Source organism: Zeugodacus cucurbitae, chromosome 3 (genome assembly GCF_028554725.1).
Source record: "Zeugodacus cucurbitae isolate PBARC_wt_2022May chromosome 3, idZeuCucr1.2, whole genome shotgun sequence".
NCBI classification, from domain to species: Eukaryota; Metazoa; Arthropoda; class Insecta; order Diptera; family Tephritidae; genus Zeugodacus; species Zeugodacus cucurbitae.
In genome coordinates, this window is record NC_071668.1 from 43,203,101 (window position 1) to 43,347,279 (window position 144,179).

A 144,179-nucleotide genomic window follows, 5' to 3' on the forward strand; every position below is an offset into this window, starting at 1 on the left:
GTCCATTTTACTCTGGATGAGTATATCATATTTAACTTTACTCAAATGGACCAATCGAAAAATATGTATATATGTAGACAAGAATAGTATGTTACAAGGCATTTAGATAGAGCTTGGTCCACACCGCATTCAATATTGCTGAAAGTTTGGAGTGGAAATTGTTCATACAAATCTCTCCGCCGAAGGGATTAAGCTTATCTTGTTTACATGCGATGCCTCTACAGTACTTCTAACCTCTTTTGGGGCACACACCATGAGCTCTCATTAGCGGCATACGTTTGTGGATAATACAAATACATATATGAAAATATTTTTTTATTTATATATATAAATACATGTGTTTATAGCTGCTTTGTAACAGTCTCTGTCATTATGTACGCACATTAATTTCTGCGCTATTTTATTTGCTATTTTCTCATAATACAGCATACATATACATACATATTCAAAATATATGTGCATACTCCAAGCAACAAAATGCTTCATATGTTCTATGTCTGTACGTGCGCCATTCGCAAATTCTTGTTTCTATGGTTGGTGTGTGACTAGCGCGACACAGAATGCACGATAGGGTTCACATTTGACAGGCTTACATTTGTAATGCCTTGTCAAAGGCTGTCACAAATGACTTGGAGTACATGCTATACAACAAGCGCGTATTTGTCAACACATCAGCTACTGTCGCATTGCAGTCAAGATGGCATTTTGAGGCCTTGCAAAAACTCATGTAAAGGTATCAAAATTAGAGAAGTGTAATCAATCTGAATTTTTAGACTTCAAAGACTAGTAGTGTCCCTCTGCGAGCATATGTACTATTTACTAGTATATTAAATGCTTGAATGTACTGATGGAGAATATGGTGAGGATGATTTGTCAATTTTGGAAACAGTTCATTTTAAGTGGTAAAGTACTAAAGTAATGATAGTACTTTGTGTGCCGGACTAAGGCTCAAGGCGTCATACATTTATATCTGAGTTGGGGAAACATATTAAATTCTATATTTTCAATTTTTTTTTTCGTATATTGGTCATGAGCTCGCAGTAAATCGTATTTCTCACCTAAAACGTAGTTGTATTCTATATCAGCCGACTTTAAAGTTTTATTTGACTTGTTTTTAAGTCTTTTCGTAATTAACCGTTACCTGTTTTTTTCTGTTGAAAAGAAAACGAACGAAGGTATTACTAAAAGTATCGAAATATTTGTAGACACATATGTATTTGATATCAAAAATATGCCTAAGAACTTTCTCCAATTCCAAATACAATCACATAGATAAGTCGGTGCTATACTATTGCAAACGCAATTTGAAAAAGGAAAATGTCAATTGTTTGCGTTAAAAAGTGTTGTGGCTATGAAAACAATTTAAAGAGAAACAACTTTCGGAACATTGTGGGAACTGGGAACTGGAAAAAAGGAAAATTAAATTCGACTGGAATAACAGAATGACGTAACGTTATCGTAAAATTAAGATCTTGCGCAAGTCGAAAAAAATTCACACTCATTCAAATACTGACAGAGAAGCAAAAAAAGAACCATATAAAAATAAAAGTTGAAAACGATGCAGAGCTCGGGAAATCGAAAATGCTAATGACCTTTGCAAAACCGTGAATTTATGTGCACAGAACGGACAACTAAAACCAAACAAAACAAAGACGAAGAAAGCCACAAAGAACAAATGCATATTGTATAGACACAATAACAAATAACAAAAAAGCAACAGCTGACGGAAACTCTAAGAATAAATTACATTTTCAACGCTTTGCAAAACAAATTTTCACCGTTTGTTTGTATGTGTTTCTAGCTGAGCAATATTATACTTACATTTAAACATCCATATGTATAAGTATATGTACATATGCACTTATTTATGAAGTTCAAACCTCTCGAAAGCCACAAGAAAGCTTTTGCATAACCATACAATGTTTAAACGTAACCAGTTGGAAAAAGTTAAACTGGATAATGCATAAAGTATCTTCAGATCTTCGGAAATTAATCATCGAGTTGCAAAAGACCGGATTATCCTAAACTGTTATTATAACATAATGTAACGTTTACTAAATAATGGTTTCTTTTCTTTTTAGAAAGGAAAATGCTCGAAAAGCTTTTAGTCAGGTTAATACGATGATCATTAGGTTGGCAAAACAGGACCTGAGGAGGAGTATCAAAGGCATTCACCGAGAAATTTCTGTTCAGAAAAGCTAATAACAAAAGAAACATATGCACTTCGATTAGAAGATGCAGACGGGTAGGGAAAAAATCATTAGCCGCGCTATCGGAACGAGAACGTCACATTACATTTGCTCAAGGACGCAAATCGTGGACTCAAAATTAGTGGCATTTCTAACATATGTTAGAAGGTATTTGCGGAGGTCAAAATGTGTAGCATTCAAATCCTCACCGACCAACCACCAATTGTAAAATTCGGTGGGAGGCTAAGTATGTAATTGTGTGGGGCTGCTTTTCCTGGTACGTTGTGGAACCAAATATGGATTCAATAAAGTACGTTTTGATAATCAAAAATGTAATGCTACCAAACGCGGAACAGAATTCCGGAGAACAGATTTCAACAAAACAAGTAAGGAAGGGCTAAGATCGGGTGTAACCGAACATTCTATACTCTCGCAATTTATTTATTTAACTTTATTAATATTATATAATACACAATTTGACCCACATATTCGTCATATATATTGTATAAAGCCCGTTGAAAGTTGGAAACCATAATATTAGGTTAGAAGCACCGAGGTCCTTGTGTTCGATATATGGGGCCTTAAAAACCTATGGTCCGATTTCGGCGATTTTTAGAATGGGGCTGCCACACTATAAACACAGTATTTGTGCAAAGTTCTGCACCGATATCTTCACTAGTGCTTACTTTATATATTGTAATGTAAACGATTCAGATCGTCTTTAAAGTTCTGGTATATAGGAAGTAGGCGTGGTTGTTAAGCGATTTGGCCTATTTTCACAACTTATCATTGGGATGTAAGGAAACTATTACAAACCAAGTTTCATTGAAATCGGTCGAGTAGTTCCTGAGATATGGTTTTTGACCCATAAGTGGGCGACGCCACTCCCATTTTCCATTTTGTAAAAAAATCTGTGTGCAGCTTCCATCTGCAATTTCTTATGTGAAATGTGAAAGTGTTTCTGCCGTTTTTCATTAGTGAGTTAACCCACTTTCAGTAATTTGCAACCTAATCTTTGTATGGGAGCTGGAACTGTATTAAGAAGTGGTTAGAAAAACGACTGCAGAAATTTTGGTTTATATAGCTCTATTGGTTTCCGAGATATGTACACAAAACTTATTTGGGGGCGTAGCCACGCCCACCTCCCCAAAAAAAAAGTACATCCAAATATACCCCTTTATAGTGCGATCCTTCATACCAAATTTTATTTCCATAGCTTTATTTATGGCTTAGTTATGGCACTTTATGTGTTTTCAGTTTTCGCCATTTTGTGGGCGTGGCAGTGGTCCGATTTTGCTCTTTTTCGAAAGCAACCTTCCTATGGTGCCAAGAAAGAAAGTGTGCCAAGTATCACCAAGATATCTTAATTTTTACTCAAGTTACAGCTTGCACAGACGGACGGACGGACAGACAGACATTCGGATTTGAACTCCACTCTTCACCCTGATCACTTTGGTATATATAACGCTATACCTAACTCGTTACTCGTTGGGTGTTACAAACAACCGTTATGTGATCAAAACTATAATACTCTCTAGCAACTTTGTTGCGAGAGTATAATAATTATCCGGACTGCAAACAAATTTTACGTTTTTCTAAGAAAAATTGAGTATAATATGCTGAATACATCTTAAGTTTATGAAATAAAGCTTTTAAATCTAGACATTTTTAATTTGAAATAGTCTCTAATACAAGAACTCAACATCGTTCTAAAGTATTTTTCGACAGCTGTACGAGTATGTGTGTACAATTGCTATCCAACTTCTGTTTTTCTATCATAAAAAGATACGATGCAGAAAATATTATTCACTCCAAGATCACTGCCACATTCCTATCTTAAAATTTGTAAGTAATATTGATTAAAAAATTCATTTATTTAATTAATACTTTTTCTGTATATTGCAATTACTTAATGTTCAAGTTATTTGTTTCAAGTTTCAAACGGCCAGACGAAAATAATTATCAATTTTTTAACAATTTCTAAGTGATAAGCTTGGTTGTTAGGAAATTAATGGTCCTGTATTTTTAAGGGAGCAGAACAACGATTAATTGACAAATAGCCATGTCTTTTACGCACCAGCCTTAGCATATCAATATAGTCATGTTTTAAAATAATATGACTGAAACAAGAATGACCCATCTTAGAAGCAGAGTTCCAAATTGCAAAGAAAAATTCCCATCAATTGTGTTAGGTGGGAGCAAACCTCTTGAAGAAAGCATGAGCAAATGGGCAAGTATAATTGACGCTTCATTACTTGCTGATGTTGCAACCAGCCTCCTGCTACCCAACCGATGTGCAATTTGATACATGTTGTGTGAAAATTGCAATCGTGAGATGGGAGCAGATATGAGTAGTAGCATTGGTCTATAGATGTTCACGTACGGAGTTCGTTGTAACTGTTGCATACACTTTTGCGTTGATGTACAGTGTCTATGTACGCTATTGGCGTAAGCATGTGTATATATGTATGTGTCAAATACTTAGCAGACTTCAGAAAAGTTTCCTTACATTCCTCTCAAGCATGACTTTCTATATAATAAATTTTATTTCTCTTGCTTTGCATTTCCGTTTCAAATTGCAGTTTCGGATTTCACATTTTCACCTACTTAACACATTTTTGTAGTTTGTCAACAATTCTAATGGTCGGGGAAGCGGCATCCAGACGGTTTCTGAAGTGAAAAACCATACATAGATACATTTATATGTACTTGTATTGAAGCATCAGTTATGGAATACACCAGTTTACACCTAGAAATCTTTTTTATGAAATTCAGCTAGCCTGAAAAAATATATAATTCCGAGTATAAGTATAGCAATTTTGTTCATTTTTGGTATCGAAGAGCAGTATACCAAACATGCTTCATCATCATCAATTTGGGACTACAGCAAGGTGTCGGTTTTGGCGGCGTCAATAAGCCCTGGCGCAGGCGCTGGGGAGGATTTCAAGATTCGCCAGCACATCCGCGTTTTTACACATCGCACTAGGTCCACATCGTCTAAGAGCTCATAAAACTCGCCATTCCATCGAATCCGGTACTCACCGACGCCCACAAACGTGCTTACCATATTAGAATGATACTAACCTTTCTTTAAGTAGAAGAGAAGCTAGACTAGCTAGTGCTAGTCCTTTTGCTTGACTCAATCGAGTTAAAACAAAATAGTAGTATGAAATAAAAAAACATATGCGCTTCTGTAGCAACAAATGCTATGTAAACAAAGAGAAAGGAACTACCATTCCTTATCAGCATCAACGGAAATGAAAGTAGAAACACACCGTAACGGAGGAAATGAAATGAACTATGTGGAAATTGATTGTTGCACTTCAGAGAATCTCATTTTTCCTTTTGGAAAACACTAAATATGTTTGTACAACTCTTTTCCATGTATTTGTTCAAGTTGAAGCCGTTATTATTATCACATAATTGAAACGAATTTAATCAGGCGTTATACTCTTTGAAATGTCCTTGTTATCACAGATAGCATAATAATATATTTATTGCATACTTTTAGGCTGTTTGTGACTGCTTCGAAAACCCAGCATCACTTTCGCATGATACTATGTCGTCGTGATACTATGCATCAATACATACATATATCATAAATTCAATCACTCACTTGCCTTGCTCTCGCTACCTAAGGAGCTTTAGCTGGTCGTGTATGTGATTCACGGTTGAAAAGAAATCGCTCTTGAAATTCCACTTCAACAAACACAACTAGGTAAACATGCCAACACCTGAATGTGTGAAATTTAACCCACAAAAATTCACAGGTTGTTCGTAATATATATATGTATATGTTGTAGTTATTATGCTGATATTTGTGAATTTTGTTAGAACGGTATAACCGCCAATGCGAAGCAGTGTAGAAAAAAATAACGATACCATAATATGTGCAGCCATATAAGCAATTGCCAAGCATACAGCAATAACAATAAAAATAACTTTGACATATAGACATACATAGCATGTACTTAGGGAGTGCCAGTCACCTCGGTTATTCAAGGAATCACGACCATAGGCGAGAACAATTTGTTGAATTTAAGTGGAACGGTTATGTCATAATAAATTTTTTATACGCCAGCAACGGTATTGTTAGTTAAACTTTGCGCAAGTGTGAATACTTTGATTTTATGGCGTACTTTGTGGTGCATTGTTAGAATAGTTTAAGTATGACATTGCAATGAAATTCGCAAACAATTTATTTAATATGTACTTGCGTTTTTGCACATACATAAGTACAAAAGTTCAAAGTTTCAACGAACATTGCATCCCATTTTTAAGCGACACATAAAAATATCTTCAAGTAAGGTATGAGTGGGCACATATGTACATACATATGTTTGGGTATTCATTTACACATATATATCTCTTAAATGTTTTATCTGCATAATAAAAAATTAATTTACCATATTAAAGTTAACATATATTGTACATGTATGTACAGTGGCTCAAACGTATAATTGGACACTAAGTATAAGATTATTCAAATGCCAATATTTACCTTCAATGTAAAAATTTCCAAAAAAGTTTTGATGCAGAATTGTAGATTATTAAAACAACTTATAATACTTATGATCTTTTATTAAAAAATATTTTTAAAATTAAACAAGTAAGGAAGAGCTAAGTTCGGGTGTCACCGAACATTTTATACTCTCGCAATTTATTTATTTAAATTTATTAATACAACAAACAATTTGACTCTATATACGGTAAAAAGTCCTTTGAAAGTTTGAAAACCCTAATATTAAGTATATGGGAGATAGATGAAGTTATGACCCGATTTCACTCATTGTTGGCACGGAGACATATTATTAAAAGAAACATATTCCCTCAAAATGTCTTCAAAATATCTGAAAGACTTAACTATAATTTCGGTAAAAAATATGTTAGACGTACTGAGGTCCTCATATTCTATATATAGTGTCTTGAAAACTTATGGACCGATTTTGACGATTTTTAGAAGAGCGATGCCACTCTCTAAATACAGTATTTTTGCAAAGTTCTATGCCGATATTTTCACTAGTACTAACTTTATATATTGTAAAGTAAACAATTCAGACCGACTTCAGAGTTCTGGTATGTGGTTGTGAACCGATTTGGACTATTTTCACAACATATCATTGGAAAGCTAGGAAAATATTATGAACCGAATTTCATTGAAATTGGTCGAGTAATTTCGGAGATATGGTTTTTGACCCATTTGTACCATCTTTGTAATGCAATTTAAGGCTTCTGGTGGTTTTCCTTACTGAATTAAAGAATTTTTAGTAGTTTTCAACATAACCTTTGTATGGGAGGTAGGCGTGGTTATAATCCAATTTCCTCCATTTTTGGACTGTATAAGGTAGTACCTAAAAGAAACTACTCTAGAAAGTTTCCTTGATATAGATTTAGTAGTTTGCGAGATATGTACAAAAAACTAAGTAGTGGGCGGGGCCACTTCCCCAAAAAAATCCTTCATACCAAATTTTACTTCAATAGCTTAATTTATGGCTGAGTTATAGCTTTTTATATGTTTTCGGTTATTGCCATTTTGTGGGCGTGGCAGTGGTCCGATTACGCCCATCTTCGAACTTAACCTTCTTCTGGTGCCAAGGGATACGTCTTCAAAGTTTCATCAAGATATCTCAATTTTTACTCAACTTACAGCTTGCACGGACGGACGGACAGACAGACATCCGGATTTGAACTTTATTCGTCACCCTGGCCATTTTGATATATATAACCCTATATCTAACTCATTTAGTTTTAGGACTTACAACCAACCGTTATGTGGACAAAACTATAATACTCTCGTATAGGGATGGCAACGATTAATCATTTGATTAAATTAATCGATTATTTTCATTCAATTTACGATTTAATTGCATCGAAACACCTTTTCTAATTACTCGACTATTACTCGAGTAATTGCAAAATAATCGCAAACAGCATTTTGAAATTTAATACATTTTATGTTCATCTAAGTTAGCTTGCAAGGGTCGAAATTGGTCACATCAGTCATTAATGACTGCAAACGTTGTAAACATAGTTAAATTCTAATATGTCATGGTAGTTTAATATCAACAAATGAATGTCTGGTAACACTGCATTTACAGTTAAGTCAAACGCATTTTACGTTCAGTTGTTTGAAGTGCAATGGCGCCAGTTAAAAGCGAAGTATGGACATTTTTTAATAAAATAAGCAATAACTACGTTAAATATCAACTCAAATATCAAAAGCGGGTGCAACTGCGACCGAAAAACGCAATCGTTTGACAACAAAACGTTTATCGAAATTGCTTTTTCTTCAAACTTGGTTGAACAGACTTCTAAATTTTCTTGACTTCAATAAATATATTTTCCTTTATGCTAAGACAAATGAATTTTTAATACGATATTTTAATTTTATTTCCGTTTTTGTTTTTGTGTATATACCAACACAATTTGAATGTCTGAAATAAGAATATAGTCTCCTATATTTTATTGGTTTTATTTTTACGCAAACTTGCAAAACATAGTATTTCAAGCAAGAGGCAATTATTTTACTTTAAGATTGCTGTGCATATTTTGAAAAATTTAATGTCATTGTGCTACTTAACTTCAAATGTTTTTGGATATGTCTGGGACTCTGTGATAGAGCATTATAATAGAAGATTCGGCGCTGAAACTGGTGGTGGTCTTTATGCAATTTAGTGTTATTTGAAAACATTGGAATTAATCGATTAATCGATTTTTTTACATTAATTGCAATTAATTGCAATTATTTTTTTATATCTTGCAATTAATCATTTGATTATTTAATCGATTAAAAAAAATTTTTTGCCATCCCTACTCTCGTAGCAACTTTGTTCCGAAGTTTTGTTTTTCCACTTCCTGCTTAAACTGCTCTACTGTGTTGAAAGTGGATTTATAGAGCTTACGAGCAAGTTCTACCCGAAAAGTCGTTGTAACCTCTATAAAATGAAATTTCTCTACTATTGTTCCAGAAGCCCATCCCCACACCATGAGTGGACCTCCCCCAAGCTTTACACTAGCCCGAGACAAAACACTATTAGACAAAAATTCAGTATTCTCTGGAATTTTTCGCCAATTATATTATTATATGAATTTTGTTGGTTTTGTTTTCTTTTTAATTTTAAAAATATTTTTCAATAAAATATCATAACTATTATAGATAGTCTTAAAGGTATTTAAATTATCTAAAATTCTGCATCAAAACTGTTTTTCAAAACAAAATTTTCACAATGAAGGGAAGAATCTTATACTCAATTATTCCAATTATACGTTTGAGCCACTGTACATTTAAAAGCACAAAATGTAATCATGCTATTTGCTTACATTCTATAACTTTAATGGAAAATATGTTTATATTTAGATTTGCTAACTGTAGTTCACTCTCCAATAGTAGGCACCTTGTCGTTGGTGCAGAGGCTTAACCCCACACATGCTCCACCAGGTGTTTGGGGGGTGTGTATTGTGACCAAAAGCTACCACATCATAATCCAGTATGTACCGTGCCATTTGGGAGGTTAATTCGGGTGTAGTATAACGGAGCTTTCCCAATACCGGATCGCCTTAGGAAGAACTGTGGCCTAATGGTTAGTTTGCTCAGAACGTTGTCTTTGCTTCAGTTTCTTACTATTACAAGATGTCACTTAATGTATAAGTATCAAAGGGTAAATTAAAATATTGACGAAACGTGAGGGAAAAAACATTAAAAAAAATTCATTAAATTTCAGTTTTTTCGACATATTGGCTATAAGGACACAAAAAACATTGATGTTGGGGTTTACAGTCATCTAATAACTTAAAGAAGGACTTATTCTGAGAAGCATTGCCAAAGAAAGTTTACCAAAAAAGACAACATTAAAAAAGTTAGAGACCGAAGAAAAATTTGCCTTTCTCTTACAATGGGCTACTTTGATGAAAAACTTCAACAAAAATTCTTGTATGAAACCATGATTGTAACTCAAAAAAGTAATGATGCAGTTCGATTCGTAGGACCCGAAATAGGGGGAAACCGTCGAATTGTCTTGTCTTTTTTTTTTGACTATCACAGTGTAATTATAATATAGAGTTTTCCATAGATTTCGAAAAGCAATCCACTAGTGGGAGAGTTAGGAGAACGAATCGCCCATTTACTTGAATAGTGTCACAACTCAAAAAAGTCGATTTTCAGGAGAGCGATTTAAAGTTTTCAATTGGCTCTTATTTAGCAAATATAGAAAAATGCCATAAGTTTATTGACGAATCTAGTGGCGTGTAATATATTAAATAAAATGCTGAGTATAAGTGGACTAAATAGAGTGTAGTAATGACTTGTCTTGAGCATAAACGTGACCCATTTTGAATTCTGTCGTTAGTTGTGAAAAATTGAAATCAATTTCGCCGTCATAAGTCAAACAATATTTCAACATTTCACTTTCAGAGAAAAATACAAATAGCTTTGAACCCAAAACAAATACTGGTGGATGAGAAATTTTACCACCTAGAAAAAAGTTGTATATTTATATTTGGCACATGAGTAGGGATGGCAAAAAAAATTTTTTAATCGATTAAATAATCAAATGATTAATTGAAAGATATAAAAAAATAATTGCAATTAATGTAAAAAAATCGGTTAATCGATTAATTCCAATGTTTTCAAATAATACTAAATTGCATAAAGACCACCACCAGTTTCAGCGCCGAATCTTGTATTATAATTCTCTATCACAGAGTCCCAGACATATCCAAAAAGAGAAAATGGCCTACATTTGAAGTTAAATAGCACAATGACATTAAATTTTTCAAAATATGCACAGCAATCTTAAAGTAAAAGAATTGCCTCTTGCTTGAAAGACTATGTTTTGCAACTTTGCGTAAAAATAAAACCCATAAAATATGTATGTATGTATGTGATTGGCGTTCGACCGTTTAGCCAGTTATAGCCGAATCGATGAGAGCGCGCCACTCCTCTCTTTCCTTCGCAGTTCGGCGCAAGTTGGAGATTCCAAGTGTAACCAGGTCGCTCTCCACCTGGTCCCTCCAACGGAGTGGAGGTCTTCCCCTTCCTCGACTTCCTCCGGCGGGTACTGCATCGAACACTTTCAGCGCTGGAGTGTTTTCGTCCATTCGGACAACATGACCTAGCCAGCGTTGCCGCTGTCTTTTTATTCGCTGAACTATGTCAATGTCGTCGTATAACTCGTATAGCTCATCGTTCCATCGTCTGCGGTATTCGCCGTTGCAAATGTTCTGAGGTCCGTAAATCTTGCGCAAAATTTTCCTCTCGAAAACTCCTAGTGTCGTCTCATCTGATGTTGACATCGTCCAAGCTTCTGCACCATAAAGCAGGACGGGAATGATAAGCGACTTGTAGAGTTTGATTTTGGTTCGTCGAGAGAGGACTCTACTGTTCAATTGCCTACTCAGTCCATATGCACAAAAACAAAAACGGAAATAAAATTAAAATATCGTATTAAAAATTCATTTGTCTTAGCATAAAGGAAAATATATTCATTAAAGTCAAGAAAATTTAGAAGTCTGTTCAACCAAGTTTGAAGAAAAAGCAATTTCGATAAACGTTTTGTTGTCAAACGATTGCGTTTTTCGGTCGCAGTTACACCCGCTTTTGATATTTGAGTTGATATTTAACGTAGTTATTGCTTATTTCAGACCGGAGCATTATCATGTAGGGACCGAGAAGGTAATCTGGTAACGGATGTCCAGAGCATACTGGGATTATGGAGGGAACACTTCTCCGACCTGCTCAATGGCAGTAAAAGTACAACACCAGGAGATGGCGAACCCGATTCCCCAATCGATGACGATGGAATAGATGTTCCATTACCCGACCATGAAGAAATTCGAATAGCAATTACCCGCTTGAAGAACAACAAAGCGGCGGGGGCCGATGGATTACCGGCCGAGCTATTCAAATACGGCGGCGAAGAACTGATAAGGTGCATGCATCAGCTTCTTTGTAGAATATGGTCGGAAGAAAGCATGCCTGACGATTGGAATCTTAGTGTGCTCTGCCCAATCCATAAGAAGGGAGACCCTACAATCTGCGCCAACTACCGTGGTATAAGTCTCCTCAATATCGCATATAAGGTTTTGTCGAGCGTATTGTGTGAAAGACTAAAGCCCACAGTCAACGAACTGATTGGACCTTATCAGTGTGGCTTTAGACCTGGAAAATCCACAATGGACCAGATATTCACCATGCGCCAAATCTTGGAAAAGACCCGAGAGAGAAGAATCGATACTCACCATCTTTTTATCGATTTTAAAGCTGCCTTCGATAGCACGAAAAGGAGCTGCCTTTATGCCGCGATGTCTGAATTTGGTATCCCTGCAAAACTAATACGGCTATGTAAGCTGACGTTGAGCAACACCAAAAGCTCCTTTAGGATCGGGAAGGACCTCTCCGAGCTGTTCGATACCAAACGAGGCTTCAGACAGGGTGACTCACTATCGTGCGACTTCTTCAATCTATTGCTGGAAAAAATAATACGAGCTGCAGAACTAAATAGAGAGGGTACAATCTTCTACAAGAGTGTACAGCTCCTGGCGTATGCCGATGATATTGATATCATCGGAAGCAACAACCGCGCCGTTTGTTCTGCGTTTTCCAGACTAGATAAAGAAGCGAAGCGTATGGGTCTGGTGGTGAATGAGAACAAGACGAAATATCTCCTGTCATCAAACAAACAGTCAGCGCACTCGCGTCTTGGCTCCCACGTCAACGTTGACAGTCATAACTTTGAAGTTGTAGATAATTTCGTTTATCTGGGAACCAGCATTAACAACACCAACAATGTCAGCCTTGAAATCCAACGCAGAATCACTCTTGCCAACAGGTGCTACTTTGGACTGAGTAGGCAATTGAAAAGTAAAGTCCTCTCTCGACGAACCAAAATCAAACTCTATAAGTCGCTCATTATTCCCGTCCTGATGTATGGCGCTGAAGCGTGGACGATGACAACATCCGATGAGACGACTCTTAGGGTTTTCGAGAGAAAGGTTTTGCGCAAGATTTATGGTCCTCTAAACATTGGCAACGGCGAATACCGCAGACGATGGAACGATGAGCTGTACGATTTATACGACGACATTGACATAGTTCAGCGAATAAAATGACAGCGGCTACGCTGGCTAGGTCATGTTGTACGGATGGAAGAAAACACTCCAGCTCTGAAAGTATTCGATGCAGTACCCGCTGGAGGAAGCCGCGGAAGAGGACGACCTCCACTCCGGTGGAAAGACCAAGTGCAAAGTGATCTGGCTTCACTTGGTGTTTCCAGTTGGCGCCAAAAAGCAAAAAGGAGGAATGAGTGGCGCGCTCTGGTGGATTCGGCTATAATCGCTTAAAGCGGTTCCTACGCCAAATATATATATATATATTGCTTATTTTATTAAAAAATTTTCATACTTCGCTTTTAACTGGCGCCATTGCACTTCAAACAACTAAACGAAAAATGCGTTTGGCTTAACTATAAATGCAGTGTTACCAGACATTCATTTTTTGATATTAAACTACGTTGACATATTAGAATTTAACTATGTTTACAACGTTTGCAGTCATTAATGACTGATGTGACCAATTTCGACCCTTGTAAGCTAACTTAGATGAACATAAAATGTATTAAATTTGAAAATGCTGTTTGCGATTATTTTGCAATTACTCGAGTAATAGTCGAGTAATTAGAAAAGGTGTTTCGATGCAATTAAATCGTAAATTAAATGAAAATAATCGATTAATTTAATCAAATGATTAATCGTTGCCATCCCTACACATGAGTAACACCGTCACTTTTCGGCTACTTTCTAATTTGTTTGGAGTGTCTTCTTCAACTGCTTGGACTATAGTAGCAGGTGTGACTAGTTGACTTATATCGATTTCTCACGACTACATACGATGACCAAACAGTACTGTCGCAGTTACAACAAAACGAAAGTTTGAGGCAAGATGTGGTTTACCAGATGTACTCGGTTGCATAGTTTGAACTAATATATACTATATATAAAAGCTCTTAGAGAAAATAAAGAAAATTATTACTCCTACTTAGCTGTAGAAAATGCTTTTGGTTTATCAAAAACAAGGTTTTGAAGAATATTACATTTCACCGAACAAACAAATATTTGTTTTGTGGTGATTATAATTATTACTACTTGTGTTCTCCATAATATATGTATGTAACACCATAAGTTAATATAAATAAAAACATGAAATTTAACTAAAACATAAATTCTTTTTATTCCAAGTTGCTTTATTAAGTTCAGTACATAAACTTCAGGAATTCATTATATTAAACCTATTAAAACGTATTACAAATCCTTTGAAACTGCTACATACACATAAAAAGTATCAAAAAATCATTTATATTATATATTCACAAAATTAAATGACAACAAGTAAGGAAGGGCTAAGTTCGGGTGTAACCGAACATTTTATACTCTCGCAATTTATTTATTTACCATTATTTATATTATATAATACACAATTTGACCCACATATTCGTCATATATATTGTATAAAGTCCTTTGAAAGTTGGAAACCATAATATTAGGTTAAAAGCACCGACGACCTCATGTTTGATATATGGGGCCTTGAAAACCTATGGTCCGATTTCGGTGATTTTTAGAATGGGGCTGCCACACTATAAACGTAGTATTTGTGCAAAGTTCTGCATCGATATCTTCACTAGTGCTTACTTCATATATTGTAAAGTAAACGATTCAGATCGTCTTCAAAGTTCTGGTATATAAGAAGTAGGCGTTGTTGTGAAGCGATTTGGCCTATTTTCACAACATATCTTTGGTTTGTAAGGAAACTATTACAAAACTATTACGACCATTTCATTGAAATTGGTCGAGTAGTTTCGGAGATATGGTTTTTGACCCATAAGTGGGCAATGTCACACCTATTTTCCATTTTGTAAAAATGAAATTTGGTGTTTCTGGCGTTTTTCGTTAGTGAGTTAACCCACTTTTAGTAATTTTCAACCTAACCTTTGTATGGGCGGCGAGCGTGGTTATTATCCGATTTCTTTCATTTTTGGACTGTATTAAGAAATGGCTAAAAGAAATAACTGCAGAAAGTTTGGTTTATATAGCTTTACGAGATATATACAAAAAACATATTTGATGGTGGGGCCACGCTCACTTCTCCAAAAAAAAATTACATCCTACTATGCCCCTTCATAGTGCGATCCTTCGAACCTAATTTTATTTCCATAGCTTTATTTATGGCTTAGTTATGGCACTTTATGTGTTTTCGGTTTTCGCCATCTTCGAAAGCAATCTTCCTATGGTGCCAAGAAATAAGTGTGCCAAGTTTCATCAAGATATCTTAATTTTTACTCAAGTTACAGCTTGCACAGACGGACGGACGGACGGACGGACAGACATTCGGATTTGAACTCCACTCTTCACCCTGATCACTTTGGTATATATAACCCTATATCTAACTCGTTACTCATTGGGTGTTACAAACAACCGTTATGTGAACAAAACTATAATACTCTCCAGCAACTTTGTTGCGAGAGTATAAAAACCTATTACCAATTTTACTTACAAGGATCTTTTCAAAATCTATAGTTTTGCACAGGCACGATTTACCGATGTGTGCGGGCCCACAATATCGTGCGTGAAATACAAAAAGCGTCCAATTACAACGCGCGTTATGCGTTGATGCGGGAGTCTACAATAAAATAATTACTCTGTGTGAAATGGTCTTGTTTTGACATTTTTAATGGCTTTTATTCCACAAAATGCTTCTGTTTTAAACTTTCAAAATTAAAATATCATTTTTCACTACAGAAATGTCATATTTTCTCGCACGATACTGCGGGCAAAATCAAACGAGTTTGATTATATTAATATATATAGCAGCCCTCGTACATATGCCTACATTATATTATATGTATGATGGAAAGACTGTGGTATCTAAAATTTTGATTAGGTTATTTATGTTCTGCGAACAATTAAATTAGCCACAATTGTTAAATGATAATTACCTCAAAATTATATCCACGATTTTTATTTCCACGCTTCTTCGTCGTTGGGTGAGTTATTAAGAGTAAGTTGTCAATTAGCGAAAAGGACCACTCACAGGAATGCGTCATTAAATGCTTTGTTGAGCTCATTTCCACCGGGAACAGTCACCATGGACAAATGAAGTAGCATTAAGTGAGAAGATGTAAACAAAAAGCTTAACGGCCTACCGCAACCAAACTGACGCTCGTAACTTGTCTCTACGCCGAGGTGCAAAGTCATTGTTGAACTGTGCCATAGAAATGCAGAGGGCGAAGCGCACGCAAGACACATTAGCAATTTACAAATTGAAATGACAAAAGTTTGACACAACAATAAAAATCATTATTATGTTAATTGGCCGCAAAAGCAAAATACTGAAGGAGACATAACACTCCCCATTATTATAATGCTACTATGAAAATATTTTCCTTTAAAAAAGACCACTTAGTGTGGAACAGGTAAGAGGACAAGTCAGCAAGCAAGTAAACGGTTTGAAGATATTTTCAAATGTGCTTTTGTTGTTCCCGAAAACAAATGCAAGTATTTTTCTTCAGAAATTTTATCATTTTATCACCTCAAGCCGGTTGTGAAGCAATAACAGAATGGAACAGTGGCAGATTTTAATCACTGCAGCTCGTTAACGTAAAAAGTGTGCGCGCAAAATAAAACAAAAATTCAAAGAGTTTTCATTTTGGTTATATCATGCTGCTGCACCCTTAGGTAGGCTATATTTTTCCCCTATTAAAGTTAACATGCTTGTGGGAGGCAGATGTTAGCGACTAAAGCAAAAGTTGACTCTCGCGGCATAACACCAAAAAGGTCAACTGCAAACCTTAAAAAAATATTCATACAAGACATTAGTTTATGTAAATTGATGGCAAATGAGCTGGAATGAAAAAATATGTAGATTATGTGCAAGAAGTTGTTACGATTGAGGCCTACGGCTGCAAATACTTTCTTGTATACCAACATCCAGCGCCGCAACATTAGCTGGTCCTCACACTCAGCCACAAAGCCAGCTATCGCCTCTAAAATACTGTGGTAACTTTTTACCTTTTTACCAAGACTAACGCAGTTTCTTCAGGCAAAAACGCGTCAAAGTAATTAAACAAAAGTAATTAAGATTAGTACCGCACAACCTTCAAGTCATCAGTGGCAGCAACAACAGTTGGAATATACTACTATCATCATCAACAGCCTTACATCCAACGTCACTAATGGTGGCTACGTTGGTGGTTGGTTGCGTGGATGCTCAACTCGTTAGTCTACATACAAGACATACTCTTGTGTTCATCATCATCACCATCACTCCCATATCATTCAGCTATGTTTTGAAATATTATTGGTATGCAAGAAGATTGAACTTTATTATTTTTTAAATATATTTACAATTCATGCACATTTTTTGCAAATGCGCAAATTTTGTTGGTACTAAAGAGAAAATAATATCCAGACCAAAGATACCAACTCGAGCAGTTTTCGACTGATCATTTCAATGGGCATTTCAATTAATAGCACTCTTCCACTAACCTAGTTTTCATAATGGCAAAAGTTTTCGCTTCATTGACATTTGTTACTCGTGCAGAATTTAGAGAAGAGTATAAATTAAACATGTATTTATTTCAACCTTGGTTCTGTTCCTTAAGTTGTTGTATTATTTCAAGGCAAGCTGAATTATAATTTTCAACTCAATAATTTTCCATAAATATTTACATAGTATGCATATATACACACTGCAAAATGGGTTAATTGAGATCTTTTTAGAATAGAATCTCCCATATCTATCAATTAACCATAAGACCAGTTAATAACACCTTCTATAGCCGCAGAAGTAATTATCGTTTTGTAAGCCATGATCATGTTAAACGTACATACTACCTTTGCATAGAAACAAGAAACAGTCTCGCCTCCGAATGAGATAGTTCTGCGCTAGTTTTAAACCAGCTGGATTTTGTGCACGTTACATGCGTGTAGGTATGGTGTGTGGCTTCATGCACACCCTTCGATTAGTCTCAACTTTTAGTTAATCGTACATGGACTTGTGAGAATAAACTTTTACGTTTACTTTTACTTTTACTTTACCACACTTATCTAGAGTCTCACGTTCGTCAATAAATCTCTTCACATTCATTATTTGCACATTTGTGTTACGTTCTGCGTACAAATGTATGCACTCATATGATTGTACGTACACTGACACAATCAAATCACTTTATTAACTAAGTCTTCTAATTTAACGCGTATGTATATTATTTAATAAAATAATATTTTTTAAGAAAATTGCAATAAGAATTTGTGGGAGTTTTTAACTTTAAATTAATATTGAACAAGACCAAATTCGTTTGGATAATTAAAATAATAATATTTAATCGAAGCGAAAAATTTACAAACAAATATTTTGTTATATATGTTTTATGTTAATTAGACATTTCCTTTCACTTATTTCGATTCAATTTCTTGTAAGAGAAATTTAAAGATTAAGACTCAGAGCAAATTATAGAAGCTTTCATTAATTATGACACTAATTCAAAATTAGTTCGAATAAAAGATCGGATACCATATTTGATAAACTTGTTGTTGCTTTTCTATGTCGTTTTATTTCTCAGAAATCTATAAACAAATAGGAATATGAATGACATTACATGAACATGAATCTTTATCTCCAAAGCGCACAGCTTCATTTGTACAAATATATGTTAATAAACAAGTAAGGAAGGGCTAAGTTCGGGTGTAACCGAACATTTTATACTCTCGCAATTTATTTATTTAATTATACGAGTATAACAGACAATTTGACCCACATATTCGTTATATATATTGTATAAAGTCCATTGAAAGTTGGAAACCATAATATTAGGTTAGAAGCACCGAGGTCCTCGTGTTCGATATTTATTGGGCCTTATTATTTTTATATTGGGCCTTAAAAACCTAAAATCCGATTTCGGCGATTTTTAGAATAGGGCTGCCACACTATTAACATAGTATTTTGCAAAGTTCTGCACCGATATCTTCACTAGTACTTACTTTATATATTGTAAAGTAAACGATTCAGATTGTCTTCAAAGTTCTGGTATATAGGAAGTAGGCGTGGTTGTGAAGCGATTTGGCCTATTTTCACAACATATCATTGGGAAGCAAGGAAACTATTACAAACCAAGTTTCATTGAAATCGGTCGAGTAGTTCCTGAGATATGGTTTGTAAAAAAATCTGAGTGCAGCTTTTATCTGCCATTTCTTATGTGAAATTTAGTGTTTCTGACATTTTTCGTTAGTGAGTTAACCCACTTTTAGTAATTTTCAACCTCACTTTTGTATGGGAGGTGGGCGTGGTTATGATCCGATTTCTTTCATTTTTGAACTGTATTAGGAAGTGGCTAAAAAAAACTACTGCAGAAAGTAGTGGTTTATATAGCTCTATTGGTTTGCGAGATATTTACAAAAAACTTAGTAGGGGGCGGTGCCACGCCCACTTCCCCAAAAAAAATTCATCCAAATATGCCCCTTCATAGTGCGATCCTTCACACCAAATTTTATTTCTATAGCTTTATTTATGGCTTAGTTATGGCACTTTATGTGTTTTCGGTTTTCACCATTTTGTGGGCGTGGCAGTGGTCCGATTTTGCTCATTTTCGAAAGCAACCTTCCTATGGTGCCAAGAAATAAGTGTGCCAAGTTTCATCAAGATATCTTAATTTTTACTCAAGTTACTGCTTGCACAGACGGACGGACGGACAGACAGACAGACATTCGGATTTGAACTCCACTCTTCACCCTGATCACTTTGGTATATATAACCCTATATCTAACTCGTTTAGTTTTGGGTGTTACAAACAACCGTTATGTGAACAAAACTATAATACTCTCTTTAGCAACATTTGTTGCGAGAGTATAATGATAATAATTTTAAATAATTATTTACTTACTGGACGTAGGAAAAATGTTATAAAAAACAAAACGTCAAAAGGCACTTAAATGAATCCCGCTTAAGGGGTAGTCAAAGACACGAAAAAATTAAAATTTTCAGTAATTTTTTTTGCTATCAAATCATGTTATTTTATAAAAGTAATAACATGACATTATTACACAGCAATTTGACATGAAGTTACGAAAATTTGAAAAAAAAAATTAATTTCCAAATTTATAGCTGTTTGTGTTGAGTTCCAGTTCCAAAAAAGGTCCTTGCGGTGAAAATCATAAGTCCTTGTAGATTCATCTAAACTCAATCGGATAAGAAACATTAATTTTATAAACAGATAATCCTGGGTCGGATCGAAGTTTTTTCTTTTTTTCAAAAATTAGCAAAATGCCGGCCTCAGGAAATTTTTTTCTAGATTTTCGGGAAAAATCAACACTTAATTGGTATTAAAAAATCGAAATTTTTGAAAAGCAAAAAAAGCTTCGATACGGCCCAGGATAATTACGTATTCTAAAAGCTATAGAAATTTCATTAAAATCTACTGAGCGGTTTTCGAGTTACAGTTGTTACCAGTTAAAAAAGAATACTTTTCGGCAGGAGTCTCATTTACTACTCCGTAGCAGCAAAATTTCTAGAATTATTGCTATGCTATCGCTACCGCTCTCACTTTCCCGGGAGCCACAGCATAGCCTTAGCACAACAATGTTAAAGTATGTGCTCTACTCTACTCCTTAACTTACTTAAATTCTGCGCTATGCTCTGGCGTAGCGGTAGTAAAAAATTGGGAGCGGTAGCACAGCAGAGCTAACGAAAATTTTCATGTGCTGTTTTCATTTTTGTTGTTTTTTTTTTTCTTTTTTGCTATTTTCATAATATTTGAATTAACTGAATAATTCAAACAAAAAAATGTTATGGCACTTGTTGCGTCAAGTGACTTTATAAATCTAAAATCAAATATTTTAAGAAATATTTTAATAAAGTGAATTAAAATTGAATAATTGAATATACATATTATAATTTTTTTTTATTATGTAAAATATTTATGCCCTGTTTCACAGTTCGTACTTAAGTTGTGCCCAAATAAAATTTTAGCTAAGCATTGTTGTTGACTGAGTAGTCATTTGTGTTTCACAGTCGATGCTTATTTTCTATAAAATTCTATTATGATATATGGCAGCACAATGAAAAACATTTGTTTACAAATACCATCTGACAAATTGAAATTTTTGTTGATGAAAAATAACTTTGGGACGAATAAATTTAGAATCTGGGATATGGATGGAAACAATAAAAGGACACCGAATTTCACCGTAACCAAATGATGAATATCCTTCGTAACGAAAATATAGAAATTACAGACCAGAGCTCGAAACCTGGTAATTCTAAGGATATCCTTGTCCAGGGAAGCTATGCAAATGTGGTAAAAGGCAACGCTGTGCTAATGCAACAACCGCAAAATCCACCAAGTGGAGGTATTGAAAATATGATCCTAAACTTTACTCAATGTATGACACAATTTATGTCTAGCATGCAAAACATGATCCAAGATTTAATCAAATCACAAAACCAGATGCTACAGACCTTATTATCTAAAAAATGAGTATACTAAACATTTGTATATGGAATGCCAATGGTATAAACCAACACAAACTGGAGGTAATACGATTTCTGACTGAAAAAGGCATAGATGTTATGCTACTGTCAGAAACTCATTTAACAAATAAGAACAATTTCTTTATACCGGGATATAGACTTCATGCTACAAATCATCCAGATGGAAAGGCGCACGGTGGAACAGCAGTATTGGTTAGAAATCGGTTAAGCCACCACGCTTTAGAACCGCATGCTACAGACCAGTTACAAGCTACAACAATATCTTTGAAAAATCGGGGTTCTGACCTCAATCTAACTGCTATATATTGTCCACCTCGCTTTAAAATTACAGATTGCGAATTTAAAGCCTTTCTTGGAACGCTAGGTCCAAGATTTCTAGCAGGTGGAGATTACAATGCAAAACACATGTACTGGGGCTCACGTCTTATTAATCCGAAAGGACGGCAGCTGTACTACACTATTATAAACAAGCACAATAACCTTGATATAATATCTCCTGGTAAGCCGACATTCTGGCCCAGTGATAGAAACAAAATACCAGACTTAATAGATTTTGCTGTAGTCAAAAATATAGATAGATCGCTAATAACAGCAGATACATGTACTGACTTATCTTCAGATCATTCTCCTGTACTAATAAAGTTATGCGAACAGCCCATGATAGTTGAGCCGAAAGTTTCTATAACAACTCATAAAACAAACTGGTTGAAATATAGAAAATATATCAGTAGCCACATTAACATAGATTTAAAAATAAATACAGGAAAAGATATTGATAACAGTATAGAAGAATTTAATGATGTAGTAACTAATGCAGCTGTCTTGGCAACACCAAAAAGAAACATTAAAGTTTTTAGAAACGTGTCTAATATTGAAATAGAAAAACTTGTGAACGAAAAAAGGCGAGCTAGACGCGAATGGCAGATACATCGCTCTCCTTCTACTCAGTTTCAACTAAAATCTGCTGTACGTAAATTAAAAAAAGCGCTTAAACGCGAGGAAGAATACAGCACTGAAAATTATATAAAGAAACTGTGTCCAAATTCAACCAAGCAAAACTCTCTTTGGAAAGCCCAAAAGTCTTTTAAGCCACCGGTAGATTCCAACATGCCTATAAGACAGTCAAATGGTAATTGGGCACGAAGTGACGAAGATAAGGCAAATTGTTTTGCAAATCACCTAGAAAAGGTATTTCAATCAAATTGCCCAAAGAACAATTTTAAGTTGCCAATCATCCACACAAACGAGTCGCTTGGGTCTATTAAGACTTCAACTACTGAAATTGTTAGTATCATAAAAGAGCTTAATCCAAAACAATCGTCAGGCCACGATAATATTACTCCAAAAATGCTAATTGAGTTACCAAATATTGCTTTAACGGTGCTCTCCTTGCTCTTTAATGCAATTTTTAGTTTCGGATACTATCCTATTTCATGGAAAAAGTCGCAGATAATCATGATAGATAAACCGGGGAAAGACCTGACACAGCCGTCTTCATACAGACCAATCAGTCTTCTACCCTGTCTTTCTAAAATATTTGAAAAAGTGTTACTATCAAAGATGTCTCCTTTCCTTCATGAAAATAATGTAATACCAACGCACCAATTCGGTTTTCGTGCAAAACATGGCACTGTAGAGCAAGTAAATAGAATAACTAACGAAATTAGGAAGGCATTCGAGCATAGAGAGTACTGTTCTGCTATATTTCTAGATGTGGCTCAGGCGTTTGATAAAGTGTCGCATGAAGGACTTTTGTATAAGATTAAAAAAGTTTACCTTTCCAATTGCTTAAAACCTTGGAGTCCTATTTAAAAAATAGAAAATTTGCTGTAAAAGTAGGTGATTTTATATCTGATGAACGTTCAATAAGGGCTGGAGTACCTCAGGGCAGTGTTTTAGGCCCAACTCTATACATCATATATACAGCTGATCTTCCAACTGCTAATAATGTTTTGACATCAACTTTTGCGGATGACACAGCTTTAGTGAGTCGTAACAAATGCCCCATTATAGCATCAAGAATATTAGCGAAGCACTTAAGTTCTGTCGAAGAATGGCTAGCAAACTGGCGTATAAATGTAAATGAACAAAAGTGCAAGCATGTTACATTTTCCCTAAGACCAAAAATGTGCCCGGCAGTTAAAATGAACAATATTATAGTGCCTCAAGCGAATGAAGTTACCTATCTTGGTATTCATCTAGATAGAAGGCTTACGTGGAGAAAACATATATCTAGTAAAATAACTAGCATGAAGATATGCAAATTTAAATTGGCTTTTAAATAAAAATTTTAAACTTAGCTTAGACAACAAAGTGCTTTTATACAATGCGGTCATAAAGCCGATTTGGATGTATGGCATTCAACTGTGGGATACGACCTGTGCAACTAATATTGATATAATACAAAGGTTCCAATCGAAAATGCTTAGATCAATCACGTGCTCACCATGGAACATGCGCAATGAAAATATCCATAAAGATCTTTGTATCCCTATGGTAAAGAAAGAAGTAGAGGACAGCAGATTGAAATATTTATCTAAACTCTGTGATCACCCAAACCCATTGGCTAATGCTTTAGTACATTCCTTTTACATCAGCTGATGGATGTAAACATTGTACTGTTACAGAAGAGCATAAAGCTTTCAGTGTGTTCAATGCAATCCATTGTAGTACATTTCACAACACCACAAAATTTCAATGGTTTCTAGAACTCTATTGTTGTACGGAACACCATTTGCTTTCAAACAAAATTCGGAAAACCGGTAATACACATATGGTTTCTGAAGCATACTACAATATATACTACATGTCTGTCTCAGGTATAAAATTTTATTTGGGCAGATCTTAAGCATGAACTGTGAAAGCGGGCATAAGCATGTTTGGATATGAAAATTTGTACTTCTTTCTATTTTTGAATTACTAAAATTTTCAAATGATTCTTACATAAATTTTGAACAAATGCTTATGATTTGAAATATAATTTTTGTATTTATGAGTTGTATTAACCCTTAGCCTAAAGAGATAAAATGTATCCTATGTCCTTACCCTGCTTCTAAGCTACCTCGCCACCAATTGCAAGCCAAATCGGTTCAGCCGTTCTTGAGTTATAAACGACTTTCTTTTATATACTATATTCATACTTGTAGATGACAGAAAACAGCAAAAAAGAAAAAAACCTAGTGGGGTTGCACTCCGGGAGTGCAGGCAGAAGTGAAAACTTGACTTTTGGCGCGTTGGGCACTTTTTTGGGTGAAAATTTTAGCATTTCTCGCGACATGAGGGATTGTACATAAAAAATCAAGTTTATCAAAGCGATGTGGGCACTTTTTGAATAGACATGAAGTATAATAATATAGAAACTTTATTCGAAGGAAGTGGTTTTATTTAAATGAGTAAATATTAGTAAATAGTAAATACAAAATTTATCAATTCTTTTCCATAATTTCAACAACTCTTACATCATCATTATCAGCTTTTTCATCATTATTATCAGGATTTTCATCAAATTCTAAAACTGAAACAATAGGTCAATGGTAACTAAAGTATGAAATGAACAATTTTGATTTAAATCTATTTATATATCTTGTGAATACTGCATCAATAGTAGTTTTGTATTTTGTTGTGCTAAGATTGCGATCATTGGACATCGTTAAATGAAATTCTTCATATAAAAATTCAATCAATCATTTTTGACATCTGCAAAGTTTATATTGAAATCTCCACTCATAATCATAGCATAATGATCAAAACTTCTATTAATTTACATCATAAATAGTGGGGAAGCAGCTTTAGAATAAATGAATAATTGATTCAATTTTAATAGAGTTAATTTTCCTAATTTCCCAAAATTTCGAGATTTTCTGTAATCTTGTAAAAATTTATCAACTTCAAACTTTAAATGCAGCGCCTTTTTAAACGCTAGCGCCAAACTTGTATTCTTGTAATGTAAGTTGGTAAAACAGAAAGTTGTCTCCCTAGCCGAAGAAAGAGGCAGCTGATATATATGTACCTATGCGTATACTAATAGTATTGTACACTATTGTAAACATATGTGTACCCCACGTGTTTCTCATTTTTTAGATAATTTTATTTAATAACGTGTTGCATTTGTTTATGTATGGAGGATGGGATCATGTGTAGAAGTTCACGCAAGTGAGGAAAGTTTTTGATTGTCACTCACTTGGGAGTGGCCAGAAACGATTCTTCTCCACATGGTTCAAGCAGCTCACGACTTCCGGTTTAGACCAAGTATCCTCTGGGTAGCCAACAGACATCCGTTTGAAGGCGAGCTAAAGTGAGAAGGCGAAGCCCGCTTATGCGGTTGTGCGTAGGGTTTGGGACCCACCACATAAAAACACCCCCCAATGAAAAATCTACGAAAGCCTCGGATGAGACACCCCCCTTTTGATGACGACCCCTGCAAACGTTTTAAGGATAATGATATAAGGGCATGCACCTGGAATGTCCGGACCCTTAATTGGGAAGGTGCCTCTGCCCAGCTGGTTGATGTCCTCATACGACTTAAGGCTGACATCACCGCCATCCAAGAAGTGCGATGGACGGGACAAGGACGGAAGAAGGTGGGTCCTTGTGACATCTACTACAGCGGCCATATAAAGGAGCGCAAATTTGGTGTTGGATTTGTGGTGGGAGAGAGACTCCGTCGCAGAGTCCTGGCATTCACCCCGGTGGATGAACGTCTAGCCACAATCCGCATCAAAGCGAGGTTCTTCAACATATCGCTGATTTGCGCCCACGCCCCAACGGAAGAGAAGGACGATGTGACCAAAGATGCTTTCTATGAGCGCCTAGAACGCACCTATGAGCGCTGCCCCCGCCACGATGTAAAAGTCGTGCTTGGTGATTTTAACGCCAGGGTGGGTAAAGAAGGTGTCTTTGGCACAACAGTCGGAAAATTCAGCCTCCATGACGAAACATCGCCAAACGGCCTGAGGCTGATCGACTTCGCTGGGGCCCGAAATATGGTCGTCTGTAGTACCAGATTCCAGCATAAGAAAATACATCAAGCTACTTGGCTGTCTCCTGATCGAAACACGCGGAACCAAATCGATCACGTTGTGATAGACGGAAGACATGTCTCCTGTGTTTTAGACGTGCGTACGCTCCGAGGACCAAATATAGACTCGGACCATTATCTGGTCGCAGCGAAGATACGCACCCGCCTCTGTGCAGCAAAGAATGCCCGTCAACAAACACAAGGAAGGTTCGACGTCGAAAAGCTGCAATCGCAACAGACAGCCACGAAATACTCTACTCGACTTGCACTCCTGCTCTCTGAAAGCACTCATCAGCATCTCGGTATAAGGGAACTGTGGAACGGCATCTCAAACTCACTGCGTACCGCTGCAGCCGAAACAATTGGTTTTCGGCAACGACAAAAAACAAGCTGGTACGATGAGGAGTGCCGTCTCGCAGCGGAGAGAAAACAGACTGCCTACCTCGCAACATTGCAAACGACCACAACACGTGCGGGATGGGATAGATACCGAGAGCTGAAGAGGGAAGCGAGACGCATTTGCAGACAAAAAAAGAAAGAGGCCGAAATGCGTGAGTACGAAGAGCTTGAGAAGCTGGCAGACAGAGGGAATGCTCGAAAATTTTATGAAAAAATGAAGCGACTTAACGAAGGTTTCAAGACCGGAGCATCCTCATGTAGAGACCAAGGTGGTAATCTGGTAACCGATGTCCAGGGCATACTGGGATTATGGAGGGAACACTTCTCCGACCTGCTGAATGGCAGTGAGAGTACAACACCAGGAGATGGCGAACCCGATCCCCCAATCGATGACGATGGAACAGATGTTCCATTACCCGACCATGAAGAAATTCGAATAGCAATTACCCGCTTGAAGAACAACAAAGCAGCGGGGGCCGATAGATTACCGGCAGAACTATTCAAATACGGCGGCGAAGAACTGATAAGGTGCATGCATCAGCTTCTTTGCAGAATATGGTCGGAAGAAAGCATGCCTGACGATTGGAATCTCAGTGTGCTCTGCCCAATCCATAAAAAGGGAGATCCCACAATCTGCGCCAATTACCGTGGGATCAGCCTCCTAAATATCGCATACAAGGTTCTATCGAGCGTATTGTGTGAAAGACTAAAGCCCACCGTCAACAAACTGATTGGACCTTATCAGTGTGGCTTTAGACCTGGAAAATCGACAACTGACCAGATATTCACCATGCGCCAAATCTTGGAAAAGACCCGAGAAAAGAGGATCGACACACACCACCTTTTTGTCGATTTTAAAGCTGCTTTCGACAGCACGAAAAGGAGTTGCCTTTACGCCGCGATGTCTGAATTTGGTGTCCCCGCAAAACTAATACGGCTGTGTAAATTGACGTTGAGCAACACCAAAAGCTCCGTCATGATTGGGAAGGACCTCTCCGAGCCGTTCGATACCAAACGAGGTTTCAGACAAGGTGACTCACTATCGTGCGACTTCTTTAACCTGATGCTGGAAAAAATTATAAGAGCTGCAGAGCTAAACCGAGAAGGTACAATCTTCTACAAGAGTGTACAGCTCCTGGCGTACGCCGATGATATTGATATCATCGGAAGCAACAACCGCGCCGTTTGTTCTGCTTTTTCCCGCATGGATAAGGAGGCGAAGCGAATGGGTCTAGAGGTGAATGAGGACAAGACGAAATATCTCCTGTCATCAAACAAACAGTCGGCGCATTCGCGTCTTGGCTGCCACGTCACTGTTGACAGTCATAACTTCGAGGTCGTAGATAATTTCGTATACCTGGGAACCAGCATCAACAACACGAACAATGTCAGCCTCGAAATCCAGCGCAGAATAACTCTTGCCAACAGGTGCTACTTTGGACTGAGTAGGCAATTGAACAGTAAAGTCCTCTCTCGACGAACCAAAATCAAGCTCTACAAGTCGCTTATCATTCCCGTCCTGCTTTACGGTGCAGAAGCTTGGACGATGTCAACATCAGATGAGACGACACTAGGAGTTTTCGAGAGGAAAATTTTGCGCAAGATTTATGGTCCTCAGAACATTGGCAACGGCGAATACCGCAGATGATGGAACGATGAGCTGTACGAGTTATACGACGACATTGACATAGTTCAGCGAATAAAAAGACAGCGGCTACGCTGGCTAGGTCATGTTGTCCGAATGGACGAAAACACTCCAGCCCTGAAAGTGTTCGATGCAGTACCCGCCGGAGGAAGCCGAGGAAGGGGAAGGCCTCCACTCCGTTGGAGGGACCAGGTGGAGAGCGACCTGGTTACACTTGGGATCTCCAACTGGCGCCGAACTGCGAAGGAGAGAGACAGGTGGCGCACTATCGTCGATTCGGCTATAACCGGCTAAACGGTTGCAACGCCAATCACATACATACATTTGTTTATGTACGTATCATGTACGTAACAAATTTTACCAAATAAAATAATAATTTACTTACGTGATGACGAGCAGCAGTTGTAATAATGTATACAAAATATAGTAACACTATAGTATACAAAAGCACTACAACAATGTTTTTATTAATTCTATTAACACTTTAGATTTGTTTTTTTTTTTTACACAATACCATAGCAACAACGCAAGTCAAATGAAATATTTAAATAAATAAATTTTCCGTTTAATATTCATTTATAAAATAAATATAAAAAACTCTCAATCTCGTCTATCGCGAGAGCACGAACGAATGCCCATGCAAAGAGCGCGTATAGTATACATATATTATAAGAATACACGCGGAGTATATCCATGTAAAATCTCATCTGTCGCGAGAACGGCTGAAAATACTCACCGACAAAAGTGCCCAACGCGCCATAAGAAGTTTTCACTTAAAAAAAAAACGAACACATGCGGGAGCTGTAGCACATGAAAATTTTCATTAGCTCTGCTGTGCTACCGCTCCCAATTTTTTGCTACCGCTACGCCAGAGCATAGCGCAGAATTTAATTTTTTGCTCCCGCTCCAGCTATAGTTTTTTACCTAGCAAAACTCGGAGCAGAGTAGAGCACATAATTTTTCATTGTTATGCTAAGGCTATGCTGTGGCTCTCGACAAAGTGAGAGCGGTAGCAAGAGTAAAATAAAATGCTACGAGAGTAGCATAGTATTTCTAACGCTGGTTTTGGGAAAAAACGTATTTAAAGTTTCACACTAGCGTGTTGGAGTACCCGAGCGTTCTGTGTTAGTTGTCGAATAACTCGAAAAGAATTATCGGATCAACTTCACATTTTCAGAGAATATTTTTAAGAAATTGCACTTAAAATATAAATTGATTTTTTGAAAATCCACACTATCTCTAACCTCTTAAGTAAGTAAGCTCGAGTATTTACTTCCCCGAGCAGTTATATACCTAAAAACATGGTAATATGTAGTTTGGTGGCGGAAATAACTGAAATCGGTGCAGGAACTACGGCTGGGTCTTAATCTATACATACATGTTGAATATATGGCTAGAATTGTATGTTATCTTAAGAACACTAAGTAAATAAATTGCGAGAGTGTAAAATGTTCGGTTACAACGAACTTATCCCTTCCTTATTTGTTTAATTTCAATTTTATTGTATAGTTTTACAAAAAATAGTCCACTAGTAGCTTGCATTAAAACCGATATTCACTTCAGCTTTAAATCGCCCTTGTCAAAAAGCGAAAGCAAAAATGATTAAGAGCAAGGCATTTAATTTTATTTTTATTATATCTATACTACTATTATAAAGAGGAAAGATTCGTATGTACATATGTTTGTCTATACTATTATCTATATCTATATCTACATATATTCTATATAATATTATAAAGAGGAAAGGTTTGTTTTTTGTTTGTTTGTCTCGAATAGGCTCCGAAACTACTGAACCGATTTGAAAAATTCTTTCACCGTTGGAAAGCTATACTATCCCTGAGTGACATAGGCTATATTTAGTTTAAACAAGTAAGGAAGGGCTAAGTTCGGGTGTAACCGAACATTTTATACTCTCGCAATTTATTTATTTAACTTTATTAATATTATATTATACACAATTTGACCCACATATTCGTCATATATATTGTATAAAGTCCATTGAAAGTTGGAAACCATAATATTAGGTTAGAAGCACCGAGGTCCTCGTGTTCGATATATAGGGCCTTAAAAACCTATGGTCCAATTTCGGCTATTTTTAGAATGGGGCTGCCACACTATAAACATAGTATTTGTGCAAAGTTCTGCACCGATATCTTCACTAGTGCTTATTTTATATATTATAAAGTAAACGATTCAGATCGTCTTCAAAATTCTGGTATATAGGAAGTAGGCGTGGTTGTCAAGCGATTTGGCTGATTTTCACAACATATCATTGGGATGTAAGGAAACTATTACAAACCACGTTTCATTGAAATCGGTCGAGTAGTTCCTGAGATATGGTTTTCGACCCATAAGTGGACGATGCCACGCCCATTTTCCATTTTGTAAAAAAATCTGCGTGCCGCTTCTATCTGCCATTTCTTATGTGAAATTTAGTGTTTCTGGCGTTTTTCGTTACTGAGTGAACTCACTTTTAGTAATTTTCAACCTAACCTTTGTATGGGAGGTGGGCGTGGTTATTATCCGATTTCAACTAATTTCATGGTGTGTGGTGGGGTACGTAAGAGAACTGACTGCAGAAAGTTTGGTTTATATGGCTTTATTGGTTTGCGAGATATATACAAATAACCGATTTGGGGGCGGGGCCACTTTCCCACTTTCCACTTTCCCAAAAAAATTACATCCAAATATGCCCCTTTCTAGTGCGATCCTCTGTTCCAAATTTTACTTTTATAACTATATTTATGGCTTAGTAATGACACTTTTCGCGTTTTCGGTTTTCGCCATTTTGTGGGCGTGGCAGTGGTCCGATTTTGCAGCAACCCTCTCACGGTCCCAAGGAACGAGTGTTCCAAGTTTCATTAAGATATCTCAATTTTTACTCAAGTTATTCGTTGCACGGACGGACGGACGAACGGACAGACAGACATTCGGATTTTGACTCGTCTCGTTACCCTGATCATTTTGATATACATAACCCTATATCTAACTCGTTTAGTTTTATGACTTACAAACAACCGTTATGTGAACAAAACTATAATACTCTCTTAGCAACTTTTGTTGCGAGAGTATAAAAAAAATAGGGTTCCTTACCAAAACTCCGATAATGTAAAAAAAATACCAAAAAACTTTCTTTAATCGCGAATGCAGCGAAAACGATTGAATATATAACAAAGTGATGTACTACAATTTTGTAGAACTTATCATTATCTACAAAAAACGTCCCGACATCATATCTCTAACTATTATAGTTTTGTCACAATAAACGATTTTATACAAAAAAATTAATTAAAATACCACTACTTGAAAAGGCTCTTTATTTGTACCTTAGTATTAACCCTTATCAAAATAAATGATTTATTATTTAAGCTTCAAAACCTTTATATAACTTTTTGAATTATTAGATTCTGACATTCCATTCAAAAGATATCACGAGTGAAAAATTTTGAAAAGCCGCTCGGCGGCTTACTATGCGTTGTAGAGTTGTAGGCGTCACTCGGGCGCGGGGGTACGGGAGGGGGGTTAAGATCACTCGCGCGGTCGTCTCCCTACTGAATGGTCGTGTGCGGAATTAAAAAAAATTGTCACTTGATAATAATATAATATAAAAATGAATTGCTGTTCGTTTGTGCCACAAAAAAACGAAAACGGCCAAACCGATCTGGTAATTTTAGTCTTGAAATATTCGTGGAAAGCCAGAAAAAGATTAGGAAGTGAGTATATAAAAAGAGAAAACAAATAAATAATATTTTGAAGGTTATCATTGTTGCTTTGTTAAAATATTTTTGTTATTGTTCAATTGTATAAGGTTGTGTCGATATAAGCCCAAAACAATTTGTAACAAATAAGGAAAGGCTAAGTTCGGGTCCAACCGAACATTTTATACTCTCGCAATTTATTGATGTAATTTTATTAAGATAACACACAATTTGGCCTTTATATTCGGCATAAAGTCAAATAGGAAATCATCATATATAGTATATGAGGGCTGATGTAATTCCAGAACCAATTTCACTCATTTTCACCACCAAGATTAACGGGAATAGGGGCAACTTGGCACCTGTTAGTAGGCAAACAAACGGCACATTCGGCCTTGAAATTACTCCTAAATTGCAAAAAAAAATAGCGCTATAACGAAGATTTTCCAAATATTCAAGAAGTCGCTGGAGGTACTGCCCAGGACTTTAAAAGATCTTGATTGTCGATGAACGTTTTTGGTCTGCTAGTATATAACATACATAAATATGTATATAAATTCATAAGGGTAAATAGATGAACACGCTACAATTAGAGATCTGAATCGACAAACTACCACCCGAACCAAGCGATGCCATTTTGATAAATATACAAAGATATTGTCAGATGTCAAAATGACAAATATTAACTAAAATTATAGAAACTAACAAGTAAGGAAGGGCTAAGTTCGAGTATAACCGAACATTTTATACTCTCGCAATTTATTTATTTAATTTCATTAATACAACACACAATTTGACCCACATATTCGTCATATATATGGTATAAATTCCATTGAAAGTTTGAAAATCCTAATATTAAGTATATGGGAGTTAGGTGAAGTTATGACCCGATTTCACGTATTTTAGGCACGGAGACATACATATTATTAAAAGAAAGATATTCCCTCCGAATTTCTTCAAAATATCTGAGGGACTTACCTATATTTTCGGTAAAAAAAAATTAGAAGCACTGACTGCTTTTGTTCGATATATGGGGCCTTGAATTTATGGTTTTTTTTAGAAAGGCGATGCCACATTATAGTGTGTATGTAGTATTTGTGCAAAGCTCTGTTCCGATATCTTCACTAGTGCTTACTTTATACATATATTGTAAAGTAAAAAATTTAGATCGTCTTCAAAGTTCTGGTATATAGACAGTAGGCGTGGTTGTGAACCGATTTGGCCTATTTTCACAACATATCATTGGGATGCAAGGAAAATATTACAAAACTAATTTCAAAATTGGTCGAGTAGTTTCGGAGATATGGTTTTTGATACCAATTTAAATGCAGCTCTTCTGTACCATCTTTATAATGAAATTTAAGGTTTCTGGCGGTTTTCCTTACTGAATTTAAGCAATTTAGTAGTTTTCAACGTAACCTTAGTATGGGAGGTGGGCATGGTTATAATCCGATTTCCTCCTTTTGGACTATATAAGGAAATGCCTGAAAAAACGACTCCTGAGAGTTTCGTTGATACAGCTTTAGTAGTTTACGAGATATATACAAAAAACTTAGCAGGGGCGGGACCACGCCCACTTTCCCCATAAAAATTGCATCCAAATATGTCCCTTCCTAGGACAATCCTTTGTACCAAATTTCACTTTCATAGCTTAATTTATGGCTTAGTTTTAGCTCTTTTTGTGTTTTCGGTTATCGCTATTTTTATACTCTCGCAACAAAAGTTGCTAAGAGAGTATTATAGTTTTGTTCACCTAACGGTTGTTTGTAAGTCATAAAACTAAACGAGTTAGATATAGTGTTATATATATCAAAATGATCAAGGTGACGAGACGAGTCAAAATCCGAATGTCTGTCTGTCCGTCCATCTGTCCGTCAACGGATAACTTGAGTAAAAATTGAGATATCTTAACGAAACTTGGAACACGTATTCCTTGGCACCATGAGGAGGTTGCTTTCGAAAATGGGCAAAATCGGACCATTGCCACGCCCACAAAATCGCGAAAACCAAAAACTTATAAAGTGTCATAACTAAGCCATAAATAAAGTTATGAAAATAAAATTTGGAACATAGGATCGTATTAGGGAGGTGCACATTTGGGTGTAATTTTTTTGGAAAAGTGGGCGTGACCCCGCCCACTAGGTATATAACTCACAAACCAATAAAGCTATATAAACCAAACTTTCTGCAGTCGTTTCTTTTAGCCGTTTCCTTATGTATGTATGTATGTGATTGGCGTTGCAACCGTTTAGCCGGTTATAGCCGAATTGACGATAGTGCGCCATCTCTCTCTCTCCTTCGCAGTTCGGCGCCAGTTGGAGATCCCAAGTGTAACCAGGTCGCTCTCCAACTGGTCCCTCCAACGGAGTGGAGGCCTTCCCCTTCCTCGGCTTCCTCCGGCGGGTACTGCATCGAACACTTTCAGGGCTGGAGTGTTTTCGTCCATTCGGACAACATGACCTAGCCAGCGTAGCCGCTGTCTTTTTATTCGCTGAACTATGTCAATGTCGTCGTATAACTCGTACAGCTCATCGTTCCATCGTCTGCGGTATTCGCCGTTGCCAATGTTCTTAGGACCATAAATCTTGCGCAAAATTTTCCTCTCGAAAACTCCTAGTGTCGTCTCATCTGATGTTGACATCGTCCAAGCTTCTGCACCGTAGAGCAGGACGGGAATGATAAGCGACTTGTAGAGCTTGATTTTGGTTCGTCGAGAGAGGACTTTACTGTTCAATTGCCTACTCAGGCCAAAGTAGCACCTGTTGGCAAGAGTTATTCTGCGCTGGATTTCGAGGCTGACATTGTTCGTATTGTTGATGCTGGTTCCCAGGTATACGAAATTATCTACGACCTCGAAGTTATGACTGTCAACAGTGACGTGGGAGCCAAAGCGCGAATGCGCCGACTGTTTGTTTGATGACAGGAGATATTTCGTCTTGTCCTCATTCACCTCCAGACCCATTCGCTTCGCCTCCTTATCCATGCGGGAAAAAGCAGAACAAACGGCGCGGTTGTTGCTTCCGATGATATCAATATCATCGGCGTACGCCAGGAGCTGTACACTCTTGTAGAAGATTGTACCTTCTCGGTTTAGCTCTGCAGCTCGTATTATTTTTTCCAGCAATAGATTGAAGAAGTCGCACGATAGTGAGTCACCCTGTCTGAAGCCTCGTTTGGTATCGAACAGCTCGGAGAGGTCCTTCCCGATCCTAAAGGAGCTTTTGGTGTTGCTCAACGTCAGCTTACATAGCCGTATTAGTTTTGCAGGGATACCAAATTCAGACATCGCGGCGTAAAGACAACTCCTTTTCGTGCTGTCGAAATCAGCTTTAAAATCGACAAAAAGGTGGTGTGTGTCGATCCTCTTTTCACGGGTCTTCTCCAAGATTTGGCGCATGGTGAATATCTGGTCAGTTGTCGATTTTCCAGGTCTAAAGCCACACTGATAAGGTCCAATCAGTTCGTTGACGGTGGGCTTTAGTCTTTCACACAGTACGCTCGATAGAACCTTGTATGCGATATTTAGGAGGCTGATCCCACGGTAATTGGCGCAGATTGTGGGATCTCCCTTTTTATGGATTGGGCAGAGCACACTGAGATTCCAATCGTCAGGCATGCTTTCTTCCGACCATATTCTGCAAAGAAGCTGATGCATGCACCTTATCAGTTCTTCGCCGCCGTATTTGAATAGTTCTGCCGGTAATCTATCGGCCCCCGCTGCTTTGTTGTTCTTCAAGCGGGTAATTGCTATTCGAATTTCTTCATGGTCGGGTAATGGAACATCTGTTCCATCATCATCGATTGGGGGATCGGGTTCGCCATCTCCTGGTGTTGTACTCTCACTGCCATTCAGCAGGTCGGAGAAGTGTCCCTCCATAATCCCAGTATGCCCTGGACATCGGTTACCAGATTACCACCTTGGTCTCTACATGAGGATGCTCCGGTCTTGAAACCTTCGTTAAGTCGCTTCATTTTTTCATAAAATTTTCGAGCATTCCCTCTGTCTGCCAGCTTCTCAAGCTCTTCGTACTCACGCATTTCGGCCTCTTTCTTTTTTTGTCTGCAGATGCGTCTCGCTTCCCTCTTCAGCTCTCGGTATCTATCCCATCCCGCACGTGTTGTGGTCGTTTGCAACGTTGCGAGGTAGGCAGTCTGTTTTCTCTCCGCTGCGAGACGGCACCCCTCTCGTACCAGCTTGTTTTTTGTCGTTGCCGAAAACCAATTGTTTCGGCTGCAGCGGTACGCAGTGAGTTTGAGATGCCGTTCCACAGTTCACTTATACCGAGATGCTGATGAGTGCTCTCAGAGAGCAGGAGTGCAAGTCGAGTAGAGTATTTCGTGGCTGTCTGTTGCGATTCCTTGTGTTTGTTGACGGGCATTATTTGCTGCACAGAGGCGGGTGCGTATCTTCGCTGCGACCAGATAATGGTCCGAGTCTATATTTGGTCCTCGGAGCGTACGCACGTCTAAAACACAGGAGACATGTCTTCCGTCTATCACAACGTGATCGATTTGGTTCCGCGTGTTTCGTTTGGCGATGTTTCGTCATGGAGGCTGAATTTTCCGACTGTTGTGCCAAAGACACCTTCTTTAACCACCCTGGCGTTAAAATCGCCAAGCACGATTTTGACATCGTGGCGGGGGCAGCGCTCATAGGTGCGTTCTAGGCGCTCATAGAAAGCATCTTTGGTCACATCGTCCTTCTCTTCCGTTGGGGCGTGGGCGCAAATCAGCGATATGTTGAAGAACCTCGCCTTGATGCGGATTGTGGCAAGACGTTCATCCACCGGGGTGAATGCCAGGACTCTGCGACGGAGTCTCTCTCCCACCACAAATCCAACACCAAATTTGCGCTCCTTTATATGGCCGCTGTAGTAGATGTCACAAGGACCCACCTTCTTCCGTCCTTGTCCCGTCCATCGCACTTCTTGGATGGCGGTGATGTCAGCCTTGAGTCGTATGAGGACATCAACCAGCTGGGCAGAAGCACCTTCCCAATTAAGGGTCCGGACATTCCAGGTGCATGCCCTTATACCATTATCCTTAAAACGTTTGCAGGGGTCGTCATCAAAAGGGGGGTGTCTCATCCGAGGCTTTCGTAGATTTTTCATTGGGGGGTGTTTTTATGTGGTGGGTCCCAAACCCTACGCACAACCGCATAAGCGGGCTTCGCCTTCTCACTTTAGCTCGCCTTCAAACGTATGTCTGTTGGCTACCCAGAGGATACTTGGTCTAAAACCGGAAGTCGTGAGCTGCTTGAACCATGTGGAGAAGAATCGTTTCTGGCCACTCCCAAGTGAATGACAATCAAAAACTTTCCTCACTTGCGTGAACTTCTACACATGGTCCTATCCAAAAATGAAAGAAATCGGATAATAACCACGCCCACCTCTCATACAAAGGTTATGTTGAAAATGACTAAAAGTGGGTTAACTCACTAACGAGAAACGTCAGAAATACTAAATTTTACAGAAGAAATAGCAGAAGGAAGCTGCACTCAGACTTTTTTACAAAATGAAAAATGGGCGTGGCATCACCCACTTATGGGTAAAAAACCATGTTTCAGGAACTACTCGACCGATTTCAATGAAATTCGGTATATAATACTTTCTTGACATCCTGATGACACATGTGAAAAATGGATGAAATCGGTTCATAACCACGACAACTTCCTATATAACTCAATTTTGAATTCCATCTGATTCCTTCACTTTACAATGTATACATAAGGAACCAAGATAGCGGAATAAAACTTTACACAAATAGTACATATCATCTCTGGCTTCACTTGAGAAAAAATTGTCGAAAACGGACTATAACTCTTCAAGGCCCCTGTTATCGAACATGTTGATCTCCGCGCCTAAGGGTAAATTTTAACCGAAAATATGGATAAATCTCTCTGATAATTTAATGTAATTCAGAGGAAATTGTTTATTCTAATAGTGTGTCTCGGTTCCAAAAATTATTAAAATCGGATAATAACATCTTCTAGCTCCCATATATCTAATTATAGGCTTTTCAAAAGTATGGTGGGCTTTAATCTTAATTTTATTGATTAATATGTGAGATATCTTAGCGAAATTAAGTAAGTGTATAATCTTGGATATAGTGTACCTTGCTGGTGAAAATGAATGAAATCGGTTCAGGAATTTCCTCAGCCCTCATACACTATATAGGACGATTTTCGTTATTCTATTAAACTTTGTGCCGAATTTATAGGTAAATTCGTGTGTTATCTTAATAAAATTTCTTCAATAAATTGCGAGAGTATAAAATGTTCGGTTGCACCCGAACTTAGCCATTCCTTACTTATTTTATTAAATTTAGTTAAGTTATATTAATCAACTACTATGTTATAATTTTTTATACTCTCGCAACAAAAGTTGCTAAAGAGAGTATTATAGTTTTGTTCACATAACGGTTGTTTGTAAGTCCCAGAACTAAACGAGTTAGATATAGGGTTATATATACCAAAGTGATCAGGGTGACGAGTAAAGTTCAAATCCGGATGTCTGTCTGTCCGTCCGTCCGTACAAGCAGTAACTTGAGTAAAAATTGAGATATCTTAATGAAACTTGGAACACGTGTTCCTTGGCACCATAGGAAGGTTAAGTTCGAAAAAGGGCAAAATCGGACCACTGCCACGCCCACAAAATGGCGATAACCAAAAACACATAAAGAGCTATAACTAAGCTATAAATAAAGTTATGAAAATAAAATTTGGAACATAGGATCGCATTAGGGAGGGGCACATTTGAATGTAATTTTTTTGGAAAAGTGGGCGTGACCCCGCCCCCAAATAGGTTTTTTATATATATCTTGCAAACCAATAAAGCTATATAAACCAAACTTTCTGCAGTCATTTCTTTTCGCCGTTTCCTTATACAGTCCAAAAATTAAAGAAATCGGATATTAACCACGCCCACCTCCCATACAAAGGTTAGGTTGAAAATGACTAAAAGTGCGTTAACTCACTAACGAGAAACGTCAGAAACACAAAATTTCACAGAAATGATAGCAGAAGGAAGCTGCACTCAGATCTTTTTACAAAATGGGAAATGGGCGTGGCATCGCCCACTTATGGGTCAAAAACCAGATCTCAGGAACTACTCGACAGATTTCAATGAAATTCGGTATATAATGTTTTATTGACACCCTGATGACATGTGTGGAAAGTGGATGAAATCGGTTCACAACCACGACTACTTTCTTTATAACTCAATTTTGAATACCATCTGAATTCTTCACTTTATAAGATATACATTAGGAACCAATGATGATAGCGAAATAAAACTTTACACAAATACAGTATATGATATGTGGCATCACTTGTGAAAAAATTGTCGAAAACGGTCTATAACTTTTCAAGGCCCCAGATATCGAACATGTTGAACTCAGCGCCTAAGGTTAAATTTTAACCGAAAATATGGGTTAATCTCTCAACTAATTTAATGTAATTCAGAGGAAATGGGTTTCTTCCAATAGTGTGTCTCTCTTCCAAAAATTATTAAAATCGGGTCACAACATCTCCTAGCTCCCATATACATAATTATAGGTTTTGCAAAAATATCATCCAATAGCTCCCATACACCTAATTAAAGGTTTTTCAAAAATTCGTTGGGCTTTATTACGCTTATATGTATTGGTTAATATGTGATATATCTTAGCAAAATTAAGTGAGCGTATAGTGTTGGATATAGTGTACCTTGCTGGTGAAATTGAATGAAATCGGTTCAGGAATTACCTCAGCCCTCATACACATATATAGGACGATTTTCGTTGTTCTATCAAACTTTATGCCGAATTTATGGGTAAATTTGTGCGTTATCTTAATAAAATTTCTTCAATAAATTGCGAGAGTATAAAATGTTCGGTTACACCCGAACTTAGCCTTTCCTTACTTGTTATTATTCAACTAATAATAATAAGCAAATAATGGATGTCGATCCGGCACAAAATGTTTACATCCTAATCAAATTTACTATATCGTGAAATAACCAAAAAAATCTTAAAGCAATTTTTTTGCAACAGCTTGTAAGCTGACTTGAAAAATTGGGTGTATTCCGCAAAACAAAAACCGACTCTCACATCTTTTCTCATTATTCTTAGCTCACCTGCATTGAACTTAGTTACAACAATGTTCAGTCAATCCAAAACATCAACAATGATTTATCCCTTTCATTTGGCAAGCGTTCAGCTTATTCGTTGTTTTATATACATAAATATATATATATATATATATATATTTCGCACCTAATTCAGCATAAGGAATATTGATTGCTAAACCATATATACATGCAGATAAGAACACAGAGACATACATACGTATGATTTTACCTGCATGAGCATATGTCGACAATAAGCTGACAACATCATTCACTGTTTTGTCTTGAATGCGATTATCCCTAATTAGATGGCTGATAAAGTTTGGAATTACCTGACTGAATAAGTCAAACGATTGCAATACCAAAATTTAAAAATCTCAGCACATCCACAGAATATACAGTAAAAATCAGAATTATTCAATTAAAGCAAATTAAATATTTGAACCGATAAAGCTTCTCACAACTGAAATATAAGGCTATTTAATGTGGAGAGATAAAAAAATGCCCCAAAATTTACATATATCCAAATACGAGAGTAGTCAAATTAGTAAAGGAAAGCTTAATCAATTCATATATTCACATTAGTAAGTTCGATAATCTAAAAAGAATTACGTATTTTAATGATGCTGTATTTTGGTGCATGAGTTGCACTCTTCTTTGATAGACGACATTTCTCATTGTATTATTATGCCGCCATGGGAAAACACGAATTTTCTAAATTCGGACCACAAACTTTTAAGGATTAGCCCTGTGATCTGTTAATGGACATAGCGAATGCAAGACGGATCGGAAATGGAAGTCGTTTAAACTTAATCTGCATATCAGTTTGGATCATCGGGATCCTCGGAACGAGACCTTCCTCACTTTCGAACTTACCTTTGAGTATCTGTTCCGTTGCAAAGTCTTGGTTTAAGTTTCGAGGCATGATTACTATGGAGCCAAACTTTTGTCGTAAATTGTGCGATGGTAAGTCATTAGATTGGAATGAAACAAATGTACCAATGATCTCTTTCTGAATTATGTGGTTTAGGTCATCTACATCTTTATTCTTATCCGCCAAAATAGCTTGATCACTCAACCATTCATTACACTGTACAACTCGACTAATTTTTTCCGGGAAATTGAGACATAAGTAAAAAAATGTTCTCCGATTTTCTAAGTTGGCGTCCAAATGATTTGGTATCACACCTCTATTGTTGGGAAATTATGTAATGAAAATACACTTAAGATCGCTCCAAAATTTGCAAATATTTATATATTTGTTAACAATACTGAGAAACAATTATTATACAAATACACTTCCATTCAAAAGAAAAAAGGTATACAAAGTTCCCACACTAATAAGGCATGAGGCCCCAAGGTCATTACCCTTGAATCTCCTGTGTGTATTCTGCCAAAATAAATCCGAACATACTATTATACATACAGGGACGTGTTCATTCCATCAGAACAGCTTTGACTATAAATGGTACAAGCCACATAACAAGTGGTAAAAGTATAATTTTCCACTTGCCTTAACATGAGAAATTTTTTGCTGCACGATTTCAGTTTTTTATTTCCACAGTTTTTATCCAGTCTCTTAATAATTATACTCTGTGTGTTGAACGACGCCAAGCAATGGAGGATGAATATGCAAATCGGTAGATGTTCGAAGACTAAATAAAACATACATATAATATATAAATCCTTATGAAATAAATATAAATTTCTCGTTGCACGCACATCTAAAAAACATGTTGCATTGTTTATTTCATTCAGTAAACGGTAAAGCCGAAATAGATATTGAGTTATGGTTATACATATGTATGTATGCATATATCGAAATGCTAAGAATGAAAGAATGACAACAGAATTGATTTGTTGATGTATGCCAACTTGGCTTTTGTCTATAAAAGTCACAACTTGCAGAAAAATTAAGTTAACTCCATAAAAGTAGTACTTGTCATTTGATGCTCCGTGAATGCTGGAACTAAATAATAGAAAAAACATACAGTGGTTTTGGATACAATTTTCAACTCTCTGAATGTCGAGAACATTAATTTTAACCTAAGGTGTGATACATAATCATCGCTTTTGACTGATTTTAACTGAAAAGTTCGATAAATTTATTAGAGATCTTTTTAGCAACGCCCCAAATCTTTGTCGAATTCCTGTGTCGGAAAAAAGTTACGTCGAGTAATAAAATTGGCTTTACTAATATTATTTTTCTAAGGTAGGTATAGTGAATCTCAGATTACGCATTAGGAGGCCCATTGTGAACCCTCCGTACTAGAATCTCCTTGCACTACAATGTCTTCTTTAAACCACTCTGTGGCCTTTGTAAAGTTGAATAACTCAAAAAGTTTAATGTCACCAATCTCCGAGATGTCGTCGAGATTGTTTTTTTCCTGTACAGAAGATGTACAACAGTCTCTGCTTCTTCTACTTCTTGTCAACTCCTACAGTAGTAAGTGTTTGGTATCTCCCAGTATCGACGCATCTTTCTATCAGTCAATGACCTGTTAACACTCCTACTAGAGTTCTTATGTCCTTACTTTGAAATTTCAAAAGACGGTACTTACGGCCTTTATTCCATACAGGCCACGTTTTCCTTCTTGTTGAGCAAGTTATAGATTCTTTCCAACGGGACTCAGCCCAATTGAAAGGTTGTACCTAATATGACTAGTGCATCTGCTTCGCAGTTACCTGGAATATCACTGTGTCCAGGATCCCATTGCAGGTTGGTCGTGTAGTAAGAAGTCAATTCCATTAATAACTCATGGCATTATTTTACTATCTTAGAGGAAATCCTTAGGGTCTTAAATGATTCCAAAGCCGCTAGTCAAGCGGACATACTGTCAGTATATAAAAAAAATATGTACATACTTGCTTATCGTGTCAGCATCCTCTTTGTCAACACGAGGAGACTTTCTTTTATTGCAATAATCTCTGCTTCAAAGACGCTGCAGTGATTTGATATTCGGAATGCGATTCCGACATCTCATTTTACTGCAAAACGCCACCTTGCACTCATTTATCTAATTTAGATCCGTCCGTATAGACTTTCGTTGACTACGTCGCTCTTGTACCACATCTGTCTAGCGGGGAAGGCAATATTGACAGATGCATTTAGGTTCAATTCTAATGGATTTGAGAAATCCGTGGTATTGGATAGAAATGCGAATTTACTAAGGATATTAGAGTGGCCCTGATTATAATGTGATTCCTTGTGAAAAACACTAGCTCCGTTTTGCTAGCGTTTAAGTTTAATCTTTATTTTTTTCAAAAAATCCATTTTGATTTGTGGTGATTTTATAATTTAAACTCTGCTGAAAAACAGTTTTCAATTCTAGATCGCCATAATAAATGCACTATAAAATGCTATATAGCTATAAAATGTCCGAAACGTTTGTCCAAAATCTATAAGTAAAAAATACTATTTCCTGAAGCAAAATTCAACTGCCATACTGCATTTTCAACCAAAAATTGCTATTTACATTCGAATATGCAGCTTGCCATATACATATATTGTATGTGCCTTTGCAGTGCCCGTTTTCAAGTTGTTGAAACTTCCAGTATGTTAAATTAAATTCACATAAGCGTTTCTGACCTCCGCCACTTTATGAACACTCAAAACGGTGTTTATCATATTTTCTCTGGATTATTCAGACCCATTGTCAAATTTATGGCGGCTTTGCAAAGTGTAATAAAATTTGTTTGTTTTCTTGCCTTTGTTCCTTTTCATTGACGACAACCGTTCGAACGCGAGCTCAATGGAGGTTTTGCTAATGCAAATACCCATGCGCACACATGTATGTTGGTATGTTTAGTACATTTGTACGTAGATGTATCAATGAGAGTGTACACTTCGTCGTCCTTGCGTTTCCGCTCGCCCTTTGTGAAACATATTCTAAATGAAATAGGTTGGGAGACGAAAAGTGGAGTGAAAGAAACATTTTTTCCGGACGACAAAAAGTTTCGAAAGTCAAAACTTCCAGCAATGTTCCCATGTATAATATAGCAGCGAGATAGCTGAATGAAAATTGAAAAGAAAACAAAATCACTTAACTGCAGTAATTTTAACATTTTTGTGGCTTTAATGAAGCCTACTGAAGTTGAATTTCTTAAACAATTGAATATCGAACAGTGAATATCGTAGGAAAGACACTGTAAATATATTTTTATACTCTCTCAACAAAGTTGCTACGAGAGTATTATATATTTGTTCACATAACGGTTGTTTGTATCACCCAGAAATAACAGAGTTAGACATGGGGTTATATATGGGCATTTCCGCCAGAAGGTCTACCACAGACAAAATATTAAACATTATTAGAATTACAAAGTTTTTGCATATTTTCATAGGAAAATATCTAAATTTACTGATATTAAATTAATTTTAAATTAATTCATAACCAATTACGACATATACCAAAGCCAAGTCAAATAGGAGCAACTTTTCTCATTTCGATTTTTCTACTGCATTTGTTTTTTCGTCGAAATTGTTAAAGAAACATATCATGTATAATTTTTTGATTTGTGTAAAACCTTTATAAGGGTACAAAGAGCAAAATAAAATGAAAGAAGAAAGCATGCGATTGCAAATAACTGTAAGTTTTTGCTCTCTTATTATCCTATATTTTAATGTCCCGTGCGACATCAAAAACAACACTTGTTCCCACTGCATCGCAAATAAAAGCAGCAAGCCCGCCAAATTTTGGGTATAAACAGTAAACTTGTATACAATTAAAATAAAAAAAACCTTGTTCAAAAATCAGAAGATTTGTGGTTTTGGTAACTACTTAAAATTGGTCCCGTGCGACATCGTAGGTGTGGAATTTGAAAATTGAAATTTATTTTTTGTCTTATAAAATTTACTTAAGTATGTAAATAGATACATTTACATTAATTATTTACATATGAGCAAAAACCTCACTTTAAATTCCACTGAAATAGCTATTCAAATAGATTTTGTCGAAAATTATAGGCTTCCAAATCAAAATAAGAGTGCTCATTTTAACAAGGTTGTAAGGGAAAATCGTTTGCTTTTAAAAGTGACAAGTTAACGCATCAACATATTATTTTCTTGATAAATCTCTTAACTAAAATTAAGAAATCCTTTAGTTGCTATTCTAAAATATTTATTTTTTTTTTAAGATAACTGCTCTCAGTTTAAAAACAAATTTATATTATCAAGCCTTGTTGATTTTATAAAATTATTAAAATACTATTCATTAGAATAGAATTTTTTTGCAAGGAGCCGTCGATGGAGTGGGAGCAGTTATCAAAAGGAAAGTCTGGCAGATAACGAAATCCAAAAAATTGTATACCCGACAACAGCATTTTCTGAAAAAAAAATGTATTTCACCATTTTCATTTCATACTATAGAATTTTTGTTGTGTTTCTCGTTGGATATTAGTTAAAATAAATAAATAAATACATTTACTACTTTTTTAAGCCATTCTTTTGGACTTGTTGTTAAATAATTCCGTATTATAAAACAAAATCAACATAAATATTATAATGGAAAAAAATGTACCGTGCGACATGTCCCGTGCGAATGTGGTTAATAATTAATTAAAAAAAAAACCATAAATTATTTTTGGATGAAATTCATATCATCTTTAAAGGCCATCAATGCGCAACATTTTACAATCAAAAACATTTGAATATTGCCTCACAATTCGCTGAAATCGCCGTTTAAATCGTTGTTCCTAAAAACGACTTCCATTTTTTGTCCCGTGCGAATGCCTTGGTTTTTTGCAATTATCTTGAAAATGAAAACCGTTCCAAAATCAACCTTAACACTAAATGTAGAGCTAATGAAGGGCTATTAAAAAATCCTACTGTCAAAATTAAAAAACATTTTTGTTCATACTTTTTTTTAGTTGAAAGGTGTACGATTGTCCCGTTCGACATGGCGGAAATGCCCATATGTATAAATAAATTTTACAGAAGAAATTGCAGAAGGAAGCTGCACGCAGATTTTTTTACAAAATGGAAAATGGGCGTGGCATTTCCACTTATGGGTCAAAAACCATATCTCAGGAACTACTCGACCGATTTTAATGAAATTCGGTATATAATATTTTCTTGACACCCTGACAACACGGGCGAATCGGTTCACAAGCACGCCTACTTCCCATATAACTCATTTTTTCCTTCTGATTCGTTCACTTTATATTATATACGTTAGGAACCCATGAAAATAGGGGAATAAAACTTTACACAAATACCGTATATCATTTGTGGCTTAACTTGTGGAAAAATTGTCGAAATCGGACTATAACTTTTCAAGGCCCCGGATATCGAACATGAAGAACTCAATGAATAAGGATATATTTTCACCGAAAAATAGGTAAATCTCTCAGATGTCTTAATTTAATTAAGTGAGAATATTTTTCTTATAATAGTTTGTCTCTGTACTAAAAATGGTTAAAATCGGGTCATAACTTGTCCTAGATCCCATATTCCTAATTATAGATTTTTCAAAAATACGATGGGCTTTATAAATCGTTTAATATGCGATCTGAGCAAAATTAAGTATATATTTTATCTTGTTGGCGAAAATTAGTAAAATCTGTTCAGGAATTTCCTCAGCCCTCATATACTATTTATGATGATTTTCGTTATTATATTGGACTGTAAGGAAAGGCTAAGTTAGGGTGCGACCGAACATTTTATACTCTCGCAATTAATTGATGTAATTTTATTAAGATAACACACAATTTGACCCATATATTCAGCATAAAGTCCAATAGAATAACGAAAATCATCATATATGGTATATGAGGTCTGATGTAATTCCTAAACCGATTTCACTAATTTTCCCACCAAGCTACACTATATACAAGACTATATGCTCACTTAATTTTGCTAAGATATCTCACATATTAACCGAGATATGCGGAATAAAGCCCGCACATACTTAGGTATATAGGAGCTAGGGGAAGTACTTTTTTATTTTTTTGAACAGAGACACACAATTAGGAGAAAAAAATTTCCTCTGAATTAAATTGAAATATCTGAAAGATTTGCCGATATTTTAGGTGAAAAATTACCCTTAGGCGCAGAGTTCTTCATGTTGATATCCGGGGCTTTGAAAAGTTATAGTCCGATTTTGCATAAGTGAAGCCACAGATGATATACAGTATTTGTGTAAAGTTTTATTTCGCTATCTTCATTGGTTCCTTATGTATATATTATAAAGTGAACGAATCAGATGAAATTCAAAATTGAGTTTATGGGAAGTTGCCGTGCTTGTGAACCGTTTCGCCCGTGTTGTCAGGGTGTCAAGAAAATATTATATACCGAATTTCATTGAAATCCTGAATTATGGTTTTCGACCCATAAGTGAGCAACGCCACGCCCATTTTCCATTTTGTAAAAAAATCAGAGTGCAGCTTCCATCTGCCATTTCTCATGTAAAATTTAGTGTTTTTGACGTTTTTCGTTAGTGAGTTAACTCACTTATAGTAATTTTCAAACTATCCTTTGTATGGGAGGTGGGCGTGGTTATTATCAAATTTCTTTCATTTTTGGACTATATAAGGAAATAGCTGAAAGAAACGACTGTGGAAAGTTTGGTTTATATAGCTTAATTGGTTTGCAAGATATATAGTATACAAAAAACCTTTTATAGGCTAAGGCGATCCTTTTTACCAAATTTTACTTTCATAACTTTATTTATGACTTAGTTATGACACTTTATGTTTTTTCGGTTTTCGCCATTTTGTGGACGTGGCAGTGGTCCAATTTTGCTCATTTAGGGCATACCCATTTTCGTCCAAATGGCCAATGCGATGTTATAGTAGCAGTTAGTCTGAAGAGACTGTTCCTTGACTTGTTTAATAAGTCGTTGGTTCTCTTCATTTCGTATTTTGGCCATATCTGTTTGGTTATTTTGCATTTAGTTGTATTTTTCCATCTGTTATTTGCTAATTGTTGAAATTGTATATTGAGCTTTCTTCTGATCGAGCCTAACGGGCCTGGTACTAATTCTGCCTCCAATTCGTTTAGACAGCTCCTGTCTTTGCCAGCTCGTCTGCTTTTTCGTTGCCTGTGGCCGGGAACCCAGATCAATTCTAGGAGGAGCTTGTCTACTAGCGACTTCAGTGCCTTCTTGCAATTTAGGGCAATGCTTGAATTAGTCATGGGCGACGACAATGTCAGGAGAGCCGCTTGGCTATCCGTGTATATTGTTGCTCTATGTATCCTCTCATAGTTTTCCAATAGAGCTTCGCAGGCCTTCTCTATGCCTAGTACTTCCGCTTGGAAGATGCTAGCCGAGTTTGGTAAACGGATAGAGAGAGAAATGTCCATATCATCGGAAAATACTCCCGTGCCTACTCCGCAGTTCTTTTTGAACCCGTCGGTATAGACTGAGATTCTTCCCCTTCTCCATTCTCGTCTAGAAGGTAAACTCACCTGGAAGTTACTATTGAAATCCAGCTTTGGAAGAATATAGTGTGATTTATTGACTTGTACTCTGAGACTTGACTTATAGTTCTTCTGATTCCAACCACCCAATTCCTTTATTCTTATTGCAGAGCATGCTGCTATTTTGTGAATATAGATGTATATGAGTAGGAGCAGGATCACATTAAGCGCATCAGTCGGACATGACTTGATTGCTCCAGTTACTCCTGCACATGTAGCCCTTTGTATTCCATTTAGTTTTCTGATGTATTGTTTCTTTAGTGCTGGCCACCATACCAGCGTTCCATATGTAAGTATTGGTCTAATACAGCCACAGACATCCACATGATTATACGATACTTAAGGCCCCAATTCCTGCTAACAAAGTGTCATAATTAAGCCATAAATTAAGCTATGAAAGAAATTTGGTACAAAGGATTGTTCTAGGAAGTGAAAGTGGATGTAAAATGTAATGTGGCGCGTGGCCCCACCCCCAAATAGGTTTTTTGTATATATCTCACAAACCAATAAAGCTATATAAGCGAAACTTTCTGCAAAAATCGGTTCACAACCACGACAACTTCCCATATAACTCAAATTTGAATTCCATCTTATTCATTCACTTTATAATGTATACATAAGGAACCAATGAAGATAGCAGAATAAAACTTTACACAAATACTGTATATGAACTGTGACATCACTTGTGAAAAATTGTCAAAATCGGACTATAACCTTTCAATGCCCCGGATATCGAATATGAAGCAGTACTTGCCTTATGGTAATTTTTCACCGAAAATATCGATAAATCTCTCAGATATCTTAATTTAATTCAAAGGAAATCTTTTTCTTCTAATAGTGTGTCTCTGAACCAGAAATGGTTAAAATCGGGTCATAACTTCCCCGAGCTCTCATATACCTAATTATAGGCTTTTGAAAAATACGATGGCTTAGTAGCTTATAAATCGGTAAATATGTTAAAATTTCTCAGCCAAATTAAATCTTAGATATAATGTATGTTGGTGATGAAAATGAGTGAAATCGGTTCAGGAATTAGCTCAGCCAATATACTGTATATTATGATGAATTTTCGTTTTCCTATTGGACTTTATGGCGAATATATAGAGCAAATTGTGTGTTATCTTAATAAAAATATAGCAATAAATTGCGAGAGTATAAAATATTCGGTTGCACCCGAACTTAGTCTTTCCTTACTTGTTAACTTTATTTTCATTCATATTCAGACTTCAACCGATTCCACATCGGGCTATGATTAGGATGGTCAAAACACAAATCATGACCTTGTAACAATCAACTGGTGTAGAAACATAGGACTACTCCTGCAAAACAGAGGTGTAATTTGTAGAGTATATACAGTATCGTACGAGTGACACCTAATCATTTGTGGTTGACGTGTGATACTTACATTCACAAACTGTTTTGAGAGTAGAGTTCTTTAAAAGTAGTCATATATGGAAATGTGATACCAATAAACAATACATGCGTATATTTTCAGTTGGTAAATGAGGAGATTGCGATACTCTTCGGGCACTGTTGACATTTTTATTTGAAAAATCGGAGGCGTGTGAAACTCCTTGTTAATCCCCGTACAATAAGATTTTGTAAAGTGCAATTTATTATATTATTATTGTGTTCAAATATTATAATAAGAAAATTTATAAATATACATATGTATATTGGTAATCACTGGCATTAGAATATGAATGCTTTGTAGAAGAAGTCATATTCCCATTAGAGTTGAAAAGGTTGCTGGCGGGAGATTTTTATTCGAAAATATACATATGTATAAATAACATTGCGATTATATCAATATCGGCTGTGCACAGTGGAAACTTAAAGCTATATCTATGTACATCAGTAATATACTTACATACCTACATATATCCAAATCTTAATATCGTGTATGTATGTATATAATTTATATTTCTGTTTTTATGTGAAGATGGCTTTTCGAGGCCAGATAGTAAGGAATGCTTTAGTATTTTTTTAATTTATTCCCTGATTTATTCTCTATTAGTCAGTGAAACAAAATTTTTTATAATAACAAAATGGGAGAACACTTTTTGCGTAATTATATAATAGTTAACATTCGAAAATATTAGGTTCTTAAAACATAGCCGACTTTGCAAAAAAATCGATAACATTATTCGTATCTAATGCATTAAAATCAATTAGAGAACTTGTTATTGAGCCATTCAATGCATTATAGTGTTTAAAATAGTCGTCAAAAAATGTATAATGTAATCATATGGCGTTTTATGAGAAATACTTTTTTTAACAAATATTATTGGCGGTTTTAATGTAATACTTTTAAGTTTATTATGTTTAAATTGCTACATATTGAAATACATATAAGGATAGTATTTGTTGGATAAAAGTTTTCTTATGGTAGTGTCCCTGAACTCAGAAGTATTTATTTTGATAAAAGCAAATCATAAAAAACTTTCGGAATGATGTCATTAATAAGTATGACAAATATAAATCCATTGAATATCCAAATGACTCAAGCAAGATTCGGAGTTAGACTTTTTTTTCTGAGAAAACTTTTTAATTTATTGATCCAAAAATTTATACACATATTATGGTATCTTTTAACTGTATTTTAAGACTTAGTACTAGTAAAAATATTTATTTGAAAAAGAGCTACAGCTGATCTCCAGGAGCTCCTCTCAAAAAAGACGTTTTGCGGTGACCACTATATCTCGGAACTGGATCATATGAAATTAAAAAACCAAACAGATTTCGTTAAAATAATGTTAAATCTAGTAATTAATCGAAGGAATAAGCAAAATAAAATTTGTTGACAAAATGGCGGTTTCTCAAAAAAAAAAAAAAAAATCGATTCTCCACCGAAATTTCGGCCTTAAATTGTTTATAAAAAAAATTTTTTTTGGAGAGAAAAAATCTTCGATAATTACTAAAAAATATATTTAAGATGGTCGTGTTAAAATTTGAGACTAATCGGTCAAGCCGTTTTCGAGTAATGTTGGTCACCGACTTTGAAAACACCATGTTGAGAAAAACGCGTTTAAAGTTTGGACCTTCTACTTCCAAACACTCTGAAACGCCTTTTCAAATTTGCTTGTAACTTTGAAAATATTCACCGGAACGATATGAAATTTTCTGTGTGTATTCTTAAATATATGTACATTAAGAAAATGAAATTAAAAAAAATCGATTTTTTGAAAATTCTAACTGTATATAACCCCTTAAAGTATCCGAAGAAAAACTCTCATTCCGGCCTCAATTAGTATATAATGTAATATTTATATTCATAACCAATTTTTTGTCGTTTTGGCCAAAGTTTGAAAAGAAAAAGTAGGGAATATAGACAGTTAATGGATACTTGCATAAAATATTTCGTAAGTAAGCAAGTAATTGTAGTCTGAATATTTTTTCTTCAATACTCTTATTTTGCCAACACATTTTAATTTATTTTTTTACATATTTGTTTTATTATATTGATAGTTATAGATATTGCCTGTGAATTTCCCAAAAAGTATCTACTTTTTGCAAAAATAAGAGCTGAAAACCTATACAGATTGGTTAAGTTTAGTCAATTGCTGAATTCCACATTCTGATCTCCATTCATTTCTAAAAATTCAATGTAATATGTTCAGTTTGCCCACAAGGAATTTCTGTTTGCATCACATGACCATTTCACTAATTACCCTCAATCACCCATGTCTAATTAGTTACTTTGTAGCGACATTCCGAATCGAACTCGGCTAAATTGGGTATTTCGTGCAGTCAATGATATTAACGTGAAGGCGAAGTGAGGTCAGCGAATGGCAAGAGGATTTTGAAGGCGCTTGTACACCTACATACATGTGTATGTGTATATGTAGTACATGAAGTGTACACCTAGCGCTTGATTTGTTGTCTGAGGGTCAGAATACGTATCATTTTCGCAATACATTTGGCAACTGACTGCAGCCAATAAAGCAGTTCGACTAAAGCGTTTCCACATTTAACACAAAACGGTTATAATTCAACGAAATATTAGGAAAGTTATATACAAACCATACAAATATTTAGTAAATTTCAAACTAACTAAAAGTTTTTATTATTATTATTTATTAATTCATCTCTTTATAACGAATTTTATTATATTATTTATAGTCGAGTATTATTTATTATACTCACACAGCGTTCACCACATAATAAATCTCACATCTGCTTTTAAATTTTGTCTACACCAGTGCATACATATGTTTATATATCATTTCAGGGTGCAAATGAAATTCTTAACATAATATAAAAAATAAGGAATGTTCACTCAAATAATATAAAAGCCTTTCTGGGGTTTTCCAGTCTAGTGTTACAAGAGTCTATGCTATTAAAAATTTTAAATGAATAAACTACAGAATAGTAAAGCCTACAAGCTGAACAGTTTGGAACCATAAAAATAAAAGTTCCAAGTTAACGCAAAAAAACCTCATGGAACGAATTTTCAACCAAATCGATTCAATTCTTAAGCGAATGATTACTGGCGATGAAAAGAGGGTTACTTATGATAACGTTGAGCGTTAACGGTCGTAGTCGAATCTCAATGAGCCAACGAAAACTGTGGCCAGGATTATTGGTCATTAATATACTGTTTACAGAGATAAAAAATTAAGAGGTAATGTAAATATAAGTATATAATTGTTAAATGTATATTCGAAAGTTAGAGATATTTTCTTTTTAACCAGTAAGGTTTAGCGATTTGTTTGGTGGAATTGGCATATAATCAACTTCTATGAGCTAATCCCCTACGGCCAAATTCTTCTTTCTGTCAATATGTATAAATATAATTCCATCCACCTAGTGCATCCGATCCGTCCACCAAATAGGAAGGAAGCAATCGCCCAGCTTGGTCCCCAAATTGTCCCTAAATTTCTATTTGTATTCTAAAAAAATACGAAAATCAATAGTCTGTTAGGTCAACAAAAATTCCTCTTGGCTATATCCTCCGTGCGGGTGTCGACTGGGCAATGGGTGGCCCTGCCTACACTGCTGGGGTCTCAAGCTGTCTATGACAAGCTAAGCCACGGCAGTACAGGCAGGCGCCACACATAGGTTTCTGCTAGTGCATACTGACGCTAAAAATATAAGGAGTTGTCGCAGGACAATGACATTTGGTACATCATTGTTTTGGATTCTAATCAAGAAAAAAATGAAAAAATCAAAATCACGCCCCCTATTTTACGCCCACCTCCCATATAAGGTGAAACTTAATTTTTGACCTACAGCACTGATTTTTGGTACATAGCATTTTTATGACATTATATATGTTGGTGTTAAATTTCAATAATATCCGCCCACCTCCCATATAAGGTGTAACTTAATTTTTGACCTACAGCACTGATTTTTGGAAAATATCACTACCAATTTCCTTAGCGGAGCTGCGCAAAACCTCATATTGGTGCTTAGATAATGAAGCATCGAGAATCAACGCCAGGGCCTTTTCTGGAGTGAAAGCCTTATTCATATCTGCGCTACCATGTTTTTTTGCGGCATACAAAACCATTTCTTCCGAGGTGTTTTCATAAAATTCATGCAGTTTTGTTCTCTTTTTTCGCGGCTTACTGGTTTCGAAGGCAATAGTTGGTCGACCGCGTTTAACCATGCTAGAACAGCTCGGTGCTTCTGTCTCGTTAGTAACTTCCACTACATAATCACTTGTAAGCCACTGTTCATTCATTTCAAGAAATCTTGTTCTCGTACGTCTTGCTCTTTGCCATCTCTCTTTAAATTTTGTCACAAAATATTTTTTTTTAATGTTTCAAATTTCGCAACATTTAATTGAGTCATGTTTCTATTATTAGTCGCAATAATTTCAACAACTATGTCAATATCACTATTGGTATCCATTAAAAGTTCACATATTCTTAAATAAGAAATTTTAAAACTTTCCATTGCAGCACTTGATATCACTTGACCTCTAATCACTTTCACACTTCGCAAATTAATGTAATTTGATCAATATTGTTGTTCAAAAATATTGAATATTACGGTAAAAATATCAACAAAATGTTAAGAAATCAGTGCCAAAATAATTGCATTCAAAGGCAAACGTTTATAAAGTACGCTATATATTGCATACTTTTAGGCGGTAACTTGCCATTTTAGAGTATCTCATTGTTTTGTTTCAAGCGGGGCTATTTGGGGCAGCTGAATTTTTTTTATCGTTTAGCTTAGACTTCAGGCTTTAATTCGGTATATCTACATATGTCGACAGCGGTAGACAGCGCTAAAAAGATGCACCACTTTGAATTTGAAGAACATTGAAATTTTAACGTCCAAATTATGTTGTTCCACAAAATTTTTTATGCATTATCTTTTTCAATGGATTTTGATGCAAATTTTTTCTTTGATACATATTATAAATGAAAGAAATAATAAAGTTGAATTTCAATAATTGTTTTATTGTATCAATGATTTGATCACCAACTTTGGGCAGTTCTGGACAAAAAAACTAATGCAGATAGAATCCTAATAATGAAAATAATGTATAGATAGGTGGTTACAAACTGTGAAATTTTCATTCACATCAGACAACATGCCATTTTTGAATTTCAGCCACGGAAATCCCTATGTGCGCCATCTCTAAGAGGTCAGAGAGGAGGTGAAAAGCGGCCGAGCGCACTTTGCCTCACGTAGTTGGTGTAGTGCCTCGAACTCAGCGTTTGCTAACCGTATCGAGGAGCATATAGCTGAGAAGAGGCAACGGTCGACAGAGAGCGAACCGAAAGCGCCAACAAAGAAAAGGAAAACGAAGGACGAGGCTGAGAAGCCAAAAGTCAAGCGAGCGGACGACAATGAAAACACACTGGAGAAGGGTGAAGTCGAAAAAGATAATGACGACTTCATTAGTCTTACAGGAGGTGGAGGGGTCACCTGATCAGCACTCTGAGGTTAATGAACCAGAAGTTGACGGTACTTCAGGTGAACCTCCACACAAGTAAGATCGCATCTGCCGGACTCTTTCTCAATCTAGAGAAGGGCGGCTACGACGTGGCTTTAGTCCAGGAACCATGGATAGCATCGGGTAACGTGGTCGGTGGACTAAAGTCACCAAACTACACAACTTATAAGCAAAAAGCTGTATTCCCATGTTAACTTAAATCTCTCCACAGATGACCTGACGGGGGTGGCGATAAAGGATTGCAGGGATGAGCTCATACTCCTTGCATCCTGTTACCTGCCACATGACGACGAGGCACCGACTGCAGGACTTCGGAGGCTGGCGGCTATATCCAGCAGAAGGAAACAGTCGCTGGTAGTTGGAGCTGACGCTAACGCGCACCACATGGTTTGGGGAAGCCGCGATATTAATGGAAGAGGTGAGTCCCTATTAAACTTTATATTAATAAGTAATCTAGTGATAGCAAACCGAGGGGAGGAACTTACGTATATAGGACCAACATCGAAAAACATCCTAGACATAAGACTTTACACCAGTAGAGGTACAACGGTAGAGTACTGGAGGGTGCTAAGTACACCGTCATTCTCTGAACACAGTTATATACGTTTCTCTATTAGAACGGGGCTTAAAGCTAGACTTGAGGCTAGAAGAAACTAAAGAATTACCAACTGGATACGATTATTTATGTAGCAGCTTTGAAAGAACAAATGAGGTGGCAAGACTTAGAAAACTGTTATCTAAAAGCCCCTATTCGCCAGGCCTGATTCGCAAAAACAACGGCGAGTGGACGGAGAATTGCAGGGACTCCTTAGAGGTTCTAGTTAGCGTACACTTTCCGGGATGCAAGAACACGCTACAGAACGCAATGCAGCTGGTCGTGCCGTGGTTGCGAGTGATATTCAGAGGATGTCTAAGGTTTGGTTATGTACCGCACTCATGGAGAGAGGCTAGGGTGTTTTTCATACCGAAGACAGGTAAAAACAATCCAACCTACTTGAAAGAGTTCAGGCCCATAAGTCTAACCTCTTTGCTTCTGAAGGCGTTGGAGAAAATACTAGATGCACATATAAGGGACACAGCGCCTCTTGGCAGCTTGTCCAAATCGCAACATGCGTACACAAAAGGCAGATCCTCTTGATTTCTAGAAAGATAAAAGCGGAATGGAATGATGCCAGTGTGACCAAGGAAGTCTGTAGAGGTACTCCACAAGGCGGAGTGCTATCTCCACTCTTATGGACATTAGTGGTAAACAACTTACTAAAACAGTTTGAAAACAAAGCTCCCAAGATAACAGCGTATGCGGATGACATCGCCATCTTAATAACGAGAAAGTGTCTGCACGTACCAAATACTTAGGGGTAGTTTTGGACACCAAACTTCTGCTCTGTATGCATGCAGGAAGATGCCTTGACCCTACCTGGGGGCTTTCTCCCACTCTCTGGTGCTACACAGCAATAGTGAGACCAATTCTGCTCTACGGTGTTCTGGTGTGGTGGACGGGTACTAGTAAATCTACGTATCGGAAGTTTAAGGGTAAGGTTCAGCGGCTTGCAGCGCCGAACCACTGCAGTATATTTCAAGCAGAGGTCTTTCCTATTGGGAAGGCAGCAGAGCTAGCCTCCACCGCACAAGGCCAATACTCTAAAATTAACATCTACGTAGACAGCCAAGCAGCAATCAAGGCAGTAACCTCATGTCGAATATCGGCCAAAAGTGTCCTGAGCAGCAGGGTAGCGGAGATGAGGGTCGCCAGAAATATGAGGCTACACTTCTACTGGGTGCCAGGCCATAAAGGCAATGGCAACGAAATCGTAGACGGGATTGCCAAGAGTGGTGTACAGCTATCACCCGGAAACATGATCAACATCGGTAAACCCATGCACATTCTGTACGACGACATAGACAGGAAAACTAGACATAGAAAACTCATATCACGCTGGAAGGATCTACCGGGGTGTAAAACTGCAAAGGTCATGTGCAAATCGGTAGATCAAAAATATACAAGGTTCCTACTGGAGCTCGATAGAAAGGGCTGTAGGACCATGGTTGGCATTCTTACCGGTCACAGCCTAGTAGCGGCACATGCCTATAAAATGCGGCTGTCAGATCGGGAGGAATCCAAAAAATGTCAAGAACGGGGCACCAAGGAAACAGTGGAGCATCTCTTGTGCGTTTATCCTGCGTTAGCGAGACAGCGTTTTAGGTACTTAGGGGCCCCACAGTACGATAAGTTAGAGGAGATATCGTTAGTGAAGCCTCGTAAACTAATAAAATTCACGTCAGGCGCAGGCATTCTGAACGATGACTACTACTCAGGGAACACGTGAAGGCACTCCATTCTGGTATCGCAAAGGATCATAACTGGTCTATGCGTGGCCTGCAGGCCTACCAGACCAACCTAACCTAACCTAATAGTCTGTTAGTCTACCTCCTGCTGGGATACGCAGATGATTTGAATATCATTGGAAGCAATAACCGCGCCGTTTGCTCTGCTTTTTCCAGACTGGATAAGGAAGCGAAGCGAATGGGTCTGGTGATTAATATTAGGACAAGACGAAATGTCTCCTCTCACTAACAAACAAACAGTCAGCGCATTCGCGTCTTGGATCCCACGTCACTGTTGACAATCATAATATTGAAGTCGTAGATAATTCTGTCTACCTTGGATCAACATCAAAAACACTAAAAATGTCGGCCTCAAAATCCAACGCAGGATTATTTTTGCCAACAGATGCTACTTTGGACTGAGTAGGCAATTGCAAAGTAAAATCATCTCTCTATGAACCATCCCGTCCTGATGTATGGTGCAGAAGCATGGACGATGTCGACATCCGATGAGACGACTCTAGGAGTTTTCGAGAGAAAGGTTTTGCAAAAGATGTTTTAAGTTAATTCGAATCATTAGCCTGTTGGAACCCATGTACTGGTGGACTATGTACGAGTATTCGGATGGTTTATCTTAAATTTTGCGCAGAGTGGTCTTCCTTATTCCTATTTCCTTCATGAAATTTTATAACTTCAGATCCACTTGAAGAATATAACACAACCACAACAAGTTGTTATTTCACAACACATGACAGAAGTTTCACAGAGAGAGGTTTTTTGATGGTGCCTAAATATCTGTTACGTTACGTTATTGTGTTAATCAACAGCCGTAAGTATTTGTTTCGAACTCTTCCCGATTTATTTTTGGATTTTCTGAACAACATAGTTTCATTACTAAATATCATTTTTCAGTAAATATTTTACTTGCCATCACTTTATAAAGGCAGAATTGTTACATTATCTGCAAAATCAAACAGATATACATACGACTGACAACTTTGTCAGAGTAACCTCGTTAAAAAGGGATGTTTTTTTTAAGTCTGAAATCTGAATTTAGTATGTGTACGCCCAATTTTGTGCGTTGAATATGTTCGACATGATTCTTTTAATTTTTTTAATATACAACGAAAATAACAATAAACATGAAATACCGTGAAATATTACACTACACTGCAATAATTTATTTAAAAAATATGTTACAATGCTAAATGGTTAAATATAATATATCCGTAGTTATCCGCTCAGTTTTGTGATCAACTGTACATATCAAAACATTAGATTAATCTTATATTTTTCACAAAACAAAAAAAAAATATTTTTTTTTTAAGTATTTCAACCTTGCCTAACTACGCGTGTAACCACTTTCGCAAGGCCATCATCCGTTTCATAGATATTAGATATTCATTTGGCATCGCAAATGTGCGATGAGTTTTTTGCCTCAACGATACGCTTTTGACATAACAAATCGAACTAAAAATTGTCTACGAAAACTTCTTTCAGTTGAGCTGAGTGAGTGGCTAACTGACATCAAACTAAAAATTCATGGCCGCAGTTTCTCACGTTCAAAGTATTTGCTGATTCTCCTACTTTCCCTTGCCTATATTATACTATCCTATATTCTACCATCTCCTGTCTATTTTCGATAGGTTTGACTCATTCGATGCTCATTTTAGATAACGTTGGATGTGCTTGGCAACCACACCATCATCAACCCACCATGTCCTGCGGCAATGCGTGGTCGCTGAATTTACGCGGCTATGCTCGTTAGTCTTGCGCTGGCCAAATTGCTTCATCCACAGCTTACTTTTACTGAGGCTATCTAGCTATCTCTCGCATGAAATACTACAATAAGTAACACCTGCAGCAATCTATAGATTTCATGCCGGGGTTAGAACAAATGCTACGGGTTATATTTTGAAAACAGAGTCATAAACACATTTTCTTGTATTATAAATTGTACACTGAAATCTATTGTATTTACAGAGATAAAAAATTAAGAGGTAATGTAAATATCCGTATATAATTGTTAAATTACCTATTAGTATATATTATATATTTTATTAATGTATTGTGCCTTACGCCTTTTGATAGCTGTTTCATTTACTAATATTTCCGCGTAATTGTCTCTTTGCAAGTATTTTCTACATGCCAATAAGATTTGCGAAAAAATTCATTTTTTTAGAAAATCGTTTATACAGTTAACAGAACCGCAAAGAACGTCATCAGGTTTGGTATTATTATAATGGCATATAATATTGCGTTCCACTGTTTCAATAGAATATAAGTAGCGCCACACAAAGAGTATAACATACTGCCATCAACCCTTGGATCTAGTATATAGCTAAATTAATTCAGTAAAGTAATCCCAAAATGTAGCAAAACGCCAACCAACCAGGAAAGAAAAATGATTTTGCCTCATAATTCTATTTTATTATTTAGCATTCTAGCATCTAATGAAATGTACAAATTTCGATATCAGTTTCATTATATTGTAGCACGGTGCATTGTCTTAGTGAAACACACTTCTCTCTTTTCTAAATGTGACTGTTTCTGTGGCTTGGTCCTTGAAAAGTTGAACGTAGTATATTCCTTAAATGGTTTAATAGGTGGAATCGACTAATCAAAAAAAGTGACAAAAATGTTATGTTAAGTGGTTATGTAGTTTTCAGAGATTAAAAACAATGGTATTTTTTAAATTATTTTTAATATATACAATCATATATTTCATTTAAGTCAGTTAGCATATCAAAGATACGTATTTAAATAGTATTTTGTGAAACCTAATGGAAAGGGTATATCTTTTAGATTTTTACTCAGATTGAGTTGAGTTTGGAGAATATTTTAAACATATTGTACCATTCAATAAGAGAAAAATGATTTCCAAATTTTAAATTTTAACCCGTTAATGGTAAAATTGTTTGAAAATTATCCAAGTTGGGTTAGAATTCCATATGTGAATTCCAATGAAATGAATGCCGAATAAATATATCAGTTAGTATATTATATTATATATTAGTTTACATACATATATATTATACTATATATTATAGGGAATGTACATATGTTATTTCAGATGAATTGGGGGTTGGTCTAAGCAATTCTAAATATTTTCCAGATACCGATTTTAGATATTTTAAATTGTTATTCAATTGTTATTTTTATTTATAATAGTTTAATTTTCCCTTATTTTCCATTTGTATAGATAGCAAAAGTTATTTATAAATCTATAAAATTATAATAAACAGTGTGGCTAGAACTGTATATACATACTCAGATTATATAAAATTATTGCATCTGAGAATACAAACAGAATACATAAATTATAAATATAATTAAAATAAAAATTAATAAAAGCGTGAAACTGATTATTGTAATTTTTCCCAAAACTTCAGTTTCCGTCAACCAAAATTTGAGCTACGCACAAGCTGAGTGTCGGGCGCCAACTAACATTTCATTGGCAAAGGGCGTTTCTTTTATAAATAAATCCAATAGCCAATGAGCAATGCCCCAAAACTTGTAACCGTTACTCAATTCTACGTATGAAAATATATAAATAGACAAAATTTGTATTAATATTTGAGTTAAATGAAATAAGTTCATAGTAAAATATAGAAAAAGCTTTTAGTGGGGAAATATGATATGCGATATTTCCCAAAGCAGTGTTTGTTTCTATTCAGATGAGGAAAAGGAGAATGTTCTAAATATGTACATATGTATGTATGTATGTTATGTATGCCGACCGAAGGATAAGATAATTAAGCAATGTGGGAAAAGCTCATTGTAAAGATAATCCAAAAAATACCCTAACATAATAGATGCATTTATGAATGTACATATGTAAATTCATATACTATTTTTGTATACGTATTAGCAATTGAAGTTGTATCAATTGTTCATACTTTATCATGTTCATACCAGTCTTCAAAAAATGCTGGTTTAAAAATAATTAATAAATATTTTACCAATAAATCAACCGATTTGAAAATACTTTTTAGTAATTGTTTGTTTCCAGAATTCTCTTTCATGGCTGCCTCATCAGAGAACGTATATATACGTGCTCTAGAGTGGCCTAGGATAAAAAATTTAGCATTTTCAATTCACTAAATACTGGCTAATAACCTGAATATTTTTGGTTTTATTCGTGGCACATATTATTTGATACTAAACTACTTTTTAATCGTATTTCTATTTGGTCCAGTTCTACTTCTCCTTTCCACCAGAATTGAGCAAAGTTTTAACTCCGGATATTTCGGAGTAACAAATTCTTGAGCTTACCAAAATAAATGTAACTATTTCTTTTATTATTTTTGAACAACATAAAGTGGCAACTAAAAACAGAATCATGGAAAAACACCCGCGCTAAGCTAAGGTTTGAAGACAAGCAGTATCCGCAACCGGTATATGTGCATGAGCATTAAAAATTTTCTTTAATATGACGTTCTAATCAGAATCTTGGGATTTTTTTGCCAAATTGGTTTTAACGTTTAATATAGTGAACGTATATTCCAACTAGACCGTTTTACGTTCTTCGTTAAGATGGCGGACGTATACGCTGTCAGACGGAATGCACGTAAACTTGTTCGAATTATTACAATTTATCGATTCACTAAAAACAGAGAATTTAGAAGTTCAAAGTTCGTTTCGAAATTCGTTAAGAATAATAGCAGATGTCAGAACCAACTTCTGCTTTTAGCTATCGAAGTTTTTACTATAGCGCGGTTTCACACCAAATTGAAAAACTTTTAGCAAAATATAATACTCGCTAGAGGTCACTAAAACCAGGTCAGAGAAAAACCAAAGCAGATAGAATTATAGAGCGTAGAATTATTTATTATACGGTCTCTGCTTCAGAGAACTGCAATTATTCACTTTTTTGAGTCATTGGTTGAGTAACACAAAAAATAGTATTAGTGCATATAAGTCAAAAATCATCAAACACGAAAGAAGATCCACTTAAACACATTTACGCACAGCACACAAAGCGAGAGCATGAAAAATGAATAAGTTTCTCTTCATACGTATCGTTGAAGTGCTCAATTGTCTCATGAGCCAATAATTCAGTCAAGTTAAACAAAAATGAGCCATACCACCAAAATAACACCAATAGTATAGCTAAATAAATAAAGTGATACGAAAAGGATCAAAGTAAAACTGACGAAGGCTGTGCCGCCGCTAGGCAAAAGTGCCCTGCGGGAAATGACTAACGATGTGTTTTGTTCTTTGATGTCGTGTATTATATTTAATGTTTGAAGTTAATTAATGAATTAATACTTTTAGGTTCTAATATATTTCTTTTAATAGTAATATATTGAAAATAAATAAAGACGCACGAAAATGCATGTTCAATGAAATAATGAAACATGTAATGTGACAAAGTTCTCACTGGGTATCTTTACTTTCGTGCTCAGCTACGCTGGTATTTGGAATTTGCTCAGCTGGTATTTGGAATTTGTATGAAATTTAGCTTCTAAACGCTATTGCAAATTCAGGAGTCTTCGAGTTCTACTCTATTTATATGTAGAACATGTAAATGTATGTACACGAAATTTATTTCCAAAAAATTATATTCAGTATATGGAGACTGGAGTAATTTGTGAACCGATTTCATCTACATTCGCCGCAATCCACGATATTTTCAAATTATACATTCACATAATATTGCTAAAATATCTTAAATATTGAACAATATATAAAACCTACCGGAAATTGAAAACCCTTATATGACGAATAGAGAAGTGTTGATACTGTTTTATTTTCAGCTTCAGAGCACATGATTATCAGAAAAAGATAACCTCTGAATTTCATTAAGATGATGGGATTTACCGATATGTTCTATAAAAAGTCAGTCATGTTCAGAATCTGTGGCCTTAAAAAGATATAGTCGATAATTTTTAGACGAGCGGAACTCCAATGGACTCTTTTCGTAAAGTTTTCTTTGTTTGTTCTTGATTTTTATATTGTGAAGCGAACGAATCAAAAAGAGTTTAAAATTGTGTTATATGGGAAGTAGGCGAGGTTGGGAACCGATTAAACTGTAATATCTGGATGACAAGGAAATATTATGCATCAAATTTCGTGTCAAATAGTTCCAGAGGTGAGGCTTTTGACAAAAACGTGTTCAGTGTCATGCCTGTTTTCCATTCTTATACCAACTCGATTGCATCTCTTTTGTACCATCTTTACTATGAAATGGAGTGCTTCTGAGCTTTTTCGTTAGCGAGTTAATACACTTTTAGTGGTTTTCAACAAAAGTTTTGTATTGGGATGGGCTATGCGATTTCGGCCATTCCGTACGATGAAGTTATAAATGTGAAATGAATGCAGTAAGTTTGTTTGATATACTTTAGTACTTTGCGATGTAAGTACAAAAAACCAAGTAGGGGGCGGCATCGGCCATATTTGGCCGATTCTTAGCGTTTCTTTCTACTTCTTTTGAATTAGACTAAAACCTTTTTTTTTTTACTTTACTTTTTGATTTCTTAAAAGCCTAAAATATAAATCCTTCTGTTCACCTTACAAAACGCAGTTTGATTCATATTTGCCTGAACCAAGCATTCCTCGCGATGATAATATTAATATTCCCAAAAAAACTTTATTTCTGTCTTTAAAGGAAAAAAGCTTTATTGCTGACGAAGGAGCTTGTTTTTAGAAAAGGTGAATAACCTATTTTTTCTATCTATGTATTATAAAAATAAATTATTTAGTGTCGAATATTAATTACATTAATAAAAACCTTCATATTTACATATGAACTGATTTTTTACTTATTTCGTGATGTTATTTATTTTTGTTTTTCTTTAGTTACTAGTATAGTACTATTATATAGTACTATTTACTAAATAAATTTGTCCATGAAAGAATGAAAATTAAAAAAAATTTATAATATTTAAAATTTTTATTGTTACCGAATTTAATTTATAAGCAGATTTCTTTTAATTAAGTAAAAAATAAATATATGTTCATAAATTGTAAACTAATAAATAAAGAGTGTTAGGATATAATTATACATATAAACATTATTTACACATCGGACGTTTTTCTACAAGTTTCACACAAAAAGCTTTCGCTTGTTGTTGTTATTGTCGCAGGGTAACAAAATGCTATGTTGTTGTAAGCCTTGATCTATTCCAGAGCGAATGAAGTCAGTTTGGCTAGAATAGCTAAAAATATGGCTAGGAAATACGCAAATGAACTGAAGACTCGCAGTAGTCAAAAGTATTTACACACATTTTTTTTGCGTCAAAAGTATTTACACACAACTTGAACTCTATTAACCTGTTCTTATTTAATGATAATTTTTTTAATTTTAATGTTTAGTCTAAGTTACTATTCTAAGGCGAAAAATTCATAATTAGTTACACCGCCTTTGGCATCAATAACAGCCTACTTTATGGTCCGAATTGATTCAACACAATTGTGCGTTAAGTTAACAGTTAATTTAGACCAAATGTCGGTAATTTCGGCCTTTTCGGTTATTATATCAATTGTCCTCTGATATTTAACGAAAGATCAAACATTTTGACCAAAGTTTTGGTCAGGGCTGTGCGGAGGTCAACTTGATTTGCTTCACTTAAAACTTTTGTAGGTAAAAATCCTTCATGAAATGGAGCATTTCCTGTTGTAAAATGTAGTCAATAGTTGGAAAAGGCCGACGGACCACTAGAATGGCATGGTCATGTGAATTCCGATATATCCGGATGATTTAGGGTCCCTAAATTAGTACCAAATCTTCAAAACAGAAGTAAGGAAAATTTCCAAAAAAATTTCAAAAAATCATAATGTCACTCCCGACTCTATTTAGCGTCTAAACTGCATTATTTTTCTTTTCACGTGGTAAATGCATAAAGCGTTTACTAAAGAAGCCCTGGAACTAAAATGACAGGCTTTAGGATGCAATCAATGGCAAATGAGAGGCATATCGATTTTTTGGTTTCGGAAATAAAACTTTCATGGTTTCGGAAGTGGTCAACTTTATGTACAACATAGGCATTTCTGTTAACTTTTTTTAAGGTCCTGAGCAGTGTAGCATCATTGACTGTTCATGCCATATGCTGATTCGATGCTGCTGCAATATTAACAGGACTAATTGTGGGATTTTGTATGACAGTTCCTACTAATCTTCTGTATTATCTTTGAGTTATCACAGGTTTCCTCCCTGTTATCTTTAAATTGCCCTTGTAATATTTTGTGTACTTCTTTTAAATAACATTATAAACAGTATTCCTTTAAATTCTATAAAGTTTTACTAACTCCGAAGCCGAAACTTAGCCGAAACTTAGTTACAGTCTCCAATCTAGTTATAATCGATAATTTTCGACATTTTATTTACCAATTTTTATATTTTAAGGCTGAGTTAGGTTGTTATGAATGCTATAGAATCCAATTACTACTATTGCTTAAACAAAATCCAAGGATAAAGCTAAATCGCCGTGTGTAAATACTTTTGACGCAAAAAAAATGTGTGTAAATACTTTTGATTACTGCGAGTCTTCAGTTCATTTGCGTATTTCTCAGCCATATTTCTAGCTATTCTAGCCAAACTGACTTCATTCGCTCGGGAATAGATCAAGGCTTACAACAATATAGCATTTTGTTACCCTGCGACAATAACAACAACAAGCGAAAGCTTTTTGTGTGAAACTTGTAGAAAAACGTCCGATGTGTACATAATTTTGACTACCTCTGTACATACATACAATGTGTACGTGTGTATGTCAGCTGGCCCGATTTGAATACAATTTTTTGTGTGTCTTCATGTAGATTCGATAATGGTTTGTAGTCGTCATTCGGTCTAATTTAAATAGTGCATTTAATCAATTTTAAATTTAAAAATTTTTTTGATGTTTTTATTTGCCAAAAATAAATTACGTAATTGGTACTGTATAGAAACAGCCTAAAGATGTATATCATTGTTTTTGATTGGGAAATGTTTTACAATTGGATGTCGCAACTGTCAGTGTAATTTTATTAATTAGTTAATTAATAATTTTTTTATGTGTCTTTCATTTGAATTTTGAATTTCAACTGTTTTATATGATTGTTTCCTGACGCGTTTCTGAATTGTTTTTCTGAGTAGTTGTAATCTATTCAATTAAACTTCCTTTTCTTGTTAAAATGTATCCTTCTCTATATCTCTGTGGCAACCCTCACAACGTATTATTTACGGTCGCTTCCAACTGGAAACGAACATACATACGGTTGGAATGTGCGTAACTCGAACAGCTGCTCGTAAATTGGCATACTATTCAGTAACACCGAGGCAGCTATCGCGCACTTTCAAAATATAAAGTTGACATACAGTAGTGAATTGTTTGTTACTTTGTTTTGATATTACTAGATTTTATTAATTCAACGACAAAAGTTTGTAGTAGTTAATAAAGTGTTATACTGCAGAAACGAGAAATTCCACCCTTATTTTTTCAATACTCGAATTTTTAATTAACAAGTCATTAAATACATATGTACATAGGTACATACAAACATTATATAAATATGTGTATATATGTGCATAAATATAAAGTAAAGAGCCATTGTTAAAGGGAGTAGTCGCCAACGCCACAACTACCCCCGCAATTATCAATGTTTCAGTTCTGTAAATAGTGTTTATTTTCCAGTTGTCTCGGCAAAGAACAAATGAGCTTAATATTCAATTATACCTACAAACAATAAATACATGCACTTAACAATTGAAAGAAAATAAACAGTGTGCCGTCTCGAATTAGTCGTTATTACTTATTATCACACCAACGCAGGAATTTATAACGAAGTTCTGCAAAGGCTACACGGGAAAGCTCGCAAAGCAGCAAACAGGTGAGCAAAAGCAAAAATGCTTTGCACAACAACATTGCATTTACGCAGAATCTAGGTCTGAATTGCGGCAAATACCAATATAAAATGACATAAACAAATGTACGTGCATACATATAAACAAATAGATGGTACTATGTGCATTAGGGGTAGTAAAAAAATAGGAATAGTAAAAAAAATGATAACTGCGTTTTTAGTTTTTCGATTTATTTCAAAAACTTCACGCAGAATTTAAATTGAAAAAATTCATATGTTATATGCGAAGAAGAAGAAGACAAATTTTGATTTAGAAGCAATAAGACTAATTTAAATACAAGACAAATACATTTTTATAGTAAATATACGTTTTAGTTCATTATTTAATTCATTTTGATATTATTTGAGATATACTTAAGATTTAAACTATATTCAGATTTACAAAAAAGGTAAATTTCCTGAATAACTTTGATGGCTCTTTCAGCTCAAATATTAGATCTTTTTAAATTCAGAATAGCAGAATCTTCTTTTACCCAGTGTTTAAGAAAACACTTATGCGCAGTTTCGAATTGCTCGACAGATTCAGCTGATGATGTTGAAGTGTTAAGCGCCACTTTATTTAGCTTTGGAGGGATGCACACAATCTGCTTTAGCTGTCGTGTACCCAACTTCTCCATTTGTAGTTGTTTGAAGTTCATACAACTTTTTGTCCTCAGTTCCTAGCCAGACACCTTTTAAATCAGTTATATCACATAACTTGTTGAACGTCATTGTAACATTTCTGCCATCCGGGAATTTTAAAAATGTTGAATAATAATTTAACACTTTTATTATCTTCCGTTGTGCAGCTATACGTGTTATGCTCGGAAAGTTTAGTTTCGACCACAAGGCAATCATTTCGTTTGAAATAATCTGGCATCTTTTCTTTTTCAATTTCTCCGTTTTTGCTAATTCATTATACCTTCCTATAATCACGGTCTGTTTTGGAATCTTACACAATTCACTCAAGGGATTTTCAATGTTATTGATTTCTCTTCTCTTATTCTTAGATTTTTCAAATGTTATTAAATTGTTCTCCCATTGTTTTGAATTTTTTAAAACTTCAGCACCACTTTTTTTAAAAGACATTGTAAATTAAAAAAGACACTTTCACTCCAGCCGCCACGCACTGAATAAGAGACCGACAGCTAAATAAAGGCAACTGGAGCGACGCTTATACGAAGTTTCAATCATTCATAAAGCATTTACTCAAATTTACCGTTATCTATTTTTGTCATATGCAAAAATACGACGAATAACGGAAGAAGAGCAAAACAAAACAGACACAAAGAAAATAACATAATCTCATATGGTGTTTTTTCTTGGCATATGTATGAAATTTTCATACGAATTTTAAATTTAAATTATGCGTGAAGTTTTTGAAATAAATCGAAAAACTAAAAACGCAGTTATCATTTTTTTACTATTCCTCATCGTGTTATGCCTTGAAATTTTTTTTTTTCAAAAAAATTCAAAAAGTTATACCCCTAATGTGCATATGCCCGTATTACGCCTAGCTATAACTTTGTATATTTGCATTTATATACTTTTATTGGTTCTTTGGGATTTTGGTATGCTCCTAAAAGGATTACCTTGTCACATCCCATATCATTTATGAAAAGTTAGAACTGGTTAAGTTTATCGCACTAAGAAATTTAATAAGAAGATTTGTTGACTATATGTTTAATTAAATTGAAGGCGCTCAAGAATTACTTAGTGTCATGTCTTTAAATTTGTACATTTTATGAACCATTATTTACATATTCGCTTACCCGTGTATTCGCTTTATGTACATACGTACATATATGCATTAAATTTAAATTGCATTAATGCTCTAATTAAATGTGCAAATACATAATATTGCTGTTATAGATTTCCTGTTTTCCAATATAAATTATTAATTAATTATAATAGTTTTATTTGCAATTACATTGATCTGTTTATATAATATTTATATAGAGAGGAGAAATAATAAAAAAAACTGTTCTAAGTGTATATTTTAATAAATATGTATATATATACATATAGTTGAACTTCCCTAACTCGAATCACCTAAGTCCACAAAAAAAAACGTCGAGTTAGAGAGACTTTCAATTACAGAAGTTTTTATAAAATATAAAATATTATTTATTGACTTCGCATAAACTTATATGTACAATAGAATATCGTTAAAATTAACTCTTCCTAAATCTTCAGTTGAACCGAACGACTATTTTAAAGAAATAACAGAAGCAATGAATATTATTTGCATTGGTGAAGGGTGCGGTGAAGAGATATTAAGTAGTGACTGAGCTTCCAAATATTACTGATGAAGGAATCATTGACGATTTAAAGGGAAAGAAGGTGGTGAAGAACTGGAACTGGGAATGTATGTCAAGTATCATCTCAAGCAAAAGCTTTTGAATCACTAGATGTTGCTTTTAAGTGGTTTGAAAGATCCCATACAATTGTTATGACACCACATTAGAGATTTGTCCACCATGAAAAGATATGATTCATTACGTCAAAGCTCGTGTTTTATATTTATATCACATAATCTAAACGGCGCATGTAAAACCTATTACATAATAAAAATTTATTAATATCAAATGTTGTTTGATTTGCTTTGAAATTGTTTACGTTTTTGAAATTTAAAATTTGCAAAATTAGCACATTTTTTATTAAAATCTGAATTTGTGCAGTTATATAGAAGATTTTCGTGAAACTTGGACAAATGATAATTTTGAAATACGAGTTAAATATCTTTTCAATTTACACAGAACAAAATGTAACTTTAAATAGTTGTCTTAATATATTACATACATTCATGTATTAAGAATATATCTGATAAATACTGCAGGAAATACAACATGATCTTTTTTAAAAATATATTAGTTCTTCTCCAAAACAGCATTTTTTCTTATCATTCTCCTACTAGACCTACGCCAACCCATCATACAAAGGTTATATTGATACTATTTAAAACGGGCGTTATGCCTAAGACAGACATATAGTGTCTGTACTACGATGTATACTACAATAAAAGCTCAAGAAACCATATACCAGTATTGTACTATGTTTACATCCATCAGCGGATGCAAATAATTGTGAATAACAGGCAGGAAAATTGATCCTGACTTAATTAAGCAATCTTAAAATATTATTGTCCAATATAATTATTACATATTACATATTTTTCACATCATTTTTTCAAATTTTGTTTTTTTATTTCAATTTATTTTTAATTTAATTTATTTTCTGTATGTCAAAATGTCAGAAAACATATGATTTTGGCAGAAGAGCTTAAAGCTTTCGGTGTGTTCAATGCAATCCATTGTAGTACATTTCACAACACCACAAAATTTCAATGGTTTCTAGAACTCTATTGTAGTACGGAACACCATTTGTTTTCAAACAAAATTCGGAAAACCGGTGATACACATATTGTTTCTGAAGCATACTACAATATATACTACATGTCTGTCTCAGGTATTACAGCTCCCACTTTTTCATCAAAACTAGTACGTCAGAAACTACACGCCGAATTTTAAAATTGGTATCGCCCTCTAAAAATGGTAGAAAACCGACTATAATGTTTCAAGGCCCCAGATACCGAACATGATGACTTTAGTAATTTTGGTTAATTTTTTGCCGAAATTATTGGTAATTCTCTCAGATAATTATAGAAATTCAAAGTGAATATTTTTCTTCCAATAATGTGTCCTTGTTTCAAAAATGGAGCTATCATATACCAAATATTACGATTTTCAAAATTTTAATGCAAAATACATTAGCAAAATTGCAAACCAAAAGTTGTTACATCCAGTAAAAGCAGAAAATATTAACTCAGTCTCAGTTCAGTTCTCAGGAGCTACGCAAGGCTCACCGTGCATTCTGTATAACTTCTATGTACAATGACTATTGAATTCGCCATATTTGGGTTGCAAAGGAGGTGGTGATAATAACCTCTCCAGAGTGACTTTATAAAATTCGAGTGAAAGAAGCCACACGGGAGAGCAGAAACGGTGGTCATCATCATTCTAGCAAAGCATGGCCTTCTTCGAAGCAAGTTAGCCCGTTGAAATCCATTTGTTGGAGTTTCCTTTGGTGTCCGGTATGTGCTATTGGAATGCTTCGCCGTCAGTTCCAAATGACACAGAAATTTCTTTTATTTGTTTAATCTTGTCACGCAATCGCCAAATTTTGACAGTAGCTATCGAAGGAGTTGAGTAACCATATACATACATATATGTAGCATCCAAACGTAAAACCAATTTCTCTTAACGATTTCCCTACTAAAAATCTGAATCGAATAACCCATAGACCCTAAGAGGTTCGTAGCTATGAACATACTTTTTTTCGTACCAACTTGAATTATAGTTTGGGAACACATTACATTCATTCGGAACGTCATGTATTATTACACAGAGCTTTAATTCAGACTCCCAGTGCAATATACAATTTGATCAATTTATCATAAAATTATAAAATATGTTAGCCGAAAAAAACACGACCATGAAAATGCCAATTACATGTTTTCTTAAAGCTAAATGGGAAACACAGCCCACTGAATTTTTCAGGACAATACGTTACAAAAACTTAAAATCATAATAATTGTATATAAACCAATTTTAATTTTGATGTCGATACACATGTACATACATACATGTTAAAGCTTAAGTAAACATCTTATGTATATGAATTCAACTAATCAAAAAATCTGACTACATATAAACCAGCTGTTATCAGTTAAACGAAGATCACTCTCAAAATCAGCTGTTTAATGTTAATTTCTATTCTAAGCTAGTTTTTTATTTTTAAATTGGCAATCTGTCATGTACACAAATACATATTTCCATATTAAAACAAGTAAGGAAAGGCTAAGTTCGGGTGTAACCGAACATTTTATACTCTCGCAATTTATTGAAGAAATTTTATTAAGATAACGCACAAATTTACCCATAAATTCGGCATAAAGTTTAATAGAATAACGAAAATCGTCATATATAGATATGAGGGCTGAGGTAATTCCTGAACCGATTCCATTCAATTTCACCAGCAAGGTACACTATATCCAATACTATACGCTCACTTAATTTTGCTAAGATATATCACATATTAACCAATACACATATGCGTAATAAAGCCCAACGCATTTTTGAAAAACCTATAATTATGTATATGGGAGCTAGGAGATGTTGTGACCCGATTTTAATAATTTTTGGAACAGAGACACACTATTGGAAGAAAACAATTTCCTCTGAATTACATTAAATTAGCTGAGAGATTTACCCATATTTTCGGTTAAAATTTAACCTTAGGCGCTGAGTTCAACATGTTCGATATCTGGGGCCTTGAAAAGTTATAGTCCGTTTTCGACAATTCTTTCACAAGTGATGCCATAGGTCATATACTGTATTTGTGTAAAGTTTTATTTCGCTATCATCATTGGTTCCTAATGTATATATTATAAAGTGAAGGATTCAGATGGAATTCAAAATTGAGTTATAAAGAAAGTAGTCGTGGTTGTGAACCGATTTCGGCCATTTTCCACACATGTCATCAGGGTGTCAATAAAATATTATATACCGAATTTCATTGAAATCTGTCGAGTAGTTCCTGAGATATGGTTTTTGACCCATAAGTGGGCGATGCCACGCCCATTTTCCATTTTGTAAAAAGATCTGAGTGCAGCTTCCATCTGCTATTTCTTATGTAAAATTTGGTGTTTCTGACGTTTTTCGTTAGTTAATTAACGCACTTTTAGTCATTTTCAACCTAATCTTTGTATGGGAGGTGCGCGTGGTTATTATCCGATTTCTTTCATTTTTGGAGTGTATAAGGAAACGGCTAAAAGAAACGACTGCAGAAAGTTTGGTTTATATACCTTTATTGGTTTGCAAGATATATACAAAAAACATATTTGTGGGCGGGGTCACGCCCACTTTTCCAAAAAAATTACATTCAAATGTGCCCCTCCCTAATGCGATCCTATGTTCCAAATTTTATTTTCATAACTTTATTTATGGCTTTGTTATAGCTCTTTATGTGTTTTTGGTTATCGCCATTTTGTGGGCGTGGCAGTGGTCCGATTCCGTCCATCTTCGAACTTAACCTTCTTATGGTGCCAAGGAACATGTGTTCCAAGTTTCATTAAGATATCTCAATTTTTACTCAAGTTACAGCTTGCACGGACGGACAGACGGACAGATGGACGGACGGACAGACAGATATTCGGATTTGAACTTTACTCGTCACCCTGATCACTTTGGTATATATAACCCTATATCTAACTCGTTTAGTTTTAGGACTTACAAACAACCGTTATGTGGACAAAACTATAATACTCTCTTTAGCAACTTTTGTTGCGAGAGTATAAATATACTCGAATAGTTTTCATCGCAAGCTCATGAATGACTCTCCTTAATATCAGTCAGAGAACGTGCTCCCTAGAACCAGGGATAATCTGCTAGAACATTGTCACTATCATAATCGATCGATTGACATATCGCTCATATACTTGAATAGTGTCATTGGTGAAAAATAAATTACATTTTTCATATTGTTTTTTTTCAGCAAAAACGGCACATTTGACCTATGATTGCAAAATTCAAAGTGGGTCATAATTCAAAGTAATTTATGCCCAAGAAAAAGCTTTAGTACACTCTATTTGGCCCATTTATGCTCAACATTGAATTTAATATATTACAGGCCACTAGATTTGTTAATAAACTGATGGCATTTTTCTATATTTGCTAAATAAGAGACCATTGAAAACTTTAAATCGCTCTCCACAAAAATCAACTTCTTTGAGTTGTGATACTATCCAAGTAAATGAGCGAAATGTATGTATAAAGCAGTAAAATCACTGGCTTTGTTACGAGTGAAACGAACGCATATCTATTAACATATGTATATACATTTATATACATATGAATATACATATATGTTTAGGATGGCACTGTAGGACTCTATTATTCCATAAATTTAGAGTGTGTGAAGTTTAATGAAAAATGTGTTTATAATCATGTTACAAGTTAACACCATTTAGAAAAATAGTTGTATTTATCTTAAATAATGAATAGTTCTTTAGTAATCTGAAAGTATCGTGAATTCAAACAACTCAAACAAAATTGAATTGTAATCGCTAATGTAAAAATCATTTTTAGTTTTTTAGTAGTGTTTTTCCAGTAGGGCTTTTATATGATAATGTTAGGCGTTTGAAATTAACACGTGAATCATGCCACTATCAGCGATTTACTGTGAATGATTGCGATGAAATGACTAAAATCATCAGTTTTTGATGACCTTCCAATGTACACATATACACTGCGCTTCATCGGGTTAACGCAGCTCTGGATCAAAAAGATTAAATTAATTTCTATCAAAACTAAAAAAGCTACAAGTCTGAAAATATTAGTGATTCTTAATGAATACATTTTCTACTAAATAAAAAAAATTTATTTCCTCTTTCTACAATATTTAAAAAACAATGCTTTGAATTTGTTTTTATTTAGTAGAATATTGTCTGCGAGACTTGTAAACTTTTTCAACCAACGATATCCACACATTTTCTATTATATTGATGTGCGGTGAGTAAGGCTGCCACTGCGTAAAACACCGTTTTGCCCCTCAATTCAAAACTCACTCGGTCACTTGTAATAGGTGCATTTTTATGATGGAGACTGGGAAATAGAAAATTTTCAAACTAATTTTTCAAATAGGGAAAATCGGACCTACGGGACCGCAAGTACCATAGTAGGAGATGGCTCCCCAACCCATCACACCTCCCCGATGACTATGTAGCTATTCCAGGTGATGTTCCTCCATCCGAAGGTCATGGAAATAATATTGTATAAATCGGGTTCTTCCAAATAAGATATGTATATTTTCATCCGAAAAAACAATATAGCACCAATGAGACTTACATCTAATGCACCTGGGCAAAATGTAACAGCAAACAAGTAAGGAAAGGCTAAGTTCGGGTGCAACCGAACATTTTATACTCTCGCAATTTATTGCTATATTTTTATTAACAAAACATACAATTTGATCCATATATTCGGCATAAACATATTTCACATATTAACCGATTTATAAGCTATGAAGCTCATGGTATTTTTGAAAATCCTATAATTAGGTATTCTCATATATTCATATATAAGTTATGAGCCGATTTTAACCTTTTCTGGTACAGAGACACACTATTAGAAGAAAAACGATTTCCTCTGATTTAAACTAAGATACCTGAGCGATTTACCGAAGTTTTCGGTGAAAAGTTACCATGGAGCACTGAGTTCTTCATATTCGATATCCGGTGCATTGAAAAGTTATAGTCCGATTTCGACAAATTTTTCACAAGTGATGCCAAAGATCATGTACAGTATTTGTGCAAAGTTTTATTTCGATATCTTCATTGGTTCCTTATGTACATATATAGTATAAAGTGAAGAAATAAGATGGAATTCAAAAATGAGTTATATGGGAAGTTGTGGTGGTTGTGAACCGATTTCGTCCATTTTCCACACGTGTCATCAGGGTGTCAAGAAAATATTATATACCGAATTTCATTGAAATCTGTTGAATACTTCCTTAGATATGGTTTTTGACGCGTAAGTGGGCGATGCCACGCCCATTTTCCATTTTGTAAAAAAATCTCAGTGTATCTTCCTTCTGCTATTATTTCTGTGAAATTTAGTGTTTCTGACTTTTTCGTTAGTGAGTTAACCCACTTTTAGTAATTTTCAACCTAACCTTTGTATGGGAGGTGGGCGTGCTTATTATCCGATTTCAACTATTTTCATGGTGTGTGTTGGGGTACGTAAGAGAACCGACTGCAGAAAGTTGGGTTTATATAGCTTTATTGGTTTGCGAGATATATACAAATAACCAATTTGGGGGCGGGGCCACGATCATTTCCCCAAAAACATTACATTCAAATATGCCCCTTCCTAGTGCGATCCTTTATTCTAAATTTTACTTTTATAACTTAATTTATTTATGGCTTAGTTGTGACACTTTATAGGTTTTTGGTTTTTGCCATTTTGTGGGCGTGGCAATGGTCCGATTTTGCCGTTATGTGAACAAAACTATAATACTCTCTTAGCAACTTTTGTTGCGAGAGTATAATAACCATAATGTTAAGATAGGTATATGAATTTGTAGGCATTATTGCATGTAGGAATAAGCACTGCAAAACGTGCATCTAATAAACATTGGTATAACTCTAATAGTGTGGAGAGTAAATTTGCAAATTTAAAAATATCGGTTCGGTCTCTCTAATTTGAGCTGAACTATGAGCCCTCCTAACGGTCGCCTCCCTTTATTACATTTTTATTTCATGCACTAAATTAGAAATTGTAGAACAAATGACCCTCTCTTAGACGAACACTTGGACGAACAAAAATCGCTTGACGGTGAGTGTCCGTCCAAGAGAGGTTTCACTGTAATACCAAAATTAAAGTTACATATTCTCCGAAAATGTCGAAAAGTATGTAATAATTTTAAAAATATACTCTAATGACTAATATATAATATTATCAAAAACTTTGGATTATATGCTCTATATATTAACACTTCTCAGGCTATGTTGAGAAGGTATTGAAAAATATCGTATGTTCAATAGAAATCCAAAGTTTTATACCAATTTACAATTGTATTACGAAAAGGCATAATTTTCGAAAATGCTAATTTTTCAAGTTAGCTACCGGGGTCAAAACGCATTATACGCCTTCGGGAATGCATATTTGATAATCGAGAATAATGCATATAGTTAACACTAAACATTCTGTTGGCATGTGAACTGTTTTATTGAAGTGAGTAACATTATCTTTAAATAGGTATATTTGTATGTATATGAAATCAATTTCTAAATGATTAGCTATTAATGACCGCGGTTGTTATTGTTCTAAACTTTGTAATCTAAGCGTATGTCCAACAATTCAAAGTACAATTCCCACATAATTAAGTAATTTTCTCCGATAAAAAAGTATATTATGGCTTGAATTTACGCATAATAAATCATAGCTATATATAAACGTATTGACACATGTACATACATATGTATTCATTTGCCCCTACATACATATGTGTATATTTATAGTGAGTGCATATAATTGACTCTTACACATTTACTTGAAGTTTGGCCGAGCTTCGCCTATTATTTGCAATGCGCGATTTTGTGTTATCTAACAAATGTAGATTACTACAAAGTTTAATCCGAATTTGAATGGTTTCGGATACTATGAAAGGGTTCCTAATAACAGAACTGCATATGGAGTATGGCATTACCTTCAAAGAGCTTTGAACCCACGATATACCGATATACGATTTTGAGCGAAGACTACCTACACTCTTTAATATGCACATATGTATGTTGTGTATGTAACTCTATTTGTAAAAATGGATATTCCTGAAATAGAGCAAAATCGTATGAGACATTGTGGCGGTGAGAAATTCTTAAAAACACTTTTTTTCTTCATTTCTTTAAAGTTTAAACCAAACAAACGGCTTCAGCGATAAGCGTTCTATGGTGTTGTAGGTGAGTCTCGCCGACGTAAACTGCTCAAGTACTAAAACAAAATGTTCAGTATTGTTTGAACATTCGATGGCTAATGGTGTTAGTCTAAGAGACTACCGTCGATACGAGTTGTTATTATCAAGTTTCCATTGGAACGCTTCGAGTTTGTGATACGGACTAGATCAACGGTAGTAAGTGAAAAAGTCGAGCGCCGAAACTATATATGAATCATTGTCTTTTATCATAAATATCGCAGTAAAATTTCGGTTAAAAACGAAGACGAACGACAAGTTTATATCTAATAATAAATCTAAATATATTGTGTATTTATTTTTGATAAAGAATCGATTGGATTTGTGCAAAAATAGTTCGTTCATTAAATGTTGTTTAATAGTATAATAAATGAGAAATCAAAAATATTGCATTTCATTTGGATTTCGGTTTTTTGATAAAATAATAATTTGTTAAAATTTATTTTCAAAGTTCTGAATCTGCTTAAAATTTCATAGAAATTGTAAGTGAATTTCAATGCCAAAAACTATAGTTGTTATGTGAACTTTATAGATGTAGTTGCAAAGAAAATCGTTATTAGCCGAAAAGGACCACCGAACGGGACCAATGTATGTCAAACAAATATATGTATTTATCTTCCTGACTTATGTGGGCATAGGAAAAAGTAAAAACCGATTTCACCAAATTTGACACCTCCCATATAACGCACAACCAATACATATAAATGCAATTTTAATTGGATTAAAGAGGACTGAGGGTGATATACATATACCAATGAGACAATCTAAAACTACGTACAGTCGTAAATGTGTATTTACTAAGTTTTGATACGATATCTTGTAATTTGTATTTTTGTTATCTAATGGTATAGTTGTTACGCACATACATACATACCTTTTTCGCTTAAACATTGTATAGTGTTCTATGTAAATTTTTTTTCGCTCAAATAATTAAATTGTTACAATTGGTTAGCAAAAGTTACACTGATAAAACGAATTATTTACTGCTATAAAGGTGATAAATATCTCACAACCGACTCAAAATCAAAACATACTTATTTGAAATTAAAAATGGAACAAGTAAAGAAGGGGTAATTTCGGTTGTAACCGAACATTTTATACTCTCGCAATTTATTTGTTATATTTTATTAACTACCACACATTTATCCCAAATACATATGTATTCGGCATGAAGTCCAATAAAATAACGAATATCAAAATATATAATATAAGAATAAGGGAGTAATTCCTCTGCATTTTACCAAGATAAGACATTCATTTAATTTTCCTAAAATACATATTAACCGATATACATACATATGTATAAGGATAAACTACACCTGAAGTTTGGAAATCCTAATATTAGGGAATTTCTAACTATTCTCCACATCTCAGGATAGAGATATTAAAAACAGAAACAAAAAAGGAACGAATATTATGTATTCAAAAAGAAAGACAAAATCAACAAAAAATATTGAAGAAAGTATGCCGGGATATAATGTCAGTGATGTACACATACATATATTTCTGTATATTTGTCAATCAGATTCACCATATGCAGCTGATAGACCGCTAAAACATTTACCCAGGAAGTAATATCTACTATTCACCAAATACTTCATTGTTGGTGACATTCAAACGTATGAGCCAACATTTACACACATACAAAAACCATGTTTGCATGTTTGCGGTTAATTTCAACTTTTTCGACTATAATGTACATATGTATGCATTGATGTACGTAACAGTTTTTCATGAAGTTAACATTTTGTAATTAATGAAATAAAACGAAAGCCGAAAGAATGTGATCTTTTTTAGTTGTAGCAAAAAAAGCAGATCTTAGCCGTTTTCAATAAATAATGAATCAATATATAACTGTTTGATTTCGATTTATGGGGGGGTATGGGATAAAATTTTTTAAAAAATCATTTTTTTTTTATTTGTTAAATCGAATATACAACTATTGAAGAATGTTGTCTCAAAATTTCAGCTCATTCGGAGAAAGATGGAAGTCACCACCGGCCGAAGTGCTCACGAATATGTGAAAAGATTTGACGAATCCCAAAACTTTGAACGCGTTTTTCTCGAAACGCCTTTTCTGAAGTCGGTGTCCACGATAACTCAAAAAGTTATGCACCGATCGTATTGAAATTTTGCACACTTGTGCAACATAGAATTGACTCCCATCCAACGGTCCCATTTTATTTATTTTTTGCTTCTATTCGATTTTACAGCCACAAAATGGCGCATTTTTAGGGCTAAAAACGTACTTTTTACCTTCACCGACCGTTGAAAAAATGAAAAAAAAAATTTTTCTTTTAAAAGGGCACCGTTGGCTGGGAGATATACTTCTAAAGAACTAATTTTTTTTATCCCATGTGTTTCAGATGATTCTACGATCTTATATCCGGGACACCGCAATGTGCGGAATACCATTGAGTGCCTACTTCAAGTGGCTGCAACTTCGTTGATTTTCGACATTTTGTAAAACTGATTTTTTGTAAAACATATTTGAAATGTCACTGAATAATATGATAATAAAACTATTCAAAAATATTCAGTAGTTTTCTCAAAAAAAAATCTTCAAAAACGCTTTTTTTTGGCCCGTTATCCTATATCCCCCCCTTAATATAGATTGTGGCTATATAGATGTTTCATTATAAGAATACCATCAGCCAATAATTATTGAAATTATTATTAAAATAGCACACAATTCGACCCATATATTCGACATAAAGTCCACTAGAATATCGAGAATCACTAAATATAATATATGGGGCTGAAATAATTCCCAAATTTTTACTCATTTTCACCAGCCACCTACATCACATCCAAGATTATATGTTCTATAAATTTTGCAAGGATATCTAACATATTAACCGATATATACGGTAGAAAGCTCAACACAAGTTTAAAAAGCCGCATATGAGATATATGCGGGCTAGAATAAATATTGTCCCTATATTACCCATTTTTGGCACAGTAGCACTCTATTGGAAGGGACACAACCCCTTTAATTTTCTCTTGGAGTATTATCCATAGGCACTGAAGGACTACTCAGCATTTTTACAAAACTTTACTCCGATATTTTTAATGGTCCTTTATTCATATATTGCCAAGGTCCTACTTTGCCCATTCTAACTGCAGCATTGAGATGCCAAGAAAATATTATAAAAAAAGTTCGTTGAAATTGGTCCAGTAGTTCGCGAGATATGGTTTGTAACCCATAAATGGGTAGCGCCAGCAGCTATTCTTTACAATAAAATTTAGGGTTTCTGGTGATTTTCTTGAATGAATTAACACACTTTTAGTAGTTTTCAACAGAACCTTTGTTTGGGGAGCGGGTGTAGTAATAACCGGATTTCATCAATTTTTATGCGTACTATAGAAAGGTTGACGTATTCATTATACTTATGCTTGATTATTTCTTTAATTTCAACTAAAGCTAGCAAAGGAACACCACACTTCACCACTAAGGAGCCAACTTATCGTGACTTTTAATTAGATAATTTACATCCAAAAAAGTTTTACCATTTATTATACTCTCGCAACAAAGTTGCTAAGAGATAGTTTTAGTTTTGTTCACATAACGGTTGTTTGTAACACCTAAAACTAAAAAAAAACTATAGTGTCATATATACCAAAGTGATCAAGGTGACGAGAAAATTTGAAATCTGGATGTCTGTCCGTCTGTGCAAGCTGTAACTTGAGTAAAAATTGAGATATCTTGATGTCACTTGGCACCATAAGAAGGTTGCTTTCGAAGATGGGCGAAATCGGACCATTGCCACGCCTACAAAATGGCGAAACCGAAAACATATAAAGAGTTATAACTAAGCCATAAATTAAGCTATTGAAGTAAAATTTGGTATGAAGGATCGCACTATGAAAGGGCATATGTGAATGTAATTTTTTTGGGGAATTGGCCGTGGTCCCGCCCCCTACTAAGTTTTTTGTACATATCTCGTAAACTACTAAAGCTATATCAAGGAAACTTTCTAGAGTCGTTTATTTTAGGTACTACCTTATACAATCCAAAAATGGAGGAAATCGGATTATAACCACGCCCACCTCCCATACAAAGGTTATGTTGAAAACTGCTAAAAATGTATTGATTCAGTAAGGAAAAACACCAGAAACCTTAAATTTCATTATAAAGATGGTACAGAAGTAAACAATTTTAAATGGGCGTGGTTCCTCCCACTTATGGGTCAAAAACCATATGCCAAACTTTCAATGGACTTTATATATATGCTGAATATGTGAGCCAAATTGTTTGTTATATTAATAAAATTAAATTGCGAGTGTATAAAATGTTCGGTGACACCCGAACTTAGCCCTTCCTTACTCATTCGGCATATATTGGTATAAAGTCCATTGGAAGTTTGAAAACCTTAATATGGTTTTACGTGTATGGGAGATAGATGAAGTTATGACCCGATTTCACTCATTGTTGGCACAGAGACATACTATTAGAAGAAAATATTTCCTCAAAATATCTGAGAGACTTAACTATAATTTCGGTAAAAAATTTGTTAGAAGTACTGAGGTCCTCATAATCGATATATAGGGTCTTTCGACGATTTTTAGAACGGCGATGCCACTCTTTAAATACAGTATTTTTACAAAGTTCTGTTCCGATATCTTCACTAGTACTAACTTTATATATTGTAAAGTAAACTATTCAGACCGACTTCAAAGATCCCTTCTTTCACCATACAAATCGACGATTATCAGATCAAATTAAATTAAATTTGTTCTCATCTGTAAAATTAACTGAATTCCAAAGTTTATAATCACGTTAGATATACTCTTTGATATAGTAAACGTTTCGCAATATCTCTCTTCGATAAGTGAGGCTTCTTCAGTGGTGTATACAGTCCAAAATCGAGTGAGTGCAAAAAGTTCCGAACAATTTCAAGACTGACTTATGTAAAGTCAGCATCCTCCAACTATTTCACCAATTTAGCGATAGCCACAGGAACTATTTCATCCTTTGTGCAATTTTCCCTTCAGCTTGGGATGTGAAAATTTGTTTGGGGTTTCCGCTAATCTTCCAACTAATCAGTTTTTTTTTTTTAATTTAGCAATAATGCACTGAGTAGTAAGTATTTTTTTACCATATTGGATATTTCGGGTGTATTTTTGCCATTTTGTCAAAATTTAACTATCTGTAATAGTAAACTTTGAGATGAATAAACTAACATCTCACATTCTCCGAAAACTAAAAACGTTCAAATGAAATTAGCATACCAAAACACCCAGTTTGACGATACACAATTGATATCAGACCAAAACAAGTAAGGAAGGGCTAAGTTCGGGTGTAACCGAACATTTTAATTGATTTGCGAGATAAATACAAAAAACCTATTTGAGGGCGGGGTCACGCCCACTTCTTCAAAAAGATCACATCCAAATGTGCCCCTCCCTAATGCGATCCTGTGTTCCAAATTTTATTTTAATAACTTTATTTATGGCTTAGTTATGACACTGTACAGGTTTTCAGTTTCCGCCATTTTGTGGGCGTAGCAGTGGACCGATTTTGCTCATTTTCGAAAGCAACCTCCTCAGGGTACCAAGGAATATGTGTTCCAAGTTTCATTAAGATATCTTAATTTTTACTCAAGTTATCGCTTGCATGGACAGACAGACTGACGGACGGACAGACATCCGGATTTCAAATCCACTCGTCATCCTGATCATTTATATATATATAACCCCATATCTAACACTTTTATTTCTTGGTGACACAAACAACCGTTATGTGAACAAAATTATGATACTCTGTGCAACATGTTGCGAGAGTATAAAAACGATATTTAGTAGATAACTGTATTTAAAGAGTTACCAACGTATGTAAGTGTACAAGTTTTTTTTTTTGGTTCCTATAATCGGAGTTATTTTAATTTTTTTAAATGTTCGGAGAGAATTTAGTTTTTTAAATAAAATAAATAATAAAACGCACTTTATCTCACTTTTGGATGCACGTCAATATCTTAATTAGTTTAAGAGATAAGTAACTTCAAAATAAAAACATTTCCCTGTACAATTATTACTTGGTTCACTGTATTTCTCAATAAATCTAACAGTCGTGATTTTTGTGTATTCATCATGTAAGTCTATAACACCAACATTATCAGAGTTAAAACCTATATGTACATGTGTATTTATAAATTGTAATTAAGTTATCCGAATTCAACATATCTCGCCCTCTTGGTCATTTTGATATACATAACATATTTGTTTTACCTAAATTTTTAGAAAACACAATGGGTTGTGTGTGCGAAATGATTGGCCTTGCCTGTATTTTGGCGCTCATCCTCAGTTTTTCCTCCAAAGCGCCGTACCAACTTAAAATGGCTACTTTCATGATTGGATCTGGTGCTATCGTACTTATTTGCATACCCCTTATGATATTTAGACCACGGGACTATCGAAATGCTTTGTAAGTGTAAACATGGTGTATTTTTATCTTAATCTTCCTATTTAAAAATGTGCCAATCCTATTGCTTACTTCTAATTGAAATTAATATATTTAACTGAACAGCATTCCTGCTTGGGGCTGTCGACAGCTTTGCAAAGCACTCGGCGTGACAATGGAGGTTCGAGGTCTGGAAAATATTCGGACGAAACATGGTGCGGTAGTGCTTATCAATCATCAAAGTTTTCTTGATTTGTGCGGTATGATGGGTCTTCTTTAATATGTATTACTTCTGATTTATGATATTTTGGTGATTATCACAGGCTTAGCATATTTATGGCCAGTCATTGGACGAGCAACGGTAGTGTCGAAAAAAGAAGTTCTGTTCTTTCCATTCTTTGGGTTCGGAGCTTGGCTTTGGGGCACGCTGTTCATAAATCGCTCCAGCAAGAAAGATTCCATCAATACATTACAGAAAGAGTCCAGGGCTATCCAAGAACGAAATTGTAAACTATTGTTTTTCCCGGAAGGCACACGCAATACTAAAGAAACATTGCTGCCATTCAAAAAAGGTCCCTTCCATATTGCTCTTCAAAGTCAGTGTCCTATCCAACCGGTTGTTATATCTAAATATTATTTTCTAAATGGTGAAAAGAAATCATTCCGTCCAGGACATGCCATCATTTACATCTTACCTGAAATTCACACCGCTGGATCCGGTGTGGAGGATATGGATAATATTATTCAAAACACTAGAAACACCATGGATATTGAGTATAAAAAATTAAGTCAGGAAATACGAAGGCGTGGCCATTAATTATCCTCCTAAGTACATACTATACGTACATGTATGTATCTACTTATATATAATGTACAACTTGATTTATATTACGTAGTTAAATATACTGGGAAGTGGAACCAAAGACAAGCATGCAATGACAAAGGGGTTTAAGGCTTCTAGTAAATGCAAGAAGAAAGACTTTTATACCTACATATTTTGCTACAATATTATTAAACAAATATACAGAACTGCTAAGTTAAATGCAAAAAAACTTTAGATAGTTTGTTATTAAAACAAAAAATAAATGGATTTGAAATTACATACATATGTACATAAATGTACAAAAATAAAAATAGAAAATTTTAGTAAGATAATGGATAAGTTGCCTTCTTATTTGTCTTTATTTGAAAATACTGCATTCATAGTTTTTATGTAGGGAAGTAGTCATGCAACTTGCTCCGTCATTTAGTTACTGGAAACTGACACTACAGAGATACATATTTCAAGTTCAAACGAAAGAATATGAAATTCTTAAAAACACAAGCCTTAGGGCTTGCATAAAAATAAACGAAGGATACTTCAAACGATAGTAAGTAGTAACCGTTGTACACTTTCTTTAATTCTTTGTTTCAGAGAGCACCAGTGACTAGAATCACCTTCGTCTAAACATGCGACCTTACTCGTATAATCGTACAAATGTATTTAGTTTAGATTTAGAAGACAGAAGATCTATTTAAAACACACTTATGCAAAACTTATTTGAAATTTTAAAATCAAATGTGTAGGAATAACGATATTGCAAATCTCCAAGTGCAGCCAGGTCACTTTCCACCTGGCCTTTCCAACAGTGTGGAGGCCTTCCACTTCCTCTGCTTCCACCAGCGGGTATTATATCGCACACTTTCAAAGCTGAAGTTTTTTCGTCCATTCGAGCAACATGACCTAGCCAGCGTAGCCGATGTCCTTTTATTCGCTGAACTATGTCAATGCCGTCGTGTAACTCGTACAATGCCAATTTTCAAAGAACTATAAACCTTCCGCCAAACCTTTATCTCGAAAACTCCTAGTGTCGTCTCATCGGATGTTGTCGTCGTACACGCTTCTGCACCATACATCAGGACTGGAATAATTAGCGACATGTATAGTTATTAGAACTGTGTCTTGCTGCCAGTCCGGCAGCCCTTATATAGTCGATTGTTGGCAATATATCGCCACTCGAACATTTTGGCAACTACGAATACCGATGCCTGGATAACTCTGGAAAGCTATCGATTTCGATTGTTAATTCTAGTTTGTTCTGGTAACATTTTCGTTACACTGCCCTCCACGTAAGTCTGATCGTCCCGATTAGACACACTTCCTGAACCAAACGCTTAGCATTTTTTCCCTTAATCTCGTCTTCTAGGACACTGTTTTATTCCTTAGCATTCCTTTCTCCATTGGCATTAATCCTAAACCTTAAATCATTCATCAGTAACCAAAAATTATATTCGCATTCGTCTACGCCGTTGATTCCTGGACAGAATGCCGATAAGCCAGGAACATGGGTATATGGACATCCTCTGTACCTGTGGTGATACCTGTCCACCAGATTTCTAAAATGCTTTTCCAGATTTCGGATGAATCGTTTCTCCATGATATCGGATCGTGGATGTGATGTAGCTTCAAATATTTTCCGGATACATAGCTTCTGGCACATCTCCCAACTTTTGATGTCCACGTCCACCATCTCGTCAGTATCTTGGCTTAGAATTGGGTATTTCTCCGTCCTAGCTATCAAACCACTCCTGTTTCTCGATTTGCTGGTAGGTAATCGACTAGCTACAACCATGGCAAATTGCTCAAATGGCGTTCCCGTACTGTACTGCTTCATCTGACCATATCTATTGGAACTCGACACCTCATTTGCAATGCAATCTCTCATTGATTGACGATAACCAACCCAACAAAACTGATTCCTCAACCTTCCCAAGGTTTCCGTGATTCTTATGTGCCCTTCACTTGGACCTTTGTGAATCTCGTAGCAAACTTTAGGTGATCTTTCGTTTCGAACAACCACGAGAGATCGGGAGCAGTATCCTCCTTTGCCCCTCCACACTCGATATAAGCAACCAGCCACCAACTCAAAACTGCTCCACTGCGCCCCTGCTACTAAAGGTTCTGCAGACACCTCTCCCATTCACTTTCAATTGTGTTAACAAAATCTCTCCATGCGCTACCAAAGGTCTTGACATACATGTCTCATTCGCTTCCAAATATGTGGACATATTCTGTGCAAATGTCCAGCTGTGCAAACATGTCTGCTTTATTCGAGGTCACATCCATTGACTCCTCCTCCTGATCTTCGAACTGTGAAGAAAAATTCTCGTCTTGCATTTTCAGCTGTGTTGGCACCTGAGCGATATATGAGGTCACCTTCTTCGACGGACTTTCCTTCTTCTATCTCAACTGTGCTGACACCTCACCTGATATCTGTATTGACAACTGCGAGTGCTGTGCTTTCATCTCCGACAACTGCGACGAAATCTGTGACAATGCAGACAAAACCATCTTCATGTCATGTGCCTTTGATGAACACGGATTATCTTCCTTTTCCTCTATTTTCGTTGACGATTCCTCTAACAGCGATTCGAAAACAAATTCGTCCACGTTGATGTGTTCTTCTTCCATGGCCTCTCGCAAACGGGCTTTTAACTCAGCTTTCAACCCATTCGTTGCTAAGCCTCGTTGTTCCAACTCCTTTTTGAGTTGTGGTATCTTTAAATCATTGAACTTAATCATTATCTCCTATGGAGTTTTATATGTCAATCCCACTATTGACACCAATTGTAACGGATTTCTAAAATCTGTTGTTAACGCTGAAATTCTACCCTGAGTTCGATCACTGGATTGTCAAATAAAAGTCGCACTTTAATGGCTATACACTAAACTTTATTTCTAATTCCTGGACTTAACATTTTAGTACTCAATACTCTACTTTACAACTCTAACTTATAACTTGTTTAAACTTTGTTCGACAACTCTTTTCTTTGAATTGTCCTCAGTTGACAACTCTCTTGTCAGAACTGTGTCTTGCTGCCAGTCCAGCAGCCCTTATATAGTCGATTGTAAGCTATACATCGCCACTCGAACATTCTGGCAACTACGAATATCGATGTCTAGATACATCTGGCAAGTTATCGATTTCGATTGTCAATTCTAGTTTGTTCTGATGTCATTTTCGTTACAATACCATCACTAGGCTAATAACTATCGATAAACTTGTCAACAAGAACGGAAATTTATTTAACCATTCTCAATAATATGTTTAGAATTTTGTCACCTTGATTTATTTAAAAATATAGATTTTACATTAATTAGATAGAATCAATCATACGCAATGGGAGTAACAGGTCTTTGGAAGTTAGTTGAACCATGTGGTAGTCCTGTCCCCGTAGAAACTCTGGAAGGCAAAATACTTGCTGTTGGTACGTACAATAATTTATCAACAGTTTGTTATATTAATTGTCTATTTGGTATTCTTATATCAGATATTTCCATTTGGCTTCATCAGGTTGTTAAAGGGTTTCAGGACAGTAAAGGTTCCCTGTTACCACATGCCCATTTGTTGGGTCTTTTTCACCGTCTCTGTAAACTGTTGTACTATCGCATACGTCCTGTATTTGTATTTGATGGATGTGTACCTCATTTGAAACGTGATACAATTGTAAGTATCTATACAAATACACAAAAAACACATAATAATATGTTGATTATAGTCTCGAAGACAACAGCAACGTAGTAAGCTAAACAATGAAGCGGATCGAATACAAGCCCTACTGCTTCAATCGCTTGCTAAGGAAAGAGTAGTGCAACAAGCATTGGGTGTTAATGCGGAATTATTGATGAAATCGCCTAGCAAAAGAAAAAATAAAAGCAATAAGAATGAAAATGAAAAGGATGATATTTTCAAATTACCGGATCTTCCTGCCGGCAGTGATACTAAGAAAGATCATTATTATAAGGATTCTAGCACAAGTTCTTTCTCAGAATTATCAGAAGAAGACTGTTCATTTAATGACTCCAATCCTTGGCGTGAATATAATGCAAATATTCAAGCAATAGATGTACGCAGTGAGCATTTCAAAAGCTTGCCACCTGAGGTTCGGCATGAAATATTGGTAGATATAAAAGACACACGAAAGCAATCTTCATGGGGTCGTTTACATGAACTACCTTCAAGCAGTAACGAATTCAGTACTTTTCAAATGAAAAGACTACTCAAGCGACGCGCAGTACAAGAAAGTATTGAAGAAACTGAGAAAGAAATGGGAGAGCAAGCTTTGACTTTTACGGATTTACAAAACTTTTTTACTGAAGAAGGAATTCTAGATCCCGAAAATATACCTCAAAGTATACATATATACATATTTGGAACGTGTTTTGAACAATTTTTAAAAATTTAATAATTTCAGATGCGAAACCTGTATGCTCCGATGAAGCCGTTCGCTTTATGCTAGTTCGTGATTTACGGAAAAATCTATTGAGAGAAGATAAAGATAAAAATAAAACAACATCTATTTCGGAAAAAAATGATGTCAATGCAGAACCAAGTGTCTCTGAGAAGAAAGATGCACCAAAATCAGAAGAACCTGCAGGGAGCAATAAAAGCTTAGGCAAAGAATACAATACTGATTTAGAATTGGCTATTGCTCTCTCCATGGAAGATGAAGCTGAACCAGTGTACAGTAAGGAAGACTATGAATACAACTCTAACGAAAACCTAAAACTAAACCGACAACAACGTAATCAATTGAGAAATGCCGCGATTGGGCCAGCTCGTACGTATATGATTGAATATGGCGGATTTAATGATGAAGAAGTTGGAGGAATAATGGAGAAGACACAAGTAGAATATGACGTTGAGAATGAAGAATGTGATATTGCCAAAGCAATCGTAGCCTCTTTAAATGATATGTAAGTAAAATTTCATAAAACTCAGCTTTTTTATAAACCCAAACGATTACCCTCCTCCCGCCCAACCGACGCGTGGGGCGAGGTCCGCATACGAGCTGAATTTGCGGAGTCTAGAAAGGCAAGAGATTTTTAGCGTCCAGTTCTCAAACTGCTCAGCTCATTTCAACAGCTGAAACTTAACAATTTATAAAAACAAAAAGTTAAAAATTTCTGAATATTACTTATTAAGAGAAGACAAAATTGTTTTTTTGATGCTAAATATTGGGTCAGATGGATTAAATGTGTTGGAATGAGAATTAAAATCCTGACATATTCGGCGGAATGGTTCGTTTAACTCAAAATTTGTTCTAAAAGATTTTAGAAGTAATGGTCTAAACTGCCTAGATGAACGCAAGGAATGAAAGAAATGAACTACAAACTAAACCATTCAGAAGTTTTACTAGGAATATTATACCTAGCATCTCTCTGCGACTAGTGAGTATAGGAAGATTTATAAGTTTTAAACGACTAGTATACGGTCCAAATGTAAGTGGCCTAAAGCAAAAAGTAAAAAATTTTTTTGAACGGACTCTAGCTTATCAGAATGGGATTGATAACTAGGATTCCATACCACAGAACCATACTCCAATTTAGACCTTACCAATGTTGTAAAAAGAATTTTAGTAATATACGGATCACTAAATTCTTTAGAAGCTTTTTAAGGAAACTTGAGGGAATCATATCAGGGCAATATTTAAACGAATTTTTTAACGTAACTAAATAATTTAAGACATCTGTTTCAGAAATAATTGGTGTATTAATTACAGTACTCGGACATAACACTGGATGATATGGCACATTCATAGGGGAGTTTGAACAATAATTAGATTTGAAGAATTCTGCAAACATATTAGATATAATATAATTGTCACATGACATTGTTGATTTATATTTCATCACGGACGGAAAATTATACGTTTGGAGTTAACGAAACCATAAAAAATTTCGGATTACGAATAACATTATTTTTTACTTTGATTATATAGTTTTTATAACATTTTAAGTTCCGCAAACTGTTGACGCAATTTAGAATATTTTAAATAGTCAACAAAAGCTCCAGTTTTTTTATAAAGTTTAAAAGCTCGAACTTTTTTATTTTTTAATTTACATAGCTCATTCGAATACCACAAATTTGATCTTTTTCTTTTGGTAATAAAACATTTCGGAGCAAATCTTACAAAAATATTGAAAATTGTTTCATTAAAATGTGATACATTTAATTCAATATTACCACTGTAATCAGGCCAAGTCAATTTAGAAAGTTCACAATTAATATTTTTGAAGTTAGCTTTCGCAAAGTTGAACCGAAAACAAAGGTCCTGTTTATTGTAAAAAAGTAATTCGTCTATGATTTCGATATTAATTTCCAAAGCAGGGTGATAAGATAAAATTCTGTAAAAATATGGATAGAAAATCGAATGTATAAAATTCTTCTTTTTTAAGTTCTACAGAATGTAAAGAAGAAAATACGAAGGATGAAAAACCTTGCAAAAGGGATGAATCTAAAAAACCGCTCGAAGAATGTAGCCAAGAGATATGTCTACGAGTAAGTGATGACTCAGAAACTGACTCGGATTTAGAAGAAGTTGTGGATAATTTTCCAGCAACTTGTAAAAACGTGCCCAAATTGGAAGTTATTATAAAAACTCAAGACACAATATTACCAGAAGATGATTTATTTTCAGATATTTTTGTACCAAAAACGGAAAATTCAACTGAAATTGATGCAGAAAATGTTGTCACTGAACGCACAAATTCTGATGAACATTATGAAACTATTGTATTGGACAATAGTCAAACGGAATCAATCGGTGGATATAACACAGAGAACCGAGACAAAAATTCCGAGAAATGCTTGCAAAAAACTGACCCAAAAACTACAATAACATTTGAAAATATACCAACAACAACTCAAATGTCTTCTATATTAGATGATCTTAAAAAGCAAGCAAATGACATCAAAAATATTCATTTAGCTGATGTTAACACTACTGAACCAAAAGGAGAGCTTATATCGAAAAATGAAATTATAGAAATATATGACAGTGATGATCAAAAGTCGAAACATAACTCTGAAAACAGAGAAATGGAATCAAGCGGTGGATATAGCACAGAGATCCAAGACGAAAATTTCGGGAAGATCTTGCAAAAAACTACAATAACATTGGAAAATATAGCTACAACAGCTCAAATGGCTTCTATATTAGATGATCTAAAACAGCAAGCAGATGACGTCAAAAATATTAATTTGGATGATGTTAACATCACTGAACCGAAAGAAAAGCTGAATGAAATCATAGAAATATATGACAGTGATGATCAAAAGCTGAAACATGAGATAACGCCGAGTAAATCACCGAAATTTAAGACCCCCACAAAAAACAAAAGCATTAGTGAGTATTTTGAGACAAAGTATGTAGTTAAACGAACGCCGGAAAGTAATCACAAAAGGAAAGAGGAGGAACAAACATCTGAAGTAAAATCCCCGTTTTTTGTGAAGAAGTCACCTTCATCCCACCGAAAAGGATCCGCAACAAAAATTAATGAAAATTCACTTCATGGACAAAAGCTTTCGAAAGCTTCCAAAACACTGTTTCGAAATAGCAGCAAATCACCTAAAAATGAAGGAGAGTTGGAGAAGAATGATGTCGTTTTAAGTGAAGAGGTATGTATGCCGGATAATATATTTAAGTGACACTCTTAAATGTGTAATAATTAGGACTTGCTAAAAAATGCAGCCAACGCTCTCAAAGAACAAAAATCCACCGAGCAACTAGAAGTAATGGCGTCAGAATTAGCCAAAGAACGAAGAGATTTAGAAAATGAACGCAACCGACAAGATCGCATGGGCACAGCAATTAATCAAAATATGCAAACTGAATGTCAGCAATTGCTGAGATTATTTGGCATTCCTTACATTATAGCACCAATGGAAGCTGAAGCACAATGTGCTTTTCTTGAATCTGTACGTTTAACTCATGGTACTATTACTGATGACAGCGATATTTGGTTATTTGGCGGCAGGACGGTATATAAAAATTTTTTTGAACAAAATAAGCATGTATTGAAATTTGAGGCAGATACAATTAGCCATGCTTTTAACTGTGATCGTGAGAAATTAATACAGTTAGCTTGCTTAGTAGGCAGTGATTACACAACAGGTAATAATTTACTCATTTGACTTATTTATGCATTCAAATATGTTTATATTCCAAAAGGTATACATGGTATTGGTACTGTTACAGCTTTGGAAATTTTGGCAGCGTTTTCGATGGCAACGAAGCAAACAAAAGAAGCGTGTGACGAACAAAGTATAACAACTGCCACCGTTTTGTCGGCGCTATACCGTTTTCGAGACTGGTTTAAAACGCACAAAGATTCGGCCCAAGGTAGCTCTATACGTCTAAACTTGCGAAAAAAGTTAAAGAACATTGAATTAAATGACGGTTTTCCCAATCCTGCTGTAAGAAAAATATTATTTTTGTAGCTATAACAAATTAAAATATTTTATAAATTATAGGTAATTGAAGCGTATTTGTCGCCAACAATTGATGATAGTAAGGCGTCATTTAACTGGGGGTATCCCGACATTGAATCTATACATGCTTTCACGAAAAAAGTATTCGGTTGGACAACAATAAAAACAGATGAAATGCTTAAGCCAGTGCTAAAGCGCATAAACGATAAGCAAACACAATCCAGTATACGCAATTATTTTACGATTAAAAGTGCTTTAAATACGCGCGGTTTAAAAGTAAGTAAGCGAGTACAGAAAGCGATCGAAACAATGGCTGGGAAATTGAATGAAAGTGAAACAGAAGAACTTGTTACCAAAAAAACAAAACCCAAATGTAGAAAGAAACAAACCGAAACTGCCAAAACCGATGAAAATTTGGCTAATTCTGTAGCTGATGTTCCAAGCACAAGTTCTGTGTTGACGAGAGCAACATGTGAACGTTCACCTAGAATACCTGAAAGCAATCCAGTTATCCCACAACGGGAAAAACAAAAGGATATAATGCGCAAAAATAAAGAAAAAGCTGCCGCTGTGTTGAAGAAGTCTAAATCTTCGATACCAACTAGAAAAGATAACAAAAAGAGGCGAACAGATTGAATAAAAAAAATTTACATAATTGGTGATGGCATGGAAATATACAGTCATTAATAAATATAATAAATAATTTTATTCATTTTGTCATCTTTAACTCATTTTTTATTTCGCATTTTTTTTAGTGTATGCTAAATGAATACAAAAAGTTATCCCTACAACCTATAAATATTTGATTGTTCAGATTGCAAGGAGTCGAAAAAATCTCTGCACTCAATTTATATTTTGCAATCATCTCACCAGTTTCAATGTGCAAAAGAGCTATTAATCCACTGGTGGAGCAACATAATACATATACAGCTTCTTGTAAAGAAATTACCAAAGGTGACGCAAAAATATTACTTTCAAGTTGTTTCTTCCATAATAAATCTAATTTACACGCCCTTTGTAGCGTCTTCTCAACTAAACTTTGATACCGTAAACAGTAAACATGTTTATCGTAGCAACCGAACAAGACATTTCTCTTACTACCAATATCCTCTAATATAGTCAAAGCAGAAAATATAGGATATCCAGCACAAAATGTCTTCATCTGAAATAATGTGTATTATGTCATTGAGTAGATAACGCTTAACAACAAAACAAACCAATTCACCGTTTTCCGCGTTGCAGATGTGTACCTTTCCAGCAACTTCGGCTACGAGAATTACGCTGTCTTCGCTAATTACAACAGGTGACGAAAATATCGGGGACTCACACTTTCTTAGCCACAATAAAATCCCAGAATTCGAAAGGATTCTGCAGTAACTGCCGTCAAGTGTACAAATAATCACCTCCCTTGAGTTCATAGCGACAGGGTTGGCAAAGATTCCTTTCGTTCCAATTTTTTTGCGCCAAATATAATTCTTTGTCTTTGAGAAAAACATTAAATGTAACAGTTACTTTAGTCTATAAATACTTTACCTTCAAAGAAATACACAGTTACTTTAGTCTATAAATGACTTACCTTCAAAGAAATACACACAGCATTGAACTGTTCGCCATATGTAGCTACAACCAGTCCAGTTGCACAACTTAGAGGCTTAGCTTTAATCAGTCCACCTAAATCTATCCTCCAGTAAATATGACCATTCGTAAAATTAAATGCGTATACATGTTGATCATAGCACCCAACTACTGCTATGTAGGAGGTATTCATATTTGACACTATTTCCACCTTGCACTCGATTCTGTCTGGCAATTCCAGAACCGCCATAGGTGCTCCTAGTTGCGTGTCAAGTGTTTTTAAAATGTGTGAGTGTGAACCAACACATACCCATTTATCACCGACAATGCAGGGTGCTGAATCAACACATTTATTTAGACTAGTGCTCCAAAGAAACTTAAACCGTTTTTTTACATAACTGCTGGAATTAACTGGCAATGTTTTAGATATCACTTGTAATTTTGATACCGAGCACGCTGCAAGAAAGTTCATGATAGTTTCTAAAGAGTGCTGGGAGCTTAGTAGCATTGCTAATAATTCATTTTGATCACATTGATGCTCCAATATCGCTCCAATTTGACTAACCAACGAAAGCGCCTGAAAAGATGTACCACCAGCAGCATTAAATGACATGTTTAGACCCGGCATATTTTCAATAGATGCTTCAGATGCATTTTTTCTCATTAAATCAACTCCCAAAGTTTCGGTGATAAATGTGTGAAAAATTCCCTTGGGATCTGCTGAACTCGTAAATGATTTGTTGGCTATTTTCTTCATGAGAGTTTGACTATCTATTTTTCCATGCGAGTTTAGTGGGAATGATGAAATAAATACTATATCGTCAGGTCGATCTATTTCCAACAAATTTTGTATCAAACGTCGTCGGATGTGCATCAATTCCTTTGTATCAGCATTAGAAATAGTTTGCACAAAGCAGACGAGTTTACGCGTTTCTTCATGCCAAATACATTTAATATTACTGGAAGTACTATTCAAAATCTTTTGAATCTTTTGTTGTAGGCTTTCTAAAATTAAAAATAAATGCTATATAAGTAATAAGCTGTGGAGTTAGATTTTAGTATATCCTATAAAAAAATGCAAATTTAATCACATTTCTTAATACTCGAAATCATTACTACTGAAAAGGCAGGAACCGATTGTCGTGGAATTGTTGGAATTTTTAACAGTTTTTTCAATTGAAACTTAAAATAATAATAGACGATCGAATGCTTGTAACTTCTAAATGTACTGTTTTATATTAGAAGTCACAAGATATAATAAATATTTTTATTTAAATTTAATATTTCGATAACTAGCATCATTCATCATTTCATCATTAACTAGCATTTTTCAAAATTTTGGTTACAAAAATATAAATTATGTTTAGGAAAGAATTCATTTTAACAAAATAAATAGAATCCAATAATATGTACAAAGTTTAAACATCAAACAAAATTCAACATTATATTTTTTTTTTTATTTTGTATTTTGTTTAAAAAAGTATATTCATGAATATTTTAAATCAAAATTAATCATATGTACACTATATAGACTGCTTACCAAGATTGAACCGAACTCCTAGTCGTTTAATAATGCTGTCTGTCCTACCTATATAAAATACTCTCCCAAATTCATCACGGAACACCAGATCTCCAGTGTTACGGAAACACATTTCATCATTTTTGTGTCGTAACAAACCATCTGTGGAAGGAATATAGCACTTTCGAGTTGCACTACCAATTTTTAACACTCCTTCGCATGTTCCCAATAGTTCCTTTCCATTCGAGTCAGTAATGTATAGAGTAGTATCGTCGTCTAGGGCAGTACCAATAGGAGCTCTTTCCCATTGGTCATTGAAATCGCACTCATGTATTGTGGACCAGCAAGACACTTCCGTTGTACCGTAAATGTTAAAAATACGCGTTTTTACAGGTACATTTGGCAACCAAGAATTCCATTCCTTTCTGCTGGGAAAATTTTCTCCACCTAAAATTAAACATCGCTATGAATTGTTTTCATGTAATATGACTTCTCTAATAAGAACTTCTCCGAATAGTCGGAAAAATGAAGGAGTTGCCTGCAAAATAGTTGTTCCTTTTAAACCCCGTTGGCCACGAGGCCAAAGAATACTAAGCATTTTTTTGGGATTCAATCTCAAGTTAGCAGGACAAATCAACAAAGTCGCTCCGGAATTTAGTGCCAAAAATAAATCTACTACAAAAGGATCAAAAGTGGATGGTGCACACAATTATATTACGTCCTTTTCCGATAATTTTAACAATGAACTAAACAATATTGGTATTAGTAAAGTTAAAACAGTATAATTTTAGACTTACCATAATACTAAAATATTTGGTTCCACACAAGAATAAGGTACTTGTACGATTTTCGGAAGACCTGTACTTCCTGATGTTGAAATACTATAGCAAAGATCATAACCCTCATTATATAATGTTCTATCCAAGCCTGTGTTTTCATGGAAGTACATTTTTTTTGTCCAGAACCTTCAAAAGGCCAATTTCTTTGCAATATCTATTTTCATCATATTTGAGGTCTGTTATTAGATATTTTGCACCATGTTCATTTAAAACACCTTCGAAATTTGGGTATGAATTTGTAGAATGCAGAGGAATGAAGTAACAATTATGGTTGAGAATGCTGCAGTAAATAATGTCAAAAATGTTGAACACAATTAATTTTTTTTTAATTTCCAAACAATATTTCACCTCAGGATAAGAATAATACTGTAAGGTGAATGTCCTTCTAATCGTAATGCAATGCCGGTATTAGGGGATATATTATAACGACTAAATTGGCGCAAAACAGCGGTTACTTGCTTTAATATTACGTTAAATGTGAATGATATTTCCTCATACTCCGTGCGATAAATAATAAACACTTTGCTATGAAATTTCTGAAATATTTTGTACTCATATACTTTGCCCATTGTGCTAAATACTCGTTTTAATCATTGTAAAGATATTTTTTTTGTGTTTTAAGTTAGTCTCGCACTCAGTCGGCATCTTTAACTAATTTTTTATTTCGCATTTTTTTAGTGTATGCTAAATGAATACAAAAAGTTATCCCTACAACCTATAAATATTTGATTGTTCAGATTGCAAGGAGTCGAAAAAATCTCTGCACTCAATTTATATTTTGCAATCATCTCACCAGTTTCAATGTGCAAAAGAGCTATTAATCCACTGGTGGAGCAACATAATACATATACAGCTTCTTGTAAAGAATTTACCAAAGGTGACGCAAAAATATTACTTTCAAGTTGTTTCTTCCATAATAAATCTAATTTACACGCCCTTTGTAGCGTCTTCTCAACTAAACTTTGATACCGTAAACAGTAAACATGTTTATCGTAGCAACCGAACAAGACATTTCTCTTACTACCAATATCCTCTAATATAGTCAAAGCAGAAAATATAGGATATCCAGCACAAAATGTCTTCATCTGAAATAATGTGTATTATGTCATTGAGTAGATAACGCTTAACAACAAAACAAACCAATTCACCGTTTTCCGCGTTGCAGATGTGTACCTTTCCAGCAACTTCGGCTACGAGAATTACGCTGTCTTCGCTAATTACAACAAGTGACGAAAATATCGGGGACTCACACTTTCTTAGCCACAATAAAATCCCAGAATTCGAAAGGATTCTGCAGTAACTGCCGTCAAGTGTACAAATAATCACCTCCCTTGAGTTCATAGCGACAGGGTTGGCAAAGATTCCTTTCGTTCCAATTTTTTTGCGCCAAATATAATTCTTTGTCTTTGAGAAAAACATTAAATGTAACAGTTACTTTAGTCTATAAATGACTTACCTTCAAAGAAATACACACAGCATTGAACTGTTCGCCATATGTAGCTACAACCAGTCCAGTTGCACAACTTAGAGGCTTAGCTTTAATCAGTCCACCTAAATCTATCCTCCAGTAAATATGACCATTCGTAAAATTAAATGCGTATACATGTTGATCATAGCACCCAACTACTGCTATGTAGGAGGTATTCATATTTGACACTATTTCCACCTTGCACTCGATTCTGTCTGGCAATTCCAGAACCGCCATAGGTGCTCCTAGTTGCGTGTCAAGTGTTTTTAAAATGTGTGAGTGTGAACCAACACATACCCATTTATCACCGACAATGCAGGGTGCTGAATCAACACATTTATTTAGACTAGTGCTCCAAAGAAACTTAAACCGTTTTTTTACATAACTGCTGGAATTAACTGGCAATGTTTTAGATATCACTTGTAATTTTGATACCGAGCACGCTGCAAGAAAGTTCATGATAGTTTCTAAAGAGTGCTGGGAGCTTAGTAGCATTGCTAATAATTCATTTTGATCACATTGATGCTCCAATATCGCTCCAATTTGACTAACCAACGAAAGCGCCTGAAAAGATGTACCACCAGCAGCATTAAATGACATGTTTAGACCCGGCATATTTTCAATAGATGCTTCAGATGCATTTTTTCTCATTAAATCAACTCCCAAAGTTTCGGTGATAAATGTGTGAAAAATTCCCTTGGGATCTGCTGAACTCGTAAATGATTTGTTGGCTATTTTCTTCATGAGAGTTTGACTATCTATTTTTCCATGCGAGTTTAGTGGGAATGATGAAATAAATACTATATCGTCAGGTCGATCTATTTCCAACAAATTTTGTATCAAACGTCGTCGGATGTGCATCAATTCCGTTGTATCAGCATTAGAAATAGTTTGCACAAAGCAGACGAGTTTACGCGTTTCTTCATGCCAAATACATTTAACATTACTGGAAGTACTATTCAAAATCTTTTGAATCTTTTGTTGTAGGCTTTCTAAAATTAAAAATAAATGCTATATAAGTAATAAGCTGTGGAGTTAGATTTTAGTATATCCTATAAAAAAAAATGCAAATTTAATCACATTTCTTAATACTCGAAATCATTACTACTGAAAAGGCAGGAACCGATTGTCGTGGAATTGTTGGAATTTTTAACAGTTTTTTCAATTGAAACTTAAAATAATAATAGACGATCGAATGCTTGTAACTTCTAAATGTACTGTTTTATATTAGAAGTCACAAGATATAATAAATATTTTTATTTAAATTTAATATTTCGATAACTAGCATCATTCATCATTTCATCATTAACTAGCATTTTTCAAAATTTTGGTTACAAAAATATAAATTATGTTTAGGAAAGAATTCATTTTAACAAAATAAATAGAATCCAATAATATGTACAAAGTTTAAACATCAAACAAAATTCAACATTATTTTTTTTTTTTTTATTTTGTATTTTGTTTAAAAAAGTATATTCATGAATATTTTAAATCAAAATTAATCATATGTACACTATATAGACTGCTTACCAAGATTGAACCGAACTCCTAGTCGTTTAATAATGCTGTCTGTCCTACCTATATAAAATACTCTCCCAAATTCATCACGGAACACCAGATCTCCAGTGTTACGGAAACACATTTCATCATTTTTGTGTCGTAACAAACCATCTGTGGAAGGAATATAGCACTTTCGAGTTGCACTACCAATTTTTAACACTCCTTCGCATGTTCCCAATAGTTCCTTTCCATTCGAGTCAGTAATGTATAGAGTAGTATCGTCGTCTAGGGCAGTACCAATAGGAGCTCTTTCCCATTGGTCATTGAAATCGCACTCATGTATTGTGGACCAGCAAGACACTTCCGTTGTACCGTAAATGTTAAAAATACGCGTTTTTACAGGTACATTTGGCAACCAAGAATTCCATTCCTTTCTGCTGGGAAAATTTTCTCCACCTAAAATTAAACATCGCAATGAATTGTTTTCATGTAATATGACTTCTCTAATAAGAACTTCTCCGAATAGTCGGAAAAATGAAGGAGTTGCCTGCAAAATAGTTGTTCCTTTTAAACCCCGTTGGCCACGAGGCCAAAGAATACTAAGCATTTTTTTGGGATTCAATCTCAAGTTAGCAGGACAAATCAACAAAGTCGCTCCGGAATTTAGTGCCAAAAATAAATCTACTACAAAAGGATCAAAAGTGGATGGTGCACACAATTATATTACGTCCTTTTCCGATAATTTTAACAATGAACTAAACAATATTGGTATTAGTAAAGTTAAAACAGTATAATTTTAGACTTACCATAATACTAAAATATTTGGTTCCACACGAGAATAAGGTACTTGTACGATTTTCGGAAGACCTGTACTTCCTGATGTTGAAATACTATAGCAAAGATCATAACCCTCATTATATAATTTTCTATCCAAGCCTGTGTTTTCATGGAAGTACATTTTTTTTGTCCAGAACCTTCAAAAGGCCAATTTCTTTGCAATATCTATTTTCATCATATTTGAGGTCTGTTATTAGATATTTTGCACCATGTTCATTTAAAACACCTTCGAAATTTGGGTATGAATTTGTAGAATGCAGAGGAATGAAGTAACAATTATGGTTGAGAATGCTGCAGTAAATAATGTCAAAAATGTTGAACACAATTAATTTTTTTTTAATTTCCAAACAATATTTCACCTCAGGATAAGAATAATACTGTAAGGTGAATGTCCTTCTAATCGTAATGCAATGCCGGTATTAGGGGATATATTATAACGACTAAATTGGCGCAAAACAGCGGTTACTTGCTTTAATATTACGTTAAATGTGAATGATATTTCCTCATACTCCGTGCGATAAATAATAAACACTTTGCTATGAAATTTCTGAAATATTTTGTACTCATATACTTTGCCCATTGTGCTAAATACTCGTTTTAATCATTGTAAAGATATTTTTTTTGTGTTTTAAGTTACTCTCGCACTCAGTCGGCATCTTTAACTCATTTTTTATTTCGCATTTTTTTAGTGTATGCTAAATGAATACAAAAAGTTATCCCTACAACCTATAAATATTTGATTGTTCAGATTGCAAGGAGTCGAAAAAATCTCTGCACTCAATTTATATTTTGCAATCATCTCACCAGTTTCAATGTGCAAAAGAGCTATTAATCCACTGGTGGAGCAACATAATACATATACAGCTTCTTGTAAAGAAATTACCAAAGGTGACGCAAAAATATTACTTTCAAGTTGTTTCTTCCATAATAAATCTAATTTACACGCCCTTTGTAGCGTCTTCTCAACTAAACTTTGATACCGTAAACAGTAAACATGTTTATCGTAGCAACCGAACAAGACATTTCTCTTACTACCAATATCCTCTAATATAGTCAAAGCAGAAAATATAGGATATCCAGCACAAAATGTCTTCATCTGAAATAATGTGTATTATGTCATTGAGTAGATAACGCTTAACAACAAAACAAACCAATTCACCGTTTTCCGCGTTGCAGATGTGTACCTTTCCAGCAACTTCGGCTACGAGAATTACGCTGTCTTCGCTAATTACAACAGGTGACGAAAATATCGGGGACTCACACTTTCTTAGCCACAATAAAATCCCAGAATTCGAAAGGATTCTGCAGTAACTGCCGTCAAGTGTACAAATAATCACCTCCCTTGAGTTCATAGCGACAGGGTTGGCAAAGATTCCTTTCGTTCCAATTTTTTTGCGCCAAATATAATTCTTTGTCTTTGAGAAAAACATTAAATGTAACAGTTACTTTAGTCTATAAATACTTTACCTTCAAAGAAATACACAGTTACTTTAGTCTATAAATGACTTACCTTCAAAGAAATACACACAACATTGAACTGTTCGCCATATGTAGCTACAACCAGTCCAGTTGCACAACTTAGAGGCTTAGCTTTAATCAGTCCACCTAAATCTATCCTCCAGTAAATATGACCATTCGTAAAATTAAACGCGTATACATGTTGATCATAGCACCCAACTACTGCTATGTAGGAGGTATTCATATTTGACACTATTTCCACCTTGCACTCGATTCTGTCTGGCAATTCCAGAACCGCCATAGGTGCTCCTAGTTGCGTGTCAAGTGTTTTTAAAATGTGTGAGTGTGAACCAACACATACCCATTTATCACCGACAATGCAGGGTGCTGAATCAACACATTTATTTAGACTAGTGCTCCAAAGAAACTTAAACCGTTTTTTTACATAACTGCTGGAATTAACTGGCAATGTTTTAGATATCACTTGTAATTTTGATACCGAGCACGCTGCAAGAAAGTTCATGATAGTTTCTAAAGAGTGCTGGGAGCTTAGTAGCATTGCTAATAATTCATTTTGATCACATTGATGCTCCAATATCGCTCCAATTTGACTAACCAACGAAAGCGCCTGAAAAGATGTACCACCAGCAGCATTAAATGACATGTTTAGACCCGGCATATTTTCAATAGATGCTTCAGATGCATTTTTTCTCATTAAATCAACTCCCAAAGTTTCGGTGATAAATGTGTGAAAAATTCCCTTGGGATCTGCTGAACTCGTAAATGATTTGTTGGCTATTTTCTTCATGAGAGTTTGACTATCTATTTTTCCATGCGAGTTTAGTGGGAATGATGAAATAAATACTATATCGTCAGGTCGATCTATTTCCAACAAATTTTGTATCAAACGTCGTCGGATGTGCATCAATTCCGTTGCATCAGCATTAGAAATAGTTTGCACAAAGCAGACGAGTTTACGCGTTTCTTCATGCCAAATACATTTAACATTACTGGAAGTACTATTCAAAATCTTTTGAATCTTTTGTTGTAGGCTTTCTAAAATTAAAAATAAATGCTATATAAGTAATAAGCTGTGGAGTTAGATTTTAGTATATCCTATAAAAAAAAAAAATGCAAATTTAATCACATTTCTTAATACTCGAAATCATTACTACTGGAAAGGCAGGAACCGATTGTCGTGGAATTGTTGGAATTTTTAACAGTTTTTTCAATTGAAACTTAAAATAATAATAGACGATCGAATGCTTGTAACTTCTAAATGTACTGTTTTATATTAGAAGTCACAAGATATAATAAATATTTTTATTTAAATTTAATATTTCGATAACTAGCATCATTCATCATTTCATCATTAACTAGCATTTTTCAAAATTTTGGTTACAAAAATATAAATTATGTTTAGGAAAGAATTCATTTTAACAAAATAAATAGAATCCAATAATATGTACAAAGTTTAAACATCAAACAAAATTCAACATTATATTTTTTTTTTTATTTTGTATTTTGTTTAAAAAAGTATATTCATGAATATTTTAAATCAAAATTAATCATATGTACACTATATAGACTGCTTACCAAGATTGAACCGAACTCCTAGTCGTTTAATAATGCTGTCTGTCCTACCTATATAAAATACTCTCCCAAATTCATCACGGAACACCAGATCTCCAGTGTTACGGAAACACATTTCATCATTTTTGTGTCGTAACAAACCATCTGTGGAAGGAATATAGCACTTTCGAGTTGCACTACCAATTTTTAACACTCCTTCGCATGTTCCCAATAGTTCCTTTCCATTCGAGTCAGTAATGTATAGAGTAGTATCGTCGTCTAGGGCAGTACCAATAGGAGCTCTTTCCCATTGGTCATTGAAATCGCACTCATGTATTGTGGACCAGCAAGACACTTCCGTTGTACCGTAAATGTTAAAAATACGCGTTTTTACAGGTACATTTGGCAACCAAGAATTCCATTCCTTTCTGCTGGGAAAATTTTCTCCACCTAAAATTAAACATCGCAATGAATTGTTTTCATGTAATATGACTTCTCTAATAAGAACTTCTCCGAATAGTCGGAAAAATGAAGGAGTTGCCTGCAAAATAGTTGTTCCTTTTAAACCCCGTTGGCCACGAGGCCAAAGAATACTAAGCATTTTTTTGGGATTCAATCTTAAGTTAGCAGGACAAATCAACAAAGTCGCTCCGGAATTTAGTGCCAAAAATAAATCTACTACAAAAGGATCAAAAGTGGATGGTGCACACAAGTATATTACGTCCTTTTCCGATAATTTTAACAATGAACTAAACAATATTGGTATTAGTAAAGTTAAAACAGTATAATTTTAGACTTACCATAATACTAAAATATTTGGTTCCACACAAGAATAAGGTACTTGTACGATTTTCGGAAGACCTGTACTTCCTGATGTTGAAATACTATAGCAAAGATCATAACCCTCATTATATAATTTTCTATCCAAGCCTGTGTTTTCATGGAAGTACATTTTTTTGTCCAGAACCTTCAAAAGGCCAATTTCTTTGCAATATCTATTTTCATCATATTTGAGGTCTGTTATTAGATATTTTGCACCATGTTCATTTAAAACACCTTCGAAATTTGGGTATGAATTTGTAGAATGCAGAGGAATGAAGTAACAATTATGGTTGAGAATGCTGCAGTAAATAATGTCAAAAATGTTGAACACAATTAATTTTTTTTTAATTTCCAAACAATATTTCACCTCAGGATAAGAATAATACTGTAAGGTGAATGTCCTTCTAATCGTAATGCAATGCCGGTATTAGGGGATATATTATAACGACTAAATTGGCGCAAAACAGCGGTTACTTGCTTTAATATTACGTTAAATGTGAATGATATTTCCTCATACTCCGTGCGATAAATAATAAACACTTTGCTATGAAATTTCTGAAATATTTTGTACTCATATACTTTGCCCATTGTGCTAAATACTCGTTTTAATCATTGTAAAGATATTTTTTTTGTGTTTTAAGTTACTCTCGCACTCAGTCGGCTGGAGAGGATTATTTGGCCCAATCAATTGATTATAGCGCCAGGACCGATTATGTGTAATTTTAACACTTTTATAAAATAATAATATTGATGAATTAATTGTAAATTATATGTTGTTTAATTCGATGAATAATCGTGCAATTGTCTTCTGGTCTGTGTTTGTTGCTTGATGTGAAATGTGTTTGTGGATGTTGATTGTGTATTTGACAGTTTGACCAGAGATAAAGAGATGTACAACTCTCATCTCACTGGAATTGAGAGCGCAATATCAAACGTCAAAACCACCTAAACTTTGACAGTTTGTCGAGATGAGCAGGTTTTGACGTTTCGCAATTGGAAAAGAGGGACGGCCATATTGAAATGTTGCCAAAAAATAATGCGACGGAGACATTTATAACCGCCGTGCAAGATCACATATTAGAACTTAAAACAATAAATATAAAAGGAATCGCGAAATTTTAAGGTATTTGAAAAAATGTTTTGTGATCTGCAGCAGCGAGATTTTAGTTTTCCATGGAAAAAAATATTATTTGCCAGTTGATACGTATTGATTTACTTTATTTACCACTGAAAGTTTGAAAACCGGTTGGTTTAATATACCATAATATCACTAACCGAGATTTAAATAGTTATTATTTAATTTCGTTAAGTGTAAAATAATTATTAGCCGTAATAAATGTTGGGTATTTTAATTTAAATGCCCAAAAATTTGTATTTTATCTGATCTGGTAATAATGCAAAATGTTATAAAAACGCAAATTTTGAGGCGCTCTCACACTGGAATAAGTTGGACATCCCTTTATCCCTGAATCCCTGGTTTGACTGTTGATTGTGGGTTTTATGGATGTTGTCTAAAATCTTACACTCACCTTTTTACAAATACCGAAGAAATAAAATAAGTGGTGTTGTCTTTTGCTTCTTTGCTTTTCGTTTATTTCAATTTACACTTTAACGCATTCCCTTCGAAAGGGTTTCACCAAAGGATATTTGGATTTAAAGGTATAACGTTTTGAATAGATAATTATTTTGAATTATAATTTATTAAATTTATGTATAAAAAATATAAAAAATATTGGGCCGCCGAGATGCTCGTTTATCGGAAATTACGAAAAAAAACGTGCGTGTTGATGATCGCTGATGATATCAAAAAAAAAGTGCCAGATGTCCGTCGGTCGATCCCTTTTGTATACTCGTAGATGTTGGCGCACACGAGAGTGCTGTTATCGGTTGAGCTTATGTGTGTGTGTCGGTGTGCAGTGTGTATGTGTAATTCTCTCGTGAGTGATGTATGGTGTGGATTGTAGGTGGTGGTGAGTGTGGTGAATGTAGCGTGTTAGTGATGCGTATGTTGAATGTGGGGAATGGTGTGTGTCCATGGTGTTTTTCGTTTTCCGGGATTGATGTTGGTGGAGCATCGGGGATTGAGGCTCATTTAGCCATCCCGGCCCCCCTAGGCAAATTTTTAGCCTAGTAAGCGCTGGAGTTGTTGTAGGGTGGCTACCACGTTGCTGAGGCCGGTTGGACGACGGGATTGTGGCCTAGTCCGATGCCGCCGTATGGCGTCGTAATGTTGCCACGAACGGGAGTCGTCCGGAGAAGTTGTCGGCCTTCGTTGTTGATGTCGTATGGGACGTCTTCTACCCCCGCGGTTGTGTGGAGCAGGGTGTCGCCCAGTTTCGGAGCTGATGTTGCGGTGCAGGAGTGAGTGGTGCGGAAGCATACATATCTGGTACAGATAGCTGGACGTGCACTCCTGTGTGTTATGGGTGGGCGCCAGGCAAATCAGGCAATGGTGATGGGCCTGGGCTATCTGCAGACGTTGTTGAGGTTGCATCCCTTTAAATATGCGGCAGTGTGGCAACCTGTGAGCGCGACAACAAAGTGGACATCGGAGACGGGGTGGCTCATTCGGTGGCGGCGTAGGAGTTGCTTGGGTTGCACTGCGTGCAGCGGTTGACGGCGTTGCTGCTGCGATTTTTCGGGGCGCTGCGGTTGGGACAGCCCCAGAGCGTGGCACATGGACAGCCGAACGCATGGTTGGTATTGGTGCTGTTGACCCATCAACATCCATCTTTTTCTATAGAAGAGGTTATGTTAATTATATATTTGTGGAATATATTGATATAAGCATTGTTGCCACTTGGTGTGGCATGTGCGAGTCGTCATGTGGATCGACCCTTTATGTTATTTGGTTGCTTGTGTTAATTTATTATTTGTGGTTTATTTTGCGGTTTTTTATCGGCTTATTATTTACGGTTTATGTCACGGTTTTATCGGCTGTTGGCAAAAGGCATAGTTTAACGAGCGGCCTGGCTAATGTTCCAGTTTGCGTGCGGAGATCGACTACGCGAATATGACCGTCGGAGCTGTAGTACAGCTTCTCTATGCGACCAAGCCGCCATTCTGTGGGGGGAAGACAATCATCATTGATCAAGACACAATCCCCAAGCTGAGGCGCCTTTTGTGGTGTTTTCCACCGGTACCTTCTGTGGAGGTCCTTTAAATAATCTTCTTTCCATCGGCGACTTAATTCATGATGGAGAATTTTGATTCTTTCCCATCTGTTTTGTAAGGAGAGCGTCTCCACGCCAGGATCAGGTATGGCCAGGATGGGCGCTCCTTTAAGAAAATGCCCAGGGGTGAGGGCAGTGAAGTCTGAGGGGTCTTGCGAGAGTGCAGCGAGAGGCCGTGAGTTGAGAACGGCTTCAATTCTGGTTAACAATGTTGAGAATTCTTCATAATTAAATTTGTAGTTGCCAGACAGCTTCTTAAAATGAGATTTGAAGCTTTTTACATCTGATTCCCATAGGCCACCCATAAGAGGAGCGCTTGGAGGAATAAACTGCCAATTGATACCTTGTGGAGCGTATTTTTGCACAATATCGGGTGATACTTGTTTCATGAAATCCACAAATTGTCTTTCTGTCGCTCTTTGAGCTACAATAAAAGTTTTGCCATTATCGCTCATGATTTTTGAGGGGAAGCCACGTCGTCCGACGAAGCGAGCAAATGCCGCGAGAAAGGCGTCCGTCGTCAGATTAGTACATAGCTCAAGGTGGACTGCTTTTGTCGTGAAACACACAAAGACAGCCACATAGCCTTTCATGAGCGTGGGTGATCTTAGCATGGACGCCTTTATCTGAAAAGGCCCAGCAAAATCCACACCGGTAGTAGTGAAAGGCAGAGCGAAATTGCAGCGTTCAGGTGGAAGTGCTGCCATAATCTGCGTTCGCATCTTCTGCTTATGCATAGTGCAGATCTTGCACATGAAAATGCACTTCTTTATTTGGGGCTTAAGTCGGGGTATGTAGAATTCTTGGCGAACCATATGTTGCATGAGGCGATGTTCAGCATGCAACATGAGTATATGAATATATGCGATGAATAGGGTGGCAAATGCAGACTTTTCTGGTATAATTATAGGATGGCGTTCATTATAAGTCAGACTTGAATTAGCAAGCCGACCATTCGCACGAAGCAAACCTTTCGTATCTAGAAAGGGGTTTAGGACTAAAAGTGAGCTCCTTTTATCAATCGGCTTCGATTCTCTTAGCTAGGATATGTCGCGGCTGAAGTAGCGCGTTTGTGTAGAGGTGATAAGAGCGACCTTTGCCTTTTGTAGGTCTTGGTGTGTCAATGTATCGCATAAGGGATAAGTTAATCCTTTGACTTTCAATTTGAGGCGCTCTATGAATTTGAGCATATAGGCGACTACTCTGAGTGCCCGGGGGAACGATGAAAATCGTTCAAGTATGTCAGTATCATCCAGTGTTGCAAGATAAGTGTCGATTTTTCGACTTTCTGGGGCTATTATGTTTCGCATGAGCGATTGTGGCCAAGAATCGGGAGATTCTGTTAACCATCTGGGGCCATTCCACCATAGGGTGGTGGTGGCGAGATGCAGAGGTTTGCATCCTCTTGTACCTAGATCAGCTGGATTGTCTGCACTGGCTACATGTCTCCAAGTGGCTGATCCCACTAGGTCAAGTATTTGAGACGTTCTGTTAGAAATATACGTTTTCCACGCATGTGGTGGCTTTTCCAACCATGCTAGAACTATTTCGGAATCGGACCAAAGATATAATTTGTATCTTGCCATGTTTAAGTGGGTCTGCACCGTGGATACTAGCTTGGCTAGTAGCAGCGCGCCGCAGAGCTCAAGTCGTGGTAGACTTAACGTCTTTAAAGGAGCCACCTTTGCTTTGGCTACTAGTAAGTGGCTTGTGGTTGCGGTAACGTTTTGTGTGCGCACATAGATGGTGGCCTTTTCAGAGGCGTCGCAGAAGCCGTGTAGTTCAACTTTATATTCGGGTGAGTAGTTTACCCACCGTGGAATTTGGATTTGCGAGATGTCATTGAGATTGTTAGCGAACTGGAACCATTTTTCTAAGCGAATAGGTTTCACTTGTTCGTCCCAGTCGGTTCCGTCTAGCCATAATTCTTGTATCAGGATTTTAGCTTGTATCATAATTGGCGAAAGCCATCCTGCGGGGTCAAACAGTTTTGCCACAGAGGATAAAATGTTTCTCTTTGTTTTGGCGGATAATGCAGATATTGAATCTCTAGTGTATGAAAACTGATCAGATATCGCATTCCATTGTATGCCTAGAGTTTTTGTTGTACTTTCCTTTTCGAATATAAAGAAATTGGTATCCAACAAATTATCTATTGGTATATTTTTTATGATATTTGGGTGATTTGCCGCGATTTTCCTTAAGGGGAACCCTGCAGTTTTGAGAGCTTTTATGACCTGTGATAGTGATTCGTATGCTTGTGGAAGGCTGTGGCTTCCAGACAGAATATCGTCAACATACGTATGATTTTTTAATACATCGGTTGCCAGAGGAAATTCTGACTTTGAGTCTTCTGCCAATTCGTGGAGGGTACGAATGGCCAGATATGGAGCACAGTTGACGCCGAAGGTAACTGTTTTTAGTTTAAAGTCGCGTAGTGGACTATTGGGAGATTTTCGGAAAATAATTCGTTGAAAATATTGATCTTTTTCATGTACGACTATTTGTCGATACATTTTTTCAACGCCCCCGTTAAATACGTATCTGAATAAACGCCAATTTAGAACGAGGAGTATTAGGTCCGGCTGCAGTGTCGGTCCCGTAAATAAAATGTCATTTAGGGAATTCCCCGAACTAGTGGATCTCGATGCATTGAAGACAACTCTTACTATTTCGGAATCGGACCAAAGATATAATTTGTATCTTGCCATGTTTAAGTGGGTCTGCACCGTGGATACTAGCTTGGCTAGTAGCAGCGCGCCGCAGAGCTCAAGTCGTGGTAGACTTAACGTCTTTAAAGGAGCCACCTTTGCTTTGGCTACTAGTAAGTGGCTTGTGGTTGCGGTAACGTTTTGTGTGCGCACATAGATGGTGGCCTTTTCAGAGGCGTCGCAGAAGCCGTGTAGTTCAACTTTATATTCGGGTGAGTAGTTTACCCACCGTGGAATTTGGATTTGCGAGATGTCATTGAGATTGTTAGCGAACTGGAACCATTTTTCTAAGCGAATAGGTTTCACTTGTTCGTCCCAGTCGGTTCCGTCTAGCCATAATTCTTGTATCAGGATTTTAGCTTGTATCATAATTGGCGAAAGCCATCCTGCGGGGTCAAACAGTTTTGCCACAGAGGATAAAATGTTTCTCTTTGTTTTGGCGGATAATGCAGATATTGAATCTCTAGTGTATGAAAACTGATCAGATATCGCATTCCATTGTATGCCTAGAGTTTTTGTTGTACTTTCCTTTTCGAATATAAAGAAATTGGTATCCAACAAATTATCTATTGGTATATTTTTTATGATATTTGGGTGATTTGCCGCGATTTTCCTTAAGGGGAACCCTGCAGTTTTGAGAGCTTTTATGACCTGTGATAGTGATTCGTATGCTTGTGGAAGGCTGTGGCTTCCAGACAGAATATCGTCAACATACGTATGATTTTTTAATACATCGGTTGCCAGAGGAAATTCTGACTTTGAGTCTTCTGCCAATTCGTGGAGGGTACGAATGGCCAGATATGGAGCACAGTTGACGCCGAAGGTAACTGTTTTTAGTTTAAAGTCGCGTAGTGGACTATTGGGAGATTTTCGGAAAATAATTCGTTGAAAATCTTGATCTTTTTCATGTACGACTATTTGTCGATACATTTTTTCAACGTCCCCGTTAAATACGTATCTGAATAAACGCCAATTTAGAACGAGGAGTATTAGGTCCGGCTGCAGTGTCGGTCCCGTAAATAAAATGTCATTTAGGGAATTCCCCGAACTAGTGGATCTCGATGCATTGAAGACAACTCTTACTTTTGTTGTTTTTTTGTCCGGCTTTACTACCGCATGATGTGGCAAGTAAAATGAATAGTATTTGCCGTTAATTATTTTTTCACATGGGCTTACTTCCTCCATATGATCTAAATGAAGGTATTCTTCTAAGACCTCATCATATTCTGGTTTGATTTCGCCCTTTTTAAGTAGGTTATTTTCCATACTTAGAAACTGCTGTATTGCAGAGGTGCGAGAGTGACCTAAGGCGAGTGTGTTGGGGAATTGTTGTTTGAATGGTAGTCGTACGACGTACCGACCATTTCTTGATCTAGTAGTTGTGGCTTTGTAAAAGTCTTCACAATACTGATCTTCTGGGGTTTTAAGTGGTATAGGGGGGAGTTCTTCTAACTCCCAAAATTTTCTTAATTGTGAATTAAGGCATTCATTTGAAATTTCTTCAACTTGAGTTGTCATGGTGGAAACTGTTTCCGTAATTAGCCCACTCAGTATCCAACCGAATATTGTGTTTTGAGCTAGAAGGGTGTTTGAAATTTTTTCAACACCTTCTAGTATGATTTGCGGTATAAGGTCGCTGCCTAATAGAATATCTATTTGTGATGGAGTATTGCAGTTGGGATCTGCTAGTTTTAGGTGTAAAACTTTATCCCAATGCTTGCTCTGTATTTTGTATCTAGGAAGCATGTTTGTAAGTTGCGGTAAGACTATAGCTTCAGCTTGAATGCGCTTATCCGCTAGGGGTGAAATTAGGGTAATGGGGCAGATTTTATTAGAGCTTTGGACTACTCTTCCGCCCATTCCTGAAATTTGGAAGTTGGAATGTTTGGTTGGCAATTTTATCCGATTTTGAGCTTTTGCTGATATGAAAGATCTTTGATAGCCTTGGTCTATTAGTGCTCTTAGTTTGAATATATCATCTTTATGTTCAATGGTGATGACCGCAGTGGGTAAAAGAGTTTTGCTTTCATTTTCCGAATGAAGCGCTTGAATTTTTGCTGCTTTAGAGCAACTTGGTTGTTCCTCCCTTATTTCGGGATTACCTGATGTGGTTGTAGCAACTAACCCCGTGGTTTTATGAAACTGATTTTGCTTCGTATTTTGATAATTGGTAATGTGAAGCAATGAGTGATGTCTTCGTTGACAATACACACAATTAAATTTGCTTTCACAGTCTTTAGTCGTATGAGCATTCGACAGACAATTAATACAAAGTTTATGTTGTCTGACGAGATTGTTCCTATCAGAGACGGATAGTTTTTTAAATCTCTCGGAAGATCTTATTTTATGACCCCCCTTACACATTTCACATACTGTTTGCCATTTGTTGGCTTGGTTTGACACAAAGGAGTGACTTTTATTCACGTGTGTATTGTATTGGATATGTTTGCTGGCTTGAAGTTTAAGCAAGTTTTTACTCGACTCCTTTTGAAGACTAGTTACATTCATATTTTGGCTGCCCATTCGCTCAGCTATCTCGTACTGAGCAGCGAGGAATTTTTTCATTTGCTCCCATGTGGGCATCACTCTTCTATCGTCTAGTGACTGTTCCCATCGTAGTAACGCAGCATCAGGGAGTTTTTCTGGGAGTAGGCGCGATTGACTTCAAAAGTTTTAATTGATCTGAGATCATAATTTTTGTGTCTACATACTAGTCTAAACAGTTTTCATATTTGGCGTAAGCCGAAGATTTAAAATTTTCTGGTAGATCTGAATCATCAGTTTCTACTATTAAGTCATACACCGCTTGGAGACGTGTCCAAAAATTTTCAATTGTTTGACCTTTTATTTCAAGTGCCGATTCAGAGTTGTTTTGCATCGGCGAAGATGTAAATCGAGTGCAGTATCTTATTAGACAGTCACTCTCAGAAATGAATTTAGAGTACAACATCTCTTTCCCCCTTTTCGGTTTTGTAGTACCTTGCTTTGAGCGTGTAGCTTCTGCCGGTGTACATGGACTCTTATCGTCTGTAATCATTTTAGGAATTTTTAAACTCTGAGTTGATTTAGAGTCTTTTGAATCTATGTTCATTTAGAAAATGTTATTTAATAATATATATATATTTTCTTTCAGTGTAAACTGAGATTTGTCGTGACCGAAAACTCTTTTAAATATAAATAAGAGTTATTTTTCCGTAAGTTATTAAATGCCGCGTTTATCGTATTTGTTTATCGCGTTTTTTTTTTTGTTACGGAATTATCCGTATGCCCTTGTATATGAGCGCGCTCGTGATTATAAGGGTCAATGCCCTTTGTACATATGTGTGCACGATATGTGCTTATGTATGTGCATATAATAATGCTCTTATATGTTCTTCGTTGTCCTGCTTGTTTTTGTTTGACAAAGAACAAGGGGAACTACGTGAAATTCGCCAATAAGGACTTTGAATTTTTATGTATATAAATGTGTACAAGTGCGCATATATATATATATATATATATTTATTTATTTATTTTATTTTATTTTTTTATTTTTTTCGAAGTACGTGTATATATTGTTTTTCTGTTGATTTAACCGACAGCTTTGTTTGTTATATGTTTGATATATTCGCTGTTTATTGAATTTTATAATTTGTTAGTAATAATTTCATAATAATAAATTTTTTTTCCAAATTAATATTTTCTTTAATAAATAATTCTTCCCAGTGTACGTGGGGTATAATAACACTGGTGGTTTTACGCCTTATGTATGTATAAATGATTGGTAAGAGAGAAATGATGAAATATGTAAAAATCTAATTCGTTATATGCAGGTAAATTTCGTCTGCAGTTATGTGCGAATATGTATGTATGTATAAGTGGTTGGTAAGAGAGAAATTAAGGTAAATTTCGTCTGCAGTTATGCGCGAATAAGTTGGTATATTAATCGACTTGTATATTATATCAAATATGTATGCATATATATGTGTATGTAGGAATGAAGTGAGTATGTATATATGTATGTTTTTACGCTTGTATGCTTCGATTTATTTTCCTTTTGTGTGAATTTTATTATTTGCCTTTGCTCACTTTTGGTGCAATCCTGCTTGTGTTTTAAGAAACAAAAGGGGTATTGCGTGAGAAATTTGCAAGTAAATACTTGAATTTTTTTTTTTGTGTGAGTGTGAGTGTTTTTACACGAAGTTGAGCATCTGTAGGCTATTAATACTTTGTCAATTTATGTATATGGAAATCTATATATTTAGAAATTGAGTGTAAAAAACTGCTTAATTTTGCTTAATATCGGTACTTGAATTTAACCGTATATTAAGCCTTGTTTTGGTACTGTTTAAACGGATTAAAATTACTGGTTTTATGTAATATAACCGTATAAGCATACATATATACATGAAAATTTTAGTCCCAAAAATGAAATGGATACACTCACTTTGAATTTCCTCAGGGGTATTGGGTATTGGCTAGATAGATGTGTAAGTCCGTGTGGGTGTTAATTTGGGATGTGGCGAAGTTGTTGCTAATTTCCTCTTTTCCTGATGCTCCAATTAGTTGAGTTGATTTTGCGTTTTTTGTGGTGATTATTCTGTTTGTATTAAATTTCGCGCCCGTTTTTGTTTTTTTCTTTTTTTTTTTTTGTTTGGGTATATGTATTTATATTATGTTTTGTAGTTTTTCCTTTTCGCACAGAACTTCACCTTACACTCTCTTCATATGTATGTATTTTATGGGTCACTGACCTTCTCTATTAATTTGCACTCCACTTTATTCTTCTCTTCTTGTACTTAACACTGTACTTATCAAGGTATATTTTGTAATATCACCACACTGTGTATATACGCACAAAAATTTTGTATTTGGCCTCTTTTTATGTTTCCTCAGAATATGCACATTTGTTTCACTGGAGCTTCACTAAACTTTTAGTTTTGTATTTTTTATATTGCACTTCACTTCATGTGTTGTTTTTATTTATTGGTCACTGAGTTAATGTTTTATTTTTAATTTTCATTGGTGCCTGTCTTTTAGGTTCGAAGGACCATGTCTAAAATCTTACACTCACCTTTTTACAAATACCGAAGAAATAAAATAAGTGGTGTTGTCTTTTGCTTCTTTGCTTTTCGTTTATTTCAATTTACACTTTAACGCATTCCCTTCGAAAGGGTTTCACCAAAGGATATTTGGATTTAAAGGTATAACGTTTTGAATAGATAATTATTTTGAATTATAATTTATTAAATTTATGTATAAAAAATATAAAAAATATTGGGCCGCCGAGATGCTCGTTTATCGGAAATTACGAAAAAAACGTGCGTGTTGATGATCGCTGATGATATCAAAAAAAAAGTGCCAGATGTCCGTCGGTCGATCCCTTTTGTATACTCGTAGATGTCTCGTGAGTGATGTATGGTGTGGATTGTAGGTGGTGGTGAGTGTGGTGAATGTAGCGTGTTAGTGATGCGTATGTTGAATGTGGGGAATGGTGTGTGCCCATGGTGTTTTTCGTTTTCCGGGATTGATGTTGGTGGAGCATCGGGGATTGAGGCTCATTTAGCCAGATGTTTTTACCAGAGAACGTATATATCACAGTACATACAGTAGAAAATCTTATTCGTGGGGAATTCTCGGTGGTAAGATAGCCGCCATCTTGGAAAAACGCAGTGCTGTATATATTGAGTACTTCATTTTAGTAAAACTTTAGTCATAAAATAGCAAATATTATGTATATAGCTCTCTTATATAAAGCGAAATTATTTATTTATACTATATTTCAATTATAGAAGATTTTAACATCAATGTGTGCCATATTATTGCCAAAAAATTATTAAATGTAGATGAGATATTTCATAAGTGGTGAAAATAAAATACAGCTCTCATACAAGTACTTCTCTGTGGTACGTTATTTTTGGCCACATTTATTTAAACTTAACTGGCACAAAATTAGCAAAAAATCCATTTTTGCTAGTTTTTACTTAAATTATTACAAACAATTTAATTTAAAATACTTTGAATTGCAAAGCTTGGAAGTACACAAAAGTTTTATAAGCTTGAAATGATACGTGGTTGCCTCCTTATTAAACATTTTTAAAACAAAATAAGTTATGATCCTATTGAATAGGCATTTCAAACCATCGGGTCCAAGGTAACAAGAATCAAAACCGTCATTTAATACTAATATAAGTTTTTTTATGAAATTTATAAAAAGCTCAAGAGCTTTTACTAAGTTTGACGAATCCTACACTTTTTATTTTGTAAAAGTATAGGTGTCTTCAGAGATCTACCCTTTCTCGAATAATGTTAAAGACAGCAAACAATTGTGCATTTTAAAATATTCATTATACATCTATAATATAAAAATGAATCGCAAAATGTGTTGCTAAGCGCATAACTCGAGAACCGCTTAACCGATTTCGCAAATTCTTTGTTTAGAATGTTTTTAGGGGTATCGGGATGGTTCTTACGGAGAGAAAATTTACAAAAATTGCCTGAAAAAGTCTTAAATCCACAATTTTCTAATCACCCATACAACCAATTTGTGTCGTTAGTCTCGAAAAGTCGAGAAGGGCCAAACCGATCTGGCTAATTTTAATTTTGAATTATTTATGGAAGGGTAGGGAAAGACAGCGGCTACGCTGGCTGGGTCATGTTGTTCGAATGGATGAAAGTGCCCCAGCTCTGAAAGTTTTCGATGCAGTACCCGCTGGTGGAAGCCGAGGAAGAGGGAGACCTCCACTCCGGTGGAAGGACAGAAGGACCTGTCTTCACTTGGCGCACTGTTGTGGACTCGGCTATAACCGCGTAAGCGTTTTCTACGCCAGTTAAGAAGAAGAAGAAGAAGAAGGGAAAGATTAGAAAATAAGTATATATCAAAAAATTGTGAGGAAGATAACAAGAAGATGATTTTATTTGAATTGACAACAAAATTATAAAAAAAAAAAAAAAACAAAACAAAAAATAATAATATTTTGACAGTATTCTTGCTTTGTTAAAATATTTTTATCATTGTTCAATTGTATAAGGCTGTGTCGATAGCCCAAAACAATTTGTAACAAGTAGGGAAAGGCAACCGAACATTTTATACTCTCGCAATTTATTGATGTAATTTTATTACACACAATTTGAAATAAAGTCCAATAGAATAACGAAAATCAGCATATATAGTACATGAGGGTTGAGGTAATTCCTGAACCGATTTTCATCATTTCATTCATTTTCAACGCCCAGTTATAATGGGAATAGGGGCGACTTGGCACCTGTTAGTAGGCAGACAAACGGCAATTCGGTCTAGAAATTACTCCTAAATTGCAAATCAACGAAACACCAGTCTGCAAAATCGCCAAAAAAAGAGCTATAAAGAAGATTTTCCAGATATTCATGTCGCTGGAGGTACTGCACAGGACTTTAAAAGATTTACGCGACAAGGAAAATATTTTTGGTGAAGCCATGGTTCTGTTGGCAGGTGATTTTCGCCAGACTATTCCTGGATCAACTGTTGCTGACGAACAAATCACATTCCTAAAATCATCTAATTTGTGGCGACACATAAAGAATCGCCAATTAACAAATAACATACGAGTGTTTTTCCAACAATATCATACTGCGATTGTAGAAATAGTTGAAAATGGTAGCGACGCAGTTGACATCTCGATGGATTCATAACATTCTTAACGGGTTTCTGACACTTCATGGCCTTGAAAGAGGAGCTTATTCACCGTGTTTTTCCCGACATGAAACCATAATATAATAAACATAAATGGCTGATTGAATGACCTATATTGGTGGTAAAAAAACAAGGATCTTTTGATCTTTGATCAATTAACCCACAGACTATTTTAAATTGCAGGACTATCCCCACTCACTCGCAATTAAAAGTAGTGTGAGTTGTCATCATGCTGCGTGACATAAATCAACATCAAACTTTGCAAAAGAAGAAGACCGGCTGTGAAGAAGGTAATCAAAATCGTCACCAAAGCCAAGATAAAGCCAACTATGAAATTTGGTCATTTGTTACTTTCTCCAATATACGATTAAAAAAATCAAAGTTATACAAATTATGATGACTTTCGCTTAACACAGATCCTCAATAATGTCTATCAATCATTTTAAAATTTATCGGCTATAACGTTTTCGTCTTTATGCGTAAGAATTTTTTCTCTGCGTTGAAAGATTTACTAATTTAATATATTCCTTAGCCACAAAACGTGTAGCCGGGTCCGCTAGTATAACCATATAAATATGAAAATGAATTTCTCTGAAGGAAATCGTTTTCAATTATATCAATTTCCATACAATGTCTAATAGATTGCTGACTATCTATGGAAGACATTGCCAATGCTTGAAAAGTTTGCCAAGAACTATCTTGAACCAGACAAACATATTCTTTCAAGGTTATTTAGTGAAAGTTATTCAAATTGTTTAATAGTAATATTAAATTTGTTAAAATTTGAAAGCGCCAAATACAGTGTCACCAACCCAGGGATGTATTTATTTTAACACAATTTTTAAAAATTAGTTCCCCGCAAGACAGGTACCGGCGAATTCTCCGGTGAAATGCCAGGGAGCGGTACCCGCAGTTTCAATGAAAGTTTCTATGCCATTCTTAAGGGCGAATTGACAAAAGTACCCAAAACTATTGTGTACGTGTGATCGTTCATCCCTTTCTTGCACATTACATTCATCATTTAGCAATGTATATATACCTCTTGCACAATTTGGGGAATGGTATTGGTACAATCACGGATGAAAGACCCAATACTGCGAACCAAAACTCCACGTGTACTTTCAGTACTGCGACCCACAAAAGCCCAGAAACTATACCCTCTGTTTTCGGTTAGTTCTACCAAAATCCCAAATGAGAATTTAATAACAAAATCATTAATTATATTACATATTTATTTAAAATATCATGCCATTTAGTTGTTTATTATTATATTTACTTTATAAATATATTATCGTACTACACTATATATATATATGTATAAAGTAGGTGAAAATGAATATTTGAACAATTTTTGCTATCGGACAAAGGCTGGAGGAAGAGTGGAAAATGTCAAATACCCCGTGCGGTCTGGAAGTGTAAGCTGCGCACATTATGTGAGGACTCTTTTGGTTTCTTTCGGAGTTTTTATAAGATCTGTTCTTTCATTAATTTCACTAGTACTAGATTCATCTGGGAGGAGGGTTTCTATAAAATATAAAGTAAAATTAGAATTTTTATAAAGTTTGTAATAAAAGTTGGTAATAATTACCTTATGTTTCAGGAATTCTAAATCTAACACGGCACCGTTCAAGTCTTAACATCCATGCTCTTGCTGTAGTATTTCCATTGAACTAATTTCGGTGAATTTATGTCCTTGTAAAGCGATACAACAACGTTATGGTTCCTCAATACAAGGTGAAAATGAATCAAAAAAGTCCTCCTAATTAAACATACAAAAAGTTTTTAAATTTTTATGAGCACAAACATTCACTTAAATTTACCCTTTAATTTCTGTGTTTTAGCTGCTAATGGCACGGCTTAGTGCCGGTAAGCTCAAAGATACTGAAACTGCTTTGCCCTCTAGCTCATTGGCAAAACCCAGTTGAAACACGCCATGTCGTTCCAATTCTCGTGCTTGTGTTGACCAAAAGGTTTAATTGCACGCAAAAAAGTGACATTAAACGTAATATCTGGTGTGTGAATGATTTGTGTTCCATGTAGCAGCGTTTGCGTCCATAGTTTTGGATTTGCTTGCAGCACATATTCCATCGCTTCGAAAGTTCTACGCTGCTACAATAAGTGACACCAATAAGTTTGCGTACCTTTAACGCGCCATATGAGGTTTGAAATATCTGTGTGGAAAATTAATTAGAATTTAACCCTTTCGGGACTACTGGGATAATACATCCCACCAAATTTCTAATTTTCGTATTTTCTTTACTGTGCATGCGATTGCCTATATAATTAGTCCCACAAACAGATTTAAGTGTATATTTTTAATTGTAAACAAAAAGATAGCGGTAAATTTCAGCGCATAGACGCCACATGACAAAGTATTTCGCAATATACGTGAAATTTGATCAGTTGTCTTCACTAATTTGCTGAAATCGGTCGAAATAAAAGCGTGATCAACAAAATTTGCATTTGTTTGCATAAAAAAGTGTTCGGTTTGTTACATTTAATTGTTTAGTGGTGTTTTTTGCTATTATAGGGTAAGTTAGAGTTCATTTTATAAAATTGGGACATATAATCCCAATAAGTTTTTTACGTGGGATAACTTGTCCCAATATGTTTTTTAGATGACGAAAAGGTATCTAACTCAGGAGGATATTGAGCGTAGTATGTCTGAAGAGTCAGACTCGGACGTTGATTTTGAGGACTCTGGGAGTGAATATTTGCTTGAGAGTTCCAAAAGCACTGAATCTGCATCAGAAACTGACGATAACATCAATGGGGCGGATAAGCCCACAAAAATAAACGGCGATATACTGCCAGTTGCCCAGTGGGTAAATGTTGCTACGGACGATTCTCAGAACTTTAATCCAAAGTATGAAATCCCAACGGAGAGAGACTGCAAAATCCTTTTTGATTTTGCTCACGATTGCACCGAGTTCAAAGTGTTTTCCACGATATTTCCTTACAGTTTGTGCATTCGAATTGCTGAATGTACTAATCAGCGTCTGACAGCTATGAATCGTCGGGCTCAGTCAAAGCGAAATTTAACCGATGCTAATGAAATTTTGGTATTTCTGGGCGTTTCATTGATTATGCATTATAATAAGTTGCCATCTCTGAAGGACTATTGGAGCAAAAATCCATCGATGGGAAATTCAGTTATAAAAAGGTGTTTATCGCGAGATCGCTATTTATTATTGTCATCGTAGTTAAATTTCAATGACTGCAGTAAGCCCGCCGACAGTTGCAGAGATTATTATATCTCCGATGTTGTGCAATGTCTGAAACAAACATTTGCAGCTGCTCGAAGTGAAAGTTCATTTCAGTCTATTGACGAGTGCATGGTAAAATTCAAAGGTAGATCAACTATGAAGCAATATATGCCAATGAAACCAATAAAGCGCGGAATCAAAATTTAGATGCGATGTGACTCAAAGACAGGATGCGCTTACGATTTTAATCTTTATACTGGTAAGGAAGCAAACGCTGTACAGTCTGTACCTACCACTCTTGGAGAAAAAGTCGTTTTGAAATTGGTTTCTTCAATTCGTGAGAAGGAAGTTTGTTTAGCCTTTGACCGCTTTTTTACCTCAATTAAACTATTAGAAACTATCCCATATCCCACACTTGGAACATACATGCAAAACAGAAAGAATATACCTAAATTTGTTGGAAAGTTGGCAAGAGGAGAAAGTCAGCTTCAAATCAGCTCTGGTGGCATTTTGGCTGCCCGATGGATGGATTCAAAAGAAGTCCTCTTAGCTTCGAATTGTCATAAGCCATCGCTTGTAGACGTTGAGAGGAAGCAAAAAAACGGATCGAAGAAGAAAATTAAATGCCCTAAATGTATCAGTGACTATAACAAAATTATGGGTGGGGTCGACTTGGCCGACCAAAAGACAACCATTTATGATTTCAATCGCAAATCTCAAAAGTGGTGGAAAAAGGTGTTTTTCAAGCTACTAATGGTTAGCGTCACAAATTCATGGATTGTTTATACTGAACATAAGAAGCAAAAGTTATCACTAAAAGACTTTCTTGTGCCCCTTGCTGAAGCAATGATTTTCGAAGGAAATAAAAGGCGTGAGACGATGCCTCGTCGACAGGGAGGAAGAACTCCTAAACGCTCAAAAACTGATAGCCTTAACGTTGGAGATCACTTGCCAGTGGAGCAATAGAAGCGTTGCCGCTGCGTCCGCTGCACTTCACTTGGAATCGAAAAGCGAACTAAAATGATCTGCTCTGGCTGTAACAACGCGTTGTGCTACAAATGTTTTGGACCCTTCCACAAATTAAATTAATAGTTATATCACATTACATTAAAATTATCTTAATAACAACTCAAATAAATATGAAATTTCATTACAATATAGCTATTTTTCTAAGATTTTATTTATTTCTCAAATTTACAATAGTCGTCAAAAACTCTTATTGGGATTTTATATCCCACAGTAAATGTTTATTGGGATTATATGCCCCAGGATAAAAGGACGATTTTAGGATTTCTGAGTATGCAGGACATAATTTTTTAGCCCAATCTTTCAGTATGAGCAGAAATTTTTGTTGAGACTATTTCCGGTTTTCAAATAAAACTCCGTCCCGAAAGGGTTAAGGCAAGATAATATTATTATACTAGCAGACCCGACCACATGTTTTTGTGGCTAAGGTATACATTAAATTAGTAAATCTTTCAATGCAGAGAAAAAATTCTTACGCATAAATACGAAAACGTTATAGTTAAATTTTAAAATGATTGATAGACATTATTGTAGATCTGTGTTAAGCGTAAATCATCATAATTTGTAAAACATTGATTTTTTGTATCGTATATTGGAGAAAGTAACAAATGACCAAATTTCATAGTTGGCTTTATCTTGGCTTTGGTGACGATATTGATTACCTTCTTCACAGCCAGTCTTGTTCTTTTGCAAAGTTTGATGCTGATTTATGTTACGCAGTATGATAACAACTCACACTACTTTTAATTGCAAGTGAGTGGGGATAGTCCAGCAATTTAAAATAGTCTGTGGGATAATTGAATACGTCATCCTGGTTTGTAGCTGTGTCAACTCTCCTTAAACGAAATTCTAAATTGTCGCATTAAAGAGATCCTTGTTTTTTTACCACCAATATAGGTCATTCAATCCATTTATGTTTATTATATTATGGTTTCACGCCAGGAAAAACACGATGAATAAGCTCCTCTTTTGAAGCCATGAAATGACAGAAACCCGTTAACTATTTCTACAATCGCAGTATGATATTGTTGGGAAAACACTCGTATGTTATTTGTTAATTGGCGATTCTTTATGTGTCGCCACAAATGAGATGATTTTAGGAATGTGATTAGTTCGTCAGCAACAGTTGATCCAGGAATAGTCTGGCGAAAATCACCTGCTTCACCAAAGATATTTTCGTAGTCGCGTAAATCTTTTAAAGTCCTGTGCAGTACCTCCAGCGACTTGAATATCTGGAAAGTCTTCTTTATAGCTCTTTTTTTGGCGATTTTGCAGACTGGTATTTCGTTGATTTGCAATTTAGGAGTATTTTCAAGGAATTGCGGTTTGATAAAAGGACGATTTTAGGATTTCTGAGTATGCAGGACATAATTTTTTAGCCCAATCTTTCAGTATGAGCAGAAATTTTTGTTGAGACTATTTCCGGTTTTCAAATAAAACTCCGTCCCGAAAGGGTTAAGGCAAGATAATATTATTATATTCAACAATTATTTACGTATTCAATGGTTTCGCCATTGATGTTGACCATTGTTGGCGTAGCTTCTATTGCGTGCTTCGAATTGACAGTGCAATGAACTATTTCTGTATCACCCTCTTCAATTCCATATTTTGGCTTTAGAAAACCTTTATTTTACGTTTTACTTATTTAAATATGCGCGCTTCAAAAATTTAAACTTTAATTAGGCTGCAGATCACTGAATTAAATAAAACACGCAAAATAATACTTCACAAGCAGCCATGATATAGCTCAAAACAAAACTTGTTCAAACACGAGAACTTTGGTTGTTTCTTTCTATCATTCAGTGTGCTGTATGAGAGAAGAGTTGAGTTAAATGTTTATGCACATTTTACCCTTTGTTGTGTATGTGTGTATGTAGTGGTGTTATTAAAATTTCTTTGAATGTGTTGGAGTTTCAGTACCCATCAGAGAGCTGCAACGGATATATCATTTTCGTGCACACTCGAATGACCACTCTGATTTTGTTTGATCAAACTTTTCGGTATGAATACACGTATTGATCGCTTGGAGACATGTTCAAAACGAACGAGCCTTTCGCGACACTCGAAACACAGGCATATATGCTTGTTTTAACAGAGTGCCGAGTTGACACTCGTTTGTGAACGAGCTGGCACTCTAACCCGATCGTATTGAATGTGATCGAGTCACACACGAGTGTGCACAAAATTTCAGAATATGTATGTATGTAATTGGCAGTCATGCTATTATTGCGTAGTGATTGTCAACGATTATTGGTTTTGTTTGTTTTGTTTACTTTTTATAATTCATAATGACAACGATAGAAAATTCGGGTTGTGAGAACATTTCCAATGGCACAAACACCTTATCTGGTCTACACCTGAAATTTGTGATTTAAAAAAAATTAAAACATTTAAGTGCAATGAAATGTTTTTTATTTATCATTTATGAATTAATAAATAAAATAAGTTTTGAGTGAATTCTATTCTTAAATTGAATTATTCTTTTATAATATGTACTATGTACGTCTAATATTCAAATTATTCAACCAAAAAAGCTAAGACAGAACGCGTCATCCCGACGCCAACATACATACATATGTGTGTACGTATGTTTATCTATTATTTTTTGGTCTTCGAGTGCCACTCGAGTGTGTCGATCATAATCAACACGTACACGACACACCCGAAAATATAATATACATAAAATCCGAGTTTGCTGCTTGCACTCGAAGATAGGACCGTCTTGATTGTTCGTTTGCGTTATTTTCGCTTCGGGTTCTAAACTCGATCGAACACGTGTTTGAAGAGTGTTACGACACACTCGTACCGAATTTAAGCTAGTGTGATTGAACACACTCGAACATACCCGAAGCTGCTCTCTGGTACCCATGACTTGCTGGGTTGAATCGCGTTATACACTTGTACATAAAATGTAACTAACTTATCAGTAAATAACACTTAATACCACCATAAAATTTAATAAATATCCGAAATAATTCCAATAATAATGAAAAAATGTATTTTATTTAATAATTATTTAAGTACTGTTCATCGGGCTTTTAAAGTTTTGTGAAGATTAAACGCTAGCACAACACCCTAATTTCCACAATTGTAGCAAAAAAGCGTAGCACACAACCCAAGTACGCCTCGGTGGTGTGTTAAAAGATGAAAATTAATGTAAACAATAAAAGGTTTTTTACTGTATATACCATTGTATATGCCTATAAGTAGCAAAAGAATCAGCTGGATAACGGGAAATTTTTCACAGCTGAGATCACCTGTTCGATTTACTACGTATTTCGACACAGAGTTTTAAATAAACGTACTGAAAATCGAAATATTTTAATGAAAAATTTCATTCGTAACAATAATTAATTGCGTATGTATTACTCTTCCTCACCACCTCTGAGGTTGCAATATAGGCGCTTTACCAATTTTTTTTAGTATATATATAGTTCAAGAAATAACGATCTAAACAATCTACTGTGCAATAACAATACATATAAAAGTCACCCACAGCGAAATCTTAACTAAAAAACTCTATCAAAAGAATAGTGGTGGAGAAAAGTGTTCTAAACCTGATACACGAAACGGTTTAAAAGCACAAAAAAACAATAATAAGCGTACAAACTAATTCTAACAAAAAAAAGTCGTCCTTTCAAAATATCAAATCAAATGAAAATTACATTCAATTATGAACAATAATTAAAAAAAAAAAAGACAAAACCACAGACTCATATTATATTCCGACCTATATAAACAGTTAGTCAAACGGATTTAATTCCAACTAATATCGACAAACAAAAAAATTACTAATAATTTACTAAAAGTAATAAATATTGTAGTATAACACGGCAACTCGACATTGTAGATTTGGGTCTTTTTTAGTACCACGAAACCCGCGTCCATTGCCTTGAGTTGTTGTTGTTCATAGTACCAAAATCTGCACGACAACCCGCGCCAAGAGTCGATTTAGTAGTATTTATCGACGTAAGTCCTCGCGAAATGTCTTGCGTTTTCCTTCATTCTATTGCATTCGTATCGCAAATTCTTTATATATATTTTAGATCATCTACTTGTAGGTTTATACAATGGTATATACTGAGGTATATCAGAGAACGTTAAATATAGAGAAGGTTCATGGTGTGCCGATTGTCAAAGTGGTCCTCTTTTCGCAGGGGTACTTGCCGCTATAAGCCAGTCTCACCACAGAAATCTATAAGCCAGTTTCACCACAAATTTAACATCGGCGCGCTCGAAAATAGCAAAAATGAGCATTTTCTGTATTAAATGAGAAAAATTATGTTAATTTCAATGTTATGAACTGCACGCTTACAGTTTCACCTATGTACAATGCGCAAACGACTCTGTATATGATTTCGTTTATATTTTATATCAAAATATATACGTACATATGCAAAAATGCATTAATTATTCTATAAAATGCTTTGAAGTAAATTAATTATTTTATATAGATATGCTAAAATACAATATAATTATATACTATATATGTACATATGTATGTATATTTATTTTCTTTGGTTATTAAAATTTTCTATAATATACCAAAAGTATAAAGTTCGCGCATAATATGTAATTGTAAACAAAATCAAAAGAACCATACGCATAATGTTTGTAAATTTGTTTACATGCATATGTGCATAAATATGTACATATGTGCCTCATGGTTTGTTGTAAAATCTTCGTTGCCACGGACAACGAATGGCCGCAAATTGTGATTTTTTGTTCTCAAGTCAATACAGTGTCGCACGTTAGAAGGGAAGAGGTTCAGGTCCCTAAGTCATATTATTGTTTATATTTTTATGTCTTGATCCTTACAGAAATCAATCGTAGTACATTGAAATATGGCATAATACAATGGTAGAATATTTAAATACATAAATTTAATTATATGTATTTGCTAATTGTAGGTCAATACTATACAATACATAATTAACGCATTTATAATTAGGGAGGGATCACTTAAAACGCCTCTGTAAAGCTCGATGTGTCGAAAGATTGATGGCCGCCTGCGCGACACCAAAGCGACGCAACATTGCTTTGTTGGTAGAAAATCGGCTTGTCGTAAATATGTATGAATATGTATGAGCATGCAAACATATCTACATAATTTTTTGCGAGACTTTGATCAGAATTTGTGCTGAAAAATATTTACAATCGACTCAAGGGCTATGTTGCCATTTTTGTACCTAGGTTTTTGCGATGTTGCAAATTTTCCTTCTGGAGGGAACATTAGAAAAATCTTCAATTTATGATTTTTGTCATCGTCGCGAAAAGGCGTTTGTGGACATGGCATGCGCGGGGGATGTGTATGGTGTTGCTTTTATGAATGAAGCAACTTTGCCAATTGAATGTGCGCTTGCGTTCATGAATGAAAATGTTTTTGTTGTATTTACTACAACACTCGCTGCTTATGCGTTTGAGGCGGTTGTTGTTTTTGTAGAAAATGCTTTTGATTTTTTGTGATGGTTGACAATCTTACGCATATGCGAATGTAAGTTTGTGTATGCATTACTTGTTCGTCAATGACATTCAAACATATTTATGTACATATATGCATATGTAACAATGTGTGCATATGACCTTCACTGATAAGTGATAACGAGACAATTCGAATTTTGAAAGATGTACATACAATGTTTGGCAAAGTTGCTTCATTCATAAAAGCAACGCCATACACACCTCCCTGCGCATGCCATGTCTACAAACGGTGAATCAAGTGATCCCTCCGTAATTATAACTGCGTTAAATATGTATTGGATAGTATTGACCTACTTAGAAAATATAAATAATTAAATGTATTTAAATATTCTACTAATATATGATGTCAAATTTTAATGTACTATAAATGAATAATTGTAAGAATCAAGACATAAAACAATCAACAATAATATTAGTTGGGGATTTGGACCTCTGTGCCTGCGAACGCGTGCCACTGATTACAAGTCTTTGACTTGAGAACAAAAAATCACAATTTACGGCCATTCGTTGTCCGTGGCAACGAAGATTTTACAACAAAGGCACATATTTACGTACATATGCATGTAAACAAATTTACAAACATTATGCGTATGGTTCTTTCGATTTTGTTTACATGCACACATAATTACAAATTATGCGCCAACTTTTATTCTTTTGGTATATTATCGAAACTTTTAATAACCAAAGGAAATAAATATTCATATGTATTTTAACATATGTATATAAAATAATTATTTCATTATATACTTCAAAGCATTTTATAGAATAAATCATAAAGTTTTGCATATATGTATACGTATATATTTTGATTTTAAATGCAAATGAAATTATACACCGAGTCGTTTGCGCACTGTATATAAGCAAATCTGTAAGCGTACAGTTATTAACATTCAAATTAACACAATTTTTCTCATTTAACACTGAAACCGCTCAATTCTGCTATTTTCGAGTGCGCTGATGTTAAACCTGTGGTGAAACACGCTAATAATTTTCTGTGGTGAAACACGCTCATCTTGGCGAGTACCCCTGCGAAAAGAGGACCACTTTGACAATCGGCACACCATGAACCTTCTCTATATTACACGTTCTCTGCATATGTACACAATTAGAATTATTCTTTCATATTTGTTTACATGCACACATAATTACAAATGCGCGGACGCTTATGATTTTGAAATATTATAGAAAATATTATTGACCAAAGTAAATAAATATGTATATGTAAATATATTTTTATTACATTATTATTACATTTACGTATATAATATTTTTAGTTTATTATATATTTCAAAGGTTTTTATGGAATTAATAATTACATATGTGCGCATGTCCTTTAATATCAAATATAAACAAAATATCTACATATAGACATACATATATACAAGTCGATTGCGCATTGTATATAATCGAATATGTAAGCTTACATTTACTAACATTGAAATTAACACAATTTTTCTCATTTAAACATGAAAACGCTCAAATCTGTTATTTTCGAGCCCTATGATGTTAAGCTGTGGTGAAACACGCTTATAGCTACATGTGGTGAAACACGCTTATAGAAACGAGTACCCCTTCGAAAAGCGGACCAGTGTGACAATCGGCACACCATGAACCTTCTCTATATGTCCACTTTCACACAGGCAACTTCTGTTGCTAAGACCGTTTTCACACGGGCAATTTTTGTCGCGGCAATTCTTAGTTTTATAGGAGAGGGGGCGACCAAGGGAAAAGTCACACATTAATGGCTATACACTAATCTTTATTTCTAATTCCTTATAACTTAACTCTTTATTACTTCTTACTGTACTTAACAACTCTAACTTATAACTTGTTTACACTTTACTCGACAACTCTCTCTTTAGAATTGTCCGTACTCGACAACTCTCTTATCAGAACTGTGTCTTGCTGCCAGCCCGGCAGCCCTTATATAGTCGATTGTAAGCGATACATCGGCACTCGAACATTCGGGCAACTACGAATATAGATACATCTGGAAATTTATCGATTTCGATTGTCAATTCTGGTTTGTTCTAGTGCCATTTTCGTTACAATATTGTATCGGATTTCCAAAATCTGTCGTTTACTCTAAAACTCTACCCTGAGTTCGATCACTGGATTGTCAAATAAAAGTCACACTTTAATGGCTATACACTAATCTTTATTTCAAATTCCTTATAACTTAACACTTTAGTACTCAATACTCTACTTTACAACTCTAAGTTATAACTTGTTTACACTTTGCTCGACAACTCTCTCCTTAGAATTGTCCTCACTCGACAACTCTCTTATCAGAACTGTGTCTTGCTGCCAGCCCGGCAGGCCTTATATAGTCGATTGTAAGCATGTTATCGTCACTCGAACATTCTGGCAACTACGAATATCGATGTCTAGATACATCTGGCAAGTTATCGCTTTCGATTGTCTATTCTAGTTTGTTCTGGTGCCATTTTCGTTACACTGCCCTCCACTTAAGTCTGATAGTCCCGATTAGACATACTTCCAGAACCAAACCCTTAGCATTTCTTCTTTTCATCTCGTCTTCTAGGACACTGTTGTCTTCTTTAGCATTTCTTTCTCCATTAGCATTAATCCTAAACCTTAAATCAATCAGTAACCAAAAATTATCCTCGCAGTTGTCAACGCCGTTGATTCCAGGAACATGGATATGTGGACGTCCTCTGTATCTGTGACGATACCTGTCCACCAGCTTTCTAAAATGCTCTTCCAAATTTCGGATGAATCTTTCCACCATGATATCGGATCGTGGATGTGATGCAGCTTCACATAACGGGTGATTTTTTTGAGGTTAGGATTTTCATGCATTAGTATTTGACAGATCACGTGGGATTTCAGACATGGTGTCAAAGAGAAAGATGCTCAGTATGCTTTGACATTTCATCATGAATAGACTTACTAACGAGCAACGCTTGCAAATCATTGAATTTTATTACCAAAATCAGTGTTCGGTTCGAAATGTGAAAATCCGCTTTTTTATCGACAAATTTTGTTCAGCGATGAGGCTCATTTCTGGTTGAATGGCTACGTAAATAAGCAAAATTGCCGCATTTGGGGTGAAGAGCAACCAGAAGCCGTTCAAGAACTGCCCATGCATCCCGAAAAATGCACTGTTTGGTGTGGTTTGTACGCTGGTGGAATCAATGGACCGTATTTTTTCAAAGATGCTGTTGGACGCAACGTTACGGTGAATGGCGATCGCTATCGTTCGATGCTAACAAACTTTTTGTTGCCAAAAATGGAAGAACTGAACTTGGTTGACATGTGGTTTCAACAAGATGGCGCTACATGCCACACAGCTCGCGATTCTATGGCCATTTTGAGGGAAAACTTCGGAGAACAATTCATCTCAAGAAATGGACCCGTAAGTTGGCCACCAAGATCATGCGATTTAACGCCTTTAGACTATTTTTTGTGGGGCTACGTCAAGTCTAAAGTCTACAGAAATAAGCCAGCAACTATTCCAGCTTTGGAAGACAACATTTCCGAAGAAATTCGGGCTATTCCGGCCGAAATGCTCGAAAAAGTTGCCCAAAATTGGACTTTCCGAATGGACCACCTAAGACGCAGCCGCGGTCAACATTTAAATGAAATTATCTTCAAAAAGTAAATGTCATGAACCAATCTAACGCTTCAAATAAAGAACCGATGAGATTTTGCAAATTTTATGCGTTTTTTTTTAAAAAAAGTTATCAAGCTCTTAAAAAATCACCCTTTATTTTCCGGACACATAGCTTCTGGCACATCTCCAAACTTTTGATATCCACGTCCGTCATCTCGTCAGTCTCTTTACTACGAATTGGGGTTTTCTCCGTCCTAGCCATCAAACCACTCCTGTTTCCCGATGTGCTGGTAGGTAATGGACCAGCTACAACCATGGCAAATTGCTCAAATGGCGTTCCGAACTGTACTGCTTCATCTGACCATGACTCTTGGAACTCGTCACCTCATTTGCAATGCAATTTCCCATTAATTTACGACAACCAACCAAACAAAACTGATTCTTCAACCTTCCCAAGGTTTCCGTGATTCTTATGTCCACTTCACTTGGACCTTTGTGCATCTCGTAGTGAACTTTTGGTAATCTCTCATTCCGACCAACCATGAAAGATCGGGAGATTTGTCCTTCTTTACTTTTCCATACCCGATATAAGCAACCAGCCACTAACTTGAAGCTTTTGCACTGTGCCTTTGCGACTAGAGTTTCTGCAGCCTTTTCTTCTTTCTCTGGACTTTCTTTGGACGTTTGAGAGTCTTCCTCCTTCAGATCATAATCTTTTGTCCATGACACATCTGTCTTCTCTGGGATCACCTGCGTCGATATACATATGTACCTCCTGTTCCTTCAACTGTGTCGACACTTGTGCCGAAACCTGCGATGGTATACCCTCTCCATGCACTTCCAGCTGTGCTGACACCTCTTCTCTTTTTAAGGTCACCTCCATCGACTCCTCCTCTTTCAACTGTGAGGATATCCCATTCACTTCCAATTGTGTTAACAAAATCTCTCCATGCGATTCTAAAGGTCTTAACATACAGGTCTGATTCGCTTCCAACAGTGTGGACATATTCTTCCCATGCACTACGAGTTGTGTTGACACCTCTGCTCTATTTGAGGCCACATCCATTGAATCCTCCTCCTGCTCTTCCAGCTGTGAAGACACATCGGCTATATATGAGTTCATCTGACTGGACTGACTTTCCTTCTGCTTTTTTAACTGTGAAGAAAATTGAGCTGATATTTGCGTTGTTATTTGGGACAACTTTGTTGTTAATCGTGTGTCCTGCGCCTGGAGCTGTGACGATATGTGCGACAAGATCGTGTTCATGTCTTCTTCAGTTAACTGAGCCATTATCTATTCTGCAGTTTTATTTGGCAATCCCACTTCTGACACCAATTGTAACGGATTTCCAAAATCTGTCGTTTACTCTAAAACTCTACCCTGAGTTCGATCACTGGATTGTCAAATAAAAGTCACACTTTAATGGCTATACACTAATCTTTATTTCAAATTCCTTATAACTTAACACTTTAGTACTCAATACTCTACTTTACAACTCTAAGTTATAACTTGTTTACACTTTGCTCGACAACTCTCTCCTTAGAATTGTCCTCACTCGACAACTCTCTTATCAGAACTGTGTTTTGCTGCCAGCCCGGCAGGCCTTATATAGTCGATTGTAAGCATGTTATCGTCACTCGAACATTCTGGCAACTACGAATATCGATGTCTAGATACATCTAGCAAGTTATCGCTTTCGATTGTCTATTCTAGTTTGTTCTGGTGCCATTTTCGTTACAATATTGTAAACATTAATTTTAAAATGTGTGCAAATGCAACACTGTTACGTAGCAGCGAACTGTTACGAATTACGTCGGTGCGATTCTCCTCTCCTCGTCGCCCCCTCTCCTATAAAATTAAGAATTGCCGCGACAAAAATTGCCTGTGTGAAAGGGGTCTAATTGACATTCTCTGCCAAAGTCCGCTTTTCGAAGGGGTACTCGTTTCTATAAGCGTATTTCACCACATGTAGCTTAACATTAGAGGGCTCAAAAATAACAGATTTGAGCGTTTTCATGTTTAAATGAGAAAAATTGTGTTAATTTCAATGTTAATAAATGTACGTTTACAGATTCGGTTATATACAATGCGCAAACGACTTGTATACACGTATATATGTATGTAATTTATAGATATTTTGTTTATATTTGATATTAAAGGACATGCGCACATATGTAATAAATGTCTACCTCATTATTAATTCCATAAAAACCTTTGAAATATATAATAAACTAAAAATATTATATATGTATGTAAAATAATATATATATGATCTATGTATGTATGTATATATTTAATTACTTTGTTCATGAATAATTTCTATAATATCTCAAAATCATAAACGTTCGCGCATTTGTAATTATGTGTGCATGTGAACAAATATCAAAGAATCATTCTAATTGTGTACATATGTCAATTTGTCAACATTCAATATATGTATGAATGTAAAAATGTGCACTCATGGCTTCATGTGAAATCTTTGTTGCCACGGTCAACCAATAGCCGAAGCCTATGATTTTTTGTTTTCAATTCAAAACGTTGTAATGATTGTGGAGCGTACGCAGGCAAAAAGGCCCAGATGCCCAACATGTAATGTCTTTAAGTTTTATGCCTTGTTTCTTACAAAAATAAATAGTAATTATTTAAAATATGATTTAATATGTTGGTAGTATAGTAAAATGTAGTAGTAAAATGTATTTAATTGTGTAGGTACATCATTAATACTTCAATATTTGTCAACGCATATTAAGCGCAATTATTTTTACGGCGGGATCACTTGAAACGGCCCTGTAAAGCTCGATGTGTCGAAAAATTGATGGCCGCCTGCGCGACGCTACATTGCGTTGTTGGTAGAAAATCGGCTTGTCGTAAATATGTATGAGCATGCAAACATATCGACATAAATTTGTGCGAGCCACAGAATTTTTGCTGAAAAATATTTAAAATCGACTGAAGGGCTATGTTGCCACTTTTCTCCCTAGGTTTTTGCGGCGTTGCAACTTTTCCTTCTGAGGGAACATTAGAAAAATCTTCAATTTATGATTTTTGTCATCGTCGCGAAAAGGCGTTTGTTGGCGTGGCATGCGCGGGGAGATGTATATGGCTCTGCTTTTATGAATGAAGCAACTTTGCCAAGTGAATGTGCGCCTGCGTTCATGAATGAAAATGTTTTTGTTGTGTTTACTACAATATTTGGCTACGTCGATTGGATGCCAATCTTCAAAAGATACCGTTATATCGGAAACGGCATGCACGATTCATCCTATTCACTATGAAGCAGGACGCCTACGTACTAAACCCTAAACTCCGTCTCCTATCGCTTTCGTTTTTTCCCTTACGGTACCACCGCTAGGCATTTCATCGCAAGGGTAAGCTTTATCCAGTTGGCTCTACTATTCCTCGCTCTCCATCCGTCTCTCTCGATTACGTTGCCACTCATTCCTTCTTAACTCTATTACAGCTTTTGCTGTCCACTCGCTCACTCGGTTCCATACGAGTTGCGATTGTAGCATATGCGGTACGATATTTCCTGGAGTCAGGCACACTTTTAGGAGTTCCTCTAGTTGGGATCTCTCAATTTCATAACGCGGACATTCAAAAAATATGTGTAGTGCGTTTTCACATCCATTTCCAAAGTATGGACAGTCTGATCCATCGTCATGTCCATATTTTTGTAAATATTCCCTAAAACAGCCGTGTCCTGTTAGGAACTGAGTCAAATAAAAGTCCGTTTCACCATGCTTCCTCTCTATCCACTCCTTGACGTTTCTAATAAGCGTATGTGTCCACCTACCATTCGTTGTCTCATCCCAGCGTTTCTGCCACTCATGGAGGCTCTTTTCTCTTTCTGCCTTCCTCTCTTCGGTCGTCAGGCGTCTACCCATAGTTTTGGTTTTGTCATATATTCTCTTTAATTCCATTGCCAGAATGTCGGGAGGTATGAAGCCCGCTATAACCCCAACTGCCTCGTGTGAAACAGTCCTGTAGGCACAGGCAACTCTAATTGCACTTAACCGGACTATTACCCTCGTCTTTTCCAAATATGTCTTTCGCTGCAGAGCTGTTCCCCATATAGGCGCCGCGTACATTAGTACAGACTGACTCACTTTGGCCAAAAGTGATCGTCTGCTCTGGCTTGGACCACCAATGTTGGCCATTATCCTCGATAGGGCCGCTGTAACCCTTGCCGCTTTCTCACAGGCTTTGTCGATGTGGGTCTTGTAACTTAGCCTCACATCTATCATCATACCCAGATATTTTAGGGACTTCTGGGTGGATATGTTATATCCATCAATGTTTAGCGTGGCAGCTTCTAACTTTTTCCGACTTGTTATCAACACTGCTTCCGTTTTCTGGCCTGCTAGCTGGAGTTTAGTTGCAGTAAGCCATTACTTTATTTTAGTCGCGATCTGGTTGCACATACACTCTATTTGACTGATTTCTTTCGCCACGACCGTTACAGCAATGTCGTCAGCATACCCAATTATTTGAACGTCCTTTGGTAGTGGGAGGCGCAATATTCCGTCGTATAATACGTTCCACAGCAGCGGGCCTAGAACTGAGCCTTGGGGAACTCCACCTGTTATCGCATAGTTTTGTGGGCCTTCATCAGTATCGTATATTAACACCCTGTCGGACAGATAGCTTGAGATGATCTTCACCAGATAGGGCGGTGTATTTTTTATTTCCAGAGCTCGTATAATATGTGGCCAGTATGCCGAATTAAATGCATTTTTTACGTCGAACGTCACAACCGCACAATATTGTTTAGAACCGTACATCCATCTAGTACCTTCTATGGCTTTACTGGCAACATCTGTCAGCTTTTTAATTGCATCGATTGTGGATCTGTTTCTTCGGAAACCATATTGATTATCTGCCAGGCCCGGCGGCTCTTTTTCTAGATGCTGATCCAGTCGTACGCATATTATACGCTCTAGCATCTTCCCAATCGTGTCCAACATGCACAAAGACCGGTAGGAGTGTGGCTCTCCGGCTGGTTTGTTTGGTTTCTGGAGAAGGACCAAACGCTGCCTCTTCCAAATTTTTGGGAAAATACCCTCCCGCATGCACCTCGTAAACAGTTTCGTGAGCGGATCGGTGTTGTATTTAGTGGCAATCTTAAGAGCCTTATTCGGTATGCCATCCAAACCTGATGCTTTGTTGTTGGCGAATCTGTCTGCGGCTTCGATTACCTCTTTGTCGGTGACCATTGGTACTGCCGTCGCTACAATTTCTTTATTATACCGCATATGTACGCTTGGCGTGGGAAATAGTGTCTGTACTATGCTTTTTAATAGCGTTGGACAGGTTGGGGCTTGTCCTTTATTGCCTCTAACTTTTGTCATCACGATCTTGTAGGCATCTCCCCATGGATTATCTTCGACTTTATTGCAGAGCTCCTTAAAACATCTGGCCTTGCTCTTCTTTATTGCTTTCTTAAAATCCTTTCGCTTCTTCCTAAAAATCTCATGTAGACTTGGGTACTCCATCGATTGCCGTCTTCTTTGGCACATACGTCTTGCTTTATGGCAATCGGTTCTTAGAGCCTCAATCTCCACGTTCCACCAGTACGCGGGCTTTCTGCGTGTACCTTGCTTCTTTTTGGTCATTGCGGCATCGCATGCTTTGCTGATATATTTTACGATGTTCTCTGCCTGATGTTCAACATCTAACACGTTATTTGGTTTTCCGTCTAACATCAATTTGAATAACTCGTCGTCAAGGGTTTCAATTTTCCATGTTTTATTTTGCGCCTTCTTGACGATTTTGGGTATTTGATACTGCTCGCGGTTGCCTATTTCTAACATAATGGCCAGATGGTCGCTGTGCGTATATAAATCACTCACCTGCCAGGTAGTTGTTCGCACCAGAGAACTTCTAGCGAATGTGATGTCGATCACGGAGCCACGGCCATTCTTTTCAAATGTGTTCGTATTACCGGTATTCAGCAATACAGTATCCAGCAAGGAAAACGCTTTTAGGAGAGCATCTCCTCATCTGTTTGTGTATGTGCTGCCCCATTCAGTCGCCCATGCGTTAAAGTCACCAGCCACTATGTTTCTGGTTGTATTAGATACATCTTTTACCAGTCTGTCTAGGGTTTTCTCATATTCATCTTGCGGGACGCTCGGAGGGATGTAGCAACTATAAAACTATAAAACCATATTGACTTGTGATGCTGCTTATGAGTTTGAGGCGCTTGTTGTTTTTGTAGAACAATGCTTTTGATTTTTTGTGGTGGTTGACAAACTTACGTGCACGTATATGCAAATGTAAGTTTGTGTGTTTGTTCAGTGACATGCAAACATATGTACATATGTAGATATATGCATACAGAGCAATGCGTGCACATGAGACATGACCTTCACTGATAAGTGATAATGATACTATTCGAATTTTTGAAGACATATGTATCTACATATGTACACACGTAAGTGCTTATGTATAGAGATACACAAATGTATATGCAAATTTAATGTTATGAAATATGTAGTTAATTTAATATATTTAGTATAAAATTATAAACATATTTTTTATGAAAGTATGTACATTAGGGTGGCCCTTAGTTGTATTGAGGATAAAAAAAGTTTCTGGATTCTCGATCGCACCCCCTAGAAATATGCGAATAGCCAAAAAACTAGTATGTACAAAGTTTTGGGTCAATCAAAAAAGGTTTAGAGGTTGCGCAAGGAGCTTGAAATCCTGAAAAAAATAAGAATTTTTGCCATTTTTATGTCTCAGACTTCCATATTTCAAAGTCACACTATCCCTTACTGGTTTTCCATACCGTAATAAGATAATAAGAATAACATTAGAACCGTTATAACGGTATATCACGAGCATGCGACGCTTGAGAATGCACCACATTAAATTTACTTTCATATTTGTAAAACATAAACAAAACAAATTAGTTTAAAATAACAATAAATAACAAACAACATATAAAAGTGAACAAAACAAACAAATAAAAAAAACAAACATGAGCGCTAGCGCTGCGCAGTCTCAACAGCAAGGTCGTAGGCATTCTCTGAACGCCTACTTCAGCTTTGTTGAGCCTGCAAAATCTGCTCTCTCAAATAAACAATCAAACGGTGAGAAAGATGAGTCATCGAAGCGCTCAGCCGAGCAGCAGAAGGGATCAGCAGAAACTGAAAAAAACAGCAAGTGCGCAACAACAAATCAGCAGGCAACATCAACCAAGCAGGTATCAGCAAACGAGCGGACAACAATGGAAAAAACAATGCAAGGTGAGCATGTACCGAAGAGAAAAGTACAATCTGTACAGACTGGCATTGACCGCTACGTCAACATAAAAAGGAAATCAAGTCCTATCAAGACAGCGGTTAATGCCAAAAAGTTTCAACCCGCCACGCTTAATACAAATAAGCCTGGAAATTTAAATGGCAACTGATTTGCCATACTAAGCAATGGTTTGGACGACGATGCGAAGGGTGCCACCACAGTCGCGAATGCTAAGCCGCCGCCAATATATTTACGTGAGCGTAGCTCAAATGCACTTGTTGATAAACTCAGTGAAATTGTAGGTACCAACAATTTGCATATCGTGCCTTTGAAAAAAGGCAAGATAGATGAAACTAAAATACAATCCTACACTGAGAAAAGTTTTATGGATATAGTGAAATTTTTGTCAAATAACAACAAGAATTATTATTCTTATCAACTGAAGAGCTCTAAAGGCCTAATTGTTGTTGTAAAAGGCATTGAGTCTTCGGTAGAATCTAATGATATCAAAGAAGCCCTTGAAGAATGCGGCTTTGGAATTAAAAATGTGGTAAATATCTTCAATAGAAATAAAGTACCACAACCAATGTTTAAAATTGAATTGTTGCCAAACTCTAATCCAATAAAAAAGAATGAAACACACCCAATATACAATTTAAAATATTTACTCCATCGTAGAATTACCGTTGAAGAACCTCATAAAAGAAATGGTCCGGTACAATGCAATCCGGTAACTGCCAAGAGTATGGGCATACCAAATCATATTGCACCCTACGCAGTGTTTGTGTGGTATGTGGTGATTTGCACCCAACATCAAAATGCACTCTTAAAAAAGAGGATACAAATAAAAAATGCAGTAACTGTGGAGGAAATCATACTGCTAACTACAGGGGCTGCCCTGTATATAAAGACTTGAAATCAAAATTGTCACTGGGAATTCAAGCTCGTCGTAACCAAATGTTGAATATCCCTCGTAACGAAAATGTAGTAATTACAGACCAGAGTTCGAAACCTGGTAATTCTAAGGATATCTTTGTCCAGGGAAGCTATGCAAATGTGGTAAAAGGCAACGCTGTGCAAATGCAACAACCGCAAAATCCACCAAGTGGAGGTATTGAAAATATGATTCTAAATCTGACTCAATGTATGACACAATTCATGTCTACGAAGCAAAACATGATCCAAGATTTGATCAAATCTCAAAATCAAATGTTACAAACTTTATTATCTAAAAAATGAGTATACTAAATATTTGTATATGGAATGCCAACGGTGTAAACCAACACAAACTGGAGTTAATACGATTTCTAACTGAAAAAAACATAGATATTATGCTGATATCAGAAACTCATTTAACAAATAAAAACAATTTCTTTATAGCGGGATAAAGACTTCATGTTACAAATCATCCAGATGGAAAGGCGCACGGTGGAACAGCAGTATTGGTTAGAAATCGGCTAAACCACCATGCTTTAGAACCACATGCTACAGCGCAGCTACAAGCTACAACAATATCATTGAAAAATCGAGGCTCTGACCTCAATCTGACGGCTATATACTGTCCACCTCGTTTTAAAATTACAGACTGCGAATTTAAAGATTTTTTTGGAACGCTAGGTCCAAGATTTCTAGCTGGTGGTGATTATAATGCAAAACACATGTACTGGGGCTCACGTCTTATTAATCCGAAAGGACGACAGCTGTACTACACTATTATAAATAAGCACAATAACCTTGATATAATATCTCCTGGTAAGCCGACATACTGGCCCAGTGATAGAAACAAAATACCAGACTTAATAGATTTTGCTGTAGTCAAAAATATAGATAGATCGCTAATAACAGCAGATACATGTACAGACTTATCTTCAGATCATTCTCCTGTGCTAATAAAGTTATGCGAACAGCCCATGATAGTTGGGCCAAAAGTATCTCTAACATCTTTTAAAACTAACTGGTTGAAATATAGAAAATATATCAGTAGCCACATTAATATCGATTTAAAAATAAGTACAGGAAGAGATATTGATGAAAGCGTAATGGAATTCAATGATGTAATAACTAATGCAGCTGTCTTGGCAACACCTAAAAGAAAAGTTAAGGTTTTTAGAAACATGACTAATAATGAAATAGAAAGGCTTGTAAATGAGAAAAGGCAAGCGAGACGTGAATGGCAGTTAAGTCGTTCCTCTTCAACTCTGCGTCAACTGAAATCGGCTGCACGTAAGTTAAAAAAAAGCACTTAAACGCGATGAAGAATACAATTCTGAAAATTATATAAAGCACCTGTGTCCAAATTCTAGCAAGAAAAACTCCCTTTGGAAAGCCCAAAAGTATTTTAAGCCTCCAGTAGATTCCAAGATGCCTATAAGACAGTCGAATGGTAATTGGGCGCGCAGTAATGAGGAAAAGGCAAATTGCTTTGCAAATCACCTAGAAAAGGTATTTCAACCCAATGTACCAAAAAACAACTTTAAGTTGCCAACTTTGCCCAATATTGCAAACGAGTCAAGCGTGTCTATTAGGACGTCTACTTATGAAATTATCAAGATCCTAAAAGAGCTAAATCCGAAAAAGTCTTCAGGACACGATAATACTACTCCAAAAATGTTAATTGAGTTGCCAAATATTGCTATATCAGTGCTCTCTTTGCTCTTTAATGCAATTCTTGGTTTCGGGTACAATCCAATTTCGTGGAAAAAGTCGCAGATCATCATGATAGATAAACCTGGAAAAGACTTAACACAACCATCTTCCTACAGACCAATAAGTCTCTTACCATGTCTTTCCAAAATATGCGAAAAAGTTTTACTATCAAAAATGTCTCCTTTCCTCCACGAAAATAATATAATACCAACCCATCAATTCGGGTTTCGTGCTAAACATGGCACAGTAGAGCAAGTGAATAGAATTACAAACGAAATCAGGAAAGCATTCGAGCACAGAGAGTACTGTTCAGCTATTTTTCTCGATGTAGCTCAGGCGTTCGATAAGGTCTGGCATGAAGGCCTTTTATGGAAAATCAAAAACGTTTTACCTTACGAATTGCATAAAACATTGGAGTCATATTTAAGAAATAGGAAATTTACGGTTAAAGTAGCAGATTTTATATCAGAAGAACGAGCAATAAGGGCCGATGTACCTCAGGGCAGTGTATTAGGCCCCACTCTGTACATAATATATACAGCAGACATTCCAATAGCTAATAACGTATTGACATCCACTTTTGCGGATGACACAGCCATAGTAAGCCGAAACAAATGCCCCATTAGAGCATCAAGAGTATTAGAGGAGCACTTAACTTGTGTCGAAGAATGGCTAGCCAACTGGCGTATAAAAATTAATGAGCAAAAATGCAAGCATGTTACATTTTCTCTAAGGCCAGAAACATTTCGGACAGTTAAAATAAACAATGTATTAGTACCCCAAGCGAATGAAGTAACTTATCTTGGGATTCACCTGGATCGAAGGCTTACGTGGCGGAAACATATTGCGAGTAAAGTAACTTGCATGAAGTTAAGAGCAGCAAATTTAAATTGGCTTCTAAACAAAAATTCTAAACTTAGCCTAGACAATAAAGTCCTGTTATACAATGCAATCATAAAACCGATTTGGATGTATGGTATTCAACTGTGGGGTACGACCTGTGCAACCAACATTGATATAATTCAGAGATTCCAATCTAAAATGCTTAGAACAATAACGGGTTCACCATGGTACATGCGTAATGAAAATATCCATAAGGATCTTGATATTCCTATGGTAAAGAAGGAAATAGAGGACAGCAGAAAGAAATATATTTCTAAACTTCGTGAACATCCAAACCCATTGGCAAACGCCTTGGTACATTCCAATCAAACCCGTTTAAAAAGAAGAGATCTACCTGCCTACTAAAGAGCAACGTTCTGCCAAAAAGCTCAAACACATTCTTGAGCTTACTTAGTTGTAAATTGATTTAAGATTTTAATACTTATTGTTAGGCTTTAAACAAAGCAGATTCAATAAATAAAGAAATATTGAAAAAAAAAAAAAATATTTGTATTTCTGTAACTCTATCATCAATCGACCGATTTTTAAGATTGTGGTAATTTTGGAAAGGTAATAAAATGCAGATCTTATTACGGTATGGAAACCAAATAGTGTGGCTTCGAAATATGGAGACATAAAAATGGCAAAAATTCTTAATTTTTCAGGATTTCAAGCTCCTTGCGCAACCTCTAAACCTTTTTTAATTGACCCAAAACTTTGCATATACTAGTTTTTGGGCTATT

The 144,179-nt window shown here is 35.6% G+C and overlaps 6 protein-coding genes and 1 long non-coding RNA gene across 22 annotated transcripts; 3 read left to right on the top strand and 4 right to left on the bottom strand.

The window, feature by feature from the left end:
• Nucleotides 1-53,126: 53,126 nt before the first annotated feature.
• LOC128920393 (uncharacterized) lies at nt 53,127-60,883 on the top strand. 2 transcript variants are annotated; one of them, XM_054227563.1, is made up of 3 exons: nt 53,127-53,630; nt 55,571-56,039; nt 56,128-60,883. In XM_054227563.1, the coding sequence occupies exon 3, from the start codon at nt 57,305-57,307 to the stop codon at nt 58,241-58,243; it is 939 nt and encodes a 312-aa protein (XP_054083538.1). In that variant the 5' UTR covers nt 53,127-53,630; nt 55,571-56,039; nt 56,128-57,304; the 3' UTR covers nt 58,244-60,883. The 2 variants fall into 2 exon arrangements, with proteins under 2 accessions (XP_054083538.1, XP_054083537.1); XM_054227562.1 differs by lacking the exon at nt 53,127-53,630 and having other exon boundaries at nt 55,048-56,039.
• Nucleotides 60,884-67,466: 6,583 nt separating this feature from the next.
• LOC105220200 (1-acyl-sn-glycerol-3-phosphate acyltransferase alpha) lies at nt 67,467-87,005 on the top strand. 6 transcript variants are annotated; one of them, XM_054227135.1, is made up of 5 exons: nt 67,467-67,601; nt 67,856-68,051; nt 84,834-85,017; nt 85,120-85,253; nt 85,317-87,005. In XM_054227135.1, the coding sequence occupies exons 3-5, from the start codon at nt 84,842-84,844 to the stop codon at nt 85,808-85,810; spliced, it is 804 nt and encodes a 267-aa protein (XP_054083110.1). In that variant the 5' UTR covers nt 67,467-67,601; nt 67,856-68,051; nt 84,834-84,841; the 3' UTR covers nt 85,811-87,005. The 6 variants fall into 6 exon arrangements, with proteins under 6 accessions (XP_054083110.1, XP_054083111.1, XP_011194918.1 ...); XM_054227136.1 differs by adding an exon at nt 78,534-78,582 and having other exon boundaries at nt 67,488-68,051; XM_011196616.3 differs by having other exon boundaries at nt 67,489-67,710.
• Nucleotides 87,006-88,999: 1,994 nt separating this feature from the next.
• Nucleotides 89,000-94,974, top strand: LOC105220199 (DNA excision repair protein ERCC-5). 3 transcript variants are annotated; one of them, XM_011196614.3, is made up of 8 exons: nt 89,000-89,241; nt 89,305-89,480; nt 89,533-90,166; nt 90,229-90,730; nt 92,213-93,434; nt 93,489-93,930; nt 93,988-94,232; nt 94,290-94,974. In XM_011196614.3, the coding sequence occupies exons 1-8, from the start codon at nt 89,154-89,156 to the stop codon at nt 94,881-94,883; spliced, it is 3,903 nt and encodes a 1,300-aa protein (XP_011194916.2). In that variant the 5' UTR covers nt 89,000-89,153; the 3' UTR covers nt 94,884-94,974. The 3 variants fall into 3 exon arrangements, with proteins under 3 accessions (XP_011194916.2, XP_011194915.2, XP_028901510.2); XM_011196613.3 differs by having other exon boundaries at nt 89,000-89,480; XM_029045677.2 differs by having other exon boundaries at nt 89,000-89,480; nt 94,015-94,232.
• Nucleotides 94,951-108,527, bottom strand: LOC128920239 (beta-alanine-activating enzyme-like). Of its 8 annotated transcripts, none has more exons than XM_054227141.1 (14): nt 107,367-108,527; nt 105,816-106,136; nt 105,040-105,764; nt 103,496-104,499; nt 103,137-103,400; nt 102,790-103,081; nt 101,179-101,604; nt 99,637-100,640; nt 99,321-99,584; nt 98,974-99,265; nt 97,363-97,788; nt 95,824-96,827; nt 95,465-95,728; nt 94,951-95,409 (listed from the first exon to the last, which is right to left on the bottom strand). In XM_054227141.1, exons 2-14 carry the CDS (start codon nt 105,965-105,967, stop codon nt 94,999-95,001), a joined length of 6,528 nt encoding a protein of 2,175 aa, XP_054083116.1. In that variant the 5' UTR covers nt 105,968-106,136; nt 107,367-108,527; the 3' UTR covers nt 94,951-94,998. The 8 variants fall into 8 exon arrangements, with proteins under 8 accessions (XP_054083116.1, XP_054083112.1, XP_054083114.1 ...); XM_054227137.1 differs by lacking the exon at nt 107,367-108,527 and adding an exon at nt 106,205-106,703; XM_054227140.1 differs by lacking the exon at nt 107,367-108,527 and adding an exon at nt 106,205-106,703 and having other exon boundaries at nt 95,250-95,409; nt 95,473-95,728.
• LOC128920241 (beta-alanine-activating enzyme-like) lies at nt 97,639-98,846 on the bottom strand. The gene is made up of 2 exons (XM_054227150.1): nt 98,139-98,846; nt 97,639-98,087 (listed from the first exon to the last, which is right to left on the bottom strand). Exons 1-2 carry the CDS (start codon nt 98,288-98,290, stop codon nt 98,051-98,053), a joined length of 189 nt encoding a protein of 62 aa, XP_054083125.1. The 5' UTR covers nt 98,291-98,846; the 3' UTR covers nt 97,639-98,050.
• On the bottom strand, nt 101,455-102,668 carry LOC128920240 (beta-alanine-activating enzyme-like). Its single transcript, XM_054227149.1, has 2 exons — nt 101,955-102,668; nt 101,455-101,903 (listed from the first exon to the last, which is right to left on the bottom strand). Exons 1-2 carry the CDS (start codon nt 102,104-102,106, stop codon nt 101,867-101,869), a joined length of 189 nt encoding a protein of 62 aa, XP_054083124.1. The 5' UTR covers nt 102,107-102,668; the 3' UTR covers nt 101,455-101,866.
• A 12,143-nt stretch (nt 108,528-120,670) lies between the features above and the next one.
• LOC128920242 (uncharacterized) lies at nt 120,671-125,569 on the bottom strand. Its single transcript, XR_008470351.1, has 4 exons — nt 125,100-125,569; nt 121,193-121,543; nt 120,961-121,131; nt 120,671-120,896 (listed from the first exon to the last, which is right to left on the bottom strand). It is a non-coding gene; the product is annotated as an uncharacterized LOC128920242 (long non-coding RNA).
• Nucleotides 125,570-144,179: the final 18,610 nt, after the last annotated feature.

What these genes read in the sequence shown, in the direction of transcription:
- LOC128920393 (XM_054227563.1), top strand. Translation starts at nt 57,305, where the DNA reads ATGCATGCAGGAAGATGCCTTGACCCTACCTGGGGGCTTTCTCCCACT.
- LOC105220200 (XM_054227135.1), top strand. Translation starts at nt 84,842, where the DNA reads ATGGGTTGTGTGTGCGAAATGATTGGCCTTGCCTGTATTTTGGCGCTC. An exon ending in CGGGACTATCGAAATGCTTT is followed by an intron (nt 85,018 to 85,119) that starts GTAAGTGTAAAC and finishes TTAACTGAACAG; the next exon opens with CATTCCTGCTTGGGGCTGTC. An exon ending in AAGTTTTCTTGATTTGTGCG is followed by an intron (nt 85,254 to 85,316) that starts GTATGATGGGTC and finishes TGATTATCACAG; the next exon opens with GCTTAGCATATTTATGGCCA.
- LOC105220199 (XM_011196613.3), top strand. Translation starts at nt 89,154, where the DNA reads ATGGGAGTAACAGGTCTTTGGAAGTTAGTTGAACCATGTGGTAGTCCT. An exon ending in ATTTGAAACGTGATACAATT is followed by an intron (nt 89,481 to 89,532) that starts GTAAGTATCTAT and finishes TGTTGATTATAG; the next exon opens with TCTCGAAGACAACAGCAACG. An exon ending in TCCCGAAAATATACCTCAAA is followed by an intron (nt 90,167 to 90,228) that starts GTATACATATAT and finishes TAATAATTTCAG; the next exon opens with ATGCGAAACCTGTATGCTCC.
- LOC128920241 (XM_054227150.1), bottom strand. Translation starts at nt 98,290, where the DNA reads ATGTACTTCCATGAAAACACAGGCTTGGATAGAACATTATATAATGAG. An exon ending in CCAAATATTTTAGTATTATG is followed by an intron (nt 98,088 to 98,138) that starts GTAAGTCTAAAA and finishes AATATTGTTTAG; the next exon opens with TTCATTGTTAAAATTATCGG.
- LOC128920240 (XM_054227149.1), bottom strand. Translation starts at nt 102,106, where the DNA reads ATGTACTTCCATGAAAACACAGGCTTGGATAGAAAATTATATAATGAG. An exon ending in CCAAATATTTTAGTATTATG is followed by an intron (nt 101,904 to 101,954) that starts GTAAGTCTAAAA and finishes AATATTGTTTAG; the next exon opens with TTCATTGTTAAAATTATCGG.
- LOC128920239 (XM_054227137.1), bottom strand. Translation starts at nt 106,425, where the DNA reads ATGGGCAAAGTATATGAGTACAAAATATTTCAGAAATTTCATAGCAAA. An exon ending in ACGCGGAAAACGGTGAATTG is followed by an intron (nt 99,266 to 99,320) that starts GTTTGTTTTGTT and finishes ACATTATTTCAG; the next exon opens with ATGAAGACATTTTGTGCTGG. An exon ending in CTGTGTGTATTTCTTTGAAG is followed by an intron (nt 95,729 to 95,823) that starts GTAAGTCATTTA and finishes TTTTTCTCAAAG; the next exon opens with ACAAAGAATTATATTTGGCG.